The 144,179-nt window shown below is 31.6% G+C and overlaps 2 protein-coding genes across 9 annotated transcripts; both read left to right on the top strand.

Moving 5' to 3' along the window:
• Positions 1–55,552: 55,552 nt before the first annotated feature.
• Positions 55,553–90,148, top strand: LOC119608701. 5 transcript variants are annotated; one of them, XM_037963214.1, is made up of 11 exons: positions 55,553–56,324; positions 67,271–67,708; positions 85,112–85,218; positions 85,286–85,397; positions 85,467–85,860; positions 85,926–86,140; positions 86,205–86,363; positions 88,388–88,824; positions 88,889–89,074; positions 89,174–89,871; positions 89,943–90,148. In XM_037963214.1, the coding sequence occupies exons 1-11, from the start codon at positions 56,299–56,301 to the stop codon at positions 90,096–90,098; spliced, it is 2,928 nt and encodes a 975-aa protein (XP_037819142.1). In that variant the 5' UTR covers positions 55,553–56,298; the 3' UTR covers positions 90,099–90,148. The 5 variants fall into 5 exon arrangements, with proteins under 5 accessions (XP_037819142.1, XP_037819141.1, XP_037819144.1 ...); XM_037963213.1 differs by having other exon boundaries at positions 88,889–89,871; XM_037963216.1 differs by lacking the exon at positions 67,271–67,708 and having other exon boundaries at positions 88,889–89,871.
• Positions 90,149–90,989: 841 nt separating this feature from the next.
• On the top strand, positions 90,990–134,486 carry LOC119608703 (transcription factor HNF-4 homolog). Of its 4 annotated transcripts, none has more exons than XM_037963219.1 (7): positions 90,990–91,005; positions 99,956–100,157; positions 131,502–131,880; positions 131,943–132,439; positions 132,512–132,652; positions 132,726–132,962; positions 133,029–134,404. In XM_037963219.1, the coding sequence occupies exons 2-7, from the start codon at positions 100,049–100,051 to the stop codon at positions 133,880–133,882; spliced, it is 2,217 nt and encodes a 738-aa protein (XP_037819147.1). In that variant the 5' UTR covers positions 90,990–91,005; positions 99,956–100,048; the 3' UTR covers positions 133,883–134,404. The 4 variants fall into 4 exon arrangements, with proteins under 4 accessions (XP_037819147.1, XP_037819149.1, XP_037819146.1 ...); XM_037963221.1 differs by lacking the exon at positions 90,990–91,005 and adding an exon at positions 94,291–94,660 and having other exon boundaries at positions 132,515–132,652; positions 133,029–134,486; XM_037963218.1 differs by lacking the exon at positions 90,990–91,005 and adding an exon at positions 94,370–94,660.
• Positions 134,487–144,179: the final 9,693 nt, after the last annotated feature.

The following is a 144,179-nucleotide window of genomic DNA, read 5'->3' as shown; positions in this document are numbered from 1 at the left end:
GTCGGGCCATTACTACACGGTATGCATTTCCCCATGGATTGGCATCAGCTTCCCTACATAGTTGCTTAAAACATTCCGCTTTGCTTGAGTTTATAGCATTTTTTAGGTCTTTTCGCGCTTGGTGATAGGCATATCTTCTTGATGGTAGTTCGATCCGCGACTTGCATCTCTGGTACAGTCTTCTGGATCTCAAACAGTTTTTTCTAAGCAAAGCAATATTGCTGTTCCACCAATAGTTTTCTTGTCTCCTGTTGTTTGATCGTTTGGTTGGCATAGATGCATTGCATGATCTTTTAAGTGTTATTACTATTTCTTCTGTCATAGTTTCTATATCACTTTCGTCTATTTGTTGATTGCAGAAAATCTCAGTAAAGGCATTTGGATCAAATTTCTTTATTGCCCAACCCTGGATGATTGTGTTTCCACGAGGTATTTGCGTCTTGCTTCTTATAGTGAACAAAATAGCCTGGTGGTCACTATGGGTATAATGTTCACTTACTTTCCATTCTATATTTCTAGCTAGATTTGTGCTCACAAATGTTAAATCCACGATTGAACCAGTGTCCGCTCTTCTAAAAGTGTTGGTATTCCCGTTGTTTACAAGAACTACATCTAGCCTTGAGAAGGCATCAAGGAGTATTCTTCCTCTTTCATTAGTACTGCGGCTCCCCCAATCTTGTGCCCACGCGTTGAAGTCTCCTCCGATAACTATTGGGTTATGATGAGCAGCATCTCTCACAAGGTTGTCGATAAGTCCCTCGAACTCGGAGTGTGGTATGTTTGGGGACATATAGCAACTATATATATATATTCCGCCGATTTTAGTTCTTGCGAATCCAGCCTCCGGCTGCCTCATGGTTTCTTCTATGCACCTGTTTCTCGCAGGCCCAAAACTGCTGCTCTACTTGTGGCGTCTCGTTCCCATACATTCCTGTCTAGGTTCTGTATATTGTTCGCTATGATTGCGACGTCTATTTTAGCTCATGGATGCTCTGTGTTAGGAGATCTTGGGCTATGGCGCAGTGGTTTACATTAAGCTGAATGAAGTTCATTTAGTTCTGTTACCTAGTGCCTTCTGGAAAACTATAGACTAGACTATAGACTAGACATAGATAGACTATAGACTAGACTATAGACTAGACTATAGACTAGACTATAGACTAGACTATAGACTAGACTATAGACTAGACTAAGACTAGACTATAGACTAGACTATAGACTAGACTATAGACTAGACTATAGACTAGACTATAGACTAGACTAGACTAGACTATAGACTAGACTATAGACTAGACTATAGACTAGACTATAGACTAGACTATAGACTAGACTATAGACTAGACTATAGACTAGACTATAGACTAGACTATAGACTAGACTATAGACTAGACTATAGACTAGACTATAGACTAGACTATAGACTAGACTATAGACTAGACTATAGACTAGACTATAGACTAGACTATAGACTAGACTATAGACTAGACTATAGACTAGACTGTAGACTAGACTATAGACTAGACTATAGACTAGACTAGACTAGACTAGACTAGACTATAGACTAGACTAGACTAGACTATAGACTATAGACTATAGACTATAGACTATAGACTAGACTATAGACTAGACTAGACTAGACTAGACTAGACTAGACTAGAATAGACTAGACTAGACTAGACTATAGACTGGACTATAGACTAGACTATAGACTATACTATAGACTAGACTATAGACTAGACTATAGACTAGACTATAGACTAGACTAAGACTAGACATAGACTAGACTATAGACTAGACTATAGACTAGACTATAGACTAGACTATGACTAGACTATAGACTAGACTATAGACTAGACTATAGACTAGACTATAGACTAGACTATAGACTAGACTATAGACTAGACTATAGACTAGACTATAGACTAGACTATAGACTAGACTATAGACTAGACTATAGACTAGACTATAGACTAGACTATAGACTAGACTATAGACTAGACTATAGACTAGACTATAGACTAGACTATAGACTAGACTATAGACTAGACTATAGACTAGACTAGACTAGACTAGACTAGATATAGACTAGACTATAGACTAGACTATAGACAGACTATAGACTAGACTATAGACTAGACTATAGACTAGACTATAGACTAAGACTATAGACTAGACTATAGACTAGACTATAGACAGACTATAGACTAGATAGACTAGACTAGACTAGAGACTATAGACTAGACTATAGACTAGACTATAGACTAGACTATAGACTAGACTATAGACTAGACTATAGACTAGACTATAGACTAGACTATAGACTAGACTATAGACTAGACTATAGACTAGACTATAGACTAGACTATAGACTAGACTATAGACTAGACTATAGACTAGACTATAGACTAGACTATAGACTAGACTATAGACTAGACTATAGACTAGACTATAGACTAGACTATAGACTAGACTATAGACTAGACTATAGACTAGACTATAGACTAGACTATAGACTAGACTATAGACTAGACTATAGACTAGACTATAGACTAGACTATAGACTAGACTATAGACTAGACTATAGACTAGACTATAGACTAGACTATAGACTAGACTATAGACTAGACTAGATTAGACTAGACTATAGACTATAGGCTATAGACTATAGACTATAGACTATAGACTATAGACTAGACTAGACTAGACTATAGACTGGACTATAGACTATAGGCTATAGACTATAGACTATAGACTATAGACTATAGACTAGACTAGACTAGACTAGACTATAGACTGGACTATAGACTAGACTATAGACTATACTATAGACTAGACTATAGACTAGACTATAGACTGGACTATAAGCTAGACTATAGACTAGAATATAGACTAGACTATGGACTAAACTATAGACTAGACTATAGTAAAGACTATGCATTTTAAGTATAATATTAAATCTTCTGGCATCTCTGCCCTGTTTTAGGGCACAGTTATAAGAGGAAAAAGTTTTGAACTCAGCGCAACAACACTGGAATAGATTTTAACCAAATTATGCGAAGAAAGCCAACAAAAGTCGTAAGAAACATGCCAGCAATGCCAACACTACCAACTAGGGCTGCCTTGGAAACAGGTCGTTTATTCATACCGAAATATTTTTAACAGCAAAAAAAAAATGGAGGATATAAAAGACAGTGTATACTAGGCCAACAACAACAACAGGGACTAATCTAAGAATAGGGTGTCAGTGTTAGTACTGCTGCAGCTACCATAGTGTACTACCAATAGCGAAAGTTTTGCCAACTACAAGAAAACGTGTTCACAAAGGCTACAAAACTTATAACGAGAAAACTTTGCCACTTGCAAAAAGTAAGAAAAAAAATAAAAAAATTAAAAGAAACGCGATAAAGAAACAAACAAGTTAAGAAGCAACCCATCATCAACTTAATACTCCTATAAGGACCCCAACCCATCGAACAGAACCCCATCACAACACTTGGGTTTATTCAACAACTTTTACTACAACAACAAAAATAAAGATTTTTGTTCAATTTTTAGCAACAAACATAAAGTTTTACTTAAGAAATCTTTCGCCAGAAATAATAAAACAAGTTGTGTGGAAAAGAGGGAACTCAAGGCGGAGAAAAGTAGAAAGGGAAGGCTAAAAGCACAGCTAAACAACAGGAAAAAGGAAAAAAGAAATCAGCTCAACTTTAACGCGCTTACTCCTTAACTTAACAAGAAGTGCGTTGCGAAAATTTTTATTTACGCACGGATGGTGTCATCTAATTTTGAATTCATTTAATAAGATGAACAAAACTACAACAACCAACAATATTTAACACAAGAAAAAAATGGCGTCAGTTGAGCAGTTTTAATGAGCTTTCCTAGCAGGAGGGTCGGGAACGAATAGCTACAGACCATTTTGTAACAAAATGGCGACAAAGGATAACTTAAGGAAATTTAAAAAAAAATGTCTTTAAGGCAAAATACCTTCATAACAAACTTACCTCTAGCTTCAGCACAAACGCCACCCAATTCCTCTTCCTATTTTCACGTTTTATTTCAAAGCACTAATGCTAATTTGAAGTAGCAAGCCACGTTGAGTGGACTGGACACAATGACGTGATATACACCAAATGGCTTTTTGTAATGATAATGACAGAGCAGAGGAGCTGCAACGAAAAAATGCCTTGTTTAACTTTAACTTGGAAAAAAACTGCACAGTTTAGAAAATTCTTTTAGAAATTTTATGCCATTTTTTTTTTTTTTGCAAAAGAGTATAAAACTTGTTAAAAGATGATTACCACAATAGGTGACGACAACAACACCGTAGAAGAAAATGTCTAAAGAGTTTTTCCTTTTCCTTTGCAGAGGTTTTTTTTCTGCTTTTTCCTTAATAATTTTTGCCAACTGTAAGGAAATTAAAATTAACGTTAACAAGCAAAAAATTTCATTTAAAAGCCAATTATTATTGTTTGTGGGATAAAATGTGTATGTTTAAAGGCAAATTAAAAGGAAATTAAATGAAAATTTTAAAGTAGCAAAAACAGCTTAATTTTGCGAATTAGCTATAGAATAAATACCATACTATTGATCACAGTAACGCTTACACTATAGCCCATATTATAGATCAGATTATGGCATAGGTTATACAATAGACTATAGACTAAACTATAGGCTAGACTATATATACTATAGAATAAACTTAAGACTAAACTAAAAACTTGACTATATAGTAGACCATAGACTAACTATATCAGAGTATAGACTGGATTATAGACCAGAATTTAGACTACATGTAGACTATACCTTAAACCAGACTTTAGACCATAGGCTAGAATATATGTTAGACAGTATATTAGACAATAGAATGGACTACAGACTATACTATAGACGGGACTAAAACATAAACTGGACTATAGAGTAGACTGTATACTAGACTAAAGACTATACGATAATCTAGTCTGTAGTCTATATACTAAACTAAATTAACCTATATACTAAACTTAAGACTAAACTATAAACAGGATTATAGAGTATACTGTAGACTAAACTATACATTAGACTAGACCATAAACTAGACTTTAGAATAGATCTCAGTCTAGTAGACTAGACTATAGACTAGAATATAAACTGGACTATAAACTAAGGTTAGATTAGGTTAGACTATAAACTCAACTATAAATTAGACTGTAGACTCGACTATATCCTACATAATAGACTAGACTATTGACTAAACTACAAACTAGACTACAGACTATTCTGTAGGCTATACTATAGACTTAACTATAGAGTACTCTGTAGACTTGTCCACATTCTGGACTATACTTTATAATAGCCGATAGAATAGTCTTTAGACTAGACCATAGACTAGAATAAGTAAAGGCTAGACTGTAGACTATAGACTAGACTGTAGACAAGACTATAAACTAGACTATAAACTAAACTATAAACTAGACTATATACTAGACTATAAATTAGATTTTAAACTAGTTTCTAGATTATAGACTAGATATTCTCTAAAATGTAGACTAGATTATAGAATAGACTATAGACTGTACTATATAATAAACTATAGGCTAGACTATAGACTAGACTATAGGCTAGACTATAGACTAGGCTATTGACTAGACTATTGACTAGACTATTGACTAGACTATAGACAAGACTATAGACTAGATTATAGACTTTACTATAGACTATACTATAGACATTTCAATAGACTAGATTATAGACTTTACTATAGACTATGCTATAGACCAGACTATAGACTCCACTATAGACTGGGCTATAGACTAGGCTATAGACAAGACTATAGATTAGACTATAGACTAGACAATAGACTAGGCTATAAACTATAAACTGGAGTAGACTGTAGACTAGACTACAGACCACACGTTAGACTATCATAGACTAGATAGTACACTAGATTATAAGCTAGACTGACTATTGACTAAAGTACATACTATACTATTGATTAGACTGTAAACAGGACTATAGTCTACACTGTAGACTAGTCTACAGACTAGACTATAACTATATTTTAGACTAGACTATAGAATAGAGCATAGACTAGACTAAGTATAGGCTAGACTGAAGACTAGACCATAGGCTAGGCTATAAAATAGACTATTGATTCGACTAGACTATAGACTATTGATTCGGCTATTCTATATACTAGACTAGACTATAGACTTGGAGAATAGGCTATAGACTAGACTACAGACTAGACTTTTGATTACACGATGGACTAGAATATAGTCCAAACCATGGACAGGACTATCGACTAGGCCATAGACGGAACTGTAAACTCTACTATAGTTTGAACTATAGACTAGACTGTAGTCAGGACTATAGACTAGACTGTTATCTGGATTATAGACTAGACTGTAGTCTATATGTTAAAAATTTTCAAACCATATTGGAAATGCATTTAAACAAGTTTATAATTTTCCTTCAGGCACCATGACAAAAGGTAATTTGTAAGAAAACTTCCAAGATTTTCTTTTTCAAGTTGAAAGGTTTCCTCAAAAACATAAAATTGTAATAAATGTGTCTGTGTATACATAAGTCTGGTAAACTTATTGGTTTCTCATTTTTTCCATTATTTTGTCATATTCTACTAAAAGCCTAATCTGCCACCACCATGAGCATATAAAAAGCCAACAATAAGAATTTATGATTGTATTTAAAATTGTTCGAAAACATTTCTAAGGATGCCTTTATTTGTTTGTAAAAAATACAATTGTGATAAAAAGAAAATTTAAAATAAGTTATATAAAATAATTATGTATATTAATACCTTTCCTATATAGAAATGAACCAAATAATTTAAAATAGAAACTCTACAAACTTTCAAATCAATTTCGTAGAAGACTTTATGTTTAAATTTTCCTATTCTGATAGAAATTATTACTGTTTTATATATTTTCTTTGCGGAAATTATTATTGTTGTTGTTACTATTTTTATTTGCTCATTTATTCATTCATTTGTTACCGGATGCAATTCCTACAAAATGATAATTTATGATAATGATGCTTCCGTCGCCTTATAATGATTTTTTTTGGGTACATTTTATGGCTTTCAGCCCCCAACTCTAACTTACTTGCATTACAACTGTTGGGCCAATATCAATAAATGTGTTAAAAAGGGGAATGTGGTGCTTAAAATTATAAGTGGACCAGCCATTTCCAAAAAAAAATTGTTTATATTTTTGCTATGAATTTTTTATGCATTGATTTCATTTGATGTAAATAGTTTTTCGTCTACTGTTTAAAAGGAACGTTGGTGTTATGCGGGTATTTATTGATAATTTCCTGTTGGGCCCCCTCTCTGTATGCCGCTTGATCCATATAGTATGTATATAAAACTCTATTGCATATTTGATGGAGAGCAATGGCGCGTGGACACAACAAGCGGCATATAAACGGAAACATTGACATTTTGTAAAGCAAGCCCAACGTCATTGTTTTTTGTCTATTTATTCAAACAATCATACTCTGTATATTTGTTGCTGCTGTTGTTATTGTTGTTGCACGAACCAGTCAGCCATTGCATCCCATACATAGAATTAATAAATAACTAAAACGAGTACAAATAGTAGTAGAATAATAATATAGTCGTCTGGCTATTTTGAAAGTCTAACGTTTTATCTGTCTGTTTGAGTGGACATGCTTTTAAAATGGCTTAAACTATTGGGAATACTATATAAAGAATATGTGTATGACAAATTATTATAACCTCCTCCTCATGTACATACTTATTCTAGCTACGCCATCAAGTAAATACGTATAAATCCAGTGTGTGTTGTTGAATGCAATTATTTTTGGCAATTTATGACATCCTTTATGCCAGCACTTCTATTTAACTATTTTCAATGAGCCTTTAACAATAGCAGCCAACAGTAGCAACAACAATAACAAAAACTCATATAAAACTCCCTTTTTTAGCTCATTGTTTTCAAATGCTTAATGATCAATTCTAATGACCTTGAAAATGAGTTCCTATTTATGCCATAAATTAATGGCATTCTAAACATGATTCGATTCTGTTAATTGTTTATTGTTCAGTGAATTTAATTTTTTTCCATTTTTGCAATAAATAAAGTTTACTATAGAATAAACTTATAGATAAATTAGTTAATTAATTTGTAAGTGACAGCTGATTAAAATTTAGATAAGTCTAGATCTAGTCTATAGTCTAGCTTCTAGCCTAGTCTATTCTATAGTCTAGTCTATAGTCTAGTCTATAGTCTAGTCTATAGTCTAGTCTATAGTCTAGTCTATAGTCTAGTCTATAGTCTAGTCTATAGTCTAGTCTAGTCTAGTCTATAGTCTAGTCTATAGTCTAGTCTATAGTCTAGTCTATAGTCTAGTCTATAGTCTAGTCTATAGTCTAGTCTATAGTCTAGTCTATAGTCTAGTCTATAGTCTAGTCTATAGTCTAGTCTATAGTCTAGTCTATAGTCTAGTCTATAGTCTAGTCTATAGTCTAGTCTATAGTCTAGTCTATAGTCTAGTCTATAGTCTAGTCTATAGTCTAGTCTATAGTCTAGTCTATAGTCTAGTCTATAGTCTAGTCTATAGTCTAGTCTATAGTCTAGTCTATAGTCTAGTCTAGTCTAGTCTAGTCTAGTCTATAGTCTAGTCTATAGTCTAGTCTATAGTCTAGTCTATAGTCTAGTCTATAGTCTAGTCTATAGTCTAGTCTATAGTCTAGTCTATAGTCTAGTCTATAGTCTAGTCTATAGTCTAGTCTATAGTCTAGTCTATAGTCTAGTCTATAGTCTAGTCTATAGTCTAGTCTATAGTCTAGTCTATAGTCTAGTCTATAGTCTAGTCTATAGTCTAGTCTACTATAGTCTAGTCTATAGTCTAGTCTATAGTCTATCCTATAGTCTAATCTTTAGTCCAGTCTGTACTTCTTAATCTACAGTCTTCTATATTTTAGTTTATAGTCTGTAGTCTATTCTATTGTCTAGCATATAGTCTAGTCTATAGTCTAGTTTATAGTCTAGCCTATAGTCTAGTCTATAGTCTAGTCTATAGTCTAGTCTATAGTCTAGTCTATAGCCTAGTCTATAGTCTAGTCTATAGTCTAGTCTATAGTCTAGTCTATAGTCTAGTCTATAGTCTAGTCTATAGTCTAGTCTATAGTCTAGTCTATAGTCTAGTCTATAGTCTAGTCTATAGTCTAGTCTATAGTCTAGTCTATAGTCTAGTCTATAGTCTATCCTATAGTCTAATCTTTAGTCCAGTCTGTACTTCTTAATCTACAGTCTTCTATATTTTAGTTTATAGTCTGTAGTCTATTCTATTGTCTAGCATATAGTCTAGTCTATAGTCTAGTTTATAGTCTAGCCTATAGTCTAGTCTATAGTCTAGTCTATAGTCTAGTCTATAGTCTAGTCTATAGTCTAGTCTATAGTCTAGTCTATAGTCTAGTCTATAGTCTAGTCTATAGTCTAGTCTATAGTCTAGTCTATAGTCTAGTCTATAGTCTAGTCTATAGTCTAGTCTATAGTCTAGTCTATAGTCTAGTCTATAGTCTAGTCTATAGTCTAGTCTATAGTCTAGTCTATAGTCTAGTCTATAGTCTAGTCTATAGTCTAGTCTATAGTCTAGTCTATAGTCTATTCTATAGTCTAGTCTATAGTCTAGTCTATAGTCTAGTCTATAGTCTAGTCTATAGTCTAGTCTATAGTCTAGTCTATAGTCTAGTCTATAGTCTAGTCTATAGTCTAGTCTATAGTCTAGTCTATAGTCTAGTCTATAGTCTAGTCTATAGTCTAGTCTATAGTATAATCTAAAGTCTAGTCTATAGTGTAGTCTATAATCTACAGCCTAGTCTATAGTCAAGTCTATGGTCTGGTATATAGTCTTGTTTGTAGTCTGGCCTGTAGTCTAGTCTATAGTCCAGTCTATAGTCTAGTATATAGTCTAGTCTATAGTCTAGTCTAAAGTCTAGTCTATAGTCTAGTCTATAGTCTAGTCTATAGTCTAGTCTATAGTCTAGTCTATAGTCTAGTCTATAGTCTAGTCTTTAGTGTAATTGATAGTCTAGTCTTTAGCGAAGTCTATATTCTACTCTATTGTTTAGTCTATTATCTAGTCAATGGTTTAGTATATAGTTTATTATATAGTTTAGTCTATAGCTTAGTCTATTTTCATTTATTTTCATTTATTAAAAGTGTATTTCTAATTCGTTTTGGTCCACCATTTATCAGAATAACTTCCTTGTTATTAAACAAAATAATTTTATAATTATTGGCGCAAAACGACACTGTATGAGTAATTATTTCCCTGTGTTTGTATAATAATTTTTTGTATATTAATTTATTATTATAGAAAATATAATTGTTTTATCCTTTTTCCAAAAACGAACAACTCTACTAATAATAAAAATAAATGAAAATGAATAATTATAATAAAATATAATAAATTAGTTTATTATTCACATGGCATTTAATGATTTCCATATTTGTCATGTATCCGTTATGCAACACAATTTAAATCATTATTATAAACACAAAATATACATAATTTTTTTTATTTATTTATTTAAATCAATAAATCGCTACTGTTTTGTTGTTGTTTACAATATTGGTATCTTTAATGTCACGCCTCTCTCGTTTATGATGAATTTATGAATTTCACTTTAGAACGTGATTGAGGCTGGATTTATCATCATCATCGTAATTCTATTATCTCATATACGGACTGGATGGTTTTGTGTACCAGGCTTACTTTCTGACTGACTGACTGACTGACTACTTCCCCTTGAGTTTTTTATTGTTGCAAACGGCGGCTCGAATAAAAATTATTTATTCATACCGCCATGTGTCCTCGAAATACAGAGAAAAATATATACAGATTATTTCAAATAAATAATATTTTTAACAGATTTACCGCAACCTTAAATAATTGCACGTTTTTGCAAGTATTTTACATACGATTTCAATAAAATTAACTGACTCATCCTCCAAGATATCTGCGTCAGTTAAGAAAGCCTCATTTTAGTTTAAACAAAATTGCACACAAATATTCTAATAAAATAATAAATATTTGAAACTGATAAAAAAGCACAAAACATTGTATGCATAAATCATATTATTTGATTTTATTGATGTCGAACAGTCTTTTAGAGATTTCGTTTGGGGAAATATCAAAATATTTACAAACAAGTAAAAAATTTAAACAGAATTTTGAACATATATATAGTACTATAGCTATTCTAGAGTCTAGTCTATAGTCTAGTCTATAGTCTAGTCTATAGTCTAGTCTATAGTCTAGTCTATAGTCTAGTCTATAGTCTAGTCTATAGTCTAGTCTATAGTCTAGTCTATAGTCTAGTCTATAGTCTAGTCTATAGTCTAGTCTATAGTCAGTCTATAGTCTAGTCTATAGTCTAGTCTATAGTCTAGTCTATAGTCTAGTCTATAGTCTAGTCTATAGTCTAGTCTATAGTCTAGTCTATAGTCTAGTCTATAGTCTAGTCTATAGTCTAGTCTATAGTCTAGTCTATAGTCTAGTCTATAGTCTAGTCTATAGTCTAGTCTATAGTCTAGTCTATAGTCTAGTCTATAGTCTAGTCTATAGTCTAGTCTATAGTCTAGTCTATAGTCTAGTCTATAGTCTAGTCTATAGTCTAGTCTATAGACTAGTCTATAGTCTAGTCTAGTCTATAGTCTTGTCTATAGTCTAGTCTATAGTCTAGTCTATAGTCTAGTCTATAGTCTAGTCTATAGTCTAGTCTATAGTCTAGTCTATAGTCTAGTCTATAGGTCTATAGTCTAGTCTATAGTCTAGTCTATAGTCTAGTCTATAGTCTAGTCTATAGTCTAGTCTATAGTCTAGTCTATATAGTCTAGTCTATAGTCTAGTCTATAGTCTAGTCTATAGTCTAGTCTATAGTCTAGTCTATAGTCTAGTCTATAGTCTAGTCTATAGTCTAGTCTATAGTCTAGTCTATAATCTAGTCTATAGTCTAGTCTATAGTCTAGTCTATAGTCTAGTCTATAGGTCTAGTCTATAGTCTAGTCTATAGTCTAGTCTATAGTCTAGTCTATAGTCTAGTCTATAGTCTAGTCTATAGTCTAGTCTATAGTCTAGTCTATAGGCTAGTCTATATTCTAGTCTATAGTCTAGTCTATAGTCTAGTCTATATTCTAGTCTATAGTCTAGTCCTATAGTCTAGTCTATAGTCTAGTCTATAGTCTAGTCTATATTCTAATCTATAGTCTAGTCTATAGTCTAGTCTAAAGTCTAGTCTATAGTCTAGTCTATAGTCTAGTCTATTCTAATCTATAGTCTAATCTATAGTCTAATCTATAGGTCTAGTCTAATAGTCTAGTCTAGTCTATAGTCTAGTCTATAGTCTAGTCTATAGTCTAGTCTATAGTCTAGTCTATAGTCTAGTCTATAGTCTAGTCTATAGTCTAGTCTATAGTCTAGTCTATAGTCTAGTCTATAGTCTAGTCTATAGTCTAGTCTATAGTCTAGTCTATAGTCTAGTCTATCTTGTCTATAGTCTAGTCTATAGTCTAGTCTATAGTCTAGTCTATAGTCTAGTCTATAGTCTAGTCTATAGTTAGTCTATAGTCTAGTCTATATTCTAGTCTATAGTCTAGTCTATAGTCTAGTCTATAGTCTAGTCTATAGTTTAGTCTATAGTTAGTCTATAGTCTAGTCTATAGTCTAGTCTATAGTCTAGTCTATAGTCTAGTCTATAGTCTAGTCTATAGTCTAGTCTATAGTCTAGTCTAGTCTATAGTCTAGTCTATAGTCTAGTCTATAGTCTAGTCTATAGTCTAGTCTATAGTCTAGTCTATAGTCTAGTCTATAGTCTAGTCTATAGTCCAGTCTATAGTCTAGCCTATAGTCTAGTCTATAGTCTAGTCTATAGTCTAGTCTATAGTCTAGTCTATAGTCTAGTCTATAGTCTAGTCTATAGTCTAGTCTATAGGCTAGTCTATATTCTAGTCTATAGTCTAGTCTATAGTCTAGTCTATATTCTAGTCTATAGTCTAGTCTATAGTCTAGTCTATAGTCTAGTCTATAGTCTAGTCTATAGTCTAGTCTATATTCTAATCTATAGTCTAGTCTATAGTCTAGTCTAAAGTCTAGTCTATAGTCTAGTCTATAGTCTAGTCTATATTCTAATCTATAGTCTAATCTATAGTCTAATCTATAGTCTAGTCTAAAGTCTAGTCTATAGTCTAGTCTATAGTCTAGTCTATAGTCTAGTCTATAGTCTAGTCTATAGTCTAGTCTATAGTCTAGTCTATAGTCTAGTCTATAGTCTAGTCTATAGTCTAGTCTATAGTCTAGTCTATAGTCTAGTCTATAGTCTAGTCTATAGTCTAGTCTATAGTCTAGTCTATAGCTATAGTCTTGTCTATAGTCTAGTCTATAGTCTAGTCTATAGCTAGTCTATAGTCTAGTCTATAGTCTAGTCTATAGTTTAGTCTATAGTCAGTCTATCTTCTAGTCTATAGTCTAGTCTATAGTCTAGTCTATAGTTAGTCTATAGTTTAGTCTATAGTCTAGTCTATAGTCTAGTCTATAGTCTAGTCTATATTCTAGTCTATAGTCTAGTCTATAGTCTAGTCTATAGTCTAGTCTATAGGTCTAGTCTATAGTCTAGTCTATAGTCTAGTCTATAGTCTAGTCTATAGTCTAGTCTATAGTCTAGTCTATAGTCTAGTCTATAGTCTAGTCTATAGTCTAGTCTATAGTCTAGTCTATAGTCTAGTCTATAGTCTAGTCTATAGTCTAGTCTATAGTCTAGTCTATAGTCTAGTCTATAGTCTAGTCTATAGTTTAGTCTATAGTCTAGTTTATAGTCTGGTCTATAGTCTAGTCTATAGTCTAGTCTATAGTCTAGTTTATAGTCTAGTCTTAGTCTAGTCCATAGTCTAGTCCATAGTCGAGTCCATAGCCATGTCTATAGTCTAATCTATAGTCTAGCCTATAGTCTATTCTATAGTCCGGTCTATAGTCTAGTCTATAGTCTAATGCATAGTCTAGTATGTAGTCTAGTCTATAGTTTAGCCTATAGTCTAGTCTATAGTCTTGCCTATAGTCCAGTCAATAGTCTAGCCTAAAGTCAGTTCTATAGTCTAACCTGTATTCTTGTCCGTAGTAAGAAGTTTATTGCATAATATGGTTCATAGTCTTATCCATAGCAGGGGCTATAGTCCAGTTCACAGTCGGAGTTGGGCTCTGCTTAGGTTTTCCACAATTTTCAAATAAAATTCCTAATAACCTTAATCGATCATTTTAAACCCTTGCGATAAATAAAATTAAAATTAAACTATGCCAATAAAATTCAAATGAATACATTTAATTAGTTGCGACTTTGTTTTTTCCTACCGAGACTTTGCAGCCATTCACTCTTATTTTTTGGCTTATTTTCCATGACATTCGCTGGTAGAAATATTTTCAGTTTTCACAATATTAATAAATCATAAAAATACATGCAAGGAATGATAAAACTGTCATCATCAGCACCATAATTCAAATTTATAAAATATGTTTTCAGTTTTTTTTTTTTATTTTGTCATCATCAACTCATTTCATTTTGATTTAATTTTTTAATTGTAATTGCACCCTGGTGATGAAGTTGTCAATTGTAGATATTTCTGCTTTTCAGCGGTTTGTGTGTGGAATGTTGTATATACAACAAAAAGTAAAAATTATAACAAACAAAATATATTTAAGGGTTTAAAAGTATACAAAACATAAAAACGTAGTAATAACCTTAACCACATTCTACACTTAGTGGAAGGACATTTCTTACCATCTTTGCTTGTTTTACTTTGTTTTTTTTTTTTTTTTTTTTTGGAAGACACCCTCGCCTTAGTTGATAAATACTTTGCAAATATTTTCATAAAATTAATGTGACATAATTACTTTCAACCACCAAATCAAATTAATTTTTCATACCACACAATGAAAATAAAAATGAAAACGAAATAAAGAAGAGATTTTATTGTAGATTTTTCATAGGTATGGAGATGCAGTATACAAGTACACAAAAGGAACCCTTACAGGAGTAGCAGTACAATTAGAGTCTGGCAGTCTTACAGTCAAATGATTAGGTAAGATATAATTTCTTTATTATTTTTTTTTTCTGCTCGTTTTGCTAACCACCTATGAACCACAAAAATAATATGTAGTTCCAGCTGAGTTTAATTTTTGGATACAAATGATTGTCATCAGTGAATAAGTGGTGATGATGATGTTGATACTCGGCGTCATCATAAACATATTCATAATCTGATTTAATTTGTTGTGATTTTAGGCAATAGATAAAAAAGTTGTTGTTAAGTATTTTTTTAGTTTCAAAAATTTTTTGGTTTAATATTATCACCTTAAAGAGATCTAGAATTTGAATTTGCAATAACAACAAGAATAATTATTTACATAAGTGTATACGTATGTAAGTACGAGGGTCGTAGGTGGCGGCATTTGCATGGAAGATAATTTCATTCATAATTGGAAAATATTATAGTGTTTCCCCTTATTCACAAACAATATCTTTATTTTATAAAAGGTTTATAAACAAAAATTGTCTAGTGATAATCTAGTGAAAGTCTAGTAATAGTCTAGTAATGGTTTAATGATAGTCTAGTACTAGTCTTGTGCTAGTCCGGTGAAGGTCTAATGATAGTCTAGTGAGGGTCTAATGAGACTCTAGTGATAGCCTAGTGATAATCTATTCATAGTCTAGTAATAGTCTTGCGCTAGTCCAGTGACGGTCTAATGATAGTCTAGTGATAGTCTAGTGAGAATCTACTTATAGTCTAAACATAGCCTGGCGACATTCTAGTCAAAGTCTAGTCATAGTCTAGTCATAGGTCTAGTCATAGTCTAGTCATAGTCTAGTCATAGTCTAGTCATAGTCTAGTCATAGTCTAGTCATAGTCTAGTCATAGTCTAGTCATAGTCTAGTCATAGTCTAGTCATAGTCTAGTCATAGTCTAGTCATAGTCTAGTCATAGTCTAGTCATAGTCTAGTCATAGTCTAGTCATAGTCTAGTCTAGTCTAGTCAGTCTAGTCATAGTCTAGTCATAGTCTAGTCATAGTCTAGTCATAGTCTAGTCATAGTCTAGTCATAGTCTAGTCATAGTCTAGTCATAGTCTAGTCATAGTCTAGTCATAGTCTAGTATAGTCTAGTCATAGTCTAGTCATAGTCTAGTCATAGTCTAGTCATAGTCTAGTCATAGTCTAGTCATAGTCTAGTCATAGTCTAGTCATAGTCTAGTCATAGTCTAGTCATAGTCTAGTCATAGTCTAGTCATAGTCTAGTCATAGTCTAGTCAGTCTAGTCATAGTCTAGTCATAGTCTAGTCATAGTCTAGTCATAGTCTAGTCATAGTCTAGTCATAGTCTAGTCATAGTCTAGTCATAGTCTAGTCATAGTCTAGTCATAGTCTAGTCATAGTCTAGTCATAGTCTAGTCATAGTCAGTCATGTCTAGTCATAGTCTAGTCATAGTCTAGTCATAGTCTAGTCATAGTCTAGTCATAGTCTAGTCATAGTCTAGTCATAGTCTAGTCATAGTCAGTCATAGTCTAGTCATAGTCTAGTCATAGTCTAGTCATAGTCTAGTCATAGTCTAGTCATAGTCTAGTTCATAGTCTAGTCATAGTATAGTCATAGTCTAGTCATAGTCTAGTCATAGTCTAGTCATAGTCTAGTCATAGTCTAGTCATAGTCTAGTCATAGTCTAGTCATAGTCTAGTCATAGTCTAGTCATAGTCTAGTCATAGTCTAGTCATAGTCTAGTCATAGTCTAGTCCTAGTCTAGTCATAGTCTAGTCATAGTCTAGTCATAGTCTAGTCATAGTCTAGTCATAGTCTAGTCATAGTCTAGTCATAGTCTATAGTCTAGTCATAGTCTAGTCATAGTCTAGTCATAGTCTAGTCATAGTCTAGTCATAGTCTAGTCATAGTCTAGTCATAGTCTAGTCATAGTCTAGTCATAGTCTAGTCATAGTCTAGTCATAGTCTAGTCATAGTCTAGTCATAGTCTAGTCTAGTCTAGTCATAGTCTAGTCATAGTCTAGTCATAGTCTAGTCTAGTCATAATATAAAGTCCATCTAGTCGTTATCTTGGGTTCCTGAAAATTCTGCTCGTTTTCTACCCTCGTTTAACCTTTTCCCTACCATTCAGAATAACAACATATTAACATGTTCTAATCTAATGTAATCTAAAGAAATGAATAATTTTGTTTAGATTTTTTTAAAAGTTTTAAAGGCAAATAAAACAACAGTTGTTAAGTGGTGTTTGTTTGGTTGGTTGCGTTCGTTAGATGGTTGGTTGATTGGTCTCTCGGTACTATGTGCAGCCCAGCTTGGCAGCCCACCGGGTGTGTTTCATTAGCATTTGAAACTAAAGCCGATAAACAAAAATAAAAAACAGCATCATCAAAGTGGTAACTAACATGGTTACAAAATGACATGATTGTTTTTCATCACATGAAAAAGCCGAAGAACAGAGAGAGTTTCTTCTATTATTTTTTTTGCAAATATTGGTGGAGTTAGAGCTGTTCTCAAGCTCCTGTATTGACATATACGTTTCCGTTGCTAAACGCAGAGTGTCATCGATACATAAAAATAAGAAACCACTTGAAGTTTGTTTTTTTAGTTTTTTTTTTTTTTCAAGAATTTCAAGCATTGAACTGGATATTTGTAACAATGTTTAAGAAAACTTGACAATCTGTTGGTATACCTTCACATATACACACACAGTCATACATACAAGGTGATTTACCACATAGTACAAATACTTATAAAGAGTCCTTGCAGCAGGAAAACACATGCTGAAAACTTGAGTGTCTCTAAAAAAACAATTCTCTCCCCTCTTCAAATACGTTTATAAGCTTTTTTTTTTTTTGTTTGTTTGTATGTAGCTCTTACATATTTATTTATTTAGTTTTTTATTTCTATTTTGCTCTATTTATATCTTGTCGTGTCATCATGTTGTTTAAGTATGTATATCTAATGGATCTAAAAACACAGCCGCAAATACACGTAAACATCATCGCCAACTTCCAACATTTTTACTTAAAACTGATTTTATTTGTGTTCGTTGTTTTTTACCCAATTTTCTCATTTCGTTGGCTATCTACCCCATAACATCAACAGTAACGATTCCGGGATATTTTTCTAATTTATCTTATTTTTTTTTGCTGTTTTTCGATTTTTTTTTTTGAACAAGTCTTCTTTTCTATTGTTATGGAGGAGATACCAAATGACCAAATAACAAATGGCGCAAAAAAAATAAACCCAGATACAAAACGACTGTAAAAAAAAACGAATAAAAAATGAAACGAAAATTTCTCCAAAGCAGCAACATTTATACATACGTTAATGTATGTATGTAGGAAATGAACTAACAGTGGTGGAGAAGTCAATAGCACAAATATTCGATGAAACATACGAAATATTAGGACAGTGCTCCATAGAATTCGTTCTGTTCAGTTCTGGTTCTGTTCTAGTTCTGTTCTAGTTCTGTTCTAGTTCTGTTCTAGTTCTGTTCTAGTTCTGTTCTAGTTCTGTTCTAGTTCTGTTCTAGTTTGTTCTAGTTCTGTTCTAGTTCTGTTCTAGTTCTGTTCTAGTTCTGTTCTAGTTCTGTTCTAGTTCTGTTCTAGTTCTGTTCTAGTTCTGTTCTAGTTCTGTTCTAGTTCTGTTTAGTTCTGTTCTAGTTCTGTTCTAGCTGTTCTAGTCTGTTCTAGTTCTGTTCTATTGTTCTAGTTCTGTTCTAGTTCTGTTCTAGTTCTGTTCTAGTTCTGTTCTAGTTCTGTTCTAGTTCTGTTCTAGTTCTGTTCTAGTTCTGTTCTAGTTCTGTTCTAGTTTGTTCTAGTTCTGTTCTAGTTCTGTTCTAGTTCTGTTCTAGTTCTGTTCTAGTTCTGTTCTAGTTCTGTTCTAGTTCTGTTCTAGTTCTGTTCTAGTTCTGTTAGTTGTTCTAGTTCTGTTCTAGTTCTGTTCTAGTTCTGTTCTAGTTCTGTTCTAGTTCTGTTCTAGTTCTGTTCTAGTTCTGTTCTAGTTCTGTTCTAGTTCTGTTCTAGTTCTGTTCTAGTTCTGTTCTAGTTCTGTTCTAGTTCTGTTCTAGTTCTGTTCTAGTTCTGTTCTAGTTCTGTTCTAGTTCTGTTCTAGTTCTGTTCTAGTCTGTTCTAGTTCTGTTCTAGTTCTGTTCTAGTTCTGTTCTAGTTCTGTTCTAGTTCTGTTCTAGTTCTGTTCTAGTTCTGTTCTAGTTCTGTTCTAGTTGTTTCTAGTTCTTTTAGTTTGTTCTAGTTCTGTTCTAGTTCTGTCTAGTTCGTTCTAGTTCTGTTCTAGTTCTGTTCTAGTTCTGTTCTAGTTCTGTCTTCTAGTTCTGTTTGTTCTAGTTCTTTCTAGTTCTAGTTCTGTCTGTTCTAGTTCTGTTCTAGTTCTGTTCTAGTTCTGTTCTAGTTCTGTTCTAGTTCTGTTCTAGTTCTGTTCTAGTTCTGTTCTAGTTCTGTTCTAGTTCTGTTCTAGTTCTGTTCTAGTTCTGTTCTAGTTCTGTTCTAGTTCTGTTCTAGTTCTGTTCTAGTTCTGTTCTAGTTCTGTTCTAGTTCTGTTCTAGTTCTGTCTAGTTCTGTTCTAGTTCTGTTCTAGTTCTGTTCTAGTTTGTTCTAGTTCTGTTCTAGTTCTGTTCTAGTTCTGTTCTAGTTTGTCTAGTTCTGTTCTAGTTCTGTTCTAGTTCTGTTCTAGTTCTGTTCTAGTTCTGTTCTAGTTCTGTTTAGTTCTGTTCTAGTTTGTTCTAGTTTTTTTTTTTTTTTCTGTTCTAGTTCTAGTTCTAGTTCTGTTCTAGTTCTGTTCTAGTTCTGTTCTAGTTCTGTTCTAGTTCTGTTCTAGTTCTGTTCTAGTTCTGTTCTAGTTCTGTTCTAGTTCTGTTCTAGTTCTGTTCTAGTTCTGTTCTAGTTCTGTTCTAGTTCTGTTCTAGTTCTGTTTCTTTCTAGTTCTGTTTCTAGTTCTGTTCTAGTTCTGTTCTAGTTCTGTTCTAGTTCTGTTCTAGTTCTGTTCTAGTTCTGTTCTAGTTCTGTTCTAGTTCTGTTCTAGTTCTGTTCTAGTTCTGTTCTAGTTCTGTTCTAGTTCTGTTCTAGTTCTGTTCTAGTTCTGTTCTAGTTCTGTTCTAGTTCTGTTCTAGTTCTGTTCTAGTTCTGTTCTAGTTCTGTTCTAGTTCAGTTCTAGTTCTGTTCTAGTTCTGTTCTAGTTCTGTTCTAGTTCTGTTCTAGTTCTGTTCTAGTTCTGTTCTAGTTCTGTTCTAGTTCTGTTCTAGTTCTGTTCTAGTTCTGTTCTAGTTCTGTTCTAGTTCTGTTGTAGTTCTGTTCTAGTTCTGTTGTAGTTCTGTGTAGTTCGTTCTAGTTCTAGTTTCTGTTCTAGTTCTGTTCTAGTTCTGTTCTAATTCTGTTCTAGTTCTGTTCTAGTTCTGTTCTATAGTTCTGTTCTAGTTCTGTTTCTAGTTCTGTTCTAGTTTGTTCTAGTTCTGTTCTAGATCTGTTCTAGTTCTGTTCTAGTTCTGTTCTAGTTCTGTTCTAGTTCTGTTCTAGTTCTGTTCTAGTTCTGTTCTAGTTCTGTTCTAGTTCTGTTCTAGTTCTGTTCTAGTTCTGTTCTAGTTCTGTTCTAGTTCTGTTCTAATTCTGTTCAAGTTCTGTCCTAGTTCTGTTCTAGTTCGGTTCCAGTTCTGTTTTCTTTAGTAGTGCTATATATCTAATCTACTGTACTTTAGCTATATATAGTACATCCAAAACAGTCATACAAATAAAAAAAAAAACTGTACAGTTGTTTATTATGCCCCCCTAAAAAAGTACGCCATATATAAAAACGTACTTACTCATTCCCAAATTTGGAACATTCGTTCGTAACATTTTCTCATTCTCGTACTAGATAAAAGCTTTCGATATACACATTGCGATTAAGGAAGGAAATTGTTTTGGACAAATCACTGTCGGGGTCAGGTTTTCTTTGTCATTAAAGTAAAATAGAAAATCTTAATAAACAAATAGACGAAAACATTACATACCAGAATATAACAAATCTTTAAAATTAAATGAAACTGGACAAGAAAAAAACACTTATCTAGTAATAAAGGGAAATCTAAAGGACTAATTTGGTGTGTTTCCGAGGACTAATGATAAGGTAGTTAATCAATAAGTCATACAGTCATCAGACTTTATTAGGGTTAATTAGAGTTTAAGGTTCTAAAAAAGTGCAAACCTAAGATATACTTTCTAAAGGATTTATCTGTTCTAAATCCGAATCTGACATCGTAATTTTTCCATAATTTGATATGATTAACATTTCTTTATCCTTATTGTATTGTTGACTTTTCTTTAAACTTCTTTATAAAAATCATCGGCGACTTATTTATAATAATGAACAAAGTATAATTTTAGAAATATTCGCGAATATTCCAAGAATTGTTAATGTTCTGAAAAACAAAACATAATTTTAGGCGTTTAAATGAAAAATAAGAAGTAGATTTTCTTTGCCGTTTGTAAGTATTTTAGATTCATTAATTAATCATAAAAATGTCGAGTATCCAGCCTTTATTAGGGGTTCTCTTCTCAAGAAAATTTCATTAAAATACGATACGAATGAATACAGGGCCTTCATATTTTAACAGCAAAACCAGGACTTCTATTAATAAGATTATGTTTAGGTATTCCTACAACAATGCTCCTGCATTCGTAACTGTAAAGTAACTAAGATTTTGGGAATTTTTTTTCTCTTCGAAAGAAATCTCCCGCATGCAAATCGCATTAAAAATTAAGAAAAACAAAGGTTTTTTTTAACAAAATCACAATTTAACTTCCTATGGAGACAATTTTTTTATTAAAATTTATTAGAAAAACACAAACAATTTCTAAATAACTTCCATTAAACTAATTTAACTACTATTGTTACATTTTTTATACAAAAAAAACTTTAATTAATATTCATACAAAAATCTCCCAAAAAAATTCCATTTTTTACAGATTTTATATCGATAAAAAAGGAGTCATATATTTATAAGGGCGAAACTAATAAAACCAATATTAAAATAATGTCATGCAATAATAATAAATTCAGATTTCCAAACATTCTTAAGCTTACAAAGGAAATTTTCACCAATATTATAAAATATATAAAGATAACGGTCATAGCCTGAGAAAAAATAACCATAACTGATTCATATATAACCATCCCCTGACCACCAAATAGGTTTTTTTTTAAACAACTTTTATAGAATTTCATATTTACCATATAAAAAAGGAAAACCTAAAACTATATGGCTATTTGTTATTGAATTTTCCTTTTTCATTTAAACAAGAGGGTTGAATGGACTTTGATTTCTTTTACATAAAATAGTTATATTCAAACAACATTTGCCTTAAATTTGATTACTTTACAAATGACAAAACTATTATTCAAATTAATTTAAGTACAATCAATAATTACAAAATAACAATAATACTACCCAAGACCCCAAAAACAAGAAGAAATCTCCCGCATGCAAAGTGAACTTGAACCTTAAAAGACAATAGAAAATAAAGGTCATCTGTAAACCGATTGAGAATGATGTTTCCCAAAAAAAAATCAAAATTACGCATAATTAGACAAACAAACACACATTAGGACAAAATTAAACAAATAGACAAAAATTATTTATATTCATGTAAACAAAAACTAATACGAGTAATAATAACAATAATAATAATAAATAAATGCTATTGACCCGCATACTGACCCTACAACAATAAACACACACAGATACAGATCACATAAAACGTTAAAACGACATACAAATCTCAAATCACAATAAAAACAAATCTATAGTCAAGAATTTATGAATCTGATTTAAACAATACAACATCTAGAACAATGCAATAAGGCAAATGGCATCGTTTCTCTTCTTAAAATAAACGAGTATTTTAGACATACAGACACCAATGTAAGACAAACTGACAATCTCATACAAAAGTAGAATCTGAAATATATGAGTTTAGAATACATATGTAGATGTCATACAGTTAGATTGTACGAGGGTAGAGATGGAAAAGAATAGGAAAAAAACAGAACTAGAACAGAGCTAGAATAGACTAGAACAGAACTAGAACAGAACTAGAACAGAACTAGAACAGAACTAGAACAGAACTAGAACAGAACTAGAACAGAACTAGAACAGAACTAGAACAGAACTAGAACAGAACTAGAACAGAACTAGAACAGAACTAGAACAGAACTAGAACAGAACTAGAACAGAACTAGAACAGAACTAGAACAGAACTAGAACTAGAACAGAACTTGAAGAGAACTAGAACAGAACTATAACAGAACTAGACAGAACTAGAACAGAACTAGAACAGAACTAGAACAGAACTAGAACAGAACTAGAAACAGAACTAGAACAGAACTAGAACAGAACTAGAACAGAACTAGAACAGAACAGAACTAGAACAGACTAAACATAACTGCGAGATTCTATTAAAGAAACGAACCTTAAATTTTTCTACCAACTCTCGTACATTAAATTGCATTCAGGCCAGACATAGGATGTTAACGACATTTTGTTATTGTTTAACCTTTTAAAAACAATAAAAATTTCGAGGAGAACTACAACGGTTCCAAAGAAATTTTCTGAGTCTGATGCTGTGGACAGCGACAAAAACACAACATCAGTAACAACAACAACAACATAACCGCATCATTTGCAGACATTAGTTGTATCGTTCAGTATACATGCAGTCCATAAAAACTGCAGCATTTTATTTATGAAAAATCCCCCAAATTAAACAAATATTTCCGTTTTAGATAATTTACAAGCCATTTGTGGGTTTTTAGTATAATTTGTAGGATTTATTAATGATTCGAATTCATTATGTGTAGCAGAAGTAAATGCACAAATATTCAAGTGATTAATTCGATTTTCAGAAACCATTAAATACAATTAAATCAAATTGACAGATTACTACGCTTAGACATGCAATGTTTGGCGGTCTGAGGCTAATGATGATGGAAAATAATACTGAAAGCAGGAGGGAATATTATGAAAATTGCTCTAGGGGTTGGTGGTATGTTGTTTACGAAGATTTTTTTTTTATAATAAATGAAAGATTATCATTAAAAAATAATCATGAGAAAATTAACAGATTTTATTTTACTCATAAAATCGACACAGTGAATATAATCTAGAACAAATTTGGGTTAAGGACTGTTATTTATATGCGTATTTAGATAAATGTTGTGTTTATGATATGTCTATGCGACCCCTGTGTTTAGGAAATAATCTGAGAAGCTTTTAATAAACTTAATTAAATATTTTCAAGTTGAACTATAAATAATTGTTTAATTTATATAATTAACTTTTGAACAAATTATTATGAATATACGTATTGCATTTAATAATAATAACACGAAGTTTAATACAAATTTCTTGAAGAGAAACACTTTTTTAATACCAAACCTCTCAACAATATAAAACAATTTTCTTTAAAACAAATACCCATGAAGTATGCTATTGTAAGGTCATGGCTGTTTAAAATTAGCTACGAGTGTATGTGTAAATAGTAGCCAAACTCCTAGATATATGCAACCAAAAATAATATGAACATAAAAACAAACACATAACTATAATATGGTCACGCTGAGATTTAATCGTTCAAAAAATATTTCAATGATTTGAGGCTTATAAAAAATATGAAACCAACAACAACTGCAACAAAATATATATATATTTTTTTGTGTTAGAAAAAACCAACACGCACGTCTTCACTCTCATAAAAATCAATGCATATTTATTTAGTATGTGTTTGTTGTCAGTTGAAATCTGACCAAAGCATTGACATATTTATGGAGTGGAATTAATTTCCACATCCATGTCAAATACTATTCTTTAACATTTTTTTATTTGCAACAATATTTTGCTTCTTTACAAGTAATTGAACAACGTGACATTCCATAAAGTCATAAATATATATACGGTATGGATTTTTTCTCTCTATAGATTTTAAGAAATCTTTTGGGGCCAAGGGGTGTTGCAGCAACTATGGGTTAGTGTGCAAAAAGTGGACATAAAAAATTCGCCAAAATATATTTGTGCACGTGTTCATGTTTTGTGTAGCTAGCAGACTGTATAAGGATCTGATTTTAGGAAATGGGAAATGGAAGAGATGGTAATAGTTTTATAGTTGGGGGCATTTTTTTATTACATTTTAACATTTGACTTCTCATTTTTTGGCCGCATATTTCACACATAATTTCTCTTTCTCTAGTTTATAGTCTACTACACTATAGACTACACTCTATAGTTAGTCTGTAGTGTAGTCTATAGTGTAGTCTATACTGTAGTCTATAATGTAGTCTATAGTGTAGTCTATAGTGTAGTCTATAGTGTAGTCTACAGTGTAGTCTATAGTGTAGTCTATACTGTAGTCTATACTGTAGTCTATACTGTAGTCTATAGTGTAGTCTATAGTCTAGTATACACTGTAGTCTATACTGTAGTGTATAGTGTAGTCTAGTCTATAGTCTAGTCTATAGTCTAGTCTATAGTCTAGTCTATAGTCTAGTCTATAGTCTAGTCTATAGTCTAGTCTATAGTCTAGTCTATAGTCTAGTCTATAGTCTAGTCTATAGTCTAGTCTATAGTCTAGTCTATAGTCTAGTCTATAGTCTAGTCTATAGTCTAGTCTATAGTCTAGTCTATAGTCTAGTCTATAGTCTAGTCTATAGTCTAGTCTATAGTCTAGTCTATAGTCTAGTCTATAGTCTAGTCTATAGTCTAGTCTATAGTCTAGTCTATAGTCTAGTCTATAGTCTAGTCTATAGTCTAGTCTATAGTCTAGTCTATAGTCTAGTCTATAGTCTAGTCTATAGTCTAGTCTATAGTCTAGTCTATAGTCTAGTCTATAGTCTAGTCTATAGTCTAGTCTATAGTCTCGCCAAAATATATTTGTGCACGTGTTCATGTTTTGTGTAGCTAGCAGACTGTATAAGGATCTGATTTTAGGAAAAGGGAAATGGAAGAGATGATAATAGTTTTATAGTTGGGCATTTTTGTATTACATTTTAACGTTTGACTTCTCATTTTTTGGCCGCATATTTCATACATAATTTCTCTTTCTCTAGTCTATCTAGTCTATAGTCTAGTCTATAGTGTAGTCTATAGTCTAGTCTATAGTCTAGTCTATAGTCTAGTCTATAGTCTAGTCTATAGTCTAGTCTATAGTGTAGTCTATAGTCTAGTCTATAGTCTAGTCTATAGTGTAGTCTATAGTGTAGTCTATAGTCTAGTCTATAGTCTAGTCTATAGTCTAGTCTATAGTCTAGTCTATAGTCTAGTCTATAGTCTAGTCTATAGTCTAGTCTATAGTCTAGTCTATAGTGTAGTCTATAGTCTAGTCTATAGTCTAGTCTATAGTCTAGTCCATAGTCTAGTCTATAGTCTAGTCTATAGTCTAGTCTAGTCTATAGTCTAGTCATAGTCTAGTCATAGTCTAGTCTATAGTCTAGTCTATAAGTCTAGTCTATAGTCTAGTCTATAGTCTAGTCATAGTCTAGTCTATAGTCTAGTCTATAGTCTAGTCTATAGTCCTAGTCTATAGTCTAGTCTATAGTCTAGTCTATAGTCTAGTCTATAGTCTATCTATAGCTAGTCTATAGTCTAGTCTATAGTCTAGTCTATAGTCTAGTCTATAGTCTAGTCTATAGTCGAGTCTATAGTCTAGTCTATAGTCTAGTCTATAGTCTAGTCTATAGTCTAGTCTATAGTCTAGTCTATAGTCTAGTCTATAGTCTAGTCTATAGTCTAGTCTATAGTCTAGTCTATAGTCTAGTCTATAGTCTAGTCTATAGTCTAGTCTATAGTCTAGTCTATAGTCTAGTCTATAGTCTAGTCTATAGTCTAGTCTATAGTCTAGTCTATAGTCTAGTCTATAGTCTAGTCTATAGTCTATCTATAGTCTAGTCTATAGTCTAGTCTAAGTCAGGCTATAGTTAGGTCTATAGTCTAGTCTATAGTCAAGTCTATAGTCTAGTCTATAGTCTAGTCTATAGTCTAGCCTACAGTCTAGTGTATAAGCGAGCAGCATTCCATAATAATAGTTCACCAGCAGTTTACAAACTCTGCTATTCCTGCCATCTTCCTCCTTTATGAGGAAAAAACCTCTTAATTTACTATATCGAATACATACATACATATGTATGTTTGAATGTATGTATATACATTTACCTACAAACCACATATTAAATTTAATATTTAGTAACGAAACAAGTACAAAACGAAGGGGGTATAGAGGCCTACAGGGTACTATGTTTCATAATGTACAAGTACAATACAAAACTATTTTCGTATTCATAACGTAACAGCAAATAGCCCTTTAGCTATTTTAAGCACACAAATATTGGAAAACCTTCATATAACTAGTAGCAGTAAAAAATCATAGCAAGCAAATATTGTGCTGAATGTAACATTATAAAAAGTTAAATACATTTTTAATGCATAAAAATTTCAACAAATCTTTAACAATATTTTGTTGATTTTTTCCCGATTGTTTTGCTCGTTGGGAATTTGGTATTCTTTGACAAAAAGGAAACGAACTGTTAACAAAACAAACCCTCAATGTTGGTTAACTTATTTGGCTTAACTGTCAAATGAAAAATTTATCAAAATGGAGTTTTTCTCAGAAAACTTCAACATACACAAGTTAACCAATATATTTAGAAAGGAAAAACTCGGAGAATTTGTAATGAAACTCATTTATTGAGAGAAGGGGGGACAATAACAAAAAAAGGCGCATGCTCCCCTAAAACAACAAATATAGTAAAAACTACGCCACGTTTGTAATAAAGCTTTCGTGTCTCGTCTAGAGAGAGTATTGTCTCTGGCAGTAAATGTATGTTGTTTGGTACTGATGAAATTAACGTTCCAAATTGTTTAAGTGTTGGTAAGTATCATCAGAATTATTTTTTTTTTTTTTTCCTACTCATCCAATAAAAACAAAAGAAGTTTTTATCGTATTCGATACAGTTCAATTATGTGTGTATTTTTTTATTCTTGTTGTACTCAAGTACAAAAAAATGCTGGTCAAAGGACATGCGTAATTCAAAATGTCGTGTGTTTTTTAGGTATTTAATAGCGAAATTTGTTGATAGCTTTAAATATAAGAAAGTCTTTTTGTAATAAATCTATAATAGTAAAAGGCAAATGAGTGCTTTTTTGCATGAAATAAAATCATTCTTTAAGTTGGAAAAAAGTGCAAAGAGAACTTTATAGTTGGGAGATTTACTTTAAGTTGAAATTGAAATGAAATATTAAAGAAAAAAAAAAAAAAAAAAACAAATTGCAACAACAAAATCACTATTCCAGATTAATTGATTTCATTAAGTATGAGTGAGAAGTAGAAGACTAAGTGATTAATTTATAAATAATAACTATATATGTATGTAGCAAGTTAGTTAGTTAGTTTAGTTAGTTAGTTATTTAGTTAGTTAGTTTAGTTAGTTAGTTAGTTAGTTTAGTTAGTTAGTTAGTTAGTTAGTTCGTTAGTTAGTTCGTTAGTTAGTTAGTTAGTTCGTCGTTAGTTTTTCGTTCGTTCGTTCGTTCGTTCGTTCGTTTCGTTCGTTCGTTAGTTCGTTAGTTCGTTCTTCGTTCGTTCGTTCGTTCGTTAGTTCTTTCGTTCGTCGTTCGTTCGTTCGTTCGTTCGTTCGTTCGTTTCGTTCGTTCGTTCGTTCGTTCGTTCGTTCGTTTTGTGTTCTTCGTTCGTTCTTTCGTTCGTTCGTTCGTTCGTTCGTTTCGTTCGTTCGTTTCGTTTTCGTTCGTTAGTTCGTTCGTTCGTTCGTTCGTTCGTTCGTTCGTTCGTTCTTCGTTCGTTCGTTCGTTCGTTCGTTCGTTCGTTCGTTCGTTCGTTTCGTTCGTTCGTTCGTTCGTTCGTTCGTTCGTTCGTTCGTTCGTTCGTTCGTTCGTTCGTTCGTTCGTTCGTTGTTCGTTCGTTTTCGTTCGTTCGTTCGTTCTTTCGTTCGTTCGTTCGTTCGTTCTTCGTTCGTTCGTTCGTTTCGTTCGTTCGTTCGTTTTCGTTCGTTCGTTCGTTCGTTCGTTCGTTCGTTCGTTTTCGTCGTCTCGTTTTCGTTCGTTTCGTTCGTTCGTTCGTTCGTTCGTTCTTTCGTTCGTTTCGTTCGTTCGTTCGTTCGTTTTCGTTCGTTCGTTCGTTCGTTCGTTCGTTCGTTCGTTCGTTCGTTCGTTCGTTTCGTTCGTTCGTTCGTTCGTTCGTTCTTTCGTTCGTGTTCGTTTCGTTCGTTCGTTCGTTCGTTCGTTCGTTCGTTCTTCGTTCGTTCGTTTTCGTTCGTTCGTTCGTTCGTTCTTCGTTCGTTCGTTCGTTCGTTCGTTCGTTTCGTTCGTTCGTTCGTTCGTTCGTTCGTTCGTTCGTTCGTTCGTTGTCGTTCGTTTTTCGTTTCTTCGTTCGTTTTGTTCGTTCGTTCGTTCGTTCGTTCGTTCGTTCGTTCGTTGTCGTTCGTTCGTTCGTTCGTTCGTTAGTTCTTCGTTCGTTCGTTAGTTCGTATCGTTCTTTTCGTTCGTCTTCCTTTTTCTTCTTGTGAACAAATTCTTACTCATAAATCCACATTAACTTGCGCCTATAAGGCTACCAAGGTCGAAAAGCCAACTCCTTCCTGCTCTCCTTTCTCTTTGAAACAAACATAAGAACTCTTAACATTAATTTAAAAGTAAACGATATGAAAATATTTAAATTTGATTTATACATCCAAATAATTCAAATACAATTATTTAAATTTTACCAAAAACAATAATTAAAATGCAACAAAAATTCACTGCCACCTCAAGGGGGTGGCAAAATAAACCCTCCTTAATCATAGAAAACGTACTCACAGATACTTTGCTATGTCTACGCCAGAAAAAATAGCAACAACTACACATAAAGTCATTAATTTAATTTATAAGCATTTGTCGCTGTTAACACCCAACTCCCCCTTTTCGACACAAACACACAACCTTATAGTCGAACCAGAAGATATAATTTTTTTTATTTGTGAGAATCTTTAGCATCATTAATTTGTTGTTAACTTTATGTACGAGTAGAAAAATTAAAGCTCTGTAGCCGAAAAGTCTATCTAGCATGTATAAACATAAAATCTATAAAATAATATTGTGGTTCCCAAAGGAATTAACCAACAAAAATATGTACTACAACAACAAAAACAACAATTACAGCAAACATTACTTTTTTGGGAAGTATGCAGTTGGGAGTGTGCGTTCTCTACCCATTTATGTGACAACTTGAGGAACACACACTTTCAGCTAAAGAATTCCTGGTGAAGTCAGTAGAAATTTATTTTAAAGCTGCTGCTTAAACTCAAAAAATTTTACATTTTAAAAAACACTTTAAAAATACACCGAAAGAAAATAAGGATATGCAGAATATATCACGGAAGATGCTATAGACATGGCCACACTCAAGTCCATAGAATATGTTATAGTCAAGACTATAAACGATCTATAGAGTTCATTAGACTTTAGACTAGGCTATAGACTAGACTAGGTTATAAACTAAACCATAGACCAGATTATAGGCTAGACTATAGAATAGATTAGATTAGTCAATAGACTGGGTTATAGACTATAAACTAGACTATAGACTAGACAATATACTGGCCTATAGACTAGACTATATATTTAACTGTAGACTAGAATACAGACTAGAATATAACTAAGCTATAGTCTAGGCTATAGACTACCCTAGAGACTTGACTAGAAACTAGAATATAGACTAAACTATAGACTAGACTACTGACTAGAATATATACTAGACAACAGACTATAAACTATATTCTAGACTAGACTATAGACTGAACTGCAGACTGGACAATTGATTAGACTCGACTATAGTCAACTATAGATTAGACTTTACTACATTATAGATTATACTATAGACTACACTACAGTCAAGTAACTAGAATAAAGGCTTTTCTCATATTTCATTCTTAAAAATTTCTCTCAATGTACACAAATAAATTTTCTTCTCCTTCATAGAACATTCAAATATTTTTCATTCACAATTGTAAAATAATGATGATGACAATAATGCTGATGATTATGATAATGACGTAGCAATAATGACTATAGCGATAATGATGATGGTGTATTCCTTCGACTACTACATTACCTACAAAATTGTTAGGTCCATGTTGATGATGTTTATGACGTTGATGTGACAAGCACACAAATACACAAACTCCCTATCCTAACAACCTGGGAGGACTTAAGTGAGAGGGTGGTTAACGAAGAAGGACCAAGTTTTATATGTTAAAAAAATATAATATTTTTTTTTAATTTCTCATGTCTCCAGCATAAGAACACGGAAAAGGGGTTGCGACTTTTGTTGACTAAACATACTTTGCTCGACGCACACTATGCTGTATTTGGTTTTTGCGTGCAAATGGCAGAAAAATATTAAAAGACACATATTAAATATTATACTCCCGGGAGCATTTGTAGGATATAAAGTTTCCCAATGCTGTTTTCGGACAGACAAGAAGTTTAAAGTGTGTTCTTTGTAAAATATAAAAACTTAAATTTATAACCAATATAAATTGAATTGTATAGAGAGATAGAAATATAAGTAGAAGGGTAAATATTAGTCAAAGATTTCCCTTACTATGTGATTTAAGATTAGCAATATAAACAGCCTCAGAAAGAGTAATGTAGGCCTGAAATGAAGTATTTGCACAAGCTGAAACTAATGTGTATTGACATTTATATTTAGCCTTGAGTTATTTTTTACGCAGTTATTACCGCATCGATAATATTTTTTCACCAACTTTTTTATGATTACAGTGAGTGTGAAAGTGGAGTAATGTGGACACTAGACTAGAGTATAGACTAGAGTATAGACTAGACGATAGACTAGACTATAGACTAGACTATATACTAGACTATAGACTAGACTATAGACTAGACTATAGACTAGACTATAGACTAGATTAGACTATAGACTAGACTATAGACTAGACTACAGACTAGACTATAGACTAGACTATAGACTAGACTATAGACTAGACTATAGACTAGACTATGTACTATACTATAGACTAGACTATAGACTAGACTATAGACTAGACTAAAGACTAGACTATAGACTAGACTATAGACTAGACTATAGACTAGACTATAGACTAGACTATAGACTAGACTATAGACTAGACTATAGATTAGACCATAGACTAGACTATAGAATAGACTATAGACTAGACAATAGACTAGACTATAGACTTGACTATAGACCAGACTATAGACTAGACTATAGACTAGACTATAGACTAAACTATAGACTACACTATAGACGAGACTATAGACTACACTATAGACAACACTAGAGACTAGATTATAGACTAGACTATAGACTAGACTATAGACTAGACTATAGACTAGACTATAGACTAGACTATAGATTAGACTATAGGCTAGACTATAGACTAGACTATAGACTAGACTATAGACTAGACTATAGACTAGACTATAGACTAGACAATAGACTAGACTATAGACTAGACTATAGACTAGACTATAGACTAGACTATAGACTAGACTATAGACTAGACTATAGACTATACTATAGACTATACTATATACTAGACTATAGACTATCCTAAAGACTAGACTATAGACTAGACTATGGACTAAACTATGGACTAAACTATAGACTAGACTATAGACTAGACTATAGACTAGACTATAGACTAGACTATATACGAGACTATAGACGAGACTATAGACGAGACTATAGACTACACTATAGACTACACTATAGACTAGACTATAGACTAGACTATAGACTACACTATAGACTACACTATAGACTAGACTAGACTATAGACTAGACTATAGACTAGACAATAGACTAGACTATAGACTAGACTATAGACTACACTATAGACTGCACTATAGACTAGACTAGACTATAGACTAGACTAAAGACTAGACTATAGAATAGACTATAGACTAGACTATAGACTAGACCATAGACTAGACTATAGACTATCCTAAAGACTAGACTATAGAATAGACTATAGACTATCCTAAAGACTAGACTATAGACTAAACTGTAGACTATCCTAAAGTCTAAACTATAGACTAGACTATGGACTAGACTAGACTAGACTATAGACTAGACTATAGACTAGACTATAGACTAGACTATAGACTAGACTATAGACTAGACTATAGACTAGACTATAGACTAGATATAGACTAGACTATAGACTAGACTATAGACTAGACTATAGACTAGACTATAGACTAGACTATAGACTAGACTATAGACTAGACTATAGACTAGACTATAGACTAGACTATAGACTAGACTATAGACTAGACTAGACTATAGACTAGACTATAGACTAGACTATAGACTAGACTATAGACTAGACTATAGACTAGACTATAGACTAGACTATAGACTGATAGACAGACTATAGACTAGACCTATAGACTAGACTATAGACTAGACTATAGACTAGACTATAGACTAGACTATAGACTAGACTATAGACTAGACTATAGACTAGACTATAGACTAGACTATAGACTAGACTATAGACTAGACTAGACTAGACTAGACTAGAACTAGACTATAGACTAGACTATAGACTAGACTATAGACTAGACTATAGACTAACTATAGACTAGACTATAGACTAGACTATAGACTAGACTATAGACTAGACTATATGACTAGACTATAGACTAGACTATAGACTAGACTATAGACTAGACTATAGACTAGACTATAGACTAGACTATAGACTAGACTATAGACTAGACTTAGACTAGACTATAGACTAGACTATAGACTAGACTATAGACTAGACTATAGACTAGACTATAGACTAGACTATAGACTAGACTATAGACTAGACTATAGACTAGACTATAGACTAGACTATAGACTAGACTATAGACTAGACTATAGACTCGACTATAGACTAGACTATACTAGACTAGACTATAGACTAGACTATAGACTAGACTATAGACTAGACTATAGACTAGACTATAGACTAGACTATAGACTAGACTATAGACTAGACTATAGACTAGACTATAGACTAGACTATAGACTAGACTATAGACTAGACTATAGACTAGACTATAGACTAGACTATAGACTAGACTATAGACTAGACTATAGACTAGACTATAGACTAGACTATAGACTAGTATGTAAACCAACTATAGAATAAACTATAGACTTGTTTTCTTTGTAAAAAATTTAAATTTTTCTTATTTATCCATTACTTTTCCTCCAATAACTATTTATTAAACTTTTCCTTGTAAGTCACACTGTTAAATTTTCCACATAACTATTTGTACATTAAACATGAAAATAAATTAACTTCACGTGTCAAAACGCAACAAAGCGTTTTTATTTAACAACAAAAACGCTTAAACATCACGAAGACGTACATGCATATGTGTGTATGTATGTAGGAAGGCGAACTTTTTATGCGTTAGAAAACTTGTCTTACACACTCACATGAATCTAACAATAGATTTTCTATAAGAAAACGTTGAAGATGAAAAACACGGAAAATACATGTGGTTAAAGAGTGGCGGCATTATTGCTGTTTACACACTAACAGATAGACAGACAGGCCGGCACACAAACACACACTCTTACACTGAACAATACTTGAACCAACTTCCGGCGGGCATGCATAGGTGTTTGTTACATTTCATGTATGTAGAAATTTGTTAAAAAGATTATAAAGGATGTTGTATGTAAAATCAAATTTAGTTTTTTTTCCTTTGACTCATGAACTTTCACCATCAAACAACATTTTAAAGTCATAATAATAGAAAAGGAAAATATGCAAAAAAAAAAAAAGCGAAACCAAATAAGGAAATTGCGATTTGTCACTTTCGCACAAGGCCTCCATTGTAACTGTTCCCCAAAAAAAAAGTGCTAAAAGATCAAAACTGTTTGTATCCGTTAAATGTCAAAAGTTTTTAAGTTTGTATTTTGATACACTTAATAATTTTTTTTAGAAAAATAAACAAACCAAAAAACATTTTAAATTGTTTGTGCGACAAACAGCAGCTGTTTTCTAAAATAAACAATAACGTCATTAGTTTGGTCATATATTTTGTATATGGAAGGCGGGAAAGTTAATAATTGTTGTTGATGATGACATTGGTATTTGTTTATTGAAAATTTTGTTATTTTAACAAATTTATTTTTAATTTACAACTGTAACTTAAGACATTCAGTTTTTCAGTTTTTTGTGGGTCGAAGTTTTGTAAAGAATAAAATACACATTTTTAATATGAATCAATATTTGGAGAGTATTATATTGCAATAGCAACAAAAAAAAGGAAAGAGTGAAGAAGCTGAAGGAATAAACACAATTTGAACAAACATACAAATTGTGATTAAATCCTGCCACTTTAAAGCACTTGAGTTATTTACACAAAAATCCAACAAATACACACACTCATACAGCAATAAATGGAGTAGGGGCTTAAAGTATACATTAACGTCGAATTTTTTAAGCCTTACATTATTTAGCAAAACATAACTTTTTCATAGTCATTACTTTGGCAAGAAGCTTTTTATAATATAGAATCAAAATGAATTGAAATATCTTTTGTAAGAAGCTTTTATAAAGAATTTTTTTTAAACGTGGTTTTATAAACAACTAAATGTTTTCAGTAAAGATTCTAATAAAAAGCTTTATTTTGAAACTTTTTTTTATAAAAAGCTTTTGTGTAAAATGTTTTGTTAAAGAATATGTAATAAAATTAGTTTTGTGAAAAGTTTGTTGTAAAAAGCTTGATTTGTTGAAAGTTTTTTGATAAAAAGTGAAAGTTTAAAAAAAAGGATTTTCTGATTTCAAATAAAAACTTTTCTATAAAAAGCTTTTTTGTTAGAAGTTTCTTTGTAAAAAGTTTTTATTTAAAATTTTTTGTAAAGAGCTTTTTATGAAGACGCTTTTTTATAAAACGTTTTTGAAACTTTTCTTTTAAAGAGCTTTTTTATAAAAGTGCTTTTTTAATTAAAATTTTTTTGTAAAAAGGCTTTTTGTGAAACATCTTTTTGTTTATATTGTTCTAAAAACTTTATTGTTTAAAATTTTAAGAGTTTTTTTTTTTTAAAAAAAAGCTTTATTGTTAAAAATTTTTAGAGTTTGTTTTTGTAAAAAGCTTTTTTTTGTAAATTTGTTAAAGTATTTCTGTTAAAAGTTATTAATTTACCAGATTTTTGTAACAAAAATTTTAAAAATTTTTTGTGAAAGATTTTTTGAAAAAGTTCTTTTTTGTGAAAAGTGTTTTTTTAAATAGAAAGCTATTTAGTGAAAGTATTTTTTCTAAATATAATTTTAAAAACTTTTTTTAAACTCTTTTTTTTCAACAAGCCCAAATTTTTGGGGTTTTTAATAAAAAACTTTATTAAAAACTTTTTTGCAAAAAGTTTAATAGTCAAAAGTTTCCTTAAAAAAAGCTTTTTTTAATAAAAAAGTTTTGGTAAGTTTTTTGGTAAATTTTTTGTTTTCAAAAAGTTCCTTTTGTAAAAAGCTTTTTTAAATTGTTTACAAAAAGTTTTTTCCAACTTGTTTTTCTAAAATAAATATTTTTTAAAGCTTATTGTAGAAATGTTTTACTTAAAAGCCCTTTAATAAAAACCTGTCTTTATAAAGCTATTAAGTGTTCTTGTTTTTTTGCAAAAAGCTTTTCAAAAACTTTTCTGTAAAAAGTTTTTTGTAATTTGGTTAGTAAAAATTTTTAATAAAATGCACTTTTATAATTATTTTTAAAAGCTTTTTTCAAAAAGCTTTCAAAAGTTTTTTTGTATAAAGTTTCACAAAAGTTGTTTTGTAAAAAGTTTTTCAATAGTTTTTTTTTTTTTTTTTTTTTTTTGTTAAAAGATTTCCAAAAGTTTTTTTGTAAAAGCTTTTCAGAATTTGTTTTTGTAAAAAGCTTTACAAGAGTTATAAATAAAAGTTTTTAAATCTTTTTGTTTGTATTTCAATAAAACTTTTTAAAAAGCTTTTTATTGAGAAATGTTAATAACTTTTTTGAAAATAGCTTTTTCTTAAAAAGCGTTTTTGTTAAAAGTTTTTTGTAATTTTTTGCATTTATTAACAAAATTTAGTGGTGAACAAACATATTTTTACAGAAAAGCTTTTTAGTGGTAAAATTATTATTTACAAAAAAGCTTCTTAGTGGTAAAGAATAAAGCTTTTATTACTAAGGAATGAAAAAATTTCTTTTGGAATTTTCCCGCATCTTTGGGGAAAAAGCTTTTGTGAACTTTTAATTGCAAAAATTATAGGAAAGCTTTTAAGCTGTTTTGGCAGCAAAAAGGTTTATGAAGATTTTGTTTATACATTGTATTAGAGTAGGGTGCAAAACAAATTCAAAATTTTGTATTTTAAAGAAAGTGTTGTTATACGAAAGCTATGGCAGACTACAAGCAAGACGAAAAAAATTACAAAATTAGAGGGTGGAGAAACCACAGCCAGCTCAAACCCTAGAAAACATAGGAATATTGCTTGAAATGAGAATTAAACAAAAAATCAACACCGTGTAGCAAACTTCATTTAAGAGTGCCGAGTTGTTTCAAGTACAAGCTGCAACATCATCGTCATCAACAACTCATCATAATCATCATCAACAACATCATAAAAACGCGGCGAAGCGCTTGCATTTTCAAGAATACTTGAGTTCCTGTTTTATATTTCTTTTTTTTTTTTCACTGACAAAAAAAATTATTATTTTTTTAACGCGCTAAGATAATAAATCCACCAAAACCTACTGGCCAAAACGTTACATTTCAGCATACAAATGAAGAATTTTTTTTTGAAAAATTATTTACACTTTTATAATAACAAATAATATATATATATAAAGTCAAAATGCGTAATAAGGGTTTTGTAGGTTTGTTGTTTGTAAAACTCACCTCCACAATAAGAATAATGATAATAATACTGGCAACCAAACAGCAACTGAAACTGAAAAGAAAAGAAATAAATGAAATTTTTACAAAAGTCTATTAAATTACAATTTAAAAAGTTTTAATTTAAAGTTTTTTTTTTCATTTATTATGTGTATGAGGCTACGGGTACGTGGCATGCCCCAACTAATATTAAGAGCTGTTTCGACATCTTTCTCTTGTACTTCAAACTAGAGGTTTTCTGTTTTTTTTTTTTTTTTTTTTGCTTAACACTTCTTTCTATACAAGCAAGATTTTGATACACTTAACTAACATACTTGCAACACTTGCGTAACGTTACGAAAAAGTTCTTATCCTTATGTATAAGTTGGGGTATGTGTGTGTTAGTGTATGTAGGTACAATGTTGTATTCTAAGTGGTCGACATATCAACATTTCAATTGATTTGAAGTGTTATGTGAAACGTATGCGGAACACTAAACCCTTTCAGAGATTTGAACGCTTTAGGACTCACATGAAACACTTGAGTGAGCGCAATGCATGAGATGTATCACACATCGCATACACAGATACTTAAACATATAGTACTAGTAAGTAGCAGCATCAGTACTACTACTATATTGCTACTGTATGCCGCTCTTACAACCAACAAGCCAGGAAAAAAAAACGTAAGAAAAAAACTTAACGAAGAAAAACTCTTAATAAACCAAAGCGAAGAACATCAAGCTAATGCACGTTTGTTTCATACGAACGCTTGGTTGGCTGGCTGATGCCTCCTTAATGGTCTTAATAAAAATGTTACAATTTATTTAATTTAACTTAATTTAATTTAAATTCACGCTACTCGAACTCAAGCAAGCGAACAGGCAACTCCATTAAGCAAAAACGTGTCCAACGACGAAAGCAGCAATCTAAACAACACCAAAGCAAATCATCATTGATGTCTATATGTGAATGACAGGTTTTCATTATTTCTTCTCTTTTTTTCTCTCACATTAGACATGTAAATTGTTTTTTAACATGCACGTACTATTTATATTTATTGTGCATGTGTATCCTAAATACGTTATAATATTGTAAAAAGAACTAAATAGATTTTTTCATAATAATTTGTTCAATTCAATTTTGAAATGCTTACACTCTAATACTCTTATAGTTTTTACTACTTGAGTAGAAGATGTATATGCTGTCCTTAATTAGGTTTCTTCTCAAGAAAGGACTTTTTAGAAAAGAGCGTAATACTTAAGCTAAAAGCCAAAACAAATTTTGAAACAGATTCAATCACAAGTACAATATGAAAATCTAACCTACAAAATTTTCCAGAAAGTCGGTTCTATACAACTGAAATATCTTATCCAATACATTGGTCAAGAGTTGCAGTTTAAACCTGAACTTCATTCAATATCCTTGCAACTTTGCTGCGCAGCATTTTGTTAGAGCAAGAGTTAGTGAATATAGGGATCAAGAAACTTAGATTAATAATGACGACTACGTAACAAAACTGGCGTTACGTAGTTGCAAGATCATGGTTTGTAATCAGAAGCTATGTTCAACAGAATCTCTTATCATTGTTAAGGCCAAATTGGAACATCAACTCCTTTATACAATCTTATGCAATCTTAAAATTACTAAGAAATCGGCTCTACGTAGTCGAATTTTACGTAATTCCAAGATCAAAGTTTGTTATCAGAAGCTAGATTGCACGGAAAAACAAAGCAGAGCACTTCAGCAACTTCGATCCGCCTTAATTTGAGACTTCCTAGTGTTCAACAGAATCTCTTATTTAACAATAACCAAATGAGAACATCAACTCCTTTATACAGAAGAACCCGTTTAATGGTAAAAAGCAAGTGTTAGTGAAAATATGTGTCAAGAATTGCAATCTACAAATTACTAAGAAAACGGCTCTACGTTGTCGAATTTTACGTAATTGCCAGATCAAGTTTTGTTATCAGAAGTTTGATTACATAGAAAACATAGCGGAACACTTCAATAACTTCGATTCGCCTTAATTTTAGACACCCTAGTGTTCAACAGAGTCCCTTATTTAACAATGACCAATTTGAAATATCAACTCCTTTATATAGAAGAACACATTAAGTGGAGTTACTATGCTGAGTCGTAACTAGGTACGTTATCAGTATAGTAAGATTAGTAGTTCTCTCATTCTCTTCGATGGGACAGCTATAAGATTCCTAGATCAGTTAAACTCAATCTCTAATTCATTCTTATGTGTATAGTGAGATCCAATATTCTCTCATTCTCAGACATTAAGTACTCTCATTTATACCCCATCTAAAAACTATCTCTAATTCCGCGAAGATATACATACATTTCCAGTTTCGTTCAAATCACCAGGTTCATTAAGCAGTTTACCCAAAATAACCAAAGATCTGGACATGAAGTAATCATTGGATTATCTCAGTCATTTCAGAGACCCAAGAAAAAACAACAGAACTCTTCTATATTAGGAAGATCGAAATGTTGTTCGCCCGTTTGAGTCAAGTAGAGAATATCATTCCCATTGCATCTGTCTAAATCATCGACGCTCGACATCTTTCTTATACTGTCAAGATCATGATTAAATTCTCCAATATTATATGTATGTAGTTTTTCAATCTATGTCTGTACCAGACTTACCAAGGTTTGCCAACGTTGCCCCTCCCATGTTGGGTCAATACCATTTTGAGGTCATTAAACGTTCACAATCATTACCGTTATAATACCAGTATCACAGTCTTTTCATCTCATTCATTTCGATGTTACCGATCATCGAAATTTCCCTAATTCTTTGGAAATTTGTCTGTAAATAATCCAGGTTGGTACCTTATACTAGTATAAACTTCTGAGCTTTGAAATGAATTTTTAGATAAGCTTTAAGTTCCAAAATTGCAAGTCCAAAAGGTGTTTATCCCATCAAACAGCCCCTTCCCTTTTGAGTTATGTTTCATACAATACTGATCAAATATTCTATCCAATATTGATCATTGCTGTTATGCATGAGATCAATCTATTCTTTTCTCATTTCTCTCTGAATGACCCGCGATAGATCCGTATTCCATATGTAAAAGTTATGTTCGATTCTAATGATATTTGCCAGAAATTATTGAGTTTTTAATAAGGTCAAACGATTTTGAAACTATTCCAATGATAACTCCGCAAATTCTCACAGATAATCCTGGCTCGAACATTTGTTATGGTTTTATAGTGGCCGGAATCATTTACAGCATGATGTAGTCTAGAACTTATTCTTTCGATTTAGGTTACTACAGTCCAATATCTGGGGTTACAAGTTCAATGAAATCTAATATTAAGCTGTTTAATCATTCAACTAAGTTCTTCTAAGTTCCTCTGGTAGTAGAGAACTTTAAAGTACAAAATTTCCCATTGCGATTCTAACTAAATAAAATAATGCAACTTTTACACAATCGTTATACTTGAGGATCGTTTTAGATACGATATGATTATCGTATACATACTTATTAATCATTACATAATGTTTCTGTTAAAATAAACTCAAAATCCTCTTTCCTGAAAAAAAGACTTCCGACTACTAAAGCTTTTACTAAGTTGGAACAATTTAAACGAGTATATGTCGTGCACTTTCGAATCCAATAGTGAGAATGATCTTTCTACAAATCGATGCCTTTCTAAATAGCATCATTATTTTAAAGATCCTACACGACTTAACGAAACATTTTATCAAATTTTGAAGTTCCGAATATCCTAATCAAGACGATTTTCTTTATGAATCTTGAAGAAGCTTAGCAATCTGCAGGGCTCCGAGGAGTACGTACTAACAAAACTAGGTCATTCTAGAAACTTTATCTTATATTATAAACTAATGTAGATTAAAATAAAACTTCTTAAAAGATACTCGATTTCGGATATAAGTCATCGGGGACTTATATAGTTTATACTAAAGAAACAAAACCCAATATGAGAGTAAAACCTAGACGAAAGAGAGAAGAGAAGTATATTCCGTCTTGCCTGGCTAAGAAATATGTTTTAAATAACTAATAAAATAATTAACTTAATAAAGTGATTTACCCTCCAAAATAAAGCAGCTAACTGCCAAAGGCGGATATAAATTTAACTAAATTAGGCAAATAATTATGTTATAACAACACGTTCATATTTCTAACCATAAAAAAAGAGGAAAGCAAACAACAACAATTCAATAAATACATTTGCATTTTAATATAATACAACAACGACGACGACTCATCGATAAATGTTGTCACAACACTTGTCTCTACCATAAACAACAGCAACAACTACACTCTTTATAAAATCTACACGTGAGTTTCATTGCTAAAGCCTAATAGAGAAGGTGGCAATAGAACAGCTCTATGTCAATGGTTAGAAAGGGCGTTTCATTTACATTTTGTTTACTTTTTTTTCCATATTGGGTGACAACATTAAATTAAGTGAGTCCTTTGCCCCCTTAAAGGCAAATAGCAAGAGTAGAAATTGTAATAAAGCTTAAAGGAAATCAATTTGATTAGATTTAAATTTAAAGTAGCGAGTGACAACGTTTGGGATTTTACAATAGTATATGGGGAGTTTTAGTTTTGGTCACGTGTCTGTTGGAACGCGTGGCATAAGATCAACAATGACAGCAACATATCTTGAATTTAAGAAATGTCATGTCACTGTCCGTCCTGCCTACTGAAAAATAAGAGAAACAGTAAATGTGTAAATTTAAAATTGAGGGTAAAGGGTGACATTAAACATTGACATGGTTGTATTACAGCAGAGCTAAAGAAAATAGCAAAAATTTTGGATTTGTTTAAAAGATTTAAATATATGTTGTTTAGAAGATTTTAGATGTTTTTTTAAGCTTTAGATGAAAGGGTTTATATTTCTTTTATTTGCTTTATATTTTCTGTTGCTATTCAGTTTACCATGTCTGTTTTTTAGGTTATAGCATAGAAAAAACATTATTAGATTTACTGGATTGATTTAAGGTGTTGTCAACGTTTTTAGTTTACTTAAGTGATTTAAAAGTATATTTAAACTGTGATATGTTCTGAAAGTGTTGCAGAAATTAAAACAACTTAACTTAAAAATGAGGGATTGAAATTCATTTTAAAGAGTATATAGTGTAAACAACAACAATTTCATTTTCTCCAGAAAGGTCCCCATTTCGTCCCAACAATGTGAAAGCTTTGCTTTACTTCTTTATCTTGAAAAATAGTGACGCTAAAGTACACCGATCAGTTCTAGTTCAGTTCTAGTTCAGTTCTAGTTCAGTTCTAGTTCAGTTCTAGTTCAGTTCTAGTTCAGTTCTAGTTCAGTTCTAGTTCAGTTCTAGTTCAGTTCTAGTTCAGTTCTAGTTCAGTTCTAGTTCAGTTCTAGTTCAGTTCTAGTTCAGTTCTAGTTCAGTTCTAGTTCAGTTCTAGTTCAGTTCTAGTTCAGTTCTAGTTCAGTTCTAGTTCAGTTCTAGTTCAGTTCTAGTTCAGTTCTAGTTCAGTTCTAGTTCAGTTCTAGTTCAGTTCTAGTTCAGTTCTAGTTCAGTTCTAGTTCAGTTCTAGTTCAGTTCTAGTTCAGTTCTAGTTCAGTTCTAGTTCAGTTCTAGTTCAGTTCTAGTTCAGTTCTAGTTCAGTTCTAGTTCAGTTCTAGTTCAGTTCTAGTTCAGTTCTAGTTCAGTTCTAGTTCAGTTCTAGTTCAGTTCTAGTTCAGTTCTAGTTCAGTTCTAGTTCAGTTCTAGTTCAGTTCTAGTTCAGTTCTAGTTCAGTTCTAGTTCGTTCTAGTTCAGTTCTAGTTCAGTTCTAGTTCAGTTCTAGTTCAGTTCTAGTTCAGTTCTAGTTCAGTTCTAGTTCAGTTCTAGTTCAGTTCTAGTTCAGTTCTTGTTCAGTTCTAGTTCACTTCTAGTTCACTTCTAGTTCAGTGCTAGTTCAGTTCTAGTTCAGTTCTAGTTCAGTTCTAGTTCAGTTCTAGTTCAGTTCTAGTTCAGTTCTAGTTCAGTTCTAGTTCAGTTCTAGTTCAGTTCTAGTTCAGTTCTAGTTCAGTTGTAGTTCAGTTCTAGTTCAGTTCTAGTACAGTTCTAGTTCAGTTCTAGTTCAGTTCTAGTTCAGTTCTAGTTCAGTTCTAGTTCAGTTCTAGTTCAGTTCTAATTCAGTTCTGAACTTAAACTGAACTGTGGCCAGACCATCGAAGGGAACATTCGTTTAAAGAGAGCTTCGTCCAGGCATGAAAGCGGAACGCTCGGCTACGTGTTAAAAAATGATGAAGTAGTTTCACCTCACCCGACTAATAGTCCAGACCTAGTCAACTTTCCTGCAATTTCCATCCCCGTTTTTCTTTTTGAAAAACACAGATTTCTGAAAGAAAAAATTTAGTTCCCACAATGAAAATACGATTATTTACGAAAAATCGACGATGCTTGTAATTTAATTGGACATTAAACATATTCTCAAATAGACAAGCATATACATACACACACAAACATGCTGCAACACACCATCAACAACAGCAGTAAATCTTGCAATAAAAACAACAACAACTAGCTGAAAAATATACAGCCAGAAGCGTTCGTTCATACAACCCTTAAAATAAATAAAAGTTAATGCTTAAATAATTCAATTTGCAACTTAATGCTACAAGTTAACGCCTACGGGATCAAATAGCAAAAAGAAAAACAAACAACATCACACTCACACTCGGAGTTAAACTACAATTTAGATACCAACACCCTATACACCCCCAACTCCTTAGTAACACAACAACAAATCAAGAACAACAAAAATAAACAACCAACAACTTATAATAATAAAAATAAATGATGTTTGTTGTTAGCTTTGCATAATTTAACATGTTGCCTAAAAAAATAATAATATAAAAATTATGTTGCAAGTAGAAAACAGGTACAAGTATGACTACATAAAGTAAATCTTGTCTTAGCCATCATGTTAGCCGTACAAAAACCCTTTTTCGTTTGAGTTTAACTTGGCTTTAGGTTTCGTAATTCAATTACTGACCACATACACACTCACGCAAACGCTCTCGTTCCTACACCTTCCCCCTGCATATAAGCATAATTGTTGCAGTTGTTAGTTTTTGTAACATTAAATTTAATTTGTAGCCCGGTACCTTGCAATGTTTCACATTTTCCTTAAAGGCCTTTAACATGTTTTGATGTCTTGATTAAGGTTTTATTGTGTTTAAATTAAACATAAAATTTGGATTTTTTGGGGGGAAGGGGGGTGGCTATGATTCAATTACTCATACAGAAAACCTCCTGAAATCAGTTATATTGTATAAAATTTTATTTTATTTGTCAGGACGTTTATATACAATGTAAGTTATCAAAACCCTCTATAATTTCGACATTAATTTCAGGGCTCTTACTCATTAAGAAAATATTAATTTGAAAAAGTAAACTAAAAAACATATTTTAATTAAGAAAAAGTGGTAAAAACAAATAAATAGTATGTTCGACGAGAGGATGGTTTCACAAGTTATTGAAACCACTTGCTTTTGCAAAGGCTATTTACTACTTACTACATTACCGAATGCATTACTTGCATATTTTTAGCAACAATAAAAATGGACTTACAGTAAGTAGTTAGTAGTAGTTAGTTAGTTAGTTTAGTTAGTTATAGTTAGTTAGTAGTTAGTTAGTAGTAGTTGTAGTAGTTAGTTAGTTAGTTAGTTGTAGTTAGTTAGTTCTGTTAGTTAGTTAGTTAGTTGTTAGTTAAGTTAGTTAGTTAGTTAGTTAGTTAGTTAGTTAGTTAGTTAGTTAGTTAGTTAGTTAGTTAGTTAGTTAGTTAGTTAGTTAGTAGTTAGTTAGTTAGTTAGTTAGTTAGTTAGTTAGTTAGTTAGTTAGTTAGTTAGTTAGTTAGTTAGTTAGTTAGTTAGTTAGTTAGTAGTTAGTTAGTTAGTTAGTTAGTTAGTTAGTTAGTTAGTTAGTTAGTTAGTTAGTTAGTTAGTTAGTTAGTTAGTTAGTTAGTTAGTTAGTTAGTTAGTTAGTTAGTTAGTTAGTTAGTTAGTTAGTTAGTTAGTTAGTTAGTTAGTTAGTTAGTTAGTTAGTTAGTTAGTTAGTTAGTTAGTTAGTTAGTTAGTTAGTTAGTAGTTAGTTAGTTAGTTAGTTAGTTAGTTAGTTAGTTAGTTAGTTAGTTAGTTAGTTAGTTAGTTAGTTAGTTAGTTAGTTAGTTAGTTAGTTAGTTAGTTAGTTAGTAGTTAGTTAGTTAGTTAGTTAGTTAGTTAGTTAGTTAGTTAGTTAGTTAGTTAGTTAGTTAGTTAGTTAGTTAGTTAGTTAGTTAGTTAGTTAGTTAGTTAGTTAGTAGTTAGTTAGTTAGTTAGTTAGTTAGTTAGTTAGTTAGTTAGTTAGTTAGTTAGTTAGTTAGTTAGTTAGTTAGTTAGTAGTTAGTTAGTTAGTTAGTTAGTTAGTTAGTTAGTTAGTTAGTTAGTTAGTTAGTTAGTTAGTTAGTTAGTTAGTAGTTAGTTAGTTAGTTAGTTAGTAGTTAGTTAGTTAGTTAGTTAGTTAGTTAGTTAGTTAGTTAGTTAGTTAGTTAGTTAGTTAGTTAGTTAGTTAGTTAGTTAGTTAGTTAGTTAGTTAGTTAGTTAGTTAGTTAGTTAGTTAGTTAGTTAGTTAGTTAGTTAGTTAGTTAGTTAGTTAGTTAGTTAGTTAGTTAGTTAGTTAGTTAGTTAGTTAGTTAGTTAGTTAGTTAGTTAGTTAGTTAGTTAGTTAGTTAGTTAGTTAGTTAGTTAGTTAGTTAGTTAGTTAGTTAGTTAGTTGGCTGACGACTCACTACAGAACCTCTGCCTCGTTACTTGTTCCGCATGCGATCTCTTAAGCTCCTCGCTTTACTTTTTGTGAAACTATTAATATTTTTTTATTAACTTCTCAATTAACCCACCCAATTCAAGTAAGAAATGCCTTAATGATTTGTAACAAACATTTAAATAAACCACAAGCAACCACATCACTACTTATTTATTTTATTTCTTTTTTTTGCAATTTTTTTAATTTTGTTGCAAAGTGTTAGCGTAGTTTTAAGTGGAAGGGGGTGTATGGCCATTCATTTGCTAAAGGACTTTGTCATTAGACTTCATTAAGGTGTACATATTTTTATACATAAATACAAGATGTAATAAGAAGGATACACAAATACAAACACGAGTAAAAATGTTAATTGGTGTTTCAGTGATGCTGTTGCTGATGATGATGCATCATGCAACTGCATTTATTTGCACATTTACATCATCCATATGTATATAAAGAGAGCATACAAATTAAGTGTTCCATGGAACTTATATATATGAGTACATACATCTTAGCACCTTATTTCCATTGTTGCTTACAGATTTGTTGTTGTTTTTGTTTTTTGCCTTTATTGTTTTAGTCCCGCATAATGTTGCTTTATAATAATGAATTTTGTTGTTAAAAGAATCACAGAAAAACTTGGGAAAAACAACAACAAACAAGTTAAGTGCTGTGAGTCCATTAAAAGAAGGTAAAAAGTTTAGATGCTACAATTAAGAGGCATCCAAGTAAAAAGCTCTAATACCCACACATACATACATGCATACCTGCTCACATGCTTTTCTCCTGACTGCCATTAATTTGGCAGTTAATTGCAATTAAGGAAGCGGACTCACAACACGAAACAATGCACCCCCAACTTAAAATAGTCAAGAAATAAATAGAAAAAGTTAAGTCTCCGTAAAAAAGTTAATCCATGGCCAAGTAGCAAACAGGCGTCACATACATCGTTGTTAACGTCATCATCATCATCAACCTCGTCATCATCATTAGTAATTAAGAAATTACTAAAAAATAATAATGTGTAAAATGACAATAAAAACACCAACTTGCACAACACTTACCCTCACATCCATACACATACACATCTGAATGTATGTATTTGGAGGAAAACAATAGTCCTGGATGTGTTTTTAGCACCAACGTCAAACTGTTTAAAGCTTTTGTTTGTTTAAAAACAATTTTGCAAATGGATTAATTGTTTTGTCTGTTATTATTTTTTATTTAAATGAAACACGACTACAAAACTGTTAATTTTCATCGCATAAAATTCAAAATTTCGAAGTTCAACAACTCAGACAATATCTGATTCAAATAAAACAAAATCAAAAATAGTGAAAATCTGTGATATTTCCCACCCCGCTGTAGCTCCATAAATAACGCTCCAATTTAGAAAGTAGTGAAAATCTGTGATCACTCATATTTCTAATGAAAAACCGATTTTTATATAAGAAATCCTTAAATAACGCTCCAATTGAGAAAATAGTGAAAATCTGTGATCACTCCCATTTCCCTTGAAAAATCCATTTTTATGTAAGAAATCTAAAATCGGCTGTAGTTCCTTAAATAACGCTCCAATTGAGAAAATAGTGAAAATCTGTGATCACTCCTATTTTCCTTGAAAAATCCATTTTTATATAAGAAATCTAAAATCGGCTGTAGTTCCTTAAATACCACTCCAATTGAGAAAATAGTGAAAATCTGTGATCACTCATATTTCCCATCAAAAATAGATTTTTACATAAGAAATCTAAAATCGGCTGTAGTTCCTTAAATAACGCTCCAATTGAGAAAATAGTGAAAATCTGTGATCACTCCCATTTCCCTTGAAAAATCGATTTTTATATAAGAAATCTAAAATCGGCTGTAGTTCCTTAAATAATGCTCCAAATGAGAAAATAGTGAAAATCTGTGATCACTCATATTTCCCTTGAAAAATCGATTCTTATATAAGAAATCTAAAATCGGCTGTAGTTCCTTAAATAACGCTCCAATTGAGAAAATAGTGAAAATCTGTGATCACTCATATTTCCCTTGAAAAATCGATTTTTATATAAGAAATCTAAAATCGGCTGTAGTTCCTTAAATAACGCTCCAATTGAGAAAATAGTGAAAATCTGTGATCACTCATATTTCCCTTAAAAAATCGTTTTTTATATAAGAAATCTAAAATCGGCTATAGTTCCTTAAATACCACTCCAATTGAGAAAATAGTGAAAATTTGTGATCACTCATATTTCCCTTGAAAAATCCATTTTTATATAAGAAATCTAAAATCGGCTGTAGTTCCTTAAATAACGCTCCAATTGAGAAAATAGTGAAAATCTGTGATCACTCCCATTTCCCTTGAAAAATCCATTTTTATATAAGAAATCTAAAATCGGCTGTAGTTCCTTAAATAACGCTCCAATTGAGAAAATAGTGAAAATCTGTGATCACTCCCATTTCCCTTGAAAAATCGATTTTTATATAAGAAATCTAAAATCGGTGGTAGTTCCTTAAATACCGCTCCAATTGAGAAAACAATGAAAATCTGTGATCACTCCTATTTCCCATGAAAAATCGATTTTTATATAAGAAATCTAAAATCGGCTGTAGTTCCTTAAATACCGCTCCAATTGAGAAAATAGTGAAAATCTGTGATCACTCCTATTTCCCATCAAAAATAGATTTTTACATAAGAAATCTAAAATCGGCTGTAGTTCCTTAAATAACGCTCCAATTGAGAAAATAGTGAAAATCTGTGATCACTCATATTTCCCTTGAAAAACCGATTTTTATATAAGAAATCTAAAATCGGCTGTAGTTCCTTAAATAATGCTCCAATTGAGAAAATAGTGAAAATCTGTGATCACTCATATTTCCCTTGAAAAATCGATTTTTATATAAGAAATCTAAAATCGGCTGTAGTTCCTTAAATAACGCTCCAATGAAGAAAATAGTGAAAATCTGTGATCACTCATATTTCCCTTGAAAAATCGATTTTTATATAAGAAATCTAAAATCGGCTATAGTTCCTTAAATACCACTCCAATTGAGAAAATAGTGAAAATTTGTGATCACTCATATTTCCCTTGAAAAATCCATTTTTATATAAGAAATCTAAAATCGGCTGTAGTTCCTTAAATAACGCTCCAATTGAGAAAATAGTGAAAATCTGTGATCACTCCCATTTCCCTTGAAAAATCCATTTTTATATAAGAAATCTAAAATCGGTGGTAGTTCCTTAAATACCGCTCCAATTGAGAAAATAGTGAAAATCTGTGATCACTCCCATTTCCCTTGAAAAATCGATTTTTATATAAGAAATCTAAAATCGGTGGTAGTTCCTTAAATACCGCTCCAATTGAGAAAACAGTGAAAATCTGTGATCACTCCTATTTCCCATCAAAAATAGATCTTTATATAAGAAATCTAAAATCGGCTGTAGTTCCTTAAATACCGCTCCAATTGAGCAAATAGTGAAAATCTGTGATCACTCCTATTTCCCATCAAAAATAGATTTTTACATAAGAAATCTAAAATCGGCTGTAGTTCCTTAAATAACGCTCCAATTGAGAAAATAGTGAAAATCTGTGATCACTCATATTTCCCTTGAAAAACCGATTTTTATATAAGAAATCTAAAATCGGCTGTAGTTCCTTAAATAATGCTCCAATTGAGAAAATAGTGAAAATCTGTGATCACTCATATTTCCCTTGAAAAATCGATTTTTATATAAGAAATCTAAAATCGGCTGTAGTTCCTTAAATAACGCTCCAATGAAGAAAATAGTGAAAATCTGTGATCACTCATATTTCCCTTGAAAAATCGATTTTTATATAAGAAATCTAAAATCGGCTATAGTTCCTTAAATACCACTCCAATTGAGAAAATAGTGAAAATTTGTGATCACTCATATTTTCCTTGAAAAATCCATTTTTATATAAGAAATCTAAAATCGGCTGTAGTTCTTTAAATAACGCTCCAATTGAGAAAATAGTGAAAATCTGTGATCACTCCCATTTCCCTTGAAAAATCCATTTTTATATAAGAAATCTAAAATCGGCTGTAGTTCCTTAAATAACGCTCCAATTGAGAAAATAGTGAAAATCTGTGATCACTCCCATTTCCCTTGAAAAATCGATTTTTATATAAGAAATCTAAAATCGGTGGTAGTTCCTTAAATACCGCTCCAATTGAGAAAACAGTGAAAATCTGTGATCACTCCTATTTCCCATGAAAAATCGATTTTTATATAAGAAATCTAAAATCGGCTGTAGTTCCTTAAATACCGCTCCAATTGAGAAAATAGTGAAAATCTGTGATCACTCCTATTTCCCATCAAAAATAGATCTTTATATAAGAAATCTAAAATCGGCTGTAGTTCCTTAAATACCGCTCCAATTGAGAAAATAGTGAAAATCTGTGATCACTCCTATTTCCCATCAAAAATAGATTTTTACATAAGAAATCTAAAATCGGCTGTAGTTCCTTAAATAACGCTCCAATTGAGAAAATAGTGAAAATCTGTGATCACTCCCATTTCCCTTGAAAAATCGATTTTTATATAAGAAATCTAAAATCGGTGGTAGTTCCTTAAATACCGCTCCAATTGAGAAAACAGTGAAAATCTGTGATCACTCCTATTTCCCATGAAAAATCGATTTTTATATAAGAAATCTAAAATCGGCTGTAGTTCCTTAAATACCGCTCCAATTGAGAAAATAGTGAAAATCTGTGATCACTCCTATTTCCCATCAAAAATAGATCTTTATATAAGAAATCTAAAATCGGCTGTAGTTCCTTAAATAACGCTCCAATTGAGAAAATAGTGAAAATCTAATCTCACTCATATTTCCCTTGGAAAATCGATTTTTATATAAAAAATCTAAAATCGGCTGTAGTTCCTTAAATAACGCTCCAATTGAGAAAATAGTGAAAATCTGTGATCACTCCCATTTCCCTTGAAAAATCCATTTTTATATTAGAAATCTAAAATCGGCTGTAGTTCCTTAAATAACGCTCCAATTGAGAAAATAGTGAAAATCTGTGATCACTCCCATTTCCCTTGAAAAACCGATTTTTATATAAGAAATCTAAAATCGGTGGTAGTTCCTTAAATACCGCTCCAATTGAGAAAACAGTGAAAATCTGTGATCACTCCTATTTCCCATGAAAAATCGATTTTTATATAAGAAATCTAAAATCGGCTGTAGTTCCTTAAATACCGCTCCAATTGAGAAAATAGTGAAAATCTGTGATCACTCCTATTTCCCATCAAAAATAGATTTTTACATAAGAAATCTAAAATCGGCTGTAGTTCCTTAAATAACGCTCCAATTGAGAAAATAGTGAAAATCTGTGATCACTCATACTTCCCTTGAAAAAATCGGTTTTTATATAAGAAATCTAAAATCGGCTGTAGTTCCTTAATTACCACTCCAATTCAGAAAATAGTGAAAATCTGTAATCACTCCTATTTCCCATCAAAAATAGATTTTTATATAAGAAATCTAAAATCGGCTGTAGTTCCATAAATAACGCTTCAAATGAGAAAATAGTGAAAATCTGTGATCACTCATATTTCCCTTGAAAAATCGATTTTTATATAAGAAATCTAAAATCGGCTGTAGTTCATTAAATAACGCTCCAATTGAGAAAATAGTGAAAATCTGTGATCACTCATATTTCCCTTGAAAAACCGATTTTTATATAAGAAATCTAAAATCGGCTGTAGTTCCTTAAATAATGCTCCAATTGAGAAAATAGTGAAAATCTGTGATCACTCATATTTCCCTTGAAAAATCGATTTTTATATAAGAAATCTAAAATCGGCTGTAGTTCCTTAAATAACGCTCCAATGAAGAAAATAGTGAAAATCTGTGATCACTCATAATTCCCTTGAAAAATCGATTTTTATATAAGAAATCTAAAATCGGCTGTAGTTCCTTAAATAATGCTCCAATTGAGAAAATAGTGAAAATCTGTGATCACTCATATTTACCTTGAAAAATCGATTTTTATATAAGAAATCTAAAATCGGCTGTAGTTCCTTAAATAGCGCTCCAATTAAGAAAATAGTGAAAATCTGTGATCACTCATATTTCCCTTGAAAAATCCATTTTTATATAAGAAATCTAAAATCGGCTGTAGTTCCTTAAAAAACGCTCCAATTGAGAAAACAGTGAAAATCTGTGATCACTCATATTTCCCTCGAAAAACCGATTTTTATATAAGAAATCTAAAATCGGCTATAGTTCCAACCGATCACTCATATTTCCCTTGAAAAAACCGATTTTTATATAAGAAATCTAAAATCGGCTGTAGTTTCTTAAATAACGCTCCAATTGAGAAAATAGTTAAAATCTGTGATCACTCCTATTTCCCATCAGAAATCGATTTTTATATAAGAAATCTAAAATCGGCTGTAGTTCCTTAAATAACGCTCCAATTGAGAAAATAGTGAAAATCTGTGATCACTCATATTTCCCTTGAAAAATCCATTTTTATATAAGAAATCTAAAATCGGCTGTAGTTCCATAAATAACGCTTCACATGAGAAAATAGTGAAAATCTGTGATCACTCATACTTCCCTTGAAAAATCGATTTTTTTATAAGAAATCTAAAATCGGCTGTAGTTCCTTAAATAACGCTCCAATTAAGAAAATAGTGAAAATCTGTGATCACTCATATTTCCCTTGAAAAATCGATTTTTATATAAAAAATCTCAAATCGGCTGTAGTTCCTTAAATAACGCTCCAATTAAGAAAATAGTGAAAATCTGTGATCACTCATATTTCCCTTGAAAAATCGATTTTTATATAAGAAATCTAAAATCGGCTGTAGTTCCTTAAATAACGCTCCAATTAAGAAAATAGTGAAAATCTGTGATCACTCTATTTCCCATCAAAAATAGATTTTTATATAAGAAATCTAAAATCGGCTGTAGTTCCTTAAATAACGCTCCAATTGAGAAAATAGTGAAAATCTGTGATCACTCATATTTCCCTTGAAAAACCGATTTTTATATAGGAAATTTAATATCGGCTGTAGTTCCTTAAATAACGCTCCAATTAAGAAAATAGTGAAAATCTGTGATCACTCATATTTCCCTTGAAAAATCGGTTTTTATATAAGAAATCTAAAATCGGCTGTAGTTCCTTAAATAACGCTCCAATTTAGAAAATAGTGAAAATCTGTGATCACTCATATTTCCCTTGAAAAACCGATTTTTATATAGGAAATCTAAAATCGGCTGTAGTTTCTTAAATAACGCTCCAATTAAGAAAATAGCGAAAATCTGTGATCACTCATATTTCCCATCAAAAATAGATTTTTACATAAGAAATCTAAAATCGGCTGTAGTTCCTTAAATAACGCTCCAATTGAGAAAACAGTGAAAATCTGTGATCACTCATATTTCCCTCCAAAAACCGATTTTTATATAAGAAATCTAAAATCGGCTGTAGTTCCAACAGCCGATCACTCATATTTCCCTTGAAAAAACCGAGTTTTATATAAGAAATCTGAAATCGGCTGTAGTTCCTTAAAGAGAAAAGAGTGAAAATCTGTGATCACTCATATTTCCCATCAAAAATCGATTTATATATAAGAAATCTAAAATCGGCTGTAGTTCCTTAAATAACGCTCCAATTAAGAAAGTAGTAAAAACCTGTAATCACTCATATTTCCCCCCAAAAATCGATTTTTTTTATATAAGAAATCTAAAATCGGCTGTAGTTTCTTAAATAACGCTCCAATTGAGAAAATAGTGAAAATCTGTAATCACTCATATTTCCCTTAAAAAATCGATTTTTATATAAGAAATCTAAAATCGGCTGTAGTTTCTTATATAACGCTCCAATTGCGAAAATAGTGAAAATCTGTGATCACTCCTATTTCCCTTGAAAAATCGATTTTTATATAAGAAATCTAAAATCGGCTATAGTTTCTTAAATAACGCTCCAATTGAGGAAATAGTGAAAATCTGTGATCACTCATATTTCCCTTAAAAAATCGATTTTTATATTTCCCTTGAAAAATCGATTTTTATATATATATAAATCTGTGATCACTCATATTTCCCTTAAAAAATCGATTTTTATATTTCCCTTGAAAAGCCGATTTTTATATAGGAAATCTAAAATCGGCTGTAGTTTCTTAAATAACGCTCCAATTAAGAAAATAGCGAAAATCTGTGATCACTCATATTTCCCTTGAAAAATCGATTTTTATATAAGAAAAAAAAAATGGATTTTTATATAAGAAATCTAAAATCGGCTATAGTTCCTTAAATAACGCTCCAATTGAGAAAATAGTGAAAAGCTGTGATATTTCCCTTGAAAAATCCATTTTTATATAAGAAATCTAAAATCGTCTGTAGTTCCTTAAATAACGCTCCAATTGAGAAAACAGTGAAAATCTGTGATTTACGTTACCACTGCCATATAGTGTTGTTCGTTGGCATTTGGTGATTGTTGTCCACGATGAGTTTTTATATAAAACGGTGTTATCTGGTTTTGATAAGGCAGTGTAGTTTAGTAAGACAGGGTTGTTTAAGCGTGTTTGGGTAATGTATGTAATAGTTGCCAACTATTGAAAGAAAATTGGATTAAAGTAATGTTATAAATTCTCAAAGTCTTAAGAAGGGCCAATTTTTAGTTCGATATCAAGAACTATTTTTAATAAGTGTTACAATTTCATAAAACTATTGTTTATTGCTTATGTTTGATTATTATTTGGCAACACTATTTTCTTTCTATACTTTGTTTTGACAACTTGACACCCTTGCCATATGAAACTATACTTCTTTCTATTCAGTTTGTTTTCAGCTGTCAAACAGTGAACCGTTGTGTCTTTGTTTTACGTAGTATAGAGAAACACATTCTGTTGAGTGCGTGTGTTTGTGATTTTAGTGCTGTTTTATAAAAAAATATTTATCGCAAAACGTTTTTTTTCTGGCTGCTTTTGTTATTTTAATTTAATATTAAATAAATTCTTGAACAAAACAATATTTCCTTGTCTTGTCTGATATAAAAAAAAAGAAAATTTTGCTCAGAGGAAAAATCTTTAGCCTCCATATACCCCTTGTCAGCTCTCAAAACAACAACAGTTAAACAATGTTTGTGTCAAAATATTAAAAAAAGAAAAGTTGATGAATAAATATAGAGAAAAAATTATAAAACGTAAATATGGAAGAAAATATAATAATAATAAATAAAGTTGTTGTGTGATAAAGAAAAAACAAATTTGTCAATTATTTTTATTTTTTATTGTTGTTTGGTGATTCATGCCTGAATTTGCGTGTGTTCATTGTTCCGTGCTAATGTTGTTGTTTTTGTTATAAAACGATATATCAATAAATTCATGTTCAATCAATAAAACTATGTGTAATCTTTAAAAGAAAACTATTAAATTAAACAAAAAAAAAAAAACATTCACACACACCACAAAGGAAACATATGTTTATTGTTATTAAATTAATTAATCATCTTCATCATCAGCTTCATCGTACCGAAAACAAAATCTGAGTTAGCAGTCAAAAATCACGAATTTTTGATCTTGAACTAACATGAAAACTGCAAAAATCTTTTTCAGGTAAAATTATAAATTCTCATTGAAACTTTTGTTCCCTTAATGAAATCTAGTCAGAATTGAAAATTGGAATAAATATGTAGTATGAATTAAAAAAAAAATCGATATAAAATATCCACACAACTACGAGTACAAAAAAACTCGTGCCTCCATAGTCAAAAACACACATGCACACATGGCGGATTTGTCCCCCTGAATTTGTTTTACCTCTTCGTTTGTTGGAAAAAAAAAAGCGTTGAACACAACAACGGCGACGACGTTAAAGAGGAGGTGGAGTAGTAGTTCTACTACTCATAACAATATTGCCAGATGTATAGAATGAGTTAAGGGTATTTTGGCGCTTTTTAGCGAATAAAATTAATCAAACAGCATTTAACAAACTGACAAGTTGTCATACTCCAAGGGTTAGAACTTTGTTTTTGATATCGTAACTTTTTAAACGCTAGATTAAGAATCGGAACTAAAAAGGAACAACTTCTCTCTTGATCTTTGTTTATGAACTTAGTAGTCTTTCAGAATTTGTTGAGAAGATATAGAATAATCAAAATTAGTACTTAGTTCCTCTCTAGACCAGACTGGATCTCCATTTTCATAATTCAAAACCAAATTGCTTCTCATGCTAGATAGTTCAATCATTAGTATTAGCTCGAACAATATCGGTTTTCCTAACTGAAAACTTTTTTTAATATTATCGTAAAGATCATGCGCACCACAACCTCACTTTGATCCATCTCTCTCTTGTATATCTTCTTCAAAGCTATTCAAGTTCTCTAAAACTTTCTACAAATTCGTACTCTTTGTCGACTTCTCACTTATGAAGACTACATATCCGTTTCCTTAACTGAAAACAATATTACAATTGTAAGCTGCTGGAGCATTCGATCGTTTGTTCCAGTTCCAACAATAACATTTTTCTAGGTAAGAACTACTTTTTCTAAGAAGAACTCACACATGTTTGTTTTCGTCGATAAAAATCCTATTTGAGACTTAATTGTGGAACATGACATCGATCTCTTTCAAGAATACGGCCTCTTCCCGTTCATGTTTGTGAAGTTTCGTTTCTTCTTTCGTCGATTAAAATCCTCTTTGAGACTTAATTGCGGAACTTGGCATCTATCTATTTCAAGAACACGGCCTCTCCATGGTCATGTTTGTGGAGTTTCGTTTCCTATTTCCATATTGCTTTATAATTGTGAAAACTTTATCAAGTTAATGAAACAGTTCGTATGTCCAAAGTTTTTAGAATATCTTTATTTTCGACATAAAGACTTTTGATGAATTAGAAGACAATCACAAGATCACTATCACATGATGAAACATCATACACTACACGATTGTTGCAAAACGGATAAGATTCTCTTGTCTCCTTGATTGTCAACCAATCAAGTAGTCTTTAGAGTAAAACAACTATACCCATCGGACAAGATCATGTGACTCTTAATATAGAAAAGAGTCTTAAGTAAAGAACATAAGATATTTAAGTTCGGTAAAGTTCTCTGAAAACCGATTGTTTTGAACTAAAGTCATTCCTTTGAACTGGACTGGGAAATTTTCAAATTTGAATTGTTAGTCGTAAAACCTGGAGCTTTACTTTTTGAGTTGAAGTTGAACGATTTCAAGATGTTTGATCAAAAGCTTCGGATTTGATTGATCATAGAACAAAAAGGTTTCGATAAGCAAATCTAATGTGTTAAAGTTAATTTCAAAAATGGATCGAAAGTTAGTGCTAAACATAAGTTTGACATGGACTATTAACTCTTTGACCAGTTAATAGATGGTATTAACTGGTTTAGTAACTCGGAAATGGTGTTCCATTCCAGCTTTAATACATGATTTGACAGCAAACGTCTTTTTAAAATGATGTTTCCCTAGAAATCGAATACCAGCGGAATCAGTCTAAGAATACTTATTCAGAAATAATATCTTAACGGAAACCTCAACCAATTCAAACCAGATTCTATAGGCTTCATGCAGCTAAAGGAATTTTGACGATTTCAAACCAATTAGAAACAAAAATCACTATTTTGATCACTTCAAGTTTTTCAATTTATCTGGCAACGTGATGTTTTCAAAACCTAACAAAATTTCTCTACTCTATGTCTCATTTGTATATCGAACGAGTACAAGAGTACTAGATACTCTCTGCGGTATTTGTTGTTTGTTGAGTATATAACAACAACAATAGCAACAATCAATGGTTTTGCTGGTGGATATTTTCGTAAATGACGTAAGCGCTAAAACGGCTTTTCAAACAGAAAGAAATAGTACAGAGAAAAAAATTAACAAAATGTCAAAAGACCTGTAAGCAACAAAAACCAAAATAATAATAATAATAAAAAGAAGAAAAAAACTTAAGGAAAAACATAAATGTTTTTTTTTTTTTAAAAAAGAGAAATATTTACACAAAATTTATAAAAAAGCACAAACCAAATAACTGAAGAAACTATATAAAAAACACACATACATAGAAAGTAATAGTAAACAAAACACGAGCACTCGCTCATAATAATAATGTGAAACATTTGAGGCCGATTATACAGATTTTGGGCCATTGACCCAGCAGCAAAACCTAAAAAAACGGATCTGTGTAAATTACTCATTTACACTTTGTTGTTGTTGGTCTTTTTAATTATAAAAGTGATACAACAAATTACGTTCAAAATGATTTTCTTTACTTTATAGTTGAAATGTCAAAGGTTAATTTTCTATATTATTTATTGAAATATGTATTGTAAATGTTAAAAGTCATTAGTCATGAGTTTCGCTGCTATTTATAACATAATAGCTGTCTTTTGGTTTAAACGTTAAGAAAAATAAACGTTAAATATTTACATAAATTTGCATTAGTTATAAATAAAATACGAAAGTTTTTAACTACATAAATGGCGCTTTATAATTGGTTGGATTAAGAGCTTTAAGAGAATGTAAACTTAAATTGGCAAGTGTTGAGGGAGAAAGATTCAATATAATATTTCTATTCGAATGACTGAGGTAAAGTGACAAGAGGAATGTTTATATTCATCTTGGAATATTGTTGGTTTGATCATTAAATCTTTCCACAAACAAATAACGCTTGCTCTCCTCGTCAACTAAGATCCTCTCTGAGGCAAATTTACATTTGCCATAACGTTCGATAAAGATTGTAATTTAAGATTGTATTTTATATTCCTATCCGATTGCTATTTGGGGTAGTATCGCAAAGATCATGCTAACTATAACATCTGTAGATTGATATTTCTTTCCCCACACATCCTTTCCATCTCAACTATGATCCTCTCTGAAGCATTATTTAGGATTTCCTACGAAAATACGACCTTTCCATTTTCATCATCGCAGTTTCACGTCTATAACTGAAGCTTATCATTGAAAAGGTCATTTAAAGTGTTACATTATAATCTTGAATCTGTTCCCACACTTGTCAACCATGCTCTCATTGTTTGACTAAGATCTTCTCTGATACATTATTGAAGAACTTGTCAATAACAGTTAAAGGTTTATATTCCTCTTTGAGCTGTTATCGTAAGAAGCACTCTAACTCCCACATCATGGTCTTCAATCTTTTTCCTAGTACGCTAACATCCTATCTGAGGCATTTTTCAACAACTTGTGAGGAATTTTTCCATTTTGGTTTAGTGGTTGTAGAATTTCTTATACTGTTCCCATATTCATCCATAAGAGTTAATGTGTTTCCTTATTTCTCTTGGCATGTTATGGCCAGAATCATCCAAACTGCGATATCACAGTTAATGATCTTTCCTCGAAATTATCATACACGATATTCTTCTCGACTAAGATCCTCTGTGAAGCATTATAACGGAACTTATTAATGATTTTTTCTTTCCATATTCCCTAGTAAAGTTTAAAACTGAAGTGTCAGTGTTCTCTTGGCACAAATGCCTCTTTTCCTTAATGTTTCTCTCTGACAGCTACGTGATCTTTTTCAGCAAGTTATTATCACTATTTGGAAGACATTACACCCGCAACTATTCTTTTATTTGGGAACTTTCTTCCTTAAGTCTTCCTAAAGACTTCTTCCGTTACTACATAGAGCAGTTTTGATTAATAAAGTGTATTTGATGTTGACTGATCGTTCACTTAGATCTTATAAGTTTTCTTTATTGGAGAAGTTGCTTCCTCAAAATTTCTCTATATGCTCTTCTTTCGATAATAGATGGTTGTTATTAATAAGAAGTCTATTCAAGGTCTTCGAATTCTTTGTAAACAAGCAGATAAAGATCCTGTTTGTGGTTTTATTCTGCAACTTGTTATTATTATATCGAGGACATAACATCTTCCTTTATTTTATTTGTAAAGTCTCTTCATTCTTCTGTATTAGCTCAACCTTTAGGAAAGCTCGTCCTATCCGTAGCCTTAATTAACAACTTCAATATCTTAGGAGAAAATCTCCTCAGATTATTTAAAGCACAAGAAGAATCCCAACATCGTTATAACAAAACTTAAGATCATGTCAAGATATTTGAACGATTAGTCAAATATCATAAGATTTATGAACGAACAACCGTTCTTAATAAAGCAACAGATGTAATGAACTCTGCTCTGAAATAAATTTAAACTTTTTTAACGATTATCATGAAAATACTTCTGTGATCTCATTCTTCTCCTTTTAGTGATCTAACTCTTCTAGTATTATAAAGTCTTAAAAGTCTCTTAAATGTCTCAATGGAATTACATTTCAAAGCTGCTAAAAGCACAAATAGTTTAATTAAGTTTCATGTTTTGCAAAGAATTGCTCTACGTTCACTTGCTCTTTAAATCAGGGAGGCTTGTCTTTCATCAACCAAAAAAAATTTCAGTTATCTGACAACCATCAATCAATGGCAAATTTTTAAAATAAATGTATTTTTAATTTAGTCACACTTCAAACATAAAAACTATTAACTGGACTACTGTGCCTGATTGTTAATGTTTTTATTTTATAATTTAATTTATTTATTATGTGTCACCCATTCTCAAGATAAGACGCAACATAATGTTGTCCTTCAATACAGCACAGAAACACACACACACACCCAAACAGCGAGATATGAATATATGTTTACCGTTACTATTTGATTAAATTTAATTTGATTAAATTAGACTAGAGCAGAGCACAGACATGGCAAAAAAAGCAAACAAAAACCAACACTAAGTGTCTGGTTTTGGGGTCTCAAAAAAAAATTAAATAAAAGTAACAGGTTTTTTTCAATAAGCTGCTCTAGCGAAGGCGTTTAAGTTGTCAAAACTTCTACTCAAAAATAAGTTTCATCTTTAAGTTTTAAGTTTCTAAAAATAAATACAAGTGATTTTAAATTTGCTTTACTCTGGGTGTTAGTTAAAAACCAAAATATCGTTATGGACTTATAATAACAACTACAATAAAACTGCCTAAATAACTGCAAAAACGGAAATAAAACCACAAATGTGTGTAAACTGTTGAACGAAGGCCGTATTTGTTTGCACTAGATATTAGTTTGTAGTCGTATGAGTAGGTTTTCGAGTATGTGTTGGTTTGTATATAGATACGTGTGAATACAATATTTTTTTTTCAAAATTCATTCATATACAAAACACACTTATTTATCACTATTCAATTGTTAGTTTAGATACTTAATAAAATAAACTATTCCAAAAAAATTTTTCGGCTGACAAAACAGATCTGGTTTTAAGAATATACGAGGGTAGACGAAAAAGCTTTTCAAGAAACCATAGAAGCTATGTATGTATATGTTCTTTTAACGATCACTGATATGTCGCAGATCAGATCAAATCCTACTAAGCCAGACAGACTTAGTTTTTAAGAAAATACGAGGGTAGACGGAAAAGCTTTTCAGCAAACGATAGAAGATATGTATATGTTCTTTAAACGATCACTGATTTGTCGCAGCCTCCTGAGTTAGTTAGTTAGGTAGTTAGTTAGTTAGTTAGTTAGTTAGTTAGTTAGTTAGTTAGTTAGTTAGTTAGTTAGTTAGTTAGTTAGTTAGTTAGTTAGTTAGTTAGTTAGTTAGTTAGTTCGTTAGTTCGTTAGTTAGTTCGTTCGTTAGTTAGTTTTCGTTCGTAGTTCGTTTTAGTTCGTTCGTTAGTTCGTTCGTTTCGTTCGTTGTCGTAGTTTTCGTTCGTTCGTTAGTTCGTTATCGTTCGTTCGTTCGTTCGTTCGTTCGTTCGTTCGTTCTTTCGTTCGTTCGTTCGTTCGTTCGTTCGTTCGTTCGTTCGTTCGTTCGTTCGTTCGTTCGTTCGTTGTTCGTTCGTTTCGTTCGTTCGTTCGTTCGTTCGTTCGTTCGTTCGTTCGTTCGTTCGTTCGTTCGTTCGTTCGTTCGTTTTCGTTCGTTCGTTCGTTTTCGTTTGTTCGTTCGTTCGTTTTCGTTCGTTCGTTCGTTCGTTCGTTCGTTTCGTTCGTTCGTTCGTTCTTCGTTTCGTTCGTTCGTTCGTTCGTTCGTTCGTTCGTTCGTTCGTTTTCGTTCGTTCGTTCTTCGTTCGTTCGTTCGTTCGTTCGTTCGTTTCGTTCGTTCGTTAGTTGGTTAGCCTTGATCAACCTTTATCTCTTCCTTCTCTGGTTTGTCTAAAAACTCAAATTCTAATTACCAAAATATCCTTAACTTTCCTCAAATCGTTGTTATATGCTTTTCACCTTTTCTGTTACTTTCTTTTCTGTAACTTTAGAAACTGCCCTCCGATCCTACGATCTCATTTCTGTATTATCTGCTGGACAATTCACTTCCACGATCATTTTCTGATCGTACCCATAGCGATTAAATATTGCACAACATTTATCCATAGTTGTCACTTGATTCTGATCACATGACTTGCAAAAATATATAGTAAATTCCATGCGCTCTTTTGATCTTTTGGAACATCAACGAATATCTTTTATTTACTCTGCAGATACAGATTTCCAAAAAAATATAATTCCCTCTTTCCTAATCTTCAAAAAAACTCCCAACAACATTTCTCCTATAAAAGAAAAGACATTTTCAATTTCCTTTCGACATCAAGAAAAAACCCACTCTCTTGCTCTTAGCATAACAGGTAACAAAACAACCTCTTTGGGAAAATAAGAAATTTTCCAACAGATATCAGCTCGTTTATCACTACAAGTGTTAAATGTGCATTATGTTTTCTTTTTAAAAAACACTTGGCGATTCTTTAAACCTTGTAAGGAGTCCCTTACAAAAGGGATCAACTATCCGTTGTGTAAAAAAGGCTAAATGCGATATGAAATCTTAAGCATTTTCCTATTATACCAATAATACAGGCAGGTTGGTTGCACAGCAAGAGTTTGTTGGGAAACTGCTGGGAAAATTGTTACAATTTTTCTCTTTTTTTCGATTAGATATAAAAAAGGTACGTACAATACGTTCATGGTACCAACAATTTTTAATTTGTTTTACCGACAAATGCTCACACAGATACATACTCTCACACATAGGGGAAATAGGTGAGTAGAGTGAGAAAACAAGCAAAGATCGTGAGAATACAAAAATATAGAGTTACCGGATGGGGAGGTTTATGCGGAAATGGAAGGGAAATCCCAAGATCATTTAATATAAAAGACTCTCAAGAAAACATAAGGTCTCTAGATCTGATACTATTCGAAAAATACTAAATTTTATACTTTAATCCTGATTCTTTTCTATCTCTAAAAGATTTTCTATTTATTTTCCATAATTTTCTGTAAACTATTTCCTTCCCACCCACTGTGTAATTTTTTCACTATTATTTCATTACAAAATGTCAATGCTATTAATATGTCTCAATTAAAACTTGAGCTTTGTCATCTAATGACATGTTTTGAGACATTATTTCATTGTCTGACAAACAATAATTTAAATGACTTAATTAATTTACTTAGAAATTCAAGTCTAAATGCAAAACGCAATTGTTTTTATTTAATTTATTGCGATAGATCAAAATGAAAACATATTTTTTAATTATTGACTTTTTTTGCTGCAATAAATTTTCTTTATGACTATTTAAGCGTTAGGAAATTATTGTTCAATGCGTGCTAATAGACTTGTAATAATGGATGTAATGGATGTATGTTTCAAGTCAAGTATTATTTAAGATTTTAAAAATTCTACGAAAACGAACCGAACTAGAACTGAACTACAACTGAACAAGAAGTGAACTAGAACTGAACTAGAACCGAACTAGAACTGAACTAGAACTGAACTAGAACTGAACTAGAACTGAACTAGAACTAGAACTGAACTAGAACTAGAACTGAATTAGAACTAAACTAAACTAGAACTGAAATAGAACTGAACTAGAACTGAACTAGAACTGAACTAGAACTGAACTAGAACTGACTAGAACTGAACTAGAACTGAACTAGAACTGAACTAGAACTGAACTAGAACTGAACTACAACTGAACTACAACTGACTAGAACTGAACTAGAACTGAACTAACTGAACTAGAACTAATAGAACTGAACTAGAACTGAACTAGAACTGAACTAGAACTGAACTAGAACTGAACTAGAACTGAACTAGAACTAGAACTGAACTAGAACTGAACTAGAACTAGAACTGAACTAGAACTGAACTAGAACTGAACTAGAACTGAACTAGAACTGAACTAGAACTGAACTAGAACTGAACTAGAACTGAACTAGAACTGAACTAGAACTGAACTAGAACTGAACTAGAACTGAACTAGAACTGAACTAGAACTGAACTAGAACTGAACTAGAACTGAACTAGAACTGAACTAGAACTGAACTAGAACTGAACTAGAACTGAACTAGAACTGAACTAGAACTGAACTAGAACTGAACTAGAACTGAACTAGAACTGAACTAGAACTGAACTAGAACTGAACTAGAACTGAACTAGAACTGAACTAGAACTGAACTAGAACTGAACTAGAACTGAACTAGAACTGAACTAGAACTGAACTAGAACTGAACTAGAACTGAACTAGAACTGAACTAGAACTGAACTAGAACTGAACTAGAACTGAACTAGAACTGAACTAGAACTGAACTAGAACTGAACTAGAACTGAACTAGAACTGAACTAGAACTGAACTAGAACTGAAACTAGAACTGAACTAGAACTGAACTAGAACTGAACTAGAACTGAACTAGAACTGAACTAGAACTGAACTAGAACTGAACTAGAACTGAACTAGAACTGAACTAGAACTGAACTAGAACTGAACTAGAACTGAACTAGAACTGAACTAGAACTGAACTAGAACTGAACTAGAACTGAACTAGAACTGAACTAGAACTGAACTAGAACTGAACTAGAATTGAACTAGACCGATAACTGAACTAGAACTGAACTAGAACTGAACTAGAACTGAACTAGAACTGAACTAGAACTGAACTAGAACTGAACTAGAACTGAACTAGAACTGAACTAGAACTGAACTAGAACTGAACTAGAACTGAACTAGAACTGAACTAGAACTGAACTAGAACTGAACTAGAACTGAACTAGAACTGAACTAGAACTGAACTAGAACTGAACTAGAACTGAACTAGAACTGAAACTAGAACTGAACTAGAACTGAACTAGAACTGAACTAGAACTGAACTAGAACTGAACTAGAACTGAACTGAACTAGAACTGAACTGAACTAGAACTGAACTAGAACTGAACTAGAACTGAACTAGAACTGAACCAGAACTGAACTAGAACTGAACTAGATCTGAAGTAGAGCTGAAATTGAGCCTTTGATGACGGCTAATCTTCGTTTTGGTTTGGTCCTTCGAGATCGTCAGAGATATCTTCACTCCCAATTACGATTAAGACCCATGGCAATATCTGGCAACTCCGCTTTCGGCCACAGCTACATAAATATTCTACCACTACCATCATGGAAAAAAGTGTTGTTCTCACCTAAAAGAGGCAATAACAACACAGATACAAAATGATTTTTTTTCTATACACCGTTTGTTTCTCTGCTTACGATTAACAATGATTTGTTGTTGGTTTATTTTTTTGTAGCAGCACAGTCTTCATTCATACAAAACAATTGCCTGCCCCATTCGTACATTTGCCTTCGGAGACTTCAGGCATAAACGCGCTATTTTTTCCACTATTTAGTTTTTTGTTTTCTGTTGAGTTTTTTTATTATTTTGTTTAAAGGTTGAACAAACAAGTAAAAAGCGAAATACGATTTCGTTTCGAACGTGTTTGCAGAGATATCGGTTTTAGTAAAAATCATATCTAAAATTAAACTTTAAGACGCGTTCTAATATGCAATGTTGAAAAACGTTTAAAACCAAAAACATTTTGGGTCAAAAGACAAAATTATTAACGGTTAAATGATGGAAGAATGCCTTAGAAAAACCAATAAATAATCTATGAAAAAAGTAATAAAATCAAGTATAAAAATCAAAGACGCTGACTTCGCAGTTGGCGTTTTAAAACAGACACAGACATTTAACCCAGAGGAGAGACTCTCTATTCAAAAAAGAAAAAAAAAAACTATATGCAAATATTTTTATTGTTGTGTGTGGTAAAAGGCGCGTGAGTGAGTGTGTGTGTTTTTGATAATTTATTGAGTTCTTGACTAAAAATGTTTATTATTTTTTTATACTTTTGACAGTGAATTAAAACAAAAAACAAGAAAATGAAAAATAAATAAATAAAAATAAAATTTTTACCGAAGAAGTGTGTACATAATTTTGAACAAAAATATTTGTTTTTTATTTAATTTTAAAAGCATTTAAAACAAAAACAATTTACACAAAAAAAAATGATTCAAAAAATGACTAAAGTTAAAATATATAAAAACGCAAAATTTTGAAAAAAAGAATATTTAAAACAGCCGCCATTTATACAAAACAACTGCCCTTAAACTAAAAGTGATAAAATCTATAAAATTTACAAAACTTTTGCTTAAAGATTTTGAAACAAATCTTTTATAAAACAAACAACAAATATTTACCCCAAAACTCTTCTCTCTCTCCCCCAACCTTTATTGACTCCTTTTGCTAGAAAACAAAAATCCAAAATGGGTTTAAGAGCTAAAACCTCAACAGCAGCTGTGAATAGTACTAGCGGCTCCAAACATAATGCTTCAGCAAATAATTGTAAATTTTTAAATGGCGGCAAAAAACTTAATAATAGAACAACCACAACAACAAAACAAACGGCAGTTGTTACTCCGGCTACCACAGGCTCACTTTTGAATAAAGTGATGTTGCCCTGTTTGAATTGTAAAACCGCTTTGGCAGAAACCACATGCTGCAGTATAACCAGCATACGTACCACCTATCGCAGTAGTTCCACCTCTGCTTTATTGAATACAGCGGCTACAGCATCTTCATCGTCATCGTCCTCACCATTAATGTCCTCCAACAGTATGCGTCCCCAAACCCTAAATGTTCACAATTATCATGAAACACCAACGGATCATACACAATTATTTTTGGGGTATGTTTTTCTTTTATTATTTTTATTATTATTATTTATTTATAATTTTATTAATTTATAATCAAATATTTTCTTTATTATTATTATTTATTTTTATGTGTTTTTTAAATATTTTTAATTTATTATTATTTATTTTTGTCATCTTCATCCACTTGTTTTCCATTTTCAAATCTTTAATTTATTAGAAAAATTTGTTTTTGCTGTTTATTTTTTATGATTATTGTTTTATTTATTTGTTTTTGTTGCACTTTTGTTACTGTTGCGTCTTTCCTTGTGACCCGCTCAGCGGTTGAAATGAATGTTTTCTTTTAAAAATTTTCCAAAAAATTAAAATTCAAAATTATTAGAATTTAATGAAATTCGAAATTATATGAACTAGAACACAACTAGAAGAGAACTAGAACAGAACTAGAACAGAACTAGAACAGAACAGAACTAGAACAGAACTAGAACAGAACTAGAACAAAACTAGAACAAGAACATAACTAGAACAGAACTAGAACATAACTAGAACAGAACTAGAACAGAACTAGAACAGAACTAGAACAGAACTAGAACAGAACTAGAACAGAACTAGAACAGAACTAAAACAGAACTAGAACAGAACTAGAACAGAACTAGAACAGAACTAGAACAGAACAGAACAAGAACAGAACTAGAACAGAACTAGAACAGAACAAGAACAGAACTAGAACAGAACTAGAACAGAACTAGAACAGAACAGAACAGAACTAGAACAGAACTAGAACAGAACAGAACAGAACAGAACAGAACAGAACTAGAACAGAACAGAACAGAACAGAACTAGAACCAGAACTAGAACAGAACCAGAACTAGAACACAACTAGAACACAACTAGAACACAACTAGAATAGAACTAGAATAGAACTAGAACAGAACTAGAACAGAACTAGAACAGAACTAGACCAGAACTAGAACAGAACTAGACCAGAACTAGAACAGAACTAGAACAGAACTAGAACAGAACTAGAACAGAACTAGAACAGAACTAGAATAGAACTAGAACAGAACTAGAACAGAACTAGAACAGAACTGGAACAGAACTAGAACAGAACTAGAACAGAACTAGAACAGAACTAGAACAGAACTAGAACAGAACTAGAACAGAACTAGAACAGAACTAGAACAGAACTAGAACAGAACTAGAACAGAACTAGCACAGAACTAGAACAGAACTATAAATCAAGTAGTAATTTCAAAATTCCAAAAAACTTAATTAATTTTACTTAGAAAATCTCGCTAATGATTAATCAAGAAATATATTTTTTTTACAAATAATTAGTACCTTTCAAACCCTGACCACACACTCATTCACCAATCGCAACGTCAGCTAGTGAGTGTGTGTGTGATGTTGGTGCAGCAGCGTCGTCAGTGGTATTTTATTCTGTCATCGTTATTTTAAATCATGTTTTGATCGTTAAATGTGTTTTTGTTGTTGTTGCTTCTTTTATACTCGTGTTTATTATTTTAGAATCACCACCAGAACAACAACAAATAGCAGCAACAGCAACAAAAGCCTTATACTAGACAATTTGTTGTTGTATTTTCCTCTTCTTTTTTTACGAACAACGAAATATTAAAAAAAAATAATTTATTAAAAATGATCGACGACAATATCATTGAACTTGATCTTTTAGGCATTAAGCGCGTGTTGCATTTTAATTAACATAAAAATATGTATAAAAATATATATTTTTTATTTTAATAAAATATTTTTTTTTTTCTCTACATTTTTATAACTTATACGATACGATACGTATACAATAACAATAAAAATAACACCAGCAACAAATTGATGATGTTGTAAAATAAAATCGACAATAAAAAATTAAAAAAAAAAATCCACAACTTTTAAAAAATATTAATTTCAATCAGAGTAAAGATTTCATTGACCCCTAAGCTTTATAAATGATCATAAATAAATGAAATGATCTGTCATATAAACATTTATTAAAAAGACATTTCAATTGAGTCAAACGTTTAAATATTATATGATTTTTTGTTAAATCAATTTAATTTCCTGTTTCATTGTGGTGGACGTCGTAATGGAGCAAGTTAAGCGCAAAAGTAATAAAAAAAATAACAAAATTGAATTTTTTCCTTTATTGATCAGTTTTATTGCACAGATTATAGTGATCACTGACCTTTCCTTATGTTGTTGTTGTTTTTTTTTCCTACTGAACAAAGAGTAATCGTCATATTTATTTTTGGACTTTAAAATTCCTGTAGTACAAATTGATGTTTCAGTATTTTGTTGTTATTAATCATAAACTGGTCCTAATGATTAAGGAAAAAATTTTGTAGAAATTTTAAAAGAATTCATTTATGGAATTTTATAAAAATTAAATTAAAGGGAGTTTCAAAAAAATTTTAGAAATTTTAAAAGAAGAGATTTATGAAATTTAACAAAAATCAAAATTAAGGAAAGATATCAGCTTTCGTTTGAAATAAAAACTTGTATTGAAGCTCCGTTTTAAAGCTCTCAAATATTTACGATAATGTTAAAAAATTTTATAACTTTGTCAAAAGTAAATATTTTTAAGATCTATAAAAAATCAAAATTAGATAAATATAAGGAGATTTTAGTAAAATAAGAAATTTTATTTCAAATTTACTCAAAGTGAAAAAAATATTTACGATAATGTTTAAATATTTTACAACATGGTCAAAAGTAAATATTTTTAAGATTTAACAAAAATCAAAATTAACTAAACTAAAGAGCTTTTATACTACATAAGAAATTCTATTTCAAATTTACTCAAAGTGAAAAAAATATTTACGATAAAGTTTTTAAATTTTATAACTTTGTCAAAAGTAAATGTTTTTAAGTTTTAACAAAAATCAAAATTAAAGAAATATTAGAATTTTATACTAAATAAGAGTTTTGATTTCAAACCCACCCGAATTGGCAAAAATATTTACGATAAAGTTTAAAAATTTTATAACTTGGTCAAAAGTAAATATTTTTAAGATTTAACAAAAATCAAAATTAACTTAATTTAAGGACTTTTATACTGCATAAGAAATTCTATTAAAATTTAGTCAAAATGAAAAAAATATTTACGATAAAGTTTAAAAATTTTATAACTTGGTCAAAAGTAAATATTTTTAAGTTTTAATAAAAATCAAAATTAACTAAATTAAAGGGCTTTTATACTACATAAAAAATTATATTTTAAATTTACTCGAATTGTCAAAAATATTTACGATAAAGTTTTAAAATTTTATAACTTGGCCAAAAGTAAATATTTTTAAGATTTAACAAAAGTCAAAATTAACTAAATATAAGGGCTTTTATATTACATAAAAACTTCTATTTCAAATTTACTCGAATTGCCAAGAATATTTACGATAAAGTTATAAAATTTTATAACTTGGTGCAAAATAAAAATTTTTAAGTTTTAACAAAAATCTAAATTAACTTAATTTAAGGGCTTTTATACTACATAAGAAATTTTATTTCAAATTTATTCGAATTGTCAAGAATATTTACGATAAAGTTTTAAAACTTTTAACTTGGTAAAAATTGAATATTTTGCAAGTTAAACAAAAATCGAAATTGAACCGAAATCTAAATTAACAAACAAGATATTAAATAACTCTCTTAGAGTACTGTAACTAGCAAATATATTTACGATAAATATTAATAAATGTAAATTATAAAAATAATTTTTCGCAAATCTTCTAATTTGATTTTAATTTTTCTTCCCTAAAAAATAAACAAAAATATGTGTAAACTTAAACATATAAAAATAAATCTATACTAAACACCTTAGAAAGACAAAAAAAAAAACTCATAAAGAAAGAAGGTTACATGTGTAGAAGATTTGAAATATTTTAAATACGCTGTTTGTATTTATTTTCAAAGTCATTAACACACACCCACCCACATACGAAAGCAACATAAATAATTCTATTTTAAATATTGCCTTTGTTTAATAAAATATTATTAAAAATAAAAACAACAATTTTGCACCCAATCAAAAATAATTTAAAAAATTTTACACACAAAAATATTGTTAATACCATCATCATCATCATATCATAAGGCCAATCGTTAAAAGGAAAAAACAAAACAAGCAAACAAAACACTTGCAATTTTTAACTAATAAATAATAATAAATAGCAATTTTTGGCAATTACTTTTATTATTTAAAAAATGCTAATAAATATTTATAAATAGAAAACATGCCATTACTAGCCACCAACAGATTGGTGTTTAATTTCTTTTAATTTAGCAAAAGAAACGAAACGTTTAGTTAAAGTCTTGTGCTTAAATAGAAAATAAATAGAAATGTCGTAAATGGGAGCCACTCGAGTCACAGCCAGTCAGTCAGTTTGTTGGAGTATTTTGTATGACATCATGTGTATGTTTTTTGTTTGTATTTTTTTTTCTTCATTATTATTGTTGTTGGTTGAATGGTAACAAATCAACCAGACCCACTAGACCCAGACCATACCTTCTTCCTACAAATAAAAAAAAATAGCAAAAAAAAACTAAAACGTCAACAACCAAATCTAAATACATATTACTATAACGTAATATTTATTTTATTTTTATTTTTATATATGGCGTTCTTCATTTAGTTACTTTTTCTATTATTATTATTGACGCTGCTTTTGTTTTTCCAAATGATCTAAGTCGATAAATTAATTTCTTTGTAATGTTTTAAATTTAATTTGTACTATAAAGACAGTGGTGTTGACAATAAATAGCACACTTATATTTGTGGTTTTTTGACGTAAATAAGCTGTTATCAAATTTAATTTAAATGGTGTCATAACTGAAATTATAACAAATATGTGGTCAGCTAATTAGATGTTTTATAAAAATAATTTAATAATGTCATCAAAATTATAAAATAACAAATATTTACAGTGGAGAGCAAAATAAAGTCAACATACTTGAATAAGACTTTTAAGATTAAAACTAAAACAGAACTAGAACAGAACTAGAACAGAATTAGAACAGAACTAGAAAAGTACAGAACAGAACTAGAACAGAACTAGAACAGAATTAGAACAGAACTAGAAAAGTACAGAACAGAAATAGAACAGAACTAGAACAGAACTAGAACAGAACTAGAACAGAACTAGAACAGAACTAGAACAGAACTAGAACAGAACTAGAACAGAACTAGAACAGAACTAGAACAGAACTAGAACAGAACAGAACTAGAACAGAACTAGAACAGAACTAGAACAGAACTAGAACAGAACTAGAACAGAACTAGAACAGAACTAGAACAGAACTAGAACAGAACTAGAACAGAACTAGAACAGAACTAGAACAGAACTAGAACAGAACTAGAACAGAACTAGAACAGAACTAGAACAGAACTAGAACAGAACTAGAACAGAACTAGAACAGAACTAGAACAGAACTAGAACAGAACTAGAACAGAACTAGAACAGAACTAGAACAGAACTAGAACAGAACTAGAACAGAACTAGAACAGAACTAGAACAGAACTAGAACAGAACTAGAACAGAACTAGAACAGAACTAGAACAGAACTAGAACAGAACTAGAACAGAACTAGAACAGAACTAGAACAGAACTAGAACAGAACTAGAACAGAACTAGAACAGAACTAGAACAGAACTAGAACAGAACTAGAACAGAATAGAACAGAACTAGAACAGAACTAGAACAGAACTAGAACAGAACAGACGAACAGAACAGAACAGAACAGAACAGAACAGAACAGAACAGAACAGAACTAGAACTGAACTAGAACTGAACTAGAACTGAACTAGAACTTAACTAGAACTGAACTAGAACTGAATAGAACTGAACTAGAACTGAACTAGAACTGAACTAGAACTGAACTAGAACTGAACTAGAACTGAACTAGAACAACTAGAACTTAACTAGAACTGAACTAGAACTGAACTAGAACTGAACTAGAACTGAACTGAACTAGAACAGAACTAGAACAGAACTAGAACAGAACTAGAACAGAACTAGAACAGAACTAGAACAGAACTAGAACAGAACTAGAACAGAACTAGAACAGAACTAGAACAGAACTAGAACAAAACTAGAACAAACTAGAACAGAACTAGAACAGAACTAGAACAGAACTAGAACAGAACTAGAACAGAACTAGAACAGAACTAGAACAGAACTAGAACAGAACTAGAACAGAACTAGAACAGAACTAGAACAGAACTAGAACAGAACTAGAACAGAACTAGAACAGAACTAGAACAGAACTAGAACAGAACTAGAACAGAACTAGAACAAAACTAGAACAGAACTAGAACAGAACTAGAACAGAAATAGAAGAGAACTAGAACAGAACTAGAACAGAATTGAACTAGAGCTGAACTAATCTGGAATTGTACCCATTGAGCTTCTCTTAGTTAGTTAAAGTAACTTTATTCTTCTTTCACGTCAAGTTGTCAAACTGCCAACATTCATACCCCAAGAGCCTGTCAAGTGACTAGTTCCAGAGGGTAAAAATTAGTTAACGCTGCCCTTTCTTTAAACATGGCTGCAAATATATTGTTTTGCTTCTAATAACAAAATAATAAATAAATAAATTAAAAAAATATAAATAAAAATTATGACATCAATTCGTGACTAGCAAGTACAACATGAAAAAAACATCATGTCTAATACGATATACAAGTATGAATCAAATTATATATATATATATGTATGTCTATACAAGAGAGGGCGGGATGATGTGAATAAACAACAATAAAGACAAAATGTCTATAGAGTGGTGAAGAGCTGTGAAAACTCTTCCATTAAGGGTACAAGGGAAGCAAATTATTAAGTATAGTTGTCAATATTTATTATTAAATTAATACGTATCATAATACAATAATACCTGAACAAAATCAACTGACAAAATAATATTGCTGTGATCATAAGCAATAATAGCCTAACTAGAAAATCATGATTTCGCGATTGATTTCAGGTAAATGTAGAGTTTTTTAAAAATAGTAATTTCAATTTACTTCTAAATGGATTTAGGCGTTTATTGCTGGTAATCACATTTTTTTATTTTTTTTATTTTATAAATTTTACTTGTAATTGTCAAGCTGAAATACTCATACTTTCGTGGTTAACAACAACAACAACACATTTACACACTCAAATTACAGATTATTATTTAATCGCTTTTAATAAATATTTATTTTTTCATTGCTAATATTATTGTTGTTAATGTAATTTGTTGTTAACCACGATTATCTCACAATGCATGACTTTATTCACTATTTATTTTCTAGTTTTGTAACTAAAAACAAATTATTAAAGTTGAAATATTTTTTTGTTTTTTAAGAAAAATTCAGATTTAAAACATTTCTATAAAAGTCAACATCTCTGTAGAAGGCAGCTACTGCAAAAGTATATTTTAATTATTTTAAATTAAACATTTTAAGTTTAATACTCAATTAGGAGTTGTTAACTTTTTTTTTATAAATTATTATTAATCGTTGAATTTATCTATGAAATAGTTGTTGTATTTAGTGGTAACTGTTATTGTTTTAACATAAATTGTGCAAATTGTTTGATTAGATTATAAAAAGTGCTGTTCCTATACCTAGTGTAAGTGTGTGTGTGTGTGACATTATCAAAATTCCTTAATAAAAAAAAGAATTATTTATTTGTTGCTGTAGAAACCAAAAAATTATAAAAACTGTAAAACTTATACAGCTGCCGTTGAGTTCGTTTTAGAGTCTTAACAGTTCAGCTACGGAGTCTGGTGTTTAGTTTTACATTAAACGTATTCTAGTCATGTTTATTATAGTAGTTCTTTTTCTGATTTATTTTACAAATGGTTCTTTTTTTAAATCGTCGTAGTAATTTGTTCTTTGTGCCAAATATATATGAGAAAAAAAAAAAAAAACAATTCAAACAAAATAGCCACATAAATATTTATAGTAAACGTGATATCATCATCATTATTTGTTGTTCTTGTACTACTACTCAATTAGAAACTGAATACAAAAAAAAAATATCGAAAAAATATCATACGTAACGCAACATAAATATATTTTGACAATATTGAATGAATTGAAGCATTTTAAGGCAACCAACTAGAGTTGATGTCATTTTTGTTTTGAGTGTGTGACAATTAAAAAGTTGTAAAAATCGGCTGTCCATTATTTGGTAGGTGATGGTGCTGTCAATTAAAGAAAATCATTAAGTTATCCTTAAAACTTAGAAATATTTTTATGACATTATTATTAACTAAAAGAACTAGGAAAATTTGTCCTTACGTCATAGAAACACTTCTAGTTCTGTTCTAGTTCTGTTCCAGTTCTGTTCTAGTTCTGTTCTAGTTCTGTTCTAGTTCTGTTCTAGATCTGTTCTAGTTCTGTTCTAGTTCTGTTCTAGTTCTGTTCTAGTTCTGTTCTAGTTCTGTTCTAGTTCTGTTCTAGTTCTGTTCTAATTCTGTTCTAGTTCGTTCTAGTTCTGTTCTAGTTCTGTTCTAGTTCTGTTCTAGTTCTGTTCTAGTTCTGTTCTAGTTCTGTTCTAGTTCTGTTCTAGTTCTGTTCTAGTTCTGTTCTAGTTCTGTTCTAGTTCTGTTCTAGTTCTGTTCTAGTTATGTTCTAGTTCTGTTCTAGTTCTGTTCTAGTTCTGTTCTAGTTCTGTTCTAGTTCTGTTCTTCTAGTTCTGTTCTAGTTCTGTTCTAGTTCTGTTCTAGTTCTGTTCTAGTTCTGTTCTAGTTCTGTTCTAGTTCTGTTCTAGTTCTGTTCTAGTTCTGTTCTAGTTCTGTTCTAGTTCTGTTCTAGTTCTGTTCTAGTCTGTTCTAGTTCTGTTCTAGTTTGTTCTAGTTCTGTTCTAGTTCTGTTCTAGTTCTGTTCTAGTTCTGTTCTAGTTCTGTTCTAGTTCTGTTCTAGTTTGTTCTAGTTCTGTTCTAGTTCTGTTCTAGTTTGTTCTAGTTCTTTCTAGTTCTGTTCTAGTTATGTTCTAGTTCTGTTCTAGTTCTGTTCTAGTTCTGTTCTAGTTCTGTTCTAGTTCTGTCATAGTTCTGTTCTAGTTCTGTTCTAGTTCTGTTCTAGTCTGTTCTAGTTCTGTTCTAGTTCTGTTCTAGTTCTGTTCTAGTTCTGTTCTAGTTCTGTTCTAGTTCTGTTCTGTTCTAGTTCTGTCATAGTTCTGTTCTAGTTTCTGTTCTAGTTCAGTTCTAGTTCTGTTCTAGTTTGGTTCTAGTTCTGTTCTAGTTCTGTCATAGTTCTGTTCTAGTTCTGTTCTAGTTCTGTTCTAGTTCTGTTCTAGTTCTGTTCTAGTTCTGTTCTAGTTCTGTTCTAGTTCTGTTCTAGTTCTGTTCTAGTTCTGTTCTAGTTCTGTTCTAGTTCTGTTCTAGTTCTGTTCTAGTTCTGTTCTAGTTCTGTTCTAGTTCTGTTCTAGTTCTGTTCTAGTTCTGTTCTAGTTCTGTTCTAGTTCTGTTTTAGTTCTGTTCTAGTTCTGTTCTAGTTCTGTTCTAGTTCTGTTCTAATTTTGTTCTAGTTTGGTTCTAGTTCTGTTCTAGTTTGTTCTAGTTTGGTTCTAGTTCTGTTCTAGTTTTGTTCTAGCTCTGTTCTAGTGCAGTTCTAGTTCTTAACACATGCCTTACATTTAGAAACCACAATTTCTTTGCCTATAAATATTTTTATTAAAACTCTAGAACAATCAAATAGCAATAAAATAATAATTATCTACATATGTACTTACATTTGTTTGCAAAATAGCTAAATGTGTAGACGAAGATTCTCTATCTGAGAATTACAAATTACAGCCTTCAACGTCACCATGATGTTATTTCCTGTGAGACACTACCAAGAATAATTTATATCTCATTTCGAAAAGAAAGAAATATGCAAAAAAAAAAGAACAACAATAACAACAATTTTTATAACATTTCCAAGGGGAATAGAATATCTGAATAGATGAATAAAGTGAATGAACGTATCAAGGAATGAATGAATGTAAATGTTATTATCATTTCGTGTTCATATGACAAAACAGACTGACTGTCATTCACCACAAGGTATCAGTAGAGTCGTTAAACGTTTATGGTTAAAAAGTTATAAATTATGTGTGTGTGTGTTTGTTTTTTTATCTGAAGTGCGTTATTCGTTATTAAATTATAAATTTATTAAGTAATTTTATAGTTTTCTGTTTTTAATTATTTTGCGTTGTTCTTTGTAAAATTCAGTTTTCTCTCATTTTTTGTAAATTTTTGTTTATTTAATTTACTTGTGTAATGTGCGCGCAATCACAGCCTTCAAAAAAATGTGCTTTTGGGAAACTTTTATTGGTTTTTTAGTCTATAATTTACCCGCTGTTTCGCTCTCTTCCTTCTCTTTTCTAAATTTCGCCTTTATAGTTCAGTATTGTAGTTATTTTGCAGAGTACTTAAGGAATTTGTTAATAAATTATTTGAATTTTATTAATGGATTATTCCTTATATGGTTTACAATTAAAGAGATTGTTAATAGTAATCAAGCGACAGTAGAGAGCATAAAAATAGCAATTAAAACTAGAACTGAACAAAACTTGAACAGAACTAGAACAAAACTAGAACAGAACTAGAAACAGAACTAGAACAGAACTAGAACAGAACTAGAACAGAACTAGAACAGAACTATAACAGAACTAGAACAGAACTAGAACAGAACTAGAACAGAACTAGAACAGAACTAGAACAGAACTAGAACAGAACTAGAACAGAACTAGAACAGAACTAGAACAGAACTAGAACAGAACTAGAACAGAACTAGAACAGAACTAGAACAGAACTAGAACAGAACAGAACTAGAACAGAACTAGAACAGAACTAGAACAGAACTAGAACAGAAACTAGAACGAGAACTAGAACAGAATTAGAACAAACTAGAACAGAACTAGAACAGAACTAGAACAGAACTAGAACAGAACTAGAACAGAACTAGAACAGAACTAGAACAGAACTAGAACAGAACTAGAACAGAACTAGAACAGAACTAGAACAGAACTAGAACAGAACTAGAACAGAACTAGAACAGAACTAGAACAGAACTAGAACAGAACTAGAACAGAACTAGAACAGAACTAGAACAGAACTAGAACAGAACTAGAACAGAACTAGAACAGAACTAGAACAGAACTAGAACAGAACTAGAACAGAACTAGAACAGAACTAGAACAGAACTAGAACAGACTAGAACAGAACTAGAACAGAACTAGAACAGAACTAGAACAGAACTAGAACAGAACTAGAACAGAACTAGAACAGAACTAGAACAGAACTAGAACAGAACTAGAACAGAACTAGAACAGAACTAGAACAGAACTAGAACAGAACTAGAACAGAACTAGAACAGAACTAGAACAGAACTAGAACAGAACTAGAACAGAACAGAACTAGAACAGAACTAGAACAGAACTAGAACAGAACTAGAATAGAACTAGAACAGAACTAGAACAGAACTAAACTAGAGCTGTACAATCACTGTCAATTCTAACAAATTTTTTTAAAAAATTCTGGAAATTGTTTTTGCAATCTCTAGACATTATATCATTTTCGCAACAGATTCATAACAAAGTTATGTCAATATTTCTTTGTTTATGAAAACGACATGCTAATTGATGATTTCATTATTTTAAAAATCTGCACTCAATTAACCGTAAAATTTAGTATACTAACAACTATAAAAGAAAAACAGACTGAAACAGCTGTTTTTACGTTTCGCAAACTGTTGCGCTAGCTCTCCAAACATTAAATAAATGTTCTGAGTGTATGTTATAGGCAAATGGGATGTGTGTGTGTGCGACAGTATCTGTGTGAAATAATTTTTGCGCTTCGATTTCTGGTTACTCACTTGGCTCTTGAACTCTCTCATCCATAACTCGGGGGTCTGGTACATAGTATTTTATTTAACCAGTCAAAAAAGTTTTGCTCTTTAGAAACGTGAGAGCATATGTATATTTGTATTTTTTAGCTGCTTGTATGTGTTTAGGTGTGCGAGTGTTTGTGTGCCTAAAGTCATTTTTATTATTAGTTATGACCTCATCATCGATTATTTTTGTGGTTGATTCTTATTGAAACGAGTCCCTCCTGTTTTGCAAGCCAACAGCGGTAACAAACAACAAATGGTAGCAGCATAGACTGGCAGCAGCGAAAGCAGCAGCGGCATTGGCAACAACAATCAACAACATATTACAATTAATTCCCAAATAAATTGTAGCAGCTATTTGTAGTCTCTTTTAACAAACAGCCAGAGTCTAGTCAGCCCCGAGATGTGATGTGCAAAGTGTGCAAATTATTTGAAAAATATCAAAATATTCTCCATTTAATATAAATAAACACAGGGATTGATGTATAATTATTTAGTTAAATTAACGCTTGACTGTTGCGTTGGGTGGTTGTGCATGATTTGCAGATTTTTCTTAATGCCTGCTAATGTCTGTTTGGCAAACTTTCTTAAATATTTTTGGTTTTAAAAATAGCTTAAACGCCGGCACCCATGTTCATCATCAGTTCAAAAAGGGTCAATTTATTTTTAAGGATTTTTTTTTTTAAATAATTAAACATTAGAGTGACTAATTTTAAACATTATTTAACAAACAATTTAGTTTTTTTTTTCTTCTAAAACAAAAGAGAAATCTTTTTTTTCTTTTTTATAAAAAAAAAAAATAAATTTTCAGCAAAACTTTCGAATTTTGCTTTGGCCAACTTAAGACTTATGTGAGTTGCAAATATAAGCGCCACGATCAGTTAGAAAAGAAACTCTAATACTAGATGATTATGTCATGGTTCGACAATCTATCGCATAAACACACTTTGTTCGTTAAAAATAAATAGTTTAGCAATCACTCATTCATTTATTCATTCATTCAGTCTTTTTTTTTTTTTTTTTGTTTTATTTACACGCTCAAATTATGTTGTTTATTGATTTTGTTGGGGCTGTTGTTGTTTTTTTTTTAGATTTTGCAAAATTTACATAAATTATTTAAATTTGCTTGGTTGTTTTGTTTAGAAAATTATTTTAATAAAAATAGTTTAAAATAGTTATGTTTCGATTATAAATTTTATTTAGTTTTTATTTAAAATTGTTATACATAAAGTTGTTTTTATTTGAAAATTTTAAGACACCTCCACTTTACAGCTGAAACTATTAAACATAACGAAAACTAGTCAAACAGGGCCATGTACAACCACACATTTTACCAAAAACAGAAAACTAATAATTGGTTACAAATACATACTTTTTTTATGGAAAATAATAATAATAACGATGATGTTGTTGGTTAATAATAATGATGATGATGATGACAAGAGAAAACTATGTCCAGCAAGTGTTTAAATACAGGGTATCCAAACGAAAGATCAATTAGTTAGAAGATCAAGATCACCTTTATAGATCTTTTTACTTTTGAAATTTGCCCAGTTTTTTAAGCATGATGACAGAACTCATTGATCGTGTCAATTCAAGCTAAATTTACTAAAGTCTGCACAATATTATGTCTAATTTTTAAACAACCAATTCCACGATCGATCGATCACCAGCTTTTATAGTAGATCACAAGTTCATTAGTAAACTTCAGATGTAGTGAGGATTGTCGCTTCAAAGATGTCTGATTTTAACCCATCTAGATCCAACAACATTAACAAAATTTCAACATTAAAGTGTTAATAAATTATCCTCAAATGTCTCGAGTGTGATCACTACTGGAATATTTGATTATAACTTATATTTTTTTATGAAATATACAGATAATATTCATTCTAGTCTTTTTAGAGTATAAAGACAGAATTTATCGATCGTGCCTAGTATTAAGATACAAACTTAGTGTTCAATAACTAATCTTATTTTTAATAATCAACGATTGAAAAACTGTAGATATCACAAATGGTTTAGTAATCCTCAGTTGTAGCGAGTGTGATGATCACTGGATCATTTGAATGTTTTTTGAAGAATATTAAAAACTTTCAAGATCCAAAGAATGTTCGTTCTAGTCTTAGTGAGAGCATTAGTACATAATTCATTGATCGTGCCAACGATCGAAATAAATTCACAATATTTGTATTTAATATTTGGTGTTATTTCCAATATCCAATATCGCGATCGCTCATAAATGAATTAATAATCTTCAGATGTAGCGAGTACGATCACCTCTGGGACACCTGAGTCTAAGCGATCTTTTTTATGTCTATGCTAGCCTTAGTTAGATCGACATCAGGTCTTATTTGCTCGATCGGGTCTTATTTTCAACATTAAATTCCACAATCGATAAGGTTTTACATGCGATCATAAGGATATAAACATTCCTCATATGTATCTTGCTAACACTACTGGAACATTTGATGCTATTTGATCTTTTTTAAAGAATATTAAGCACTTTCATGATCGAAATAATGTTCATAATAGTCTTAGTTTAAGGAGCATAAGGACAGAATTCATCGATCGTACAATATCCAATTCCACGATCGGAAAACATTAGATAAGATTATATTCGATCACAAGCCCGATTTTGCAAAAGTCATCTGGGTTTAACCGATCTTTTTTAAGGATTATTAACAATTTTCAAGATCCAAATAATGTTTATTCTGATATTAGTTAGATCGTTTGGATAGAATTTATCGATCATGCCAACTATAAAGGTAAATCCTCAAAATCGGTGAGTATAATTTTTACTAGTGCATCAGATTCTAACCGTTCTTTGTTACGGAATATTAACCATTTTATAGGGATTTCAGAAAATTAGTCATTCTTCTAAAGTCATTGTGAAGCCTCATTCTTCTCTGAACCCCTGGAATGGGTTAGTATTGCTTGAGTTGTCTATATTCAAAAGTAAAGCTTTTCTCAAACTCCATGTCAACTTCTTCACTTTCTATAGTGACGTAGAAGTTAGGAATCAAGGGTTACAACTCTATTTTAGTTTCAAACGAGGAATAGCATTAATTCAATCATTGATCTTTTAACTTCTAGCGTTTGTCTCACAAAATTTACTTAATTTCCAAATCCAACAACTAAGCACCATCTGCATCGATAACAAAACTTTTCGTAAGTGCCAAGCAAAGTCCGTTTAACATTCAAAGTTTATTGTGTGTATGTTTTTCTTGTGAATTTTACTGTGGGTGATGCCATTATCAATTTCACACTAATCTAATGCCTCTATAGGTCTGTGGTGTTTCTAAATTAATAGAAAAAAAAAACTGATAAGAAATCCAAATTGACATCTTCTTCCTAAGGCGATTAAGTGACGCAAATTATTTGTTTAGTTTGTACACTGCAGAGGTAGGCAGATCATATTTGGTTGGTGAAAAGGTTTGGCATCAAACTGAGCAAGTTTTAAAGTAAGATGTTGAACTTAATACTTAAAGAATTCATTGTGGACTCGTTCAACTCCAGCAATGTTCATTAGTCAAAGACATAAGGGTGTAGTTTGGGAGATCTCCAGATATTGCCCGCCAGAACAAGTTAAAATACTTACTCAATACTCAATTCCAGCAATATTCATTAGTTTAAGACATACGCTCTAGTTTGGGAGATCTCCAGATATTGCCCGCCAGAACAAACAAAAATACTTTTGCTCTCACTGATCTTTTATGTCAAACAGCTGATCTTTGATCAATAATGTTTCAATTTGATCATGAGTATTAAGATTGGAATTAGATGTTATTAATTAGATGTGTTTATCCTAAATGAGATCACATAAAGATTATACTTACACTCACTACAAGATCAGTCTAAGATGATCTTATAGTGTTCCTAGGGACATCTCCGGAGTTAAGCTTGAATCGAATATGTTGAAATTTTAGGGATATATATTTAAAGAGAATATAAAAGAAGAGGAAAAGGAAAGGCATTTCCCATTTCACTGATCTAGACGATCGGAAGACAGATCTTCGTTTGTGTATGTTGCAATTTCAGATGATTTGAATGACTAGCTTAGACGATAATCATAGAGAATAATCAGTACCATGACCAATCTTATGGTTATAGTGTTCCTAGGGACATCTCCGGTGTTAAGCTTGAATCGAATATGTTGAAATTTAAAGGATGTATAATAGAAGAGAATATAAAAGAAGAGGAAATTGGAAAGGCATTTCCCATTTCACTGATCTAGATGACCTGAAGACAGATCTTCATTCGTGAATGTTGCAATTTCTGATGATTTAAATGACCAAGTACTTGACACATTACAATTATTAGCTTAGAGGACCAATCTTATGGTTAGTGGAATATCACTCACTAAATGATCAATCTCTAAGAAGATCTCCGGATATTTCTCTTCCGAAAGTTAAGCTATAGGTAGGTAGGTTTTCAAACAAAATGTTGAGGATGTATTAGAGAAAAAACTCTCACTGATCTGGATAAACAATAAGCAGATCTTCGCCCATAGTGAGATTTAGCATCTCTACAATTGCTGATCGACAACGCAATTTAAGCGATCGTAATGATATGAAAGAGACTTCCTCTGATCCTCCGGTTAGCCAATAAGCAGATCTTCAATTATGAATATTGTAATTCGGTACACAAAGTCCAAGAAATACAGGTTTGATCATGATCATCTATCTATATTAAGATCTAGTTCACGGTATGATCGTTTTGCAGAAATGAAATTGAATGCAATTTGACTGATAGTTTCAAGTCAGTGTAGGGTGTATTTCAAATTCCTCATTAACCAATGAAAAAAACAAATCTTGTTTTCTTTTTGAAATCTATTTACATTGTTATTGCTGCCTTTTGCTGGTGTGAAGCAATTGATTTTATATTTTTGATCTCTATTTATATATTATAGCAAATTTCAAAATACATCCATTTCCAAATACGATTATTCCTCTTTATAGAGTATGTAGTTCAAAAACAACTGTATAGAAGTGCAGCCACATTATTGCTACATAACAAAATTGGAAAAAAAAATTAAACAAAGTACATGAAGTACTAAACTGCACTGAAGTTCATAAAATAATTAAATATACTTAGAGAATGTGTGTTTAGTTTTTAAGTTGTTAACAAATTTTGAATGGATGATTTCAAAAATTCCTAACATTGGTGCTGCTGCTGCTGTTCCACTATAAATTTATTGACGTGTGTTTGTTGGGCGTTTAAATTTAATAAACAAAAAAAAAATCAAACGAAAAAATTAGAGCCCAATTTCGAAAAAAAAAACAACAACAGAAAAAATGCTGTATGTTGGCGTAAAATTTTTTCAATGTGTTGGCTGTTGGCCGGTCAAAATGATGCAATTGTTGTTTTGTCTATTTCTATCATTTGGCTTCATTATGAACACTCACTGTCAGGCCTTTACTTTACCAAACCGCTTTGAAATTCACCAACAAGAAAATGGAGAACAAGCAACTCTTTACCTTAGGTTACTTCTCATTTAACTTATAAGTTTGTTTTACATGAAAAAATATATTAATTTTTCTTTTTAATTGTTTCTTAATTGCAGTGAGGTGTTAGCTGCCTGGCGTGCCAAAGCAAGATGCAATGTGGTACCAGCCGAACGCACACAAGAACTATTTCAGGAGTTAAGTTTTCATCCCAATGACAAGCAAAGTAGGTTCATATTATTATTTTTTCTTAAACAAAACTAATTTATAAATACTTTTCCTTTTATCTGCAGTAAGCGATATGTTGCAAACAGCTAAAATGTTGGCTCGCAAAGGCAGCCGACAATCAAATGGTTTAACATTTGGCGAATTTTGTGTTTTAGCAGCAGATCTTAAAAGATTTCGGTATTTTTTTTTTACAAACAAAATTTTCCTTCTTTTGCATAAAATAATCTTTTTTTTTTTCTAAAATAGAACATCTTCATTTGGCTCTACATCGCCTGGTTACTGTGACAAACCTAATTTACTGGGCTCTCTACATAATGATGATAATGGTGTGGCTGATAATACTGACAGCGAGAATACAGCCTCTGCCACTACAAAAACAACAACTACAGCAACTACAACTAAACATGATACCAGCACCCATACAAATACAAATTGCAGCTTTCCGGGAAATGAGTTGCGCAGTACAAAATCTTTAAGTAATGTGGAAGACTGCAAAAGAATTGGCAAACAGCGTAAAACCAGCGAAAATACCTCTGCACCCGTTGAAGTGTTTTTGGGTGGCTCTTGTAATCCCACAACATGGCGTGCTGATGTAGCTATACCTGCTTTAAAAGAACTAGGCATTTCATTCTACAATCCGGTTAGTATTCAAAATATTCCCCTTACTTTCTCAAAATAACAAAGTTCTTTTTATTCTCTATACAGCAAGTTTCCGATTGGACGCCAGATCTCATTGAATTGGAACATCGTGCTAAGGAAAAAGCGCGTGTCTTATTTTTCGTTATGGATTCAGAAACTCGCGCGTCTGCTGGTGCCATTGAGGCGGCACATATAGCGGGTCAAAACTGCAAGCAGCTGGTGCTGGTGCTGCATCCGTATAAACCGAATCAGAGTATACTCAATGAGCGTATATCACAACAGTATGTTATCGGTTGCTTTTAAGAAAATCCTTTCCATTTATTAATTTTGCATTTTGATTTTCAGGGAATATATTGATCTAACTCGCAATCAACAGATTTTACGCGAATTGGTAACGCGCCGTGGATTGCCCGTGCTCAGTAATATACCTTCTGGTCTCCAGCGTACTAAGGAAATTTTAGCCGGTTTTAGGGATCCTCCATCGAATATAGCTTCAATATTAGTGTAAGTATAAGTTTATGGAGAACTTTTTCAATATACAGTAACTCGAACCGAACTAGAACAGAAGTATAACTAGAACTGAATTGGAACTGATGTACAACTAGAACTGAACTAGAACTGAACTAGAACTGAACTAGAACTGAACTAGAACTGAACTAGAACTGAACTAGAACTGAACTAGAAGTGAACTAGAACTGAACTAGAACTGAACTAGAACTGAACTAGAACTGAACTAGAACTGAACTAGAACTGAACTAGAACTGAACTAGAACTGAACTAGAACTGAACTAGAACTGAACTAGAACTGAACTAGAACTGAACTAGAACTGAACTAGAACTGAACTAGAACTGAACTAGAACTGAACTAGAACTGAACTAGAACTGAACTAGAACTGAACTAGAACTGAACTAGAACTGAACTAGAACTGAACTAGAACTGAACTAGAACTGAACTAGAACTGAACTAGAACTGAACTAGAACTGAACTAGAACTGAACTAGAACTGAACTAGAACTGAACTAGAACTGAACTAGAACTGAACTAGAACTGAACTAGAACTGAACTAGAACTGAACTAGAACTGAACTAGAACTGAACTAGAACTGAACTAGAACTGAACTAGAACTGAACTAGAACTGAACTAGAACTGAACTAGAACTGAACTAGAACTGAACTAGAACTGAACTAGAACTGAACTAGAACTGAACTAGAACTGAACTAGAACTGAACTAGAACTGAACTAGAACTGAACTAGAACTGAACTACAACTGAACTAGAACTGAACTAGAACTGAACTAGAACTGAACTAGATCTGAACTAGAACTGAACTAGAACTGAACTAGAACTGAACTAGAACTGAACTAGAACTGAACTAGAACTGAACTAGAACTGAACTAGAACTGAACTAGAACTGAACTAGAACTGAACTAGAACTGAACTAGAACTGAACTACAACTGAACTAGAACTGAACTAGAACTGAACTAGAACTGAACTAGAACTGAACTGAACTAGAACTGAACTAGAACTGAACTAGAACTGAACTAGAACTGAACTAGAACTGAACTAGAACTGAACTAGAACTGAACTAGAACTGAACTAGAACTGAACTAGAACTGAACTAGAACTGAACTAGAACTAGAACTGAACTAGAACTGAACTAGAACTGAACTAGAACTGAACTAGAACTGAACTAGAACTGAACTAGAACTGAACTAGAACTGAACTAGAACTGAACTAGAACTGAACTAGAACTGAACTAGAACTATACTAGAACTGAACTAGAACTGAACTAGAACTGAACTAGAACTGAACTGGAACTGAACTAGAACTGAAGTAGAACTAGATCTGAACTGTACTAGAACTGAACTAGAACTAAACTAGATCTGAACTTGAACTAAACTAAAACTGAACTAGAACTGATCTAGAACTGAACTAGAACTGAACTAGAACTGAACTAGAACTAAACTAGATCTGAACTTGAACTAAACTAGAACTGAACTAGAACTGATCTAGAACTGAACTAGACTGAACTAGAACTGAACTAGAACTGAACTAGAACTGAACTAGAACTGAACTAGAACTGAACTAGAACTGAACTAGAACTGAACTAGAACTGAACTAGAACTGAACTAGAACTGAACTAGAACTGAACTAGAACTGAACTAGAACTGAACTAGAACTAGAACTGAACTAGAACTGAACTAGAACTGAACTAGAACTGAACTAGAACTGAACTATAACTGAACTAGAACTGAACTAGAACTGAACTATAACTGAACTAGAACTGAACTAGAACTGAACTAGAACTGAACTAGAACTGAACTACAACTGAACTACAACTGAACTACAACTGAACTAGAATTGAACTATAAGTGAACTAGAACTGAATTAGAACCAAACTAGAGCTGAACTCGAACTAGAACTGAATTCGAACTAAACTAGAAAATAACTCGTGAACTCGAACTTTCTTATTATCATTCTTCTATCTTTGCGTGATCTCTTTATATAACAAATTATCTCCTTTACAGTGTAATACGTGGTGCTTTTGATCGTGTCAATCCCATTTACGATCTAATCACTGTTGAACAGTGTCAACAAGCTCTCTTATATTTGGGCTATGCTCAAAGTCTTGTTAACATGGACAATTTAAATAAAATCATTGCGGCTCAACGGGAAGCTCTAGGAGCTCTAAACGATGACAAGAACAGCATTAATAACAAACATAGTACAAACTCTCAAAAACCTAAAAACAGCAACACCAACCCCACAACATGTGCTCAACAACAACAACAAAATCCTAAAATCAATAGCAGCTCTCAATTGGATCATTTAGATTTCAATCTATTCTGTGTTATATCGGCCTATTTATCGGTACTGCAGCAGGAAATACATGAAAGTGGCTGCATTTCACCTATAAAAGGAACCAATGTACCACCACCACCGGTGTATTTATCAAATTTGCAAGGTAATTAGGGAGATTAAGGAAATAGCTAAGAATATTTGATTAATTTAGTTTTTTCTTGTACTAGGTGAGGACTCTTTCGCTATAAGCTATTTCAGCAAAAATATTTCACGCACTTCCAGCAATACTAGTGTGCCCAGCAGTGAGGAACGTGCCCTTAACTTAAATGATCTTTTAACGCGCAATCGTGACAGTGGCACCTCATCGCCGCAGCCCATAGAACCTTTACGCTCTCGTTCCCAAGCTCAATTAGGTAATGCTAAACCACATGTTCTACTGAATGTAGAAACTATTGAAACCACTGAAGTAACCACTACTCAAACCCTACAACCTCAAACTTCGGCTTTCACAGCTCACTCGCCGCTCAACATAGATAATACTGCACATGCTAGCGCCGTTACGGAAGAGGAAAGTGATTCTAATGACTCGGTATTCTCCAGCAGCAGCTCGATTAATTCCATTAATTGTTGTGATCCAGCTTTGGCCTATAATATGCCTGATTTCCGTGAGGTCTACTTGGGAGGCAGTTGCGTTTTACGCACTAAATGGCGTCAAGAGCTGGCGGTACCTTATTTAAAGTCTAAAGGAATTTCCTATCATTTACCCTCACTACATGAATCCATCAATCCTAGTCATTTGGATTTACCCGAGAGCAAATTACAGCAGCAGCAGCAGCAGGAGGAAGAAGATATGGCGAGTACTTCTGCAGCAACGGCCAGTTGGAGAGTGCGTAGACAGCCCACAGCAACGGCAGCTAATTTTATGCGTACACGACGAAAATGTCGCACCAATAGCGGCACTAAAACGGCCGAAGAAGTCGAAGAGGTGACCATAGCTGAGGAATCTCTTAGTTGGACTTTGTCACCGGTACGTACGAATCTCTTTAATCCCTCAATTCTGGACTCCAGCCGGGTATTGCTGTTTGTGATCACTAACGAAACACGCTCTCTTGCTCCCATGACACTGGCAGCTCACTGCATTGGTCTCATGTACAATGTAGTGTTGGCTGTACAAATGTTACCCAATGACTGTGTTATTGGTAATGAAAAGGTGAGTTTTGGAAGCGTTTTTGCCATAAAGAATTTTTGTTGAATTTTTCTTTCTTTCTCTTCTTGCTCTAGCTCACTCCAACCGCCATTAAGGATTATAATCGTGGTCGTTCCTATTTAATTGATTTAGCCAAACGCCAGGGTGTACCCGTTTTCAATGATATTAAGGCAGCTTTAGAGTGTACCGTTGAAAAGATACAATCCTATAATTCCAGACGTTATGAATGAATGACACTGCAGGGCAGTTTCCTTCAGACAACAAAAGATTATAAACCCATTAAAAAATACTTGACATTTAAATAGTATAACCCCAACAACAATAACAAAAATTTATAATTTTTTTTTTTAAATCCAATATTAGAGTTTTTATCTTAAGTTTTAGTTAATGATTTTTTTTAAAGAAATTTCAAACATTGTTGTTTTATGAGAAATTTTACATTTACCTACAACAAATGCCTTAATTGTAAATACTAACTTTTAATTAAATTTTAATTTTAAATTTACTTTTGGGAGTTTTTCTTTAATTTTAACAAAAAAAGCTAATTTTTTAGGAAATAGTTTAAAAAAGCTTAAAAATCTAAAATTAACTAGTAAATCCTTACAAAAACAAGAGAAAACCTTAGCCCAGGCAATTTATTATAAACAAATTATTAGATAAATTTAGAAAATGCTAATAAATTAAAAACAAAAACAAACAATTTAAGAAATAAAATAATTAAATAATTTTAAAACCAATAAACTCAACTCTGTTAATATAACACCTAAAAATAGGCAATAGTTTTTGCCTTAGAAAGTTAGCAGTACTTTAAGCTTTATTATGTTATAGACAAGTAAGTATAGTTGTCTCTTTCTAGCTAGTTTAATGTAAAGATCATTTATCATGTTAGTTGACAGTTCAACTAATAGAAAAAAGACAACCTTAGTGTAAGCAAGAGTTTGGGGGCCAAAGAAAAACAACAAACAAACACCAACACTATGAAGCTCTTTTCCCCACTCTTCAGCTCCAAAAGAAATCAAAAAAGAGAGCGATCGTGAGAGCATTGGCTCTGTCAAATTAAAAGCTTGATGAATAAAATACAATACAATCAATATTTCGGCTGCAAATTACCACTGACGTTGTTATTGACTCAACTGAGTAAGTGTTTTTCGAGTTTTGGTGTGGTTGGATTGGATTGTTTATAAGATCAAAAAAAAAAATATGGTGTGTTAAAGATAAACAAGTGTGAGCGTGTGTATTTTTACCGATCGCCAGACTTTTTCTGTGAGTGTTTGTGTACAATTTGTTGTTGTAGTCTGGCATTTCTATCGGTATTTTTTTTTTTAATTAAATGCAAATATTTGGCATAAACATTTACGCAATTTATCTAAAAAAAAACAAATTTAAATCAATTCAAAGAGGAGGGATATTTCAAAAGGGGCGCAGGTCTTCTAAATGACAAAGTTAAGTGTTGAAAAAATTCAGTTTTTTTTTACCGAAATGAAACCAAACCCATTGAGGACACAACTTATTTAATGACAAATATTCTGCTGTACAATTCTGTCATACGGACAGACACTATGGCAAAAATGCCTTCTTAAGAGTATTAAAAGAGAGCTGCTAACAAGATCAAAACAACCAAATGTTATCAACAGCCTAAGAGCTTAAAATTTTCATTTAATTTTTAATAAATAAATTTATGTGTAAAATTTTTTTTGTTGTTTATTTAGTTGTTACGCATTCAATTCATTTAAATTAATAAAAAATAAACACCGCAAATTGTAAATTATTGAAAAATGTGAGCGTAACTGTAAAATGCACAAAAACAACAAACGAAAATCAACGAAACCGGGGGAAAATACGAGAAAAAAAAAACATTATGAGTTTGTGAGTGTTAATTTATGCGAATGTGCTTTGCTAGTGGAAAAATAATGCCAATAACAACAACTACAAGTAATACTTTTACATACGAGGTCAATTTAAAAATTTCCTTTATTTGTATTTTAGAAAAACTTTATTCTTTTTTGAGAATATTGGCCAAACTTCGATTCAAAACTTTTAGAACAGAACTAGAACAGAACTAGAACTGAACTAGAACTGAACTAAAACTGAACTAGAACTGAACTAGAACAGAACTAAAACAGAACTAGAACAGAACTAGAACAGAACTAGAACAGAACTAGAACAGAACTAGAACAGAACTAGAATAGAACTAGAACAGAACTAGAACAGAACTAGAACAGAACTAGAATAGAACTAGAACAGAACTAAAACAGAACTAGAACTGAACTAAAACAGAACTAGAACAGAACTAGAACAGAACTAGAACAGAACTAAAACAGAACTAGAACAGAACTAGAACAGAAATAGAACAGAACTAGAACAGAACAGAACAGAACTAGAACTAGAACAGAACAGAACAGAACAGAACAGAACTAGAACAGAACAGAACAGAACTAGAACAGAACTAGAACAGAACTAGAACAGAACTAGAACAGAACTAGAACAGAACTAGAACAGAACTAGAACAGAACTAGAACAGAACTAGAACAGAACTAGAACAGAACATAACTTGAACAGTACTTGAACAGAACTTGAACAGAACTAGAACAGAACTAGAACAGAACTAGAACAGAACCAGAACAGAACTAGAACAGAACTAGAACAGAACTAGAACAGAACTAGAACAGAACTAGAACAGAAATAGAACAGAACTAGAACAGAATTAGAACAGAACATAACTTGAACAGTACTTGAACAGTACTTGAACAGAACTTGAACAGAACTAGAACAGAACTAGAACAGAACTAGAACAGAACTAGAACAGAACTAGAACAGAACTAGAACAGAACCAGAACCAGAACAGAACTAGAACAGAACTAGAACAGAACTAGAACAGAACAGAACAATACTAGAACAGAACTAGAACAGAACTAGAACAGAACTAGAACAGAACTAGAACAGAACTAGAACAGAACTAGAACAGAACTAGAACAGAACTAGAACAGAACTAGAACAGAACTAGAACAGAACTAGAACAGAACTAGAACAGAACTATAGCAGAACTAGAACAGAACTAGAACAGAACAGAACTAGAACAGAAGTAGAACAGAATTAGAACAGAACTAGAACTGAACTAGAACTGAATTTAAACTGAACTTGAACTGATCAGTTCTAGATGTATTTGTGATTTGGAACTTGTCTAGAGCTGAACTAGCTCTTTCTGTTTTAGTTCATTAAAAGAAATTATTTAGTTTTTGATTTATTTTTTTATTAATTTTGAGTTTCCCTCGTTTATTTATATACATTTGTATAGTTTATTGTATGTATAATTGTCTGTCTCAATAGCAATAACTACAACAGCAAGAAATTGAAAATGAAAAAAAACACAACTATAAGTAGCAAAAATACTACTGAACAGAGTTCAGTCAACTATAGACAACAACTGCAATGAAATTTTTCTTTAGTTTTCAAACTAACAAGATAGTAAGCGAAAAAATATACAATAGTAATGACTGACGGTGATTTTGTGGTTATACTAGTTTTAATAACTCTCAGCTAGTTAAGAGATAGACAAACGTTCAGTGCGGTAATAAATTTTAAGAAAAACGTTAAATGAATGTGAAATTTAGAAAAAATATTAAGTTGGAAAAGGAAAAAAAAACTTAAACAAATTTATAAGGTTTTTATTAAAAAAGTGAAATTTAAAAAAATGTTTGTCAAACTTGAAAAATCATAGTTTTCAAGCATAATTTTGTGACAGCAACAACTAGTTTTATGTTAAAATAACAGAGCTCCAACTGTTAAAACAACAGTTAGAGAGCTAGTGTGGAATTTAACTAAACGAGAGTCAAACAAACATCTGTTAAATGAAAGAGTCAAACGAATTTAGCTTTAACTGTTTTAATAGTAAGTGAGAGCTAGTCAAACTACATCAACGCAAGTTACGAGATCGTTCGTTCTTTTTAGACAAAAACAAATCAACAACAATAACAACAACAAATACTATATAGAAATTAACATTATTATATATACTAATATATATTAAACATAGTATAAATAAATAAATTTATATATAAAAAAAAAGAAAATATAAACATTTAAACCCACATACAGACACACATGCGTCAAGTGAGAGTAAATTTTTTTTGTGTAGATGTGTCTCAGTCAGCCTGTCTGTATGATAATTATCATGGGCCAAATGTAAGAGTAGTAGTGCGGTGAAATCAAATTTAATCAAAAAAAGCTAAAGAAAAAATATAAAAAATTAAAAAACAAAACAAATACCGACAGAAAAATACACAACAACAATAAATATTATAAAAAAAGAAACAAGAAAATTTAAAAAAAATATAATTGAAATATTAAATAAAAAAATTTTAATAATGTTTTTTTTTTTGTGTTTAATCTATTCTAAAAAAAATTGTTTAATATCTAGACAGCAACAATAACAACAAGTGTTTGTTAAAAATTTCTCAAAAAAAGAAAAACACACAAAAAACCCCAAAAAAGAGCAGAAAACAAGTTCGGAGAAGATTTTAACAAGAAAAAAAAAAAAGAAAACAAACAACAATAACTGCAAAAAAGAGGAAAAAAAAACAAACAAAAAATACCTACTACTCTCAAGAAATTAAACCACAACAACATTGTCTGTAATTGTTACGCAAATCAACAGCAGCAACAACAACAACTATAACAATCCCCAAAAATAGCAACAAAATAATCAAGAAATTTATTTTAGCAATTTATGCTAAAATTACCCCCAGTGCAATATTTAACCAAAAACATTTTAAATATTTATATCAAACGTAAGGTAAGTGGAAATTTTTCTCAATTTACTTAAAATTATGACGTGTTACAGAGTTCGATATCAAAATCTTTAATAGATATTAGAGGGGGTGTGTCCCACTAGTCCCACTCTGTATTACAAATACATACATATGTAAGCTTTTTCGTTTGCCCGGTTTGTTGTAAAGCAGGTCTTGAAAAGATTAACTTATTTCGACCCGAGAACAAGCCGAGATCGCAACCACTAAAATCTGATAATACCGTTTCAAGTCTTCAATCTAGCTTAACCCCCAAATGTTGGGTTTGTTTCTCATTCTCCTCTTGCCACTGTTTTTAAATCCGATCTCCTTCTCTCGAATGGTGTCCCTGTTTCCCTAAGAATAATTCTCGAATAGATTGGAGCTCATATGATACAGATAATTCGGTTTCTGGGTTTACAATGTAGATTCCCATGTCCGTCCTATCGCCCAGCTTAAAGTCGTACATATGTATAGCAGCATATGCCGATAATTTACATCTGCTGTTTCGATAGTTTTCGATGTGATACCGATGTCCCAGCTTAAAGCCGTCTTAATAGCCGCAGTTTCCTTTACTTTTATGTGTAGAAATTTCCGACCTTTGTATACGTCTGATGTAATCGCTATGGTGTCATGTATATATTTAGATTTCTGAGTTTACAGTGCAGCTCCCCATGCCCATTCTATCTCCAGCCTACAGCCATCCGTAGTAGCAACGGAATCCCATAATTCTATGTTTCACAATTTTCGACCATCGTTTAATACATCTGACATGAGCTCTATATGCCTTTGGATACTACACCTAGAGGTAAGAGTCCATAGAAATTCGCCAGATTATTACCTATGTTTTCGTAGAACTTCTTTTTGGATCCGCAATAGTTACAAACAAATTTCGAAATATATACCCGGACAGGAAACTCCTTAATTAATTCTACTAATTCGGTACTTCAAGATCTGACCGCGAGGACTTAACCACACGGTTAAGTAGACTTTAAACGGTACACCACTGCCTATGGAGAATACTGCAGGAGGCTCCATGTCGCTAGTGATAGTAATGGTCTTTAACGTAAATCTGCCGAGAGGATAACCTGCTGCGTCCCTATCTAACCACAGACTGCTTAACTCCTTTTAAAGGCTAGACACCAACTCTAACACAACAGAAACTCTACCTCTGTCTAACATTCATCGGCCGGAGCCGCACAGCCGCAACTCTGAGATGACACCTGTTAATCTCCTTGTTAATCTCAAAGTCCACAGGATTCTGCGGGTAATTGGTTCCAGTGTTAGCAGATGGGCCAGCTCAATATGGTTTTAAGAACCTCTGACTTATATCCTATATGATCGTGGAGCTTCTATGAAATATGTTGATCCCATGAAACTTGTATAATAATGAAAGTGCTAGTGTTATCTTGTCCAAGCATGCTCAAACTCCTTAATCATAATGCTCCTAAACGACTGACTGATTTGTATAGCTGACTGATGTGTAGTTCTGTTTCTATACACCGATCGTAGAAGTAGTTTGATTATGCATTACAAGTATCTATTTATGACAAGACAAGTCCATATCTCGTCTCACTTGTTACCAATTTTCCAACAATATCAGACGATTTAAAGACTACATAACCTTATGTCATAGAATATGACAGAGATAAGAGATTTCTCAAGTCAATGATTCAAACAGTGAAATAATATTTCACCAACAAATTTTAAATTGTAAAAAATTTTAAAAATAATCTGCTATAAAACGTTATCTGATGTTAAAGAATTTTACAACAAACAATAAAAAAATAAAATTTTAATAGTTAACTAAGAGACCCTTTCCTATACTACTAAAAGACCCTCGATTAAGTACTTCTATATTACTATATAATATTAAGTAGTATTTTATATACAATTTAACAGGTATTTTATTTTTTTCAATTTTACTTTCATTTCAATCCATGTGCGCATTAAACTTCAAACATTATCTTTATTTGTTATTTTGTTTTTTCCTTAATAATGGTTCCAAAAATAAAACAATTTTATATACCAATGGGGTCCATATCGCTTTTTACGAGTTATAAGTCTGATAAATATTAAAGCGTACAAAAACAAACTGGAATTGTTGTTGACACTTCAAAAAATTATTGTTCTTATCAAATAATTGGGGTGTTTTTTTTTATAATTCTCTTTTTGCCAGTTTGGGGCGATTAAATGTAGTTGGTTGCTTTTGGGTCCTATAAAAAATAATGCTTTATGCATTTCGTTGTGGCACTAAAAATAATAATAGTTATAAAAAAAAACTTAAAAAAAAAAATAAAAATAATTTTACCTTGGTTTTCTGAAGAGCTTAGTTACCTGTAGAATCAGTTAAAAACAATTTTTGCAAAGTTTTTAACTATTATTTTTATTGCCTGATAATTTGTTTATGATCGATTGTTTTGATAACTTTTCGAAATAAATAACAAAATATTTTGGGTGATTTAATAGTTTATTTTCAATGCATTTTTCGAAAATATTATATTTCAATTTGTCAGATAGTTTATTGCTAAGAGAGAAATAAGACATTTTAAAAAGGAACCAGCGCGGACGAAATTTTTTAATCTTTATATATAGAACATAACTCCTTTAAGATAAATCTGGTAATTACCGAAAATAATTTCATTCTTATTGCAAATCAGTATTCTATATCCCATATACTCTGAAATATAGTCTAATCTAAAGGCGATATCACAATATATAGTCGAAACAATATGTAGTCTGTTCTATAATATAGTCTAGTTTATAGTCTAGTCTATAGTCTGAACTATAGTCTAGTTTATAGTCTGGACTATAGTCTAGTCTATAGTCTGAACTATAGTCTAGTCTATAGTCTGGACTATAGTCTAGTCTATAGACTAGACTATAGTCTGTAGTCTGGACTATAGTCTGTAGTCTGGACTATAGTCTGTAGTCTGTACTATAGTCTAGTCTATAGTCTGGACTATAGTCTAGTCAATAGTCTGGACTATAGTCTAGTCTATAGTATATATTATAGTCTAGTCTATAGTCTCGAATATATTCTAGGCTATCGTTGGGAATATAGCCTGGGCTATAGTCTAGTCCATATTCGCGACTATAGTCTAGTCTATAGTTTCGACTACAGTTTAGTCTATAGTCTGGACTATAGTCTAGTCTATAGTTTCGACTATAGCCTAGTCTATAGTCTGGATTATAGTCCAGTCTATAGTCTGGACTATAGTCTAATCTATAATCTCGACTATAGTGTAGTCTATAGTCTGGACTATAGTCTAGTTTATAGTCTCGACTGTAGTATAGTCTATAGTCTCGACTATATTCTAGTCTATAGTCCAGTTTATAGTCTGGACTATAGTCTAGTCTACAGTTTGAACTAAATCCAGTCTATAGTATGGTCTATAGTCTAGTCAATAGTTTGAACTAAATCTAGTCTATAGTCTAAACTATAGTCTAGTCTATAGTTTGAACTAGTCTAGTCTATAGTCTGGACTATAGTCTAGTCTATAGTTTGGACTATAGTCTAGTCTTTAGTCTCAACTATTGTCTAGTCTATAGTCTCGACTATAGTCCAGTCTATAGTCTCGACTATAGTCCAGTCTATAGTCTCGACTATAGTCTCGACTATAGTCTATTCTATAGTCTCGACTATAGTCTATTCTATAGTCTCGACTATAGTCTATTCTATAGTCTCGACTATAGTCTAGTCTATAGTCTCGACTATAGTCTAGTCTATAGTCTCGACTATAGTTTAGCCTTTAGCCTGTACTATAGACTATAGTCTATAATCTGGACTATAGTCTAGTCTATAGTCTGCACAATAGTCTAGTCTATAGTCTGGACTACAATCTAGTTTATAGCCTGGGCTATAGTCTATAATCTGGAATACAGTCTAGTCTGGACCATAGTCTAGTCTATAGTCTGGACTATAGTCTAGTCTAGTCTATAGTCTGGACTATAGTCTAGTCTATAGCCTGGACTATAGTCTAGTCTATAGTCTGGACTATAGTCTAGTCTCTAGTCTGGACTATAGTCTAGTCTATAGTCTGGACTATAGTCTAGTCTATAGTCTGGACTATAGTCTAGTCTATAGTCTAGTCTGCAGTCTAGTCTATAGTCTGGACTATAGTATAGTTTATAGTCTGGACCATAGTTTAGTCTATAGTCTGTACTATAGACTAGTCTTTATTCTATACTATAGTCTATTCTATAGTCTGAACTATAGTCTAGTCTATAGACTGGATTAAAGTCGAATCTATAGTTTAATCTATAGTCTAGACTATAGTATAGTCTATAGTGTGAACTATAGTATAGTCTATAGTCTGGACTATGGTATAGTCTATAGTCTGGACTATAGTATAGTCTGAACTATAGTCTAGTCCGTAGTCTGGACTATAGTCTAATGTCTGGACTGTATTCTAGTCTAAAGTCTAAATAGCTCGAAATCAAAGCTGCAGAGATCATTTTTAGGTTTTAAAATTTTACTCAACTCTAGGAAAACTACAGTTTCGCATTTTCCGGAAATTGAAGGCGTAAAATTATAATTTCCAATTTTCTTTATGCAAAACAAATCAATAAAATGTAAAATATGACTTTTGTTTCCTAGTCTAGAGGCCAGTTATTATTCATTTAGTGACAGGGTTGGAAAAGTCTGATTAAGTATATAAAAATTACAAAGAAATTTCTAAAAATAAATTCTGATATTTAACACCCAAAGAACAAAGTCCGTATAATTATGACTACACAAAATTACAGTTACATTATTAATTATGATGTTATTGTTAAAAAAAAAGTATTGACAGAGTAGTAAAAGAAAGATTTCTTAAACAAATTTCTGTATTATAAATGTTATGAACATTGCTAGGGTCTAGCAGCAGATGTTGGTATAGAGTGCAGAGGATTGTGCTACTTCTGCCGACGGTTTTCTGTAATGAATCAATTCTTTTAAATCTTCCTTAAGGATTTATTAATTTCTTATCAATTTCCATTTTACGACTTAAAACACACTTATTTTACACAATCGCCACAAATGGACAAAAGAACAATTGAATTTGTTTTTTTTTTAATACAATTGCCATTGTTTTTTTGTATGAATATTAGAGCGTTATAATAAATTACAACAAATAAAAAATCGTTTATAAAACTCAAGTTGCATGTCGTATTAAAATAATTATTAATATTTTATAAACATATTTAATTGCTTATCATATTTTTTTAATACTTAATTTGTTTTCAACAATAAGTAGGTATTTATTAATCATAATCTTTATAATAAAAATGCATTTTTTTTATTTATATTTATTTTACAGGTGTGAACCCAAGCCACAGACAGCCTGAACGATATTTGTTTTTTTTTTTGTATCTGATTAGATATTGGTCATGTTATAAATTGAATTTAAAGTATGAAGGGTCTAGAGGAGGAATTAACAACAAATGTACAATTGATTTCGATTAAAAAGCAAGAAAATATTTTAACAATGGATGCGATAAGCGATAATCCAGAAGAAACTGGTAAGTCCTACTATAACAAAAATTACTTGTTAAGGTTTTAGTTTTGCAATTTTCCAAAGAAAAACTATTTTCTATCAAATTGCATTTAATAACTATTTAGACAATTTGTTTTTATGTTTTTTCTTTTAAATATGATTAATTATTTCATGGGCTTTGCATTGAACAATAAATACTGTCTGGTTGATAACCTAATTCATATATATGTATATATATTGACACTCACAAAAGATCATACAAATATTCAAACATACATATCAGTGTCATTAGTTAATGAGTCTGTCTGTCTCTTATAATTTTTTGTCTTATAAATAATAAATAATACCCCAGTATTATTTAAATATAAGTACTACAACAACAATAAAAACAAGTATAATTAAAGTATATTATTTATTTATATAAACATTTAAGACATCGAATTGCAACACAAGTCTGTGTATTCGGTTATTACGAATTTTATAGATCGACATCTTTATCACAAAGTCTAAGACTCTAACCAGAGATTATAAAGAAATGGCAAGCCCTTTTCTGAAAAGGGGCGTAATTAACCACGCAGTGAAGTTGTTAATCAAAATTCTTCTTTTAGAAATTTGTTAAAGAAATATCGAGTTTGAAGTCTTGATTATAGATAAGTCTATAGTCTTGACTATAGATCAGTCCACGGTATTGACTATAGATCAGTCTATAGTTTTGACTATAGACCAGTCTACATTCTTGACTGTAGATCAGTCTTCATTATAGATCAGTCTGTAGTTATGACTAGAGATCAATCTATAATCATGACTATATACCAGTCTATAGTCTTGACTATGGACCTATATATAGCCATATATATATAGTTTTGACTATGGACTAGTCTATAGTCTTGACTATAGACCAGTCCATAGTCTTGACTATAGACCAGTCTCTAGTCTTCACTATAGACCAGTCTATAGTCTTCACTATACACCATTCCATAGTCTTGATTAAAAACTAGTTTATAGTCTTCATTATAAACTATTCTATAGTCTTGACTATAGACCAGTCTATAGTTTTGACTATGGACTAGTCTATAGTCTTGACTATAGACCAGTCCATAGTCTTGACTATAGACCAGTCTCTAGTCTTCACTATAGACCAGTCTATAGTCTTCACTATACACCATTCCATAGTCTTGCTTAAAAACTAGTTTATAGTCTTCATTATAAACTATTCTACAGTCTTGACTATAGACCAGTCTATAGTCTTGACTATAGACCAGTCTATAGTCTTCATTATAAACTATTCTACAGTCTTGACTATAGACCAGTCTATAGTCTTGACTATAGACCAGGAACTATGGAATGGTGTATAGTGAAGACTATAGACTGTTCTATAGTGAAGACTAGAGACTGGTCTATAGTCAAGACTATGGACTGGTCTATAGTCAAGACTATAGACTAGACCATAGTCAAAACTATAGACTGGTCTATAGTCAAGACTATAGAATAGTTTATAATGAAGACTATAAACTAGTTTTTAATCAAGACTATGGAATGGTGTATAGTGAAGACTATAGTCTGGTCTATAGTGAAGACTAGAGACTGGTCTATAGTCAAGACTATGGACTGGACTATAGACCAGTTTATAGTCTTGACTATAGAACAGTTTATAGTCTTGACTATAGAACAGTCTATAGTCTTGACTATAGAACAGTCTATAGACTTGACTAGAGAACAGTCTTTAGTCTTGACTAGAGAACAGTCTTTAGTCTTGACTATAGAACAGTCTATAGTCTTGACTATAGAACAGTCTATAGTCTTGACTATAGAACAGTCTATTGTCTTGACTATAGAACAGTCTATAGTCTTGACTATAGAACAGTCTATAGTCTTGACTATAGAACAGTCTATAGTCTTGGCTATAGAACAGTCTATAGTCTTGACTATAGAACAGTCTATAGTCTTGACTATAGAACAGTCTATAGTCTTGACTATAGAACAGTCTATAGTCTTGACTATAGAACAGTCTATAGTCTTGACTATAGAACAGTCTATAGTCTTGGCTATAGAACAGTCTATAGTCTTGACTATAGACGAGTCTATAGTTTTGACTATAGATCAGTATATACTCCTGACTGTAAATTAGTCTTTACAGTCTTGACTAGTCTTTGGTCTTGACTATAAATCAGTCTATAGTCTTGACTTTTAGTCTTGACTAAAGATCAGTCTATAGTCTTGACTATAGACCAGTCTATAGCCTTGACTATAGATCGGTCCATAGTCTTGACTTTAGATCAGTTTATAGCTTTGACTATAGATCAGTCTTTAGTCTTGACTAAAGATCAGTCTTGACGAAAGATCAGTCTATAGTCTTGACGATAAACCAGTCTATAGTCTTGACGATAAACCAGTCTATAGTCTTGACTATAGACCAGTTCGGTCCATAGACAAACTATAATTTGGTCCATATACTGTTGTATTGTAACGTTATCAGAACAATAAATCTATACTAACTCTATGATAAAACTAATGTGTGTAACAGCCATAATTTTCCACCGAAACAATTAAAATTTAATTATTGCATTTTCTGTGCAAATGACTTGTAGAACTAAAAAAATAACCTGATATTGACACAATTTTTATCTTTATTGTTCGGTGTTGTTTTTTTTTTTAATAAACGATCAATATAATATTATTGGAGAATAACAAAAAAGGGCATTTGAAATAAAAAAAATTATTAACAATTAATAATAACTAGTTAAAATCACGTGTAACGCAAAACAACCACAACTATAGAACAAATTTAAATATAGAGTTAAACAAAACAAAAAAAAGTTACAAAACATTATTTTTTTATAATTTACTTTGTTTGATTTTATTTAATTTTTTTGTAAAGTGTGTGCTTTTTATTGTTTTTTTCCTACTGAAGTGACTAATTTCCATAATTCTTAAGAAAAACACAAGGGCTGAATGTATGAATGACTGGCTGACGACTGGCTATATGTAAATTCCATGTGACTGGATTACCCCCACTAGCCCCAAAGTATAAAAAAATAAATAAAAAGACACCATGAGCCAGGGCTTTAACATATGCAAAACACTCGATTCTTATTTTCTGTTGCTTTTTTTTGTTGTTATTAATTTTTGCATAAATACAAATAATTCCTAACAGAATTTAAAATACCCTACTAAAGTTAACAATATGGTGATATATTGAGGAAACTTTATAGGCCGGCTGTATTTCTTTTTATTTCTACACGACTTCTATCCTTGTCGGAGGATGTTGTTCGACAAAAAAATAAAGGAAAAAGTAGCAATTATTCAAGTACTCAGAGTAGGTACATTTTCATTTTTGTCACTTGAATTGTATTTGTATGTTATGCTTGTCTCCTGATGTAGGAGTGTAAAGTAGTAAATGAACGTTCGCACTGAAACAGTGGGAGACAAAAGTGGGTAACTATAGCTGAAAAGCTTCATTTGGTAACACTGAGCTTATATTACCAACGAATGCATTTAATAAGGATTATAGTCTGGTCCAAAATGTCTAACTTTAACTTTAATCTGGACTCGTATTGTCTAGAGTCAGGATTATAGTCAATAGTCTAGTCTATAGTCTAGTCTATAGTCTAGTCTATAGTCTAGTCTATAGTCTGGTCTATAGTTAGTCTATAGTCTGGTCTATAGTCTAGTCTATAGTCAGGTCTATAGTCTAGTCTATAGTCTAGTCTATAGTCTAGTCTATAGTCTAGTCTATAGTCTAGTCTATAGTAGTCTATAGTCTAGTCTATAGTCTAGTCTATAGTCTAGTCTATAGTCTATCTTTAGTCTAGTCTATAGTCTAGTCTATAGTCTAGTCTATAGTCTAGTCTATAGTCTAGTCTATAGTCTAGTCTATAGTCTAGTCTATAGTCTATGTCTTCATAGTCTAGTCTATAGTCTAGTCTATAGTCTAGTCTATAGTCTAGTCTATAGTCTAGTCTATAGTCTAGTCTATAGTCTAGTCTATAGTCTAGTCTAGTCTAGTCTATAGTCTAGTCTATAGTCTAGTCTATAGTCTAGTCTAGTCTATAGTCTAGTCTATAGTCTAGTCTATAGTCTAGTCTAGTCTATAGTCTAGTCTATAGTCTAGTCTATAGTCTAGTCTAGTCTATAGTCTAGTCTAGTCTAGTCTATAGTCTAGTCTAGTCTATAGTCTAGTCTAGTCTAGTCTAGTCTAGTCTAGTCTAGTCTAGTCTAGTCTAGTCTAGTCTAGTCTAGTCTAGTCTAGTCTAGTCTAGTCCAGTCTAGTCTAGTCTAGTCTATAGTCTATAGTCTAGTCTACAGTCTAGTCTAGTCTATAGTCTTGTTTATAATCCTGTCTATAGTCTATTCTATAGTTTTGTCCGCGGTTTTGTCTTCAATTCAATGCAAAATTCAAATTTTGAAGATCTGTTGGTATTTGAAAAACGTTTGAGAAAGTTAATAGCGGAGGCTTTTAAACTTTATTTGTAACTTTTTCTCTAAGATTTTTTTTATCATTAATTAATTGCATGTCTACCAGACTGGACTTTGTACCAAACAACTACCATACATAGTTAACCAAAAGCGGAAGAATATCGATCAATAAAAAGACATTCCGTCTGATGAGTTGCAAAACTATTAAATTAAATAAGTCAAGAACAAAAATTTTAACACGAGCTTTCATCGCAACCGGTTTAACTATACAAAACCAAAGTTTGTCTAGACTGAAAAAATATACCGGCAGGTCTAAAATTGAACTTGTTTGTAAGACAAACAAACAATAATAATAATAATAAAACACCTATAATAGAGTTAACCACAATGGCCTTTAAATGACTGACTGACTGATTGACCGAACGATGAGGATGGTCATAGAAAATAATTTAAAAAAAAACTTTAATTTAAAAGCAAAAATACACAATAGATTTTAGGCATAAATTATAGTTTGTTTACAAAAAAAAAAATTAAATAAATAAATTACTAAAGTGTTAAGTAAAAGGAATTTTTGTAGTTTTTGTTGTTGTTAAGCTAAATAAAATTCCAAGCAGTGGAAGTAAAATGCCGGCTTTTTGAACTTAAATAACCTCAACTGGCTGCTTAAAAAAAGTCATTTAAATTTTACTTAGTTTTTGTTATAAAAAATTTTGCTCTTCACTGTTTTCGTTTTATATAGAAATGAAGAATTACTTACATGCCTTCATTTGAGTAGTTTATTTTATGAAAAAAAAAAGAAAAATGAAAAAAATAACATATCAAAGCCCTGCATTTCAAAGCCCTTACGAGCAACAACTTAGTCAGCCAGGCAAGACACGATTTTTTACATGAACATGACAAGCATTTTATAAAAAAAAAATAAAAATTTTTTTCTTTGCATTTTGTTTGTTGATGTAAGAGCAACTATAAAAATATGTTTTCTGACGACAACAAAAATTATTGTTGTTCAGCAGTTTTTATTCTTTAAATACTATTTTTTGCATTTTATTTTGTTTCATTAACTGCAAACAAATGCATTTGTTGTTGTTTAAACCGGGAAGGGAAGTGTCACTAAAGAAATAAAGTCAAAATGCTGCAAATTGCAGCAGAAACACATTTGTTTTTGTTTTTCTTTTTTCATAATAATTTATGATTCATACTTTATATCCATGTTGTTTTTGTTGTTACATTTCCCTCTGCTGATTTACAAATTTTTTTGTAAATTAATCTTGTGAATGTTAAAAAGCCGATAAAAATATTTGTCACAAATAAACATGTTTTCGTTTTCGTTTTTTTAATTGCCAGTTTAAAAGAGATTGTAAGTTTAATGGTGAGAAAATAACAAATTAAGAAAAATTAAAAAAAAACTGATTTGAAAACATTCTGAAATTTTCTGAAGCTGAAAACATGCAGATTTGAGGACAACTAAAGAAGGATTTGTAAACTTCTAAAATATTAAACTTTTGAAAGTGTGACAGTCACTTAAGCCCTGTTCATCTCTTTGTATGTTAAATACTCTGGAGGGCTTAACATGAGCTACTGCCTTAATGGTCTAAGCTCTTTTTCAACCACAATATAAGCTAGAGCCGATTTATTACCGCCCCCTTCGTTATTTTTGCAAGGAATGACGGACACCATGTCCATGAAAAGGCAGTTTTCTCAAGTATTTCAGCTATATAAGTAGTCCCCGATCAATCTTCAGACTATATCTGAAGCCTTTCTCGACAACCACAGCCTTAACATGAGCTACTAACTTAACGGTCTAATAAGTGGTACCCGATCAATCTTCAGACTATATATGAAGCCATCCTCGACAACAACAGCCTTAACGTGAGCTATTACCTTAATGGTCTAAGCTCCTTTTCAACCACAATATGAGCTAGAGACGACTCATCACCGCACCTTGTGATTTGCAAGGAATGGCGGATACCATGTCCATGAAAATGCAGCGCTCTCAAGTATTTCAACTATATAAGTAGCCCCTGATCAATCTTCAGAAGCTTAAATAAACACAACATCTTTCGTTTCGGCAACAGCTCCTAAGTAGTGACGTATTTGATAGACCAAAGTATGGGGGCACTCTGGGGACACATTGCTATATATCAGATTTGAATAGAGTAAACCACTAAACATATCTCTCTCCAACACAAAGACTTATAAATTAATCACCATTCAAACTAACATACAGACTTTATATGCAACACATTCTCACATCTTGAACACACTCACTCAGCATCCTTTGATTTCTACTCATTTCCACTATATAGGCCCCACAGCTATTTCTGTACAAAGTTCTATTTAGTCGACAACAACACAGGTCTCACACCCTTTTCTCACTCAGCATTCCGTCTTTTTGATATCAACTCAATCCCTGTAAATAGTCTCTATAGGGTTCTATTTAGTAGACATACACACGGGAAATTTATTCCAAAATATTACACTCATCTCACCCTACTGGATACCTATGACTCACTCAGCATCTCGTACTTTTGATATGAACTTATTCCCCGTAAATAGTCCCCACATTCAATTATCTATAGGGTTCTATTTAGTAGACATACACAGGGGAAATTTTTTCCAAAATATTAACTCAGTCCCTGCAAATAGTTCCCACATTCAATTCTCTATGGAGTTCTATTTAGTAGACATACACAGGGGAATTTTTTTCCAAAATATTACTTACACTCATCTCACCTAACTGGACACCCTCACTCAGCAGCTTGATCTTTTGATATCTACTCATTCCCAATATATAGTCCCCACATTCAATCCTCTATAGCACCGCAAACTGATTGATTCATAAAAACATTCTCTTTTCGCGATTTTGGTTTCAACCATAACCACTACGTCTACTACGAAGGGACCTCTTCAATAAGCAGAATAAAACAAAGTCGAAGCACATTGTCTTGGTCCTTCGAATACTGAATTACATGACATTAGTTACTTAGGTTAGGTACTCTGGTGATATCCAGAATCAAATTACTTCCCCATTCAATAGTTTCGTCAGACTAGAGGTACTAAGAGCACCTTATTCGCCAAAATTGTAATAATAACAAGGTTTAACAAGGCGTTTAACCAAGGTAACATACATCTTAAAGAATGTTCGTCAAACATGTCTCATAACCAATTTTTATATTTCTCATTTAGTTGGTAATCAATATAATTATTTGATTCTATAGAAAGTGAAGTCGATTGAACGATGTTCTATCTGATATCTGTTCTTATGTTTATTGACAACAACTTTCTTAAGGCCTCAGATTTCTTTAAGAACCAGATCTTTAATAAATCTATCAGATATGCTTTCTAGAAGTTTGTTATCGAAATAAGAAAAATTGGTTCAGTAATAACGAAGTATAACTCCTAAAAAACCCCAAGATTTCTATACTATTAATATAGTATATAAAGTCTGTTGAGTTTTTCCGAAAAGTCATTAATTGAAAGCATATATCAGCCATCAGTTCATAATATACTTATGTATATATAACATCTTTCAGTCATCTATTTAACTTATCAAATACTCATTGTAAACCCCGTAAAATTAATTCATTAGTTGAGCAACTATTAAATAAATATTTGCCATATACTCTGTCTTACATTAAAATCAACAAATATTTACATTTAATATCTGACATTACATAAGTTTAACAAGATTTTTTCGATATTCAGGGGTAAACAACTAGCAAAACAGGTGTAATTAATGTAATGTCTAGCATAATAAAAATATTAATTTAAAGTAAATAAAAATATTTATATTTTAACAATATTGACATGTATTATTTATAATCTTATTTAAAATACATATATATTTGTATATATTTCGAAAGATATTTTTCTAATTGAAGTTCCACATTGATCATTTGAATTTGATATGAAATCGTGGTCCGAACTTAACTGATTTTAAAAAGCTAACCTAACCTAGCACGATCGCACAGATAGACAGACAGACAGTTGAAAGTTAGAATATCAAATCAGAATACTGATCAGATCTTTATATAGTGGCTATAAGAAATCATGGTCCCAACTTAACTGATTTTAAAAAGCTTCGTCTTTGCTTGGTATTGTATTTTTACGACAATATGTTAACCTTGATCGCACAGAGAGACAAACGGACAGTTGAAAGTTGTAAAATCAAATCAGAATACTGATCAGATCAGAATCTATTTAATTGATTTACCTTATGATGAGCGTAGAAATTTCCTGTACTAGCTCAGATCGATATTTTCTTTAGGTAGAAAGGTAGGTAAGCAGGATGTGCATGCGTTTACTGAAGACCCAATTGATTTCATCATACTGATCCTTTTTGAGATCTGTAAAGAGAAAAAGGTTAATAAATTAATACATTTCGATCTAGTTAGTTAACCAGAATCCTATCAATCAAATTAGTTGCACATAGAGATTATCTTTGAGATATTTAACCTAACCTGGCCTCCGGTAGGTTTGTGCTTAGTGTTCTAGTCTGATAGAGCGGAGGTCGTGGGTCCGATTCTCACCTGAGGCACTGGTTAAGGAGCGCACAACAGGCCCGATAGAGGCCTAGGTGTATTTCTTCGGATTCCATGTGTATACATCCTCCTTTCAAACTAACTAACTAACCCAGATAAATACATTAAATCTTACAGCAAATTTGGACCCAGCGTGTTGAACCTGTGTTCCGCCAAGACTGAGCTTTGTCTTTCCTTAATCTTGACGGTGTATGTATATTCGAACAACAGAACACTACACTGATCGGGAAGTTTGAAGGATACTTCCATTGTGTAATACATGAAAGCCACTTTCTACACCATGATTTAGAGATACTAATGGCTCTAAATCTTTAACAATCTGTTTTGAATCCATTTTATTAAAACATGATTTATAGGTTCAGTAATCAATGTTAACTGGAATTTATCCCAGACAATTGTGTATGGAGGAGGGAGTGACCTGACTGAGTTATAAGTCATGTACCAACTGTCTTGAGTCAAACGCCTTGTCTTACGTCAGGCTTAAATTGAGCCTTAAGTAGTGTGTGTGTGTAATCGTGTGTGTTAAAATTTAGTTTACATGTCATAGGAGCTATTACGATCATACGAACGGTATGACAAAAATAGGTATATCTTTTAAGATCTCCTTGTTCTTGTTTTCTTTGCCCAGATGTTAGTCTTCAAAATTCTATCAAAGTACGATCGCTTTATAAAACGAGATTTTTACTACTATGATCTTGTTTTCTCTGCACAGATGTCTGGAAAATTCTATCAAAGTACGATCGCTTTGTAAAACGTCAAATATGATCATGACTTTGAATGATCTGTCTAGCAACGGCAGAGTGTAATAAATTAGCTCTCTAATGCTTTTGTGAAAGCGAAAGTGTTTATGAGAGAGTTGTTTGCTAAAAGCTGTGTGAGCTTACTTACGTTTGAAACCCAAAAAGCTTTTGTTCTACAACTGATCTAAGTTAAATTTTAAAATGTTTATTTCCTTAAGAATAGTAGTTAAAAGAACAAAAAGAGAGTGAAAAGCCAAAGAGTGAAAAAATTAACACTCTAATTGCATTTATGAAAGTGAGAGTGTTTATGAGAGAGCTTTTTGTTAAAAGCTGTATGAGCTTTTATACGTTTCAAAGACAAAGATCTTTTGTCTGATAACTATTCTAGGGCAGAGAATGAAAAACTAGCTCTCTAATTGCATTTGTGAAAGTTAGAGTGCATATGAGAGAGCTTTTTGTTAAAACCTATGTGAGCTTATTTATGTACGTTGGAAAGCTAAAGTGCTGTTGTCTGATAATTGCATTTGTGAAAGTGAGAGTGTTTATGAGAGAGCTTTTTGTTAAAAGCTGTATGAGCTTTCATACGTTTGAAAGACAAAGATCTCTTATCCAATAACTGATCTAGGGTAAATTTTTATCGGGTACCGATAGAGAATGAAAAACTAGCTCTCTAATTGCATTTGTGAAAGTGAGAGTGCATATGAGAGAGCTTTTTGTTAAAACCTATATGAGCTTGCGTACGTTGGAAAGCTAAAAAGCTCTTGTCTGATAATTGATCTAGGGCTAATGTTAAGACGATTATTTCTTTAAGAATAGTGTAGAGAAGAGAGAACGAAAGCTCTTGTCTGATAATTTATCTAGGGCAAATTTTAAGACTGTTACTTCTTTAAGAATAGTAGAGAAGAGAGAAGTAAAACAAAGATCGATCGTTACTTAAGACTAATCTCTACAGTATTGAGAAAATATAGTTTTTTATAGAACGTTTACTTCTTTAAGAATAGTGTAGAGAAGAGAGAAGTAAAACATAGATCGATCGTTACTTAAGACTTATCTCTGCAGTATTGAGAAAATATAGTTTTTTATAGAATTGGAATAAGAATTGGGCAGCAACAATCTAAATCTAAGGGACCAAATTTCCTCCGAATTTTCTCTTTAAAATGAGAGCTTTTAATAGACCTAAAATACTTAAGAAGATTGATCATAAATCAGATTACCAAGGGCTAAGCTTTGAGTTAACTCCATTAAGAAAAGGAATCGAAAATACTTATTTCCAGTTCAACGAAATTTCGGGTTAAGATGAGTTTTAGGGATTTCTAGTTGAAAAACCCCGACATCTTTAACCAGATGACTTAACAGATTTATAGGTTTTTCTTAAAATGAATAAATTTTTTTTTTAAATATAAAGATTTCTTGATTAACACTTACACATACTTAGAAAAATGAAAAAAAAAATTTATTATATTTTGTTAATATTTTGCATGGAAGAGTGTCGTAAAAATTGTTTATGACTTTTTTTCTTTTTTTAATAACAAGACAAACATAATTATAGAGACATGGTGGTAGTGGCTAATATGGGTGTTTGCATAGACAACATACCTAGAGTAAGACAAATACAGCTTTAAATGTATGTGTGTGTTTAAGTTGCTGGGTAAGTGTGTATGTGTGTGTTAGACTGAGCATTTATTGTGATAAGACATATCTAACTTTTTGATTTGTATGTTATTTTGTTGCTGCTTTCATTAAGTTCTAAAGCTTATTTATTATTTGTGAGCAATAACAACACCGGCAGCAATAGCAATATCAACAACAATACTTATTGTTGTGTTTGAATATTTTCACTCTCTTTTTTTTCTCTCTTGTTTAGTTTTCTATGTATATTTTTAATATTTTTCTTTTTATTTTGTTTGCTTTGACTTGTTTTAAAGGGGCCGGCGATCTTAGATTTGCTGTTGATATATTTGTTGTTGTTGTTGTTGCTGCTAGTGTTGTTGTTGTTAGTTAGTTAGTTGTGTTGTATTAGCAATCGTAGTATTAACCGAAGACGTTGATTAGTGTTAAATTTGTATAAAGCTTCTAGCTGTAGCCTGCTTGCTGCCTTCTTGCCACCCTGAGCAGTTGTAATCGTAGTTTTGTTAACAATTTTTGTTGGTTTATTTTTATTATTATATATATTTTTTAATTATTTATATTTTTTCGCCAACTCTGACAACCAATTCATTTATACTGCTATCAACCAGCAACAGCAACAAAAACAATAAAAAAATATATACAACAAGACACAATAAAATACAGTTTAGTACGTGTCTACAACATTTCTATAGATTTAGTCGGCATTTTGCGTTAGAACATAACGATCGTGTATTTTTGGATTTGTGAGAAAATTTTTTTGCGGGTTTTTTTTAAAAAACGTCTTTACTTGAAACGTAATTTTTTTTAAAATATAAGTAAATAATTTTTATACAAAAATAAAATCAAGTGAAAAATTTTGCAGAAAAATTATAAAAAAAAATTTAAAAAAAAAATTTTTTTCAAATTTAAATTTTTTTTAAAAATTAAAAAAGAAACTTTTTAAAAAATTATTAAAAATATAACAAAACAAACAAAATGCTCATATTTAAGAATTTATTAAAATTTTGCTAAAAGCAAATTCAGACACAAAACACTGCCTGCTCCCATAGACCCATCAGTTCCGTCTAATAATAACAAAACTAAATGCTAAAAATTAACAGCAAAAAATTAAAAAATTGTGAAAAAATTTTTTCAAATAGAAAATAAACAAAAAAATTACCATAAATAAAAAAAACAAATAAACAAATACTAACTAGAAAAAAAATCAATATTTATTTAAGATTTCTTATTAAGTGTGCGGCTCAAGTTAATTTGTTTAACAAAATTATAAAAAAAACCCTATTCTCCTTATAACCATTTTTTTGAAAAAAAAAGTGACAGTCTAGTCAATTCACACATATATAACTTAAATAAAGTGTTTTTAAAAAATATTTTTAAAATAAAAAAAAAAAATAAATTCTAATGTAAAATACACAAAAAAAAACAAAATTCATTTAAGCCTTAAAAACAAATATTAAATTTTAAGCTAAACAAAAATTCTATTAAATAATTAACAAAACGCCAGTATAACATCCATAACAATCTGGTAGCCAATGTTGCCAAATATGCTCAAAATGAAAACGGAAATTATCACTGGCAATGGCTTCGATGATTCATATATGTTTGAGGATCATTTATTACACATGATAGGTAAATATTAATTTAAGCCATTGTTTTTTTAACTAACACTTTTTAAAGTTTTTTAATTAAAAGCATAAAGTTTTGAAAATTTAAAAAAATAAAAACACATTAAAAGTTTTTATGATGTCTGCTTCGTAACATAAAAAAGAAGTGTCTGGTTAACCATTCAGTATTATTAAAAGTTATAATGGCTTTCTTACTATTTAATTTTTTAAAATTAAATAGAAAAAACTAAATTGTTTACAAACAAACAATAATATTTTATAGAAATTTACTTTGTTTTATATCGGAATTTTTTCGCTAAAATAAAGCAACAACAAAATTGTAATGGAAAGTTTAAAATTTGCTTATGTTTCTTCGAACCAGACCTTAGATCAACTGAATTCTTGTAGCTCTATCAGTCCAAATTTTACTAATTTCTTCTTCAGTTCTAGTTCTGTTCTAGTTCAGTTCTAGTTCTGTTCTAGTTCTAGTTCTGTTCTAGTTCTGCTCTAGTTCTGTTCTAGTTCTGTTCTAGTTCTGTTCTAGTTCTGTTCTAGTTCTGTTCTAGTTCTGTTCTAGTTCTGTTCTAGTTCTGTTCTAGTTCTGTTCTAGTTCTGTTCTAGTTCTGTTCTAGTTCTGTTCTAGTTCTGTTCTAGTTCTGTTCTAGTTCTGTTCTAGTTCTGTTCTAGTTCTGTTCTAGTTCTGTTCTAGTTCTGTTCTAGTTCTGTTCTAGTTCTGTTCTAGTTCTGTTCTAGTTCTGTTCTAGTTCTGTTCTAGTTCTGTTCTAGTTCTGTTCTAGTTCTGTTCTAGTTCTGTTCTAGTTCTGTTCTAGTTCTGTTCTAGTTCTGTTCTAATTCTGTTCTAATTCTGTTCTGTTCTAGTTCTGTTCTAGTTCTGTTCTAGTTCTGTTCTAGTTCTGTTCTAGTTCTGTTCTAGTTCTGTTCTAGTTCTGTTCTAGTTCTGTTCTAGTTCTGTTCTAGTTCTGTTCTAGTTCTGTTCTAGTTCTGTTCTAGTTCTGTTCTAGTTCCGTTCTAGTTCTGTTCTAATTCTGTTCTAATTCTGTTCTGTTCTAGTTCTGTTCTAGTTCTGTTCTAGTTCTGTTCTAGTTCTGTTCTAGTTCTGTTCTAGTTCTGTTCTAGTTCTGTTCTAGTTCTGTTCTAGTTCTGTTCTAGTTCTGTTCTGTTCTAGTTCTGTTCTAGTTCTGTTCTAGTTCTGTTCTAGTTCTGTTCTAGTTCTGTTCTAGTTCTGTTCTAGTTCTGTTCTAGTTCTGTTCTAGTTCTGTTCTAGTTCTGTTCTAGTTCTGTTCTAGTTCTGTTCTAGTTCTGTTCTAGTTTTGTTCTAGTTCTATTCTAGTTCTGTTCTAGTTCTATCTAGTTCTGTTCTAGTTCTGTGCTAGTTCTATTCTAGTTCTGTTCTGCTTGTGTTATAGTTGTGTTCTAGTTCTAGTTCTAGTTCTGTTCTAGTTCTGTTCTGTTCTAGTTCTGTTCTAGTTCTGTTCTAGTTCTGTTCTAGTTCTGTTCTAGTTCTGTTCTAGTTCTGTTCTAGTTCTGTTCTAGTTCTGTTCTAGTTCTGTTCTAGTTCTGTTCTAGTTCTGTTCTAGTTCTGTTCTAGTTCTGTTCTAGTTCTGTTCTAGTTTTGTTCTAGTTCTATTCTAGTTCTGTTCTAGTTCTGTGCTAGTTCTATTCTAGTTCTGTTCTGCTTGTGTTATAGTTGTGTTCTAGTTCTGTTATAGTTCTGTTCTAGTTATGTCCTAGTTCTAGTTCTGTTCTCTTCTAGTTATATTCTAGTTTCTTGTTCTGTTCCAGTTCAGTTCTTGTATTATTCGCGATAATCATTAAAACTTTTAGCCGTTTCTAATTCTTTATAATTTGCTTTAATTTAAAATTAGCCACAAAATTTATTAATTGTTGTGTTTGCAAACATTTAACAAAATAGTTTGTTAGCACTATTTTTTATAGTTTTTTTTTTTTTTTTGTTTATTAATCTAAATGATTACTTTAAACTTGGCAACAAGTGTTTGTTTACTAGCAAACTATTTCAAAATAGAGAATTTTATCAATAACAAAAAAATAAATATACTATATTTATATATAGTTTAGCAAATTTTAGTGTTAATATTTATGGGTTCAACAACCCATAAATAAAGTGAGTGCATAAGTCCTGGTAGTAAAGGGATAAATAATTTTAAGCAGAAAATAACAGCTCAACAATTATGCCATTGACTATGAAATAACAGAAGGAATAGACGTTAAATTTAAAGATAATTTTATGATTATTTTTTTAAAATTTATTACTGTCTGTGAATGATAGAGAATGAAATTTTATTTTTTTCAACAATTATTTTAAAGATAAACAAAAAATGGTGAATCACAAAATTTTTGTTTGTTTTAGCTCTCGCTGACTTTTCAACAATTATTTGGTAGTTAAATGTTAAATAAGAAACAAATACTCGAAAATAAATATATTGCAATAAGTGGTAGATTTTAATACACTGTAGTCTATACCAACCTGCAAGCAACCTTGACAGAGGTAGTAAATTGTTAAGGGTATTCATGTATGTAGTTTTGATATCTAACCAACAACCATATATTAATTTAGTCAATCGTATGTAAAATTATTGTTTTTCAACTACACAAATAAATAATAACATTAATAATAAAAGTAACCAAAAAAAAAAAGAAACAATTGTATACGTAATAAAACAATTAAACTGATAATACAGACATACAATACATAAGTTTTTTTCTATACAAGAAGCCAACATGCACGATACTTAACGATTATAAAGAACTATATAGAAATGTATGTAGATATTTAGTGATGTATATATGATTGATGTTACATACAGCTAAATATATTTATATATGTATATTTTTTTAATGTATTTGTATGTTGTTAAATTACTGTTATCAAAACTTTTATGTTGTTTTTTTTTTTGGTGTTTTTGCTGAAAAAATTATTAAGAATATCGCAATATCAATTTATATATATATAATGATACACTTGAAATATTTTGTTATAGAAAAAAGTTTGCTTCCGGTAAAATAAATAAAAATAATTCTCCACCACTTAGTCTGATGTGTTAGCTCTCATTTGCTATATCAAACATTAAAATCCCTTAAAAATTGATAAAGTTATAGTAATTTTGCTGCAACAGCCTCATAATTAATATTAATCATACGCCACCTTATACACAAATTGAAAACTTAATACAAATTCCCTTTTAAGTTGGAAAAAGTGAAATATTAAAACAATTTATTTAAGAAAATGAAATAAAATTATTAACAAATTTATTAAATAAGTAACTTTTTTATTTCAAAGACAATAAATCTTTAAATATGCAAACTGTTTAATTAAGCACAAAATTGTCAATAAAATACACAAATTATCTAATTATTTATCTTAATTTATGGTAAAAAAATTATACAGGAAGTGTGTTATTATTGGTTAAATCAAAATTAAGACGTCATAACTACTTATAAGCAATAGTTAAAGCAGTTAATTAAAACAACTATATCGAAGCATTTTGTTAATAAAATTGATAATTAAAATGCTTTTCTGCCTCAATAAAAATTTGCTCTTATAAACACAAAATTTTCTTCAGTGTAAAATTTGCAATTTTTTGTGTGTTTTTTTTTACCAAAATAATCTTTTATTTTAGTTTTTTATTGATTTGACTCATAATCTTTATATAGTCATCATCAATTTATTTTTTTTTTCTTGTATTTCTTTTTTAACACTTCAACGCAATCGAATTGATAAGAAATAAAGGACGCTATTTTTCATTAGATGGGTGGTAGAAGGCGTTGTTATCAGATATTGATATGATCTATAAAAAAATTTGATCAACAAATACTACACAAAACAATATACTAACATTTTAATGCAATACTAAACCCCCTGGTTTTTATGATCGGGGTAAGAGCAGGGATTTACTGGAGTTATTTATTTTCGAAGAATTTTTTGATACTAAAGAATAGCAAAACAATTTTATGGAGAGTCACTTATAATAAGAAATGAAACCATTAATTTAAAGTTCAATTTAAAAACTCATACACAAAATAAAAATTCTAGGAATATTCGCGATAAGGAAATCTTAAAAAAAATTTTTAGAAATATTCTTATTCTTATTAATAGTTCAGTTATAGTTTAGTTCTAGTTCAGCTCTAGTTTAGATCTAGTTCAGTTCTAGTTCAGTTCTAGTTCAGTTCTAGTTCAGTTCTAGTTCAGTTCTAGTTCAGTTCTAGTTCAGTTCTAGTTCAGTTCTAGTTCAGTTCTAGTTCAGTTCTAGTTCAGTTCTAGTTCAGTTCTAGTTCAGTTCTAGTTCAGTTCTAGTTCAGTTTCTAGTTCAGTTCTAGTTCAGTTCTAGTTCAGTTCTAGTTTCAGTTCTAGTTCAGTTCTAGTTCAGTTCTAGTTCAGTTCTAGTTCAGTTCTAGTTCAGTTCTAGTTCAGTTCTAGTTCAGTTCTAGTTCAGTTCTAGTTCAGTTCTAGTTCAGTTCTAGTTCAGTTCTAGTTCAGTTCTAGTCAGTTCTAGTTCAGTTCTAGTTCAGTTCTAGTTCAGTTCTAGTTCAGTTCTAGTTCAGTTCTAGTTCAGTTCTAGTCAGTTCTAGTCAGTTCTAGTTCAGTTCTAGTTCAGTTCTAGTTCAGTTCTAGTTCAGTTCTAGTTCAGTTCTAGTTCAGTTCTAGTTCGGTTCTAGTTCAGTTCTAGTTCAGTTCTAGTTCAGTGCTAGTTGATTACTTGAATATAATGCGTAAAAAACAAATAAAATTATTATATAAAATATTTTTGACAGTGAACACTATTGGAACTAGGAGGCCACTAGCAGGGGATTCAGTCAACAACCAACACAAATCCAAAAAACAAACCATATCAGCTAGTAATAATTTATGATATTTGATAATATTTATTTTGAAATTCATAAAAAAAAACGAGTATTTTGGCATAATTTGCTAATAAACACAACTGTATGATATTAAAGGCTAAATGGTATTAAAAAATCCCTAAAGTTGGCAATATAAACGAAAATTTCAGTCTTTGGCTTATGATGTAGTTAAACAAAGACACAATCTCTCAAAAGTATGCAACAGTTTTCAAAAGTATGCAAATAGTTTTTACAATTCACACGTTCGTAATAGTCGAAGATGCTACTTTTAATTAAACTTGAATTTTACAGATAAATAGCGCAAATAATTGTCCATAAAATTACCTTAAATTTTACCTCTGATAATGTATTGCAGATTATTAAGCATTTCGATTACTTTAACCCATTAAAAAGAGTAATTGCTTCTTTATGTTTAAGTGCAAAAAAAATCTAGAACATTACGACAATACAATCAATTAACTATTATTGTTAATTGTATGCGTTTTAATCATATTTAAATATTGTTTGTACATGTTTTTTATTATAACTTTTTTTTAATTTTCATTTAATAAGCGCAAATGAATTGAGTGGCAATTAGAAGTAATAAAAAATTTAAAAATATTATTTCAAGTAATAAAACATCAAAAGGAAAAAAAAACTAAACTGACAACATGTCGAAATAGTTATTAAACATCTTAATTTGTTTATTATTAATTCGTTTTCGTCTTTAAGAAATTATAGCAATTATAAAGATTTTTCAAATAAATAGTTGCTAATTAAATTTCAATAAAAGTTTAAGTGCAATTCTAGAATAAAAAAAATGTATTTCAAAACAAGAGTTAGGTTAGGAATGTGGAGCTGAAGTAGAACTGAACTAAAACTGAACTAGAACTGAACTAGAACTGAACTAGAACTGAACTAGAACTGAACTAGAACTGAACTAGAACTGAACTAGAACTGAACTAGAACTGAACTAGAACTGAACTAGACCTGAACTAGAACTGAACTAGAACTGAACTAGAACTGAACTAGAACTGAACTAGAACTGAACTAGAACTGAACTAGAACTGAACTAGAACTGAACTAGAACTGAACTAGAACTGAACTAGAACTGAACTAGAACTGAACTAGAACTGAACTAGAACTGAACTAGAACTGAACTAGAACTGACTAGAACTGAACTAGAACTGAACTTAGAACTGAACTAGAACTGAACTAGAACTGAACTAGAACTGAACTAGAACTGAACTAGAACTGAACTAGAACTGAACTAGAACTGAACTAGAACTGAACTAGAACTGAACTAGAACTGAACTAGAAACTGAACTAGAACTGAACTAGAACTGAACTAGAACTGAACTAGACTGAACTAGAACTGAACTAGAACTGAACTAGAACTGAACTAGAACTGAACTAGAACTGAACTAGAAACTGAACTAGAACTGAACTAGAACTGAACTAGAACTGAACTAGAACTGAACTAGAACTGAACTAGAACTGAACTAGAACTGAACTAGAACTGAACTAGAACTGAACTAGAACTGAACTAGAACTGAACTAGAACTGAACTAGAACTGAACTAGAACTGAACTAGAACTGAACTAGAACTGAACTAGAACTGAACTAGAACTGAACTAGAACTGAACTAGAACTGAACTAGAACGGACTAGAACTGAACTAGAACTGAACTAGAACTGAACTAGACTGAACTAAACTTAACTGGATCTGAGAAATGGTGTCTCTGCTTATTTTTCAAAAGGTTAATTTTCTTAATCTACAGATCATACTTGGCATTTCCCAAGGCTGGACCAGTAAGATTGTTTGCATATCAAGTTAAATAATTTGTCTATAAATCCAAGTTGACCGCCAGTTCAATTAAATAACAATTACTTAGAATTTGAAGTCATTGTGGACCACTTTTTGCATGTTGGTAGATTTTTTTGTATTTCTCTTTTTATCTTCAACATCTTTTTTCGTTTTTATCCAAGAAAATTTCAAATGAAGCTTAACAATTAAGCAAATAATGGAGTAAATACATGCATCATATGAATCTCAATGTATTGGTGTTAGTAATTAACTATTTTAAGGTGCTAGTTTTTGATGTATGGTTTAGTATGTATAATGATCGTATTATAAAATAATAATCGCACTAGTCAGTTTAGTCGATTACTTAGTGTTGTGTTCTAAAATAGTGTGCAATTAAAGAATTTTCCTTGAACTACAGTGTGGCAAATAATCAACTACGTTTTTATTTCTTTATATTAGTCGCGCTAATTAGAATGTTTTTTTTTTTCAGCTATAAAATCTTTTTTTGCTGTTTTTAATTTTCATTAACCTGTTGGTTAGATTTTGCATATATGTACATATGTATGTAGTGTTACTTGTGTTAGTCTGTGTTACAGCCTTTCTGCCTATTTAGAACAATATTTTCAGAGATCATTTTTTATTTACGCTGCTCATAAAATAATTATAATACTTAATAATTTATAATAAAAAATATATAATTAAATTTGCTTTTTTCTCGTATTTAAATCTATAGTTGTTTTTGTTTGTTTTGGGAGATCTTTTTGTTATTAAAACATGTAGAGTTAATGGGGTCAAATTTTCTGGTTTATGTTTGTTTTCGTATTGTTGTAGTTGTTTATAACCTTTTGCTGATCTCTTTTCAACAATTTTCAACTAATATTAATTTATGTGTATTATTTTAATTGTTTTCAAGCATTTTAGTTTATTTTTAGCATAAATTAAAAATCTCTATTAACTAAATTGTTCTAATGATAGTGTTTAAGTTGGGGATCAGACTTGTGTTATGTCAAGTGTTAGCAATAATTGAAGTTTTAAAAATAAGAAAAATAAAAGTTAGAACTAATCGAGAAATAATTCTAGTTCTAGTTCAGTTTTCGTTCAGTTCTAGTTCAGTTCTAGTTCTAGTTCAGTTCTAGTTCAGTTCTAGTTCAGTTTTAGTTCAGTTCTAGTTCAGTTCTAATTCAGTTCTAGTTCAGTTCTAGTTCAGTTCTAGTTCAGTTCTAGTTCAGTTCTAGTTCAGTTCTAGTTCAGTTCTAGTTCAGTTCTAGTTCAGTTCTAGTTCAGTTCTAGTTCAGTTCTAGTTCAGTTCTAGTTCAGTTCTAATTCAGTTCTAGTTCAGTTCTAGTTCAGTTCTAGTTCAGTTCTAGTTCAGTTCTAGTTCAGTTCTAGTTCAGTTCTAGTTCAGTTCTAGTTCAGTTCTAGTTCAGTTCTAATTCAGTTCTAGTTCATTCTGTCAGTTCCTAGTTCAGTTCTAGTCAGTTCTAGTCAGTTCTAGTTCTAGTTCAGTTCTAGTTCAGTTCTAGTTCAGTTCTAGTTCAGTTCTAGTTCAGTTCTAGTTCAGTTCTAGTTCAGTTCTAGTTCAGTTCTAGTTCAGTTCTAGTTCAGTTCTAGTTCAGTTCTAGTTCAGTTCTAGTTCAGTTCTAGTTCAGTTCTAGTTCAGTTCTAGTTCAGTTCTAGTTCAGTTCTAGTTCAGTTCTAGTTCAGTTCTAGTTCAGTTCTAGTTCAGTTCTAGTTCAGTTCTAGTTCAGTTCTAGTTCAGTTTTAGTTCAGTTCTAGTTCAGTTCTAGTTCAGTTCTAGTTCAGTTCTAGTTCAGTTCTAGTTCAGTTCTAGTTCAGTTCTAGTTCAGTTCTAGTTCAGTTCTAGTTCAGTTCTAGTTCAGTTCTAGTTCAGTTCTAGTTCAGTTCTAGTTCAGTTCTAGTTCAGTTCTAGTTCAGTTCTAGTTCAGTTCTAGTTCAGTTCTAGTTCAGTTCTAGTAGTCTAGTTCAGTTCTAGTTCAGTTCTAGTTCAGTTCTAGTTCAGTTCTAGTTCAGTTCTAGTTCAGTTCTAGTTCAGTTCTAGTTCAGTTTCTAGTTAAGTTCTAGTTCAGTTCTAGTTTCAGTTCTAGTTCAGTTCTAGTTCAGTTCTAGTTCAGCTCTATTTCAGTTCTAGTTCAGTTCTAGTTCAGGTCTAGTTCAGTTCTAGTTCAGTTCTAGTTCAGTGTCTAGTTCAGTTCTAGTAGTAAAACCCTACCCTTCACAATTTGGCAGGTTCGATTATATTTATATTTTCATTATTAGCTTTTTATTATTATATTTTCTTAATTATATTTCACTTTTTTTAATTTATAATACTGAGTAAATTGTCTTGTAACTAACTACTTGTTGTCATATTAAATGTATATGAACTGGTACAGTACCTTTACAGCGCTGTTGTTTTCAAATTTTTGCCGCTAATGTTCGTTTTTAAAATCTATTTTTTTTTTTTTTTAATTTAAAGTCATTTAATTTCAGTGTTTTGCTTTTTAATTTTTGTTATTTTTATTTATTTTAAACAAAAAATAAATAAAAATAAAGTATTTTAACGATGAATTTGATCTTTGACACGCATATTTTAACGACGTGTATGCATATGAGTTTCTTGTTGTAAAATAAAATTAATTTGAAACTGAATACTGAAACAAGCAAACAGTTTGTTAGTTGACTCATTTGTACAGTGATGAGAAAAAGTGGACAAATATTTTGTATTATACGATCTCCTTTATAAATATCACCATAGTCAACGATTGTATGCGATGCAAATGGTAGTAGTTATTGAAAATTATACCAGTTTTAGTTCTCACTGTAACTAGAGTATTGAGGACTATTATGCAAATTGACCAATACAATAACAATAACGCTTTATACATTCTCACATGCATGCATACTGATAGGTGGAAAACCCAGCAGTTCTGCAAGCGAACAATTCTCATTTAGAGTTATGAAGTAACCTGGGGGGAGAACGGGAGACAGCATTATACTTTTGTTAAAGTAATAATTTCAGAATCTCCTTCCCGAACTACTGGGCATCAATTATTAAGGCAAACAACTCATACTTGTATGATTGTTTGATTTGTACATGACTTTAGTTTAATTTTAATAAAAATACACATGTATGAGCAATTTTTTTTTTAATATTTATTTTACAAAAAATATAGTTGTTGGTTGTTTTTATTGAAAAGAAAAACACACACACCAACTGCAGCAACCAATAGCTTACAATAAAGCACCAATATATTGCCACTGATAACAACTGATAAGACCTGTATGAGTTGCATGTATTTATATGCCGATTTTGTATATTTCTTTAATCAATAAATTTTTTATTGCTCTTTTTTGTTTAAATTAATAGGTGAGTGTTTAAGAAAAATAATATATAAATAAATAATTAATGATTAATACGTTTTTGCGAATAGCTACAGTCACAAACATTTTTAAATCCAGCGCATATTTCTGAAACCAACAAGAAAAATGTTTGCCAAAAATTATATTTAATATAAATTTTTATTTTTTTTATTTATTTTTATTAAATATGCTATTTATATGAATTAAAAAATAAACTAAAGCAGACTATAAAATACCCTAAAGTTTGTTAGGAAACTGAACGAAAATTGAACTAAAAATACTATATAGAACTGAACTAGAACTGAACTAGAACTGAACTAGAACTGAACTAGAACTGAACTAATAGAACTGAACTAGAACTGAACTAGAACTGAACTAGAACTGAACTAGAACTGAACTAGAACTGAACTAGGACTGAACTAGAACTGAACTAGAACTGAACTAGAACTGAACTAGAACTGAACTAGAACTGAACTAGAACTGAACTAGAACTGAACTAGAACTGAACTAGAACTGAACTAGAACTGAACTAGAACTGAACTAGAACTGAACTAGAACTGAACTAGAACTGAACTAGAACTGAACTAGAACTGAACTAGAACTGAACTAGAACTGAACTAGAACCTGAACTAGAACTGAACTGAACTGAACTAGAAACTGAACTGACTAGACTGAAACTAGAACTGAACTAGAACTGAACTAGAACTGAACTAGAACTGAACTAGAAACTGAACTAAGAACTGAACTAGACTGAACTAGAACTGAACTAGAATAACTGAACTAAAATGAACTTAAAACTGAACTAGAACTAGAACTGAACTGGAACTGAACTAAAACCTGAACTAAACTGAACTAGAACTAGAACTGAACTGGAACTGAACTGGAACTGAACTAGAACTGAACTAGAACTGAACTAGAACTGAACTAGAACTGAACTTGAACTAAACTAGAACTGAACTAGAACTGAACTAGAACGAACTAGAACTGAACTAAACTGAACTAGAACTGAAATAGAACTGAACTAGAATGAACTAGAACTGAACTAGAAATGAACTAGAACTGAACTAGAACTAAACTAGAACTGAACTAGAACTGCACTAGACTGAACTAAAACTGAACTAGAACGGAATTGAAAACCTACAAATTTAAATCCATCAGATAACGATGGTAATCAACACAACGTCTGTCATCTTGTAGGTCAAGCTAATTCTACCCCTTTACTATCTTATCTTGCTGTAGGGTATAAAAAATCAAAACAAACGCAAAAAATCACAATCTAGAGCAAAAAAATTAAAGATCATAAAATTTGAAAATATTACTTCTTAATTTTTTAACAATCCTAAAAATAGGTCTGTTCTGACTTATTTACGTATGATGATGAGACTCTTAGATAAGATGGAAAAATTTTGTTATGTACAGAAAAAAATACAATTTTAGGCTAACAATAGACCAACAACAACAACTTCAACATCATAATAAACATTTAATTTATTATTAAGGCGGGAGCTTCACGCGATTTAAAGCAACAAAAAACCAAAATAGCCAACATTTTCATAATAATTTTTATATTTGTTTTCATTTTCTTTTTCATTATTATTTATTTCTTTTTTTTTTTTAATTTATTCCACATAATTGAAAATGTTTTGCCATAAAGATTTCATTTTAAATGAAACGTTTAACTAAAAGAAAAAAAGGAAAAAATTAAATAAAATAAAACAAAATAAAAAATATATGCAAACTCACTCTAAAATAAATATGTATGCAAATTTATGTGATTGATTAAATTAAAATGAATTTAAAATAATAAAAAAACAACAAATAAATTGCAAAAACAAAGTATTATACGAGTAGCAGTAGTATGAAATAAAACTTAAATAAAGTGACCAATGAGTAAAAAGAAATGAAATCAAATATTTATTTGTTAAAAAGTAACGTTGTTCTGGTATCATTGAATAAACAACAATAACAGCAAACGCCTAGTCAGCCAAAGAGTCAGTCACACTAACATTTGTGCCAGACACTTAAAAGTGTTGAACTTTGGAATGTGACGCGGCGGCAAGTGGGTTTTTGATTTTTATAATAATACTTAAAAAATAATAGTTAATCACCATGATGATCATGATGTTGATCAATAAGTAGCAAAGACAACAATGCTTGGGGGGAGATCATCATTGTCAACCACAAAATTTAACTAAATCAACCACTAACACACATTTCAAATGAATATACTTTCTCAGTTTTAATATATGCGGGTATAGGACAGGGGTTGGCCCTTTTAGAATTAATAAATAAATACAAATTTGAAGTTGATTTAAAAACTGAACTAGCACTGAACTAGAACTGAGCTAGAACTGAACTAGAACTGAACTAGAACTGAACTAGAACTGAACTAGAACTGAATAGAACTGAACTAGAACTGAACTAGAACTGAACTAGAACTGAACTAGAACTGAACTAGAACTGAACTAGAACTGAACTAGAACTGAACTAGAACTGAACTAGAACTGAACTAGAACTGACTAGAACTGAACTAGAACTGACTAGAACTGAACTAGAACTGAACTAGAACTGAACTAGAACTGAACTAGAACTGAACTAGAACTGAACTAGAACTGAACTAGAACTGAACTAGAACTGAACTAGAACTGAACTAGAACTGAACTAGAACTGAACTAGAACTGAACTAGAACTGAACTAGAAACTGAACTAGAACTGAACTAGAACTGAACTAGAACTGAACTAGAACTGAACTAGAACTGAACTAGAACTGAACTAGAACTGAACTAGAACTGAACTAGAACTGAACTAGAACTGAACTAGATCTGCACTAGAACTGAACTAGAACTGAACTGAAACTGAACTAGAACTGAACTAGAACTGAACTAGAATTGAACTAGAACTGAACTAGAACTGAACTAGAACTGAACTAGAACTGAACTAGAACTGAACTAGAACTGAACTAGAACTGAACTAGAACTGAACTAGAACTGAAATAGAACTGAACTAGAACTGAACTAGAACTGAACTAGAACTGAAATAGAACTGAACTAGAACTGAACTAGAACTGAACTAGAACTGAACTAGAACTGAACTAGAACTGAACTAGAACTGAACTGAACTGAACTAGAGATAATTTATTGAAGAGAAAGTTTATTAGAAAGCTTCATTTCTCTACCTTGCAACGATCTCTTTCATGTTGGCCATGCCCTGTACACTATGCATTAGAAATTCCCCCAAAAATGTGTAGCTCTTAGTGATTGTCTCTTTTTCAGCAATTTTTGTGGTTTATTAAATGAATAAATATATTTGTGAATTAAAAATGTAAACAAAATGATCATCACTTAAAAGACATTTCCTCCCTCTGCTCTGTTTTTGTTTTCTTTCTTTCCTATATGATTTGTTTTAGTTTTTATCTCTGTGTCGTGGATATACTCAAGTTTTTAACATTGAAATTATTGTTTTTTTTATAAAAATATATGTATTTCTTTTCAACATGATCACGATGATCAAGCAGTTTTTATATTTTATTTTTTGCAAAAAACAAAACCACAGACACTACTCATACATGCATACCTACATATTTGAACCGATACCGATATACCATGTTGAGACGTCTTATACGGGACAACAATGTTTCGTCAACCTGATATGAGACGTACGAAAGTTTTGTTTGTTTAAAAAAAACTCACACACAAACAAATAAAAGCTTTATTTTTTGTAATACCAGTTGCAAACATTTTTTAAAATATAACTATTATATTTTAATCAACAACAACAATATTTTTTTAACAATTTTAGTTGTGAGCAAGTATTTTGCAATCAATTTATTCAATTTTTGTTGGAAAATGCCGAGTAACGATGATTTTTAACACTTTACATGCAATATTAATAATAATAAATATTATACCTAATAAGTAATAACTAATGTTTAGCAAACATGCTATATATAAGCTCCTACGTAGGAAATAACTTGAGAAGAACGTTCTAAGAAAGCAGATTTAAACCCTCCATAAAATGCTTTTGATTAATATTAGTAGATTGCGGGAAACATTCCTAAAATTTGTTTTTGGCAAACAAATTGTAAACATTTTCTTCCACAATTATTTATTTAAATATTATAACAAATCCTCAAATTTGACACAATAGTATTAATTATTTTGGATACATTTCAGACATCCATGCCAAATTTTAAAAATACTACAAACAACTAATTTAACATTTCGCAAGAAGATATTAAAATTTTTTCGATATAAAAGGTTATCTGATGTATTTAGAAAGAAAACAATATATATTAGGTGCATCCAATTCTTTTCATTATTCAAATAGCAACATCTTATTGAGCCGATAAGAATGTTATTGATGGTTTATAATAGAACTGAATTAAAACTGAACTAGAACTGAACTAGAACTGAACTAGAACTGAACTAGAACTGAACTAGAACTGAACTAGAACTGAACTAGAACTGAACTAGAACTGAACTAGAACTGAACTAGAACTGAACTAGAACTGAACTAGAACTGAACTAGAACTGAACTAGAACTGAACTAGAAATGAACTAGAAATGAACTAGAACTGAATAGAACTGAACTAGAACTGAACTAGAATTGGACTAAAACTGAACTAGAACTGAACTAGAACTGAACTAGAACTGGACTAAAACTGAACTAGAACTGAACTAGAACTGAACTAGAACTGAACTAGAACTGAACTAGAACTGAACTAGAACTGAACTAGAACTGAACTAGAACTGAACTAGAACTGAACTAGAACTAGAACTGAACTAGAACTGAACTAGAACTGAACTAGAACTGAACTAGAACTGAACTAGAACTGAACTAGAACTGAACTAGAACTGAACTAGAACTGAACTAGAACTGAACTAGAACTGAACTAGAACTGAACTAGAACTGAACTAGAACTGAACTAGAACTGAACTAGAACTGAACTAGAACTGAACTAGAACTGAACTAGAACTGAACTAGAACTGAACTAGAACTGAACTAGAACTGAACTAGAACTGAACTAGAACTGAACTAGAACTGAACTAGAACTGAACTAGAACTGAACAAACTGAACTAGAACTGAACTAGAACTGAACTAGAACTGAACTAGAACTGAACTAGAACTGAACTAGAACTGAACTAGAACTGAACTAGAACTGAACTAGAACTGAACTAGAACTGAACTAGAACTGAACTAGAACTGAACTAGAACTGAACAACTGAACTAGAACTGAACTAGAACTGAACTAGAACTGAACTAGAACTGAACTAGAACTGAACTAGAACTGAACTAGAACTGAACTAGAACTGAACTAGAACTGAACTAGAACTGAACTAGAACTGAACTAGAACGAACTAGAACTGAACTAGAACTGAACTAGAACTGAACTAGAACTGAACTAGAACTGAACTAGAACTGAACTAGAACTGAACTAGAACTGAACTAGAACTGAACTAGAACTGAACTAGAACTGAACTAGAACTGAACTAGAACTGAACTAGAAGAACTAGACTGAACTAGAACTGAACTAGAACTGAACTAGAACTGAACTAGAACTGAACTAGAACTGAACTAGAACTGAACTAGAACTGAACTAGAACTGAACTAGAACTGAACTAGAACTGAACTAGAACTGAACTAGAATGAACTAGAACTGAACTAGAACTGAACTAGAACTGAACTAGAACTGAACTAGAACTGAACTAGAACTGAACTAGAACTGAACTAGAACTGAACTAGAACTGAACTAGAACTGAACTAGAACTGAACTGAACTGAACTAGAACTGAACTAGAACTGAACTAGAACTGAACTAGAACTGAACTAGAACTGACTAGAACTGAACTAGAACTGAACTGAACTGAACGAACTGAACTAGAACTGAACTAGAACTGAACTAGAACTGAACTAGAACTGAACTAGAACTGAACTAGAACTGAACTAGAACTGAACTAGAACTGAACTAGAACTGAACTAGAACTGAACTAACTGAACTAGAACTGAACTAGAACTGAACTAGAACTGAACTAGAACTGAACTAGAACTGAACTAGAACTGAACTAGAACTGAACTAGAACTGAACTAGAACTGAACTAGAACTGAACTAGAACTGAACTAGAACTGAACTAGAACTGAACTAGAACTGAACTAGAACTGAACTAGAAACTGAACTAGAACTGAACTAGAACTGAACTAGAATTGGACTAAACTGAACTAGAACTGAACTAGAACTGACTAAAACTGAACTAGAACTGAACTAGAACTGAACTAGAACTGAACTAGAACTGAACTAGAACTGAACTAGAACTGAACTAGAACTGAACTAGAACTGAACTAGAACTGAACTAGAACTGAACTAGAACTGAACTAGAACTGAACTAGAACTGAACTAGAACTGAACTAGAACTGAACTAGAACTGAACTAGAACTGAACTAGAACTGAACTAACTGAACTAGAACTGAACTAGAACTGAACTAGAACTGAACTAGAACTGAACTAGAAACTGAACTAGAACTAACTAGAACTGAACTAGAACTGAACTAGAACTGAACTAGAACTGAACTAGAACTGAACTAGAACTGAACTAGAACTGAACTAGAACTGAACTAGAACTGAACTAGAACTGAACTAGAACTGAACTAGAACTGAACTAGAACTGAACTAGAACTGAACTAGAACTGAACTAGAACTGAACTAGAACTGAACTAGAAACTGAACTAGAACTGAACTAGAACTGAACTAGAACTGAACTAGAACTGAACTAGAACTGAACTAGAACTGAACTAGAAGAACTAGAACTGAACTAGAACTGAACTAGAACTGAACTAGAACTGAACTAGAACTGAACTAGAACTGAACTAGAACTAGAACTGAACTAGAACTGAACTAGAACTGAACTAGAACTGAACTAGAACTGAACTAGAACTGAACTAGAACTGAACTAGAACTGAACTAGAACTGAACTAGAACTGAACTAGAAGAACTGAAGAACTGAACTAGAACTGAACTAGAACTGAACTAGAACTGAACTAGAACTGAACTAGAACTGAACTAGAACTGAACTAGAACTGAACTAGAACTGAACTAGAACTGAACTAGAACTGAACTAGAACTGAACTAGAACTGAACTAGAACTGAACTAGAACTGAACTAGAACTGAACTAGAACTGAACTAGAACTGAACTAGAACTGAACTAGAACTGAACTAGAACTGAACTAGAACTGAACTAGAACTGAACTAGAACTGAACTAGAACTGAACTAGAACTGAACTAGAACTGAACTAGAACTGAACTAGAAGAAACTAGAACTGAACTAGAACTGAACTAGAACTGAACTAGAACTGAACTAGAACTGAACTAGAACTGAACTAGAACTGAACTAGAACTGAACTAGAACTGAACTAGAACTGAACTAGAACTGAACTAGAACTGAACTAGAACTGAACTAAACTGAACTAACTAGAACTGAACTAGAACTGAACTAGAACTGAACTAGAACTGAACTAGAACTGAACTAGAACTGAACTAGAACTGAACTAGAACTGAACTAGAACTGAACTAGAACTGAACTAGAACTGAACTAGAACTGAACTGGAACTGAACTAGAACTGAACTGGAACTGAACTAGAACTGAACTAGAACTGAACTAGAACTGAACTAGAACTGAACTAGAACTGAACTAGAACTGAACTAGAACTGAACTAGAACTGAACTAGAACTGAACTAGAACTGAACTAGAACTGAATTAGAACTGAACTAGAACTGAACTAGAACTGAACTAGAACTGAACTAGAACTGAACTAGAACTGAACTAGAACTGAACTAGAACTGAACTAGAACTGAACTAGAACTGAACTAGAACTGAACTAGAACTGAACTAGAACTGAACTAGAATTTAACTAGAAGTGAACTAGAACTGAACTAGAACTGAAGTAGAACTAAAATTGAACTGCATCTATGCGAAAACTGATCTGGAACTGAGCTATAATTGACCTGTAACTCTTTTTCGTGTAGCTTTTATTATAGTCGTCTTATGTAAGGCTTTCGTATTCTAATTAATTGTTCTATTCACATTCATTTTTATTCAGCTAAATAGAGCAAATGTTAGTGAATGAATGAGGCTAATAAATTGTTTTTAATTAAAACAATTAAATACTTAAGAACAATAACATAAAAATAAATACGACAAAAATAATTACTTAAATATTATTTAAATAATTGCACGGGGATTTTTACTCAGAAGAAGTTAAAGGATCATTAACTTTAAGAAACTAGTTGTCTTTAAGAAAAAAACATAAAAAACTTTTAAAACAGCTTTTATGATCACAATTAAAGATAACTATGCAAATTTACTATTTAATTGTTTAAAAACTAAAAGTTTAAAATTTACTTTTTTTCTTAAATTACAGAAGCTGAGAATCACATGATACACTCGGATGCTTTATCATCAGCCACCAATACTACGGTACACAGTCCAGTAGCTCAGGCCTTGAGTCCTTTAGCGGCCTTGGGCCACAATAGCAATAGTAATCAAAGTAATGCCAATTCACCCTTAAGTACGGGTAGTATAGGCAATAATAATACTACAACATTTGCAAATATCGGTAATAACAGCAATAATAATAACAACAACAATAGCAGTAGTAATGCTAACTCACAGCAATCGTCAACAGTGTGTGCAATATGTGGTGATCGGGCCACAGGGAAACATTATGGTGCTTCCAGTTGTGATGGTTGTAAGGGGTTTTTTAGGCGCAGTGTGCGCAAAAATCATCAATATACCTGCAGGTGGGTTAAAGATAGAGTTAAAAATAATATTTGGATTTTAATTTAATGGTTTTTTTGAGTAGATTTGCCCGCAACTGTGTGGTGGACAAGGATAAACGTAATCAGTGTCGTTATTGTCGTTTGCGCAAATGTTTCAAGGCGGGCATGAAAAAGGAGGCAGTACAGAACGAAAGAGATCGTATTAGCTGTAGACGCACCTCAAATGATGATCCCGATCCCGGTAATGGCCTCTCGGTGATCTCTTTGGTTAAGGCTGAATTGGAAAGTCGTCAATCTAAAGCGGGAGCTGCCATGGAAACCAATGCCAATGAAGATCTCTCTACCAAACAATTTGCCAGCATTAATGATGTATGTGAATCAATGAAACAACAGTTATTGACTTTAGTGGAATGGGCGAAACACATACCAGCCTTTAATGAGCTACAACTGGATGATCAGGTTGCCTTGCTGAGGGCTCATGCGGGTGAACATTTGCTATTGGGTTTGTCACGAAGATCAATGCATTTAAAAGATGTTTTGTTGCTGAGCAACAATTGTGTTATCACTAAACATTGTCCGGGTAGGTTAAGATTTTTATTTCAAACTTTTATATATGGAACTATGAATTACTAATATGAATTTTAATGTTAAGTAGATCCGAGGGTCTCGCCAAATCTAGACATATCACGCATAGGAGCGCGTATCATTGATGAACTGGTAATGGGTCTAAAAGATGTTAATATAGATGATACCGAATTGGCCTGCATTAAGGCTTTGGTATTCTTCGATCCCAGTAAGTTTGAACTTTCAGAAACCGTACCCGTTTTAAGAAAAGTAACTTTATAAAATCAAATGTTTCATTCTAGATGCTCGTGGCCTCAATGAACCCCAGCGCATTAAAACCTTGCGTCATCAAATTCTTAACAATTTAGAGGACTATGTGTCCGATCGCCAATATGAATCACGAGGACGTTTTGGCGAAATATTACTTATATTACCGGTACTACAGTCAATAACCATGCAAATGATCGAACAAATACAATTTGCCAAAATTTTCGGAGTGGCTCACATAGATTCTTTGCTGCAGGAAATGTTGCTAGGAGGTACTAAACATAAACTACTTTTAAACTATTAAATCATTTGATTAAATAAATATTTCCACTTTTTAGGTGAACTTGCCGATAATAATGCCCCTTTAACACCACCCAACCTAAACAATTATGGTGGCACTCATGGCCTAGATGTTAGTCAAGTGACTTCCACTTTGGATGTTTTGTCATCGCCCAATAGTAAACATCATTTAACACACGACACCATGTCCAGTTGTATGGATAGTAGTTTAGATGCTCAATTAATTCCACCATTAATGGATGGCTCTTCGGTTAATGGTCATTTTAGCTTGTGCGGTCCTCCCCTTTCCAATCGTTCACACAATGTTTCCACAGCTGCTGGTCAGCACAATCAACAAATGCGTCGGGAGAATAACTCACCTTTACTCAATGACAACGAACGTCTGGAGGTGGATGAACAAAGTAGACAAAGCAATTATATGGACTCGTACAGCAATGGTCGTTCCAGTGTTAATTCTTTAAATAACTCTTCGTTATTGGGTCATTTACAGCAGTCCAATATGACGCCTCACCAATCACCTCACTCGCCGCACAATCAAAATTCAAATTTAGCTCAGGGTTCTCTAACACATACACACAACTCTAATCGTAATCATCCCTACCAAAGAAACGAAAATAACCCGGATAATAACAATGGTGGCAATTCGTCTGTATTACGTAATCCCGTGGAAATGACCTTAAATGAATACAACCGCAGTGCAGAGACTTCTTCAGATGATATGTTAAGAAGAGCTGCCTTAAAGATAAGACCCTCTGAGGCCTTAACTGCTATACCGCCAAATTTGCCTCCCACTACCGCCACTCCCACCTCCTCTAGTTATATGCTAAATACCATGCATGATGGTGACACCTATCGCATGGCCCTAAAACAAGAACCCGAAACCGGTTACTAATTTTCAATTGAAAAAGAAAAAAAAAACAAAAGGCCTTAAAATATTTCCTGATCTTCCTTGTTAGTTTCTTCTTTGAAGTCTTTATTAGTTTTAAGTTTAATTTTAAACATCTTGTTGGCTAATTTAAGTTTTCTATTCTATTTTTTCTAAATTGTTAAGGAAAGTTATTAAATAATTTTCTTTTTTTTTTAATTTAATTTAACTAAATTTTAGTTATGGCTGTAGTTTTTGGTAGTTAGGTTTGTTTGTTAAACTTTTCCTTTATTTCTGGATATTTGTTGCTAATTATTTTAAATAATTACTTTTAGTTTTAAGTTGCAGTTCAGTTTCATTTGCAATTTACTTTTTATTAAATGGTAAATTGTTAGATATTTTTATTTAGGATTTTGGTAAAATTTTATAAATTTTTTAAAACATTATCTTATATATATATTTTTTTTTGTATGTTATTTTATGATTTTATTTATTTCTTTTTCTTAATTTTAGGGTGTGATGAAATTATATGAATTATGTATATAATAAATTATAAAGAAACACAGAGAGAAAAGTTTTTTTGTAAAAAAAAAATTTATAAAATATATACATATTTCAAAGAGTAATTTTTGAAAAAATAAAAAACATATTATAAAAAGTGGTTTTATTAAAAGAAAATAGTTTAGTAATGTTATACTTTAAAAAGTCTATAGGCTAGAATAAAAACTAGTCTAGAAGTCTATAGTCTAGTCTATAGTCTAGTCTATAGTCTAGTCTATAGTCTAGTCTATAGTCTAGTCTATAGTCTAGTCTATAGTCTAGTCTATAGTCTAGTCTATAGTCTAGTCTATAGTCTAGTCTATAGTCTAGTCTATAGTCTAGTCTATAGTCTAGTCTATAGTCTAGTCTATAGTCTAGTCTATAGTCTAGTCTATAGTCTAGTCTATAGTCTAGTCTATAGTCTAGTCTATAGTCTAGTTATAGTCTAGTCTATAGTCTAGTCTATAGTCTAGTCTATAGTCTAGTCTATAGTCTAGTCTATAGTCTAGTCTATAGTCTAGTCTATAGTCTAGTCTATAGTCTAGTCTATAGTCTAGTCTATAGTCTAGTCTATAGTCTAGTCTATAGTCTAGTCTATAGTCTAGTCTATAGTCTAGTCTATAGTCTAGTCTATAGTCTAGTCTATAGTCTAGTCTATAGTCTAGTCTATAGTCTAGTCTATAGTCTAGTCTATAGTCTAGTCTATAGTCTAGTCTATAGTCTAGTCTATAGTCTAGTCTATAGTCTAGTCTATAGTCTAGTCTATAGTCTAGTCTATAGTCTAGTCTAGTCTAGTCTAGTCTATAGTCTAGTCTATAGTCTAGTCTATAGTCTAGTCTATAGTCTAGTCTATAGTCTAGTCTATAGTCTAGTCTATAGTCTAGTCTATAGTCTAGTCTATAGTCTAGTCTATAGTCTAGTCTATAGTCTAGTCTATAGTCTAGTCTATAGTCTAGTCTATAGTCTAGTCTATAGTCTAGTCTATAGTCTAGTCTATAGTCTAGTCTATAGTCTAGTCTATAGTCTAGTCTATAGTCTAGTCTATAGTCTAGTCTATAGTCTAGTCTATAGTCTAGTCTATAGTCTAGTCTATAGTCTAGTCTATAGTCTAGTCTATAGTCTAGTCTATAGTCTAGTCTATAGTCTAGTCTATAGTCTAGTCTATAGTCTAGTCTATAGTCTAGTCTATAGTCTAGTCTATAGTCTAGTCTATAGTCTAGTCTATAGTCTAGTCTATAGTCTAGTCTATAGTCTAGTCTATAGTCTAGTCTATAGTCTAGTCTATAGTCTAGTCTATAGTCTAGTCTATAGTCTAGTCTATAGTCTAGTCTATAGTCTAGTCTATAGTCTAGTCTATAGTCTAGTCTATAGTCTAGTCTATAGTCTAGTCTATAGTCTAGTCTATAGTCTAGTCTATAGTCTAGTCTATAGTCTAGTCTATAGTCTAGTCTATAGTCTAGTCTATAGTCTAGTCTATAGTCTAGTCTATAGTCTAGTCTATAGTCTAGTCTATAGTCTAGTCTATAGTCTAGTCTATAGTCTAGTCTATAGTTAGTCTATAGTCTAGTCTATAGTCTAGTCTATAGTCTAGTCTATAGTCTAGTCTATAGTCTAGTCTATAGTCTAGTCTATAGTCTAGTCTATAGTCTAGTCTATAGTCTAGTCTATAGTTAGTCTATAGTCTAGTCTATAGTCTAGTCTATAGTCTAGTCTATAGTCTAGTCTATAGTCTCGTCTATAGTCTAGTCTATAGTCTAGTCTATAGTCTAGTCTATAGTCTAGTCTATAGTCTAGTCTATAGTCTAGTCTATAGTCTAGTCTATAGTCTAGTCTATAGTCTAGTCTATAGTCTAGGTCTACAACCTAGTATATGATATAGTCTATCCTACAGCCTAGTCTACAGTATAGTCTAAAGTATAGTCTATAGTCTAGTCTATAGTATAGTTTGGACTATAGACTAAAGTCCATATTCAAGTCTATTATCTAGTTTATAGTTAGGTCTATATTCTAGTACTGGCCTTTTTCTAATTAGTTCACTACTTAGTATAGTCCATAGTTCAATCTATAGACTAGTAGGCTATAATCTAATTTATAGTTTAGTCTAGCTTATTTTGTAATTGATAGTCTGGCCAATAGTACAGTCTATATTCTATTTAGTTTGTAGTCTGATCTATACTCTTGCCTATGTTCTTGTCTATAATCAAATCTATTGCATAGTCCTTAGTCTAGTCTAAAGTATTGTCTACAGGCAGGTTTTTAATCTAGTCTATAGTCTGGTCTTTAGTCTAGTCTTTAGTCTAATAAATTCAGTCAATAACAACGTGTTTCATATCAAAAATATTTCCTACCACCGACATCTAGCGTTTGCTAGCAAAACATATATTTAACGAGAAAAGTGCTACCAAGTTTATTTTTAGTTTTAAACAACTCTGAAAATTACCGCTAAATGTCATTAACATAGACATGCAAGATGGGAAAGTCAATTTAAGTAGTAGATTTTGACAGTAATGCTCTCACATTCAAGGCAGTTTGTGTTCAGTATAAGTCTATGCAATACAAGGTAAATTTATGAAGAAACGGCTTCCAGCAAAATTTGCATTAGAAATTACAGAATAGTTATAGTAATTTGTTTGATTTGTCTTTAATTGCAGTTTAGTTAAGTAAAGTTGAAACAATTTTTATAAAGAAATTTATGTAAATTTCTAAATACTGAACATTAATTTTCCATTTTATGACTCAGAAGCCACTTTTTTTGTGTTTTATGATATTTCACAAATGAACTAGTGCCAAAGAACTGGTGCCTTGGAAATTTATTAGAAGGGGTTTAGTATTAAAACAATCTTCCAGATAAAGGTATTGCCAGTTCCATAAATCTGTAGTGGTTATGTTTACACTCGTTTTAGAATTATTTTTTTAGAAAAAAATTAAAAATTTTTAAAACAGAATATTACAATTTTAACTTAAAATTAAGTATTTCGTAAAAATAATTTGTTTCCACCAAAATTTGATTTTTCACTAAAAATGAGATTTTTCACTAAAAATTAAATTTTTCACTAAATATGAGATTTTTCACTAAATATGAGATTTTTCACTAAAAATGAGATTTTTCACTAAAAATTAAGTTTTTTGTTAAAAAAGAGGTTTTTCTCTAAAAAATTGAATTTTTCGAAGAAAACAATTTTTTGTCAAAAAAAAAAAAATTAATTTTTCGAAAAAATCGATTTTTTACCAAAAATTTGAGTTTTCGTCCAAAGTTAACTACTGTGATGGTTTTATTAGTTAAATGATCTGCCATTACTAACCTTTTGCTGGGATATTGACAATTATTTAATTATTTAAAAATAAATATTAAACAACTATGTTTTTCAAATAAACAACATAAATAAATAATACAAATGTCAATAAATGTTTTCTACAAAAAAAACTATATTTAAAAAAAAAATAATAATAAAAATTTATAGCTAAATAAGCAGAAAAATACTTAAACACTGTCAATAACTTAACACTAAAGTCCTTTCAACTATTTAAGAGCAAGAATTGAAAAAATAAAATATTGAAAACTACAAGAGGACGACAACAGGCAAACTCTTCTCTTGCCCCAAAAAAATAAAAATAAAATAAGCCATAGAAGACACATGGTGTTGAGTTTTCATTATTATTATTATATATATTTTTTTTAATAAAAGGCTTCTTGTATCTTATATTATATGTACATTATTTGAACATTTTCTTATAAATTTGCCATTTTCCAGCTACAATTTCATTTACTGGCCATAATTATAATAAACTGCCATGTTGCATTAATGTGTCTTTAAATTTAACATTTTATATAAAAGAACAAAATATGTACATGAAAAATAAACATTTATGTATTTTGTTTGTATATATAACGAAACATTCATTCATTCATTCATTCATTTTTGCTTGAGTAAGTCTTTTTATTATTATGTATTTAATTGTGTATTTAAGTTGTTTTGCTAATATTTACTTACAAAATATACAAATTTTTGTTATTATGTTTATTATTGTTGTTATTATTATTATTATTTCTATTTAAAAGCACAACAAATTGTTTAATGAATATTTTGTAATTTTGCCATAAGTAGCCTTTGGCATTTGGCAGACTGACAAGGCACACAGACAGACAGACAGACGAACAACCAGAAAATTAGGCAAGGAGTCAGGAAAGTATGAAACATGTTACAGCAGTTACTTTTCTGAACTCACTGGCAAATTGAATAGGTCGGGTCGTGTTATAGTTTAGTGGGTTGTGGCTGATGATGAAGATGATGTTAACAAATAATAAAGCATGCTTATGCTTAATATACTATTACACTGACTTCGACAGCCTCCATATTTATACAGGGGGGAGGGGAGGAGGGAAGAGACAGGGAGCGGGAAAAGGAAAGGGACGAAAGCGAACACAAACGACGCGAGACGGAGAGGGAGACGGGAGACGGGAGACGGGAGACGAGGAGACGGGAGACGGGAGACGGGAGACGGGAGACGGGAGACGGGAGACGGGAGACGGGAGACGGGAGACGGGAGACGGGAGACGGGAGACGGGAGACGGGAGACGGGAGACGGGAGACGGGAGACGGGAGACGGGAGACGGGAGACGGAGACGGGAGACGGGAGACGGGAGACGGGAGACGGGAGACGGGAGACGGGAGACGGGAGACGGGAGACGGGAGACGGGAGACGGGAGACGGGAGACGGGAGACGGGAGACGGGAGACGGGAGACGGGAGACGGGAGACGGGAGACGGGAGACGGGAGACGGGAGAGGGAGACGGGAGACGGGAGACGGGAGACGGAGACGGGAGACGGGAGACGGGAGACGGGAGACGGGAGACGAGGGAGACGGGAGACGGGAGACGGGAGACGGGAGACGGGAGACGGGAGACGGGAGACGGGAGAGGAGACGGGAGACGGGAGACGGGAGACGGGAGACGGAGAGGAGACGGGAGACGGGAGACGGGAGACGGGAGACGGGAGGGGAAGGGAGACGGGAGACGGGAGACGGGAGACGGGAGACGGGAGAGGGGAGACGGGAGACGGGAGACGGGAGACGGGAGACGGGAGACGGGAGACGGGAGACGGGAGACGGGAGACGGGACGGAGACGGGAGACGGGAGACGGGAGACGGGAGACGGGAGACGGAGACGGGAGACGGGAGACGGGAGACGGGAGACGGGAGACGGGAGACGGGAGACGGGAGACGGGAGACGGGAGACGGGAGACGGGAGACGGGAGACGGGAGACGGGAGACGGGAGACGGGAGACGGGAGGGAGACGGGAGACGGGAGACGGGAGACGGGAGACGGGAGACGGGAGACGGGAGACGGGAGACGGGAGACGGGAGACGGGAGACGGAGACGGGAGACGGAGACGGGAGACGGGAGACGGGAGACGGGAGACGGGGACGGGAGACGGGAGACGGGAGACGGGAGACGGGAGAGGAGACGGGAGACGGGAGACGGGAGACGGAGACGGGAGACGGGAGACGGGAACGGGAGACGGAGACGGGAGACGTAACTTAGACTTTATACTTTATACTTTATACTTTATACTTTATACTTTATACTTATACTATACTTATACTTTATACTTTATACTTTATACTTTACTTTATACTTATACTTATACTTTAACTTTACTTCATATTTATACTTCATACTTTATTCTTTATACTTTTTACACTTTTACACTTTTGCTCCTCACTTTAAAACTTTCTTAAATACTCACAGCAATTTCAGTTACAATGGAAAACCTATTATGTATTAAATCATACTCTGCTTTATTATGTGCAAGGAAAACAACAGTAGCAACAACTACAATAACAACAACCAGGATAGCAACAATGAAGACAGCAACGATAACCAATATCAGCAACATTAATTTGTAAGTGTATAAGTAGCAGCAATAATAATAAGTGAATGAGTAAATTAATCTCTCTAGTGGCTAAAATCTGTTCAGTTCATATGTTCATAGATGGTATCAGAATGGTTATGATAGTGGTGGCCTTTTTAAGAAGACAGACAAACATTTAATAGCTTGAAGTAGAATGTTGACCGCCCGAAAAATATTGATAGTTTTTATGAGGAAAAATAGCAAAAACCCACAAATTTAATTAAATATGCAGTTGCTTAAATTTAATACAAAATTTAATTAAATTTTGTGGTGCACATTGAAATGGAAACAATTTTAAATGAAATGAAATTTCATTTACACGCATTCAAATAAATATTTGCAGTTTTGAGCTACTTTTATAGGACCATATGAAAAAAAACACATAAAAATCTGCTTCTATCTGCATAAAATTAAATTCCCATTATTGATATAATTTCATTGCTTCTTTTTTAAAAAAAGGATTTAACAAATGGCTTATTTGTATAGAAAAAGGATTTAACTACACATCCGTTTTACCATTTTTTTTCTCTTTTCCTACTTGTCTTTATCCTTATTTATTGCAACAAAACACCAACAAATGTACTTTTAAATAAAAAAGCGCAGTGAATGGAAACGAAATGCAAATAAAATTAAAAGTCTTTTAATCGTTTTCACCACTTTTAAATGTGTCTCTCGTAACGGAAGTTTGAAACAAAAAAATCTACAAAATAAGGACTTCAATCGTAGAGCGGGACAAAAAATAAATAAATTCTACTTCTTTTACTTACTTGTTCTTTGGCGATAACTTATCGTCTTCTAAGTACAAAATATACTTTATTCATGCACTATTGCAGCCAAATGACTGTGAAAATACCATCCTCCTCCCTCTTTTAACAACCGCAGCATCATTATCATTTATGTTGCCAGCCTGTCTGTTTGCCTCATGGGGCCGCAGCAAGTGCAAAAACTTTTACTTTTGCCAAAACAGGAAAAGCAAATAAAATAAACTAAAGGAATGAAATGAAAACAATAACAAATTGTAAAAAGTTTCTCAACACAAATACTCTTCGAAATACAAACACATTCTTACACAGATTCATTGTTAACTAAAAGGTTTAACGAACTAAAAAAGGCCTTTATTTTGCATAGTCTAGTCTATAGTCTAGTCTATAGTCTAGTCTATAGTCTAGTCTATAGTAGTCTATAGTCTAGTCTATAGTCTAGTCTATAGTCTAGTCTATAGTCTAGTCTATAGTCTAGTCCTATAGTCTAGTCTATAGTCTAGTCTATAGTCTAGTCTATAGTCTAGTCTATAGTCTAGTCAATAGTCTAGTCTATAGTCTAGTCTATATTCTAGTCTATAGTCTAGTCAATAGTCTAGTCTATAGTCTAGTCTATAGTCTAGATATAGTCTAGTCTATAGTCTAGTCTATAGTCTAGTCTAGTATAGTCTAGTAGTCTAGTCTATAGTATAGTCTATAGGTCTAGTCTCTAGTCTAGTCTAGTCTAAGTCTAGTCTAGTAGTCTAGTTTATAGTCTAGTCATATAGTTCCTAGTCTATAGTCTAGTCTATAGTTCTAGTCTATAGTCTAGTCTATGTCTAGTCTATAGTCTAGCTATAGTCTAGTCTATAGTCTAGTCTATAGTTAGTCTATAGTCTAGTCTATAGTCTAGTTATCGTTCTAGTCTTATAGTCTAGTCTATAGTTAGTCTTAGTTAGTCTAAGTCTAGCTATAGTCTAGTCTATAGTCTAGTCTATAGTCTAGCTATAGTCTAGTCTATAGTCTAGTCTATAGTCTAGTCTATAGTCTAGTCTATAGTCTAGTCTATAGTCTAGTCTTAGTCTAGTCAGTCTATAGTCTAGTCTAATTCTAGTCCTATAGTCTAGTCTATAGTCTAGTCTATAGTCTAGTCTATAGTCTAGTCTATAGTCTAGTCTATAGTCTAGTCTATAGTCTAGTCTATCGTCTAGTCTATAGTCTAGTCTATAGTCTCGTCTATAGTCTAGTCTCTAGTCTGTCTATAGTCTAGTCTAGTCTAGTCCTATAGTCTAGTCTATAGTCTAGTCTATAGTCTAGTCTATAGTCTAGTCTATAGTCTAGTCTATAGTCTAGTCTATAGTCTAGTCTATAGTCTAGTCTATAGTCTAGTCTATAGTCTAGTCTATAGTCTAGTCTATAGTCTAGTCTATAGTCTAGTCTATAGTCTAGTCTATAGTCTAGTCTATAGTCTAGTCTATAGTCTAGTCTATAGTCTAGTCTAGTCTATAGTCTAGTCTAGTCTATAGTCTAGTCTATAGTCTAGTCTATAGTCTAGTCTAGTCTAGTCTATAGTCTAGCCTATAGTCTAGTCTAGTCTATAGTCTAGTCTATAGTCCTGTCTATAGTCCTGTCTATAGTCCTGACTATAGTCTAGTCTATCTAGACTAAAAAGTATTCTTTTTGTCAAAGTGCTCTCTCTCTGCTGAGCTCTTTCATTAGAGAGATCATCCATTATTTTCTACCGATGCCTGTTAGGGCCTTTAACTTTATACTTTTTTCCATTGACTTTTCAACGCTGCACATGTGTTTGTATTTCCGTATAGAGTTGCATAGTTGAAGCCAATTTAGTGCTTTTAACTTGAGTTTATATTTTCCACTTCTCTCTTTGCCATCAATTGCAAGTAATTTTCTTTATTGGCTGCGGTTGCATTATTTTAACTTTAATCCACTTTTTTTGTGGAGGAGATCTTTTATACGTGTTCTTGGCGACAAATTATTGAATAATCGATTTGCTGGAGAAAATACTTGTGAAATTAAGTATATAGTAGACTTATTGAACAAAAATTCGATTTTTAACAAAAAATCAGTGTTAGGCAAAAAGCCGACAATTCATTTTTTATTAAAAATTTTATTAAAAAACTAATTTCTTCTAAAAAATATAAATTTTTTTAGAAAAATCAAATTTCTAGAGAAATTTGTTTTTAAAGAAAAATTTGAATTTTTTATATAAATCATGTTTTTCCTTGAACTCTTAATTGACAACACCGTCTAAGATAAAACTAAAACAGTAGAAAATTACATATACATATATAAATTTTATTAAAAGAATTACATTAAAGCAAGATGGCCAGATATACATATATAAATATTTATAAAGTAATTGAATATTTATACAATTGACACAAAACCAAGTGTGTCGTCGTAGTTTTGGCAGAATCCACAAGAGAAATTTGAAACAGGGTGTCGTCGTTTTGCTGCCAACAAGTGGCCCTTACTCAGGAAAACTTTAACAAAATTAAATTGTACTTCAATATTTGAATAAGAAAAGTTTTTTTGTGAAAGAAAGTAAAACAACAAAAAAAAAAACACCAAAAGTTTTAATTGCTGTTAAGAATTGGAGTGTTTTGATTTGAGTAGTGAATGGTATTTTGTTTTAATTTAATATTCTGTTAGGATTTTAATATATTTGCTTCGGTTAATAAATTCATAAAAAATATGTAAATCTAAAATATATTTTAAACCGCTAAATATTTGAAAATTAAAACTGTAGGAATACTTAATTTTTCTTTATCCCTTTAAACATTTTATAATGGATATTCTTTAGTTGACAATATGGTCACCTCGATGTTTCATACATATGTATGTACATATGTATATTTGATGAGGGCCATGTCATGCCACACATGGCCAATAATAACATGGGCGAACGTACATTCTAACAGCAATTTTTTGCTTTTCTCGTATGTATAAAGAGTTCATTAACTACCTAAAGTAGCAAATAGATTCTCTTGTCTTTTTAATAGTTTTATTTTCAAATGAAACCGCAACCAACCATCATGGTAGAGTTTCAAAAAGCAAAACAAATATCTACACACACATACACACCCGCATTTCAATGCTTAGAATGTGTCC

This window comes from Lucilia sericata, unplaced genomic scaffold, assembly GCF_015586225.1.
Source record: "Lucilia sericata isolate MDLA Ls3-8-SP2 unplaced genomic scaffold, ASM1558622v1 Contig000873F_arrow, whole genome shotgun sequence".
Lineage (NCBI taxonomy): Eukaryota > Metazoa > Arthropoda > Insecta > Diptera > Calliphoridae > Lucilia > Lucilia sericata.
The sequence above is the reverse complement of the archived record's forward strand: the minus strand, read 5'-3'. Positions and strand labels throughout refer to the sequence as shown.

Excerpts from the sequence above, each read along its gene's own strand:
- LOC119608701 (XM_037963213.1), top strand. The coding sequence starts at position 56,299 with ATGAAAACTGCAAAAATCTTTTTCAG. Across the intron at positions 88,825-88,888 it reads GTATTTATCAAATTTGCAAG|GTGAGGACTCTTTCGCTATA; the intron begins GTAATTAGGGAG and ends TTCTTGTACTAG. Across the intron at positions 89,872-89,942 it reads GTGTTATTGGTAATGAAAAG|CTCACTCCAACCGCCATTAA; the intron begins GTGAGTTTTGGA and ends TTCTTGCTCTAG.
- LOC119608703 (XM_037963219.1), top strand. The coding sequence starts at position 100,049 with ATGAAGGGTCTAGAGGAGGAATTAACAACAAATGTACAATTGATTTCG. Across the intron at positions 131,881-131,942 it reads AATCATCAATATACCTGCAG|ATTTGCCCGCAACTGTGTGG; the intron begins GTGGGTTAAAGA and ends TTTTTTGAGTAG. Across the intron at positions 132,963-133,028 it reads GCAGGAAATGTTGCTAGGAG|GTGAACTTGCCGATAATAAT; the intron begins GTACTAAACATA and ends TCCACTTTTTAG.